The sequence below is a fragment of the Myxine glutinosa genome, chromosome 5 (assembly GCF_964187855.1).
Source record: "Myxine glutinosa chromosome 5, kmMyxGlut1.1, whole genome shotgun sequence".
Taxonomy (NCBI): domain Eukaryota; kingdom Metazoa; phylum Chordata; class Myxini; order Myxiniformes; family Myxinidae; genus Myxine; species Myxine glutinosa.
In genome coordinates this window covers 69,949,973-70,094,151 of record NC_136265.1, presented here as the reverse complement: position 1 = coordinate 70,094,151, position 144,179 = coordinate 69,949,973, and the positions used below count along the sequence as shown (strand labels likewise).

At 46.2% G+C, this 144,179-nt stretch overlaps 3 protein-coding genes across 3 annotated transcripts; all 3 read right to left on the bottom strand.

Annotated features, from left to right (window-relative positions):
- Positions 1-1,789: 1,789 nt before the first annotated feature.
- LOC137428541 (uncharacterized) lies at positions 1,790-18,250 on the bottom strand. Its single transcript, XM_068118451.2, has 5 exons — positions 18,120-18,250; positions 12,508-12,639; positions 9,608-9,670; positions 9,385-9,522; positions 1,790-3,927 (listed from the first exon to the last, which is right to left on the bottom strand). Exons 1-5 carry the CDS (start codon positions 18,241-18,243, stop codon positions 2,945-2,947), a joined length of 1,440 nt encoding a protein of 479 aa, XP_067974552.2. The 5' UTR covers positions 18,244-18,250; the 3' UTR covers positions 1,790-2,944.
- A 6,040-nt stretch (positions 18,251-24,290) lies between these two features.
- On the bottom strand, positions 24,291-46,835 carry LOC144892121 (uncharacterized). Its single transcript, XM_078777337.1, has 7 exons — positions 46,685-46,835; positions 43,671-43,811; positions 40,123-40,254; positions 37,220-37,282; positions 36,997-37,134; positions 31,464-31,872; positions 24,291-24,465 (listed from the first exon to the last, which is right to left on the bottom strand). The coding sequence occupies exons 1-7, from the start codon at positions 46,833-46,835 to the stop codon at positions 24,291-24,293; spliced, it is 1,209 nt and encodes a 402-aa protein (XP_078633463.1).
- Positions 46,836-55,662: 8,827 nt separating this feature from the next.
- LOC137427463 (uncharacterized) lies at positions 55,663-142,668 on the bottom strand. Its single transcript, XM_068116987.2, has 11 exons — positions 142,518-142,668; positions 130,356-130,418; positions 130,133-130,270; positions 122,811-123,953; positions 97,367-97,429; positions 97,144-97,281; positions 90,370-90,966; positions 79,368-79,622; positions 64,980-65,042; positions 64,757-64,894; positions 55,663-57,799 (listed from the first exon to the last, which is right to left on the bottom strand). The coding sequence occupies exons 1-11, from the start codon at positions 142,666-142,668 to the stop codon at positions 56,817-56,819; spliced, it is 3,732 nt and encodes a 1,243-aa protein (XP_067973088.2). The 3' UTR covers positions 55,663-56,816.
- Positions 142,669-144,179: the final 1,511 nt, after the last annotated feature.

Below are 144,179 nucleotides of genomic sequence, written 5' to 3'. Positions count from 1 at the left end.
TTTTCTCCCGCCTCTGGAACAAACTCCCACACTCACTTCAATCACACTCCTCCCTCCAGGTCTTTAAAACAGCTGTTCACCACCATCTCTTGTCTTCCCCCATCCAAAACCTTGATCTTTTCTACCCCCACTAATTCACCACAGATCCACCTTGTTTGAAATTCCAACTTCTTTCCTGGAAGTCCTGGCAGTGTCCATATGTTTTATACCTCTCCCACCCCCCCCCCCCTTCCCATGCCTCACCCCCAAAGCCCTCTCCCTCCCACAGTTCTCTTGATGTCTCCATGTCTCTCGGTCCCTGCTCTCAAATGTTGTGTTTGTGTCCTTCCCCCTCTCTCTAACGCTCCCGATGTTATTTGTTTTATGTGTCTGTTTGTCTTTCTGTGTGATTAATGTTCGCTCTTTCACGAGCCTCGATCTTGTATACAAACTGGACAGTTTATGTTTTGTATCCCATTGATGGGTCGGATCTGGAATCCGGGACCTTAACCAAAATCAAATCGGCATGTTCTTGTCACTTACCCAACTCCTCCAAAACTTTTTGAGATATCGTGCTATATATCGCTTTTGGAAAGAAGTGTGCATGTGCATGGAAGAAGTTTCGGGAACTGAGTGGCGTGCTGATGAGGAGGGGAGTGTCGTTGAAGCTGAAGGGAAAGGTGTATGCTGCATGTGTGAGAAGTGTTATGATTTATGGGAGCGAGACATGGGTGTTGAACGTAGAGCAGCAACGAAGGCTGGAAAGGGTGGAAATGCGAATGGTTCGGTGGATGTGCGGAGTATCGTTGATAGAGAGGAAGACAAATTATGAAATGTGAAAGATGATGGGAATAGAGCCTGTGATTGATGCTGTGAAGAGGAACAGGTTGAGATGGTTTGGTCATGTGTTGAGGAAGGATGAAAGTGACTGGTTGAGAAGAGTGATGGAAATGAATGTAGAAGGAAGTAGAGGATGGGGAAGACCGAGAAAGACTTGGCTAAAGATGGTGGAAGAAGAAATGCGGGCAAGGGGGTTAACAAGGAGAGATGCAGAAAATAGGGCAAAATGGAGAAGATTGTCATGGGGACCGCAAGGCTAACCCCCGCTCTAGCAGGGAAAATGGCCTTAAAATGCATGTTGTTGTTGTTGTTGTGCTATATATCGCTTTTGGTCCCAATCTCTCATTGGTGAAGAATCACGAATAATTTCTCTGATCCAAATCTTCTCCCAAATCTCATCATTTCATCATCGTCACAGACACCACCTCGCCACCAAATTTCGGCCGAATCCGTCCACAACTTTTTGAGATATCCTGTTCACAAACAGACAGACAGGGGTGAAAACATAACCTCCAGCCACCTTTGGTGGTGTGGGTAAAAACGACCAAGAACTGAAAATCCATTCCACCAGCTTCAAACGTGCATAACCACAGCAAGAATTGTAATACATGTCCACTACTGATGTGATATTTTCCAAAGAGGGCATAACTTGATGAAAAAAAAGGACGAAACGCCTTGAAACTCGAACTTATTCTGTAACTTATCCGCTATAAATGTATGAGGTGTGTGTGTGTGTGTGTGTGTGAGGCATATTTTTGTGGAGTTATACTGGAGCTTTCTGATGTGGAATGTGATGCACCAAAATGCTCCTTATGGTCTCCTGAGTTGATTAAGCGAATCAACTCCAAATAATTCGGTACGATTCCCATGTTTCTAAATGCGTGCCATGTTAAGGTGTATAGAGCAGCTTAATATGTCCTTCCATGGCATGGCATTCCAGTTACAAAATAAATAACAAAAACAATGATAATATTGTAGGAAAGCATTTATTAACAAGAAGAAAAAGACATAAAATTTCATAGCCCCCATGGTTTTAGTAAGTTTGCTGTATGGAGTTAAAGGCCATCAGTCGGCCATCTTTGGTCGGATTCCAAAACAAAATCTGCATATGCATGCTCTCATGTATTGTCTCTTTGCCAAGTTTGAACAAAATGTGTCCATGCCTGTCCGAGAAATGGTTGGGAACACGTTTAAGTAACAAAATGGCTGCCAGTCTGCCATCTTGGATCTGCTCTCGGAAAAATAAAATGATGTGCATATGCAACACATCATTCATTTTCTGTGTGCCAAGTTTGAACAAGATCGGTATCCAATCTGCTTCCTTGTTGTGTTCTCTTTCATCTTCATGTATCCCTTTCCAGAATTTTTCAAGATGCTCTTTTCTCAGGGGAGTTGCTACATTTTGTTTCTGTTTCCCTAGTTCCCTGTATAAGTTTTTCAGGTTGTTTTCAAACTGTTGATTTTGCTTTCTTCTGTTGTTGGCCTCATCATAGTTTCTATTTTCCCTGCTATCTGGTGTATGTGGAGCTTATTATGGGCAGCTAATGGTTCCAGCCCATTGTTTTCAATGTTGTATTTCCTTTTTATTTGTCCGATTCTTTTCTTGAGCTTTGGACTTCTGTTTCCCTTATTGAATTGTTCCATTTGTCCAGTTTCCTTCTCAGTTGGTGTCTCTGCTTCTCCACTCTCTGTTTCCAAGGTGGTGTTTTGTTTCTGGTCAGATTGTCATTTTTGTGTTGTTTGCGTGTTATTTTCTTTTTGTCATTCAGTGCTGCTGCAAAACTCACATTGTTAATTTCTCTCAAATTAGGTGATTTGGGGAGAATTTTAGTAACCGTTGTTTATTCTCCTTACTTGTATCTCCAGTTTGTTGTTTTTTATTCGGTGGAGTTGTGGTCTTTGCCTTGGTGAAATTACTTTGATTTCCTCTTTTATTAGCCAACTCTTCTTCAAGTCTTTGCTGTTCGTTGTCAACCTCTTCTTCCTCCTGTTGTCCGTTATTCTCTTCCTCATTGTGATCTATCTTTGTTAGTCTTATTTGTTTTGTTTGCAAAGATGCTATTTGAGCTGAGTTAGTAACTTCGAGTTGTTCTTCCTCTGGAGGTGTTGTTTTTTCCATTGCTTCTCACCTGTGTATTCTTTGATGTACTTTTAAAAATGATAATGCAGTAAATGATTTACTGCAAACAGAACACCTGTACGGCTTTTCTCCACTGTGCATTTTTTGATGTCGTTTTAAAGATGGTAACGCAGTAAATGAATTGTTGCACACAGAACACCGGTAGGGCTTCTCTTCTGTTTCTGAATTGTTCTCTTCCGTGTGTATTCTCTGATGCTCTCTTAATATTTTCCAGCAGGTAAATGATTTCTGACACACAGAACACTTGACGGTCTTCTCTTCCGTGTGCATTCTTTCATGATCGTGTAAATCTATCAATTGACCAAAGGCCTCATGACACACGGAGCACTTGTGGGGCTTCTCTACTGTGTGCATTGTTTGATGAAAGTGCAAATGTGATGATTCACTAAAGGCCTTATGACATACAGAGCATTTGTATGGCATCTCTCTTGTGTGTGTACTTTGATGACAGTATAATTGCGCTGATTGAATAAATGCCTTATGACAAACAGAACATTTATAGGGCTTCTCTCCTGTGTGTGTTCTTTGATGATTGTACAACGTTGATAAGTGAGCAAACGCTTTATCACACACAGAACACTTGTATGGTCTCTCTCCTGTGTGTGTTCTTTTATGGACATATAAAACTGATGAATGAGCAAACGCTTTGTTGCAGAGAGAACACTTGAAAGGCTTCTCACCCGAATGGATTCTTCCATGGATTTGCAACGCTGAGATAACAGGGAAGGTCTTGTTGCACACGGAGCACTTGTGTAGTCTCTCATGGAAATTATCAATGTTAATAGATGAGGAGAGACGTCCTTGGAAATTATTAAGGGGCTCTGTACAATGTTTACAAGTGCAGTTGTTTGACACATGGCTGAATTTGTCAGTTTCTTCAGAAATGGTCTGAGTGATGTGTGGATTAATATCTTCCTGGTCAAACATCTGGGAACAGTTGGACCAGGAAACCAGTTTCATTTGTTTTTCTGTAAAGACAAGTCACCAAAGTCATCTTTTAAAAATATATATCAAAAGTTAAACCATATTTGAAAAATATATTATAACGAGTAAAAGTATCCATCCCCAGTGACAGGAAAAGCAAGCCAAAGCATCCATCCCCATGTTGGGAAATGTTTAAGTTAATCTATCAATTTAAATAATTGAATGGACTTTAAAAAGGTTAAGTGCGATGCATTCTTTCTTAGGTTCACTCAGATTCAAATCTCTGAGCTACTTATACCACCCATCACAAAATGGTGGTTCAACACTGGGCGGTAGAGGTTAGATTTGTCTAAGAAGAGGGCAAAATATCCTGCTTGCTAAATTAAATTTCGTATCAGCATTATTCATGCCTTCTCCAGTCATTTCAAAAGTGAATGATGAGCTTTTTAAAACGCAGCAAGGGACACGCCCGCCATGAACGGGAGACAGAAGAAAGTATGGGCAGACTCCACGGTTCACAATATATAATAAACGACTTCCCTTACAAGGAACTTCAACACAAAAAGAGACCACACAGCCCATCAAGCCTGCACGATGGTTGCCAACCCGTGACGTCAAGTTTTTTTGTATACGGAGTCGGCGCATCGAAGACTGAGGACATAGAAGAGATGAGGATGCAACAGAACAAAAGGAACAGCAGAAAGCTGTAAATTTGAGGCTGGCGGGAGAAGGGCACAGGGTTAGAAAGAAAATGGGGCTTTGGGGGAAGGGGGCTAACAGGGTTAGAAAATATCATGGTCTTGGGGGGGCTGTGATCTGAGATGGTGATGAACAGCTGTGTTGAATAACTGGAGGGAAGAATGAGATTGAAGACGGTGGAAGTTGTTGTTGTTGTTGTTGTTGTTGTTGTATAGCACCGGACAGTTCTCTCCAACAAGTCTGCGGCACAGAGACAGTCGATCGATCTCCCAGGAGTGAACCAGAGATCCCCCACCTTCACAAAGTGAGGGCCACGGCAGAGCTAGAGAGAAAGAGAAAGAAAGAGAGAGGAGACAAGAGGGAAAGGGCCGGTCCACGGGGACCGAACGGCACTCTGACCGTGACTGCGCTTCCCTGACAAATCTGGACAGCAGGGAAGAATAGGGAAGATTTGGCCCCTGACTTGCATTCAATGGTGCAATCACTGCGAAGAGGCATCCCCGATAGTTGTACAATGTGAAAGTTGGTTCCATAGGTGGGGAAAATGAGGAACAAATAAGTGTAGGTGAGCAGTGATCATGGATTTTGAGACTTTCAGTGAGGAGGGGGTTGCTGGTGGACCACGTGCATTTTCAGAATCCTGGGAAGGGAGGGGGTGGGGGGGAGGAGGAGGAGGAGGAGGAGGAGGAGGAGGTTGATGGTAGCAAGGCACAGAGAGGGCAGGAGGTGCAATACCAGAATGGGGGTGAAACAAGGCAGAGGGACGTGTAAGGCAGGGTTCACCAGCCTCGATGGGAGAGCAGTACTCCATCAAGCTGCAGACGAAGGCCTTATGGGAGAACAAGAGTTCAGGTGTGCCAAGGAAAGACATTGCACCACAGAGGATGCCCAATCGGTGACTGGCTTTGGAGGTGAACTTTGAAATGTGGTTTGCCCAAGAAATTTCATGCTTCACAGCAAGATCCAAGAGTGTGAGCGACTGAAGTTCTTTGAGAGAGGTGTGAATAAAGCATATAGGCGGGTTTGCCAGATGAGAGATAATGTGTGTGAGATTTCTCATGATTGAAAGACATATTCCAAGTGTTTGACCAGCACATGATCTTGTCAAGGTATGAAGAGAGGGAAGAAGCTGCTGCCTGTTTATCTGAACGATGAGATGTCACGGAAAAGGGTGGAGTCGTCAGCAAGGAGATAAACAGGATTTTACAAAGAGTCAAAGAGACCATTGATGAAGATTAGGGTTCGGATGGGGCCCAAGACTATTGCCTTGGGTCAAACCAGCCTTGACAGGGAGAGGAGATGAAAGGGTTCCGTCGAGAGACACACGTTTGCTTTGAGAGGTGAGGAACTCAGTGACCCAAGAATGGAGTGGGTCTTGGATGCCATTGGCAGAGAATTTGGAGAGCTCGACGGGATGACAGACCGTATAGAAAGCTTGAGCTTTGTCTAGAGAGATGCCCGGGATGTCATGTCTGAAATTGAAGGCCCCCATCCGTTGTTGGGAGAGTAGAGTCAACATGTACATTGTACAAAGTGGAGTGACCCAGGTCTGAATCCGAATTGATCGTTGGAGAAGAGAAATGATTTTATGTGAACTGCAGTGATGGATTCAATGACGTTGCTGATGATTGGAAGGAATACAATAGGTCTGTAGTTAAGGGTGTTGCTATTTGCACCTTTCATGTAATGCAGTGATATTGGCAGACTTCCAAGCATATGGAATATGACTTTGGGGAAATGATGGAGTGAAAAGAGCAGAGAGGAAGAGCAGGAGCAGGTTTTTCAGATACATGAGCTTTGCCATCCAATCCATTTGCCGAATCAGACCTCAAGGTTGCCAGAAGCAAACAAACACTGAATTTGGAAGCAAACACTGAATTGAGGCACTCGGTCTTCTCACGAGCGGAGCCTGAGTGAATTGCCAGACTCGCCAGCACCGAGGCTGCTCTCTGAGAATGGCTGGAGAGATGTTGACCTTCACAAGCACACAATTCGATAAACCAATTGGAGCAGAGGAAGAGCACAAGACATTGGTGGGGAAGTTGGTCATAACCAAATCCGCAATGAAGGATTTGGCATTGACAGGTATCCAGGTGGGAAGGTATCAGTCTCATGGAGTTATAGAAGTCCTTTGCTGAGGTGGCATGGCTGGTGAGAGAGGTACCGACACCCAACCAATTGGCGTGGTGACATTTGAAATCACCACATGCGAGGACGAGTGAGCTGGGATGAGTGGTTAAAAGTTGGTGCATATCATCTGAGAGAGATGTGGATGGAGCCATCACTGTTTTGAAGGACAGCATAACACACAGACAAATATGAGGTGGCAGCGGAAGGGAAGTTGCAGCCAGAGGTAGTCCTGGGGTTTGGGAGGTGCAAGTACAGTACACGGATAATGAGAAATGGAGTTCTTGATATACAGCGCGTCTACACCACCAGGACAGGGTTCAGGTCGATCAAGCCGGAAAAGACAATAGCCAGAGAGACACTGAGTAGTCACGGGCGACCTGTGGGAGGAAGGCTTCCTGGCTGTCATCAGCGGCTGTCCGGATTGTGTGGGATTTTCACTTCCCACACAACAAAACCTGATCTCAGATGATGAAGGAAGTGTTCCAAGTTCAACACAAATGATGGTAAAGGAAACATCAGAGAGTAGATGTTTTCTTTGCAGCCGAACACTGCGCCCCAGCCTGGAGCAGAAGCCCACACGTGAGAAAGGTTGATGTTGCCATTAACAACGCCCTCCGCATTGTAGCTGGTTGCTTGAAGCCCACCCCGGCATTCCACCTGCCAGTCCTAGCGGGAATCGCCCCGGCCGGCCTCCGATGGGAGGCTGCTACCCTCGCCCTGGCAAGGAATGCCCAGAAACACAACTGGCACATCCTGCACAACACCACAACGATAGTGGCGCCTCCAAGCAGACTCAAGTCCCGCCATCCCTACAACAAGGCGGCACAAGAGATGCTCAGTTCTATCCCTGAGGACCTGTCTAGAAGCGCATGGCTGGCGGCATCTTGGAAGCAGGTGTGGGAAACGGCCGGGCCCACCCGCATCCACCGCTACATCTGGGACCCAGGAGGTGGCATCGTAGGAGAAGACCTACCACGCCTGCAATGGACCTTGCTGAACCATCTACATACGTGGGTCGGCCACTTCAAATCATCGCTGAAGATGTGGGGCCTGGCAGATAGCGCCGTGTGCGAGTGCGGCGAGCCTGAGCAGACTGCCGAACACATAATTACCACCTGCCCCCGATACAGACCACCTTCAGAAGCCGGCCTCTTCGACGTAGAACCAGAGACGAGGTCATGGCTGCACGACACTGAGCTGGCCATCTGATGATACACGAAAGAAGAAGAAGAAAACCTGATCTCAGATGATGAAGGAAGTGTTCCAAGTTCAACACAAATGATGGTAAAAGAAACATCAGAGAGTAGATGTTTTGAGAATGATACGAAACTGAGTTGCAGAACGTAATTCCACAGTAAGTCATCCAGAAATGGTGCAGGTGAGGGAAAAATTGCGGAACTCAATGACGAGATTCTTTAATGGCTTTTGAGCGATTTGTATGGTGCGATTTAACAATCTTGAATACACTTTTCACTTCACACGTTTAGATCGTCATAAATTTGTCTTTGAAACCTGTCAAGTCCCAATATTCCGAGTTGATTTGTTGTTTCCAATGCTATTTCCAGACTCTATTAATGAAACAGACTTTACAAATGGTGGCTTTATGGGTCAGATTATCAACAACAACAACAACATGCATTTTCAGGCCATTTTCCCTGCTAGAGCGGGGTTAGCCTTGCAGTCCCCATGACAATCTTCTCCATTTTGCCCTATTTTCTGCATCTCTCCTTGTTAACCCCCTTGCACGCATTTCTTCTTCCACCATCTTTAGCCAAGTCTTTCTTGGTCTTCCCCATCCTCTACTTCCTTCTACATTCATTTCCATCACTCTTCTCAACCAGTCACTTTCATCCTTCCTCAACACATGACCAAACCATCTCAACCTGTTTCTCTTCACAGCATCCATCACAGGCTCTATTCCCATCATCTTTCGTAATTCATCATTTGTCTTCCTCTCTCTCAACGATACTCCACACATCCACCGAACCATTCGCATTTCCACCCTTTCCAGCCTTCGTTGCTGCTCCACGTTCATTACCCATGTCTCGCTCCCATAAATCATAACACTTCTCACACATGCAGCATACACCTTTCCCTTCAGCTTCAATTAATCTCCCCTCCTCATCAGCATGCCACTCAGTTCCCAAAAGATCAATCCTGAATAAAGGCCAGAAATACAAAGTACAGAAATATTTCTGGTTATTTTAGAAGCAAATAATATCCCTGCCCAGTATAGACAAACAAGCCCTCTTGGAACCACCTTTGGAGGCCATTTTTCCCGGAAAGCAGGGGTTGGCCTTTTTTGGGAACCATGGTCCCCTTTTTGAAGCAATGTTTTATGGCCGGATGCCCTTCCTGCCGCCAACCCTGTTAGTCGCCTCTTGCGAAACACAGGGAATTACCAGTGACCTAGTACTCAATTTGCCGACCTAGGAAGGATGACAGGCTGAGTCAACCCCCCTGGCGTTAATTCAGTAATCAATCGGGATTCAAACCCAGGATCCTCGGATCCCAAGCCGGCACCCTAACTGCTAAGCCAACACCAGGCTAAGCAAGCCCTTTTTGTTGACCGATATTTAATTGATCTTTTGTTCTGCAGAGTTCGATCAAAATCATTTCATCAGTAAAAAGAACAAAAACAAAACAAAACAGGTGAAGCATGTGTCGCTTACCTTCAAGCGGCTGAGCAGCTTTGTCGGACTCCCCGGGGAAAGAACCAAGTGGTTCCTGCTTCACACGCACATTGCTCAAAGCATCATGGGAGGTCTGAAAATAACTTTGCAAAGTGTCCATCGTCCCCAGATCTTCACCTGTAAACCATATGACAATTTGTTTCTTACTGAGGAAAACAGTCTGGAATATTTTTATTTTTATTATCATTATTGTTATTCAGACCTTTGACAAGCGAGGAGGAATCATCAATGAACTCGGACTCCACCTTCACTTCCACAATAAAATCTGAAAATAAAAACATCCCATTCAAACTCAACATGAAATAACCTTTTTCATTTTTTTGGAATACATACTCAACGCCCGTGGAAGAGCTCTTATTAGTACACTGAACGGATCAGGACGCTTCAGGACAAAAGGAACAGCAGAGAGAGGGGGAAACACCAACAGCAGTGCCGATGGCCAAGACAGAGAGGGGTGGACAAACAGAGGGTATATGGAGGAAAAGGGGGGAGGGGGTGGTAGGAGAGGATGCAGGAGGTGGACAAGTAGGATACAGAAGGCAACTCTCAGGAGGGAAAATTGGAGTTGGGAAGGAGTAGGGATTGGGATTGTGTGGATGGGGGGTAACGAGGGAAGAAAAGATAATGTTTTTGGATTGGAGATGAGATGGTGTTGAACAGCGGTCTTGAAGACGTGGAGATAAGAATGAGATTGAAGAGGATGTGGATGTTGGTTCCACAGGTGTAGAAAAGGAGGAACAAATGAGTGGAGGTGAGCAGTGATCCTGGATTTAGGTGGTTTCACCAGAAGGGGTTGATAGTGGACCATGTGTGCCCTGCAAAAATATTGGGGAGACAAAGCATAAAAAGAGTAGAGGGTACAAAACGAGACAGGACGTGGTAGAAGGCAAAGAGACCACCGACCTGTCTGCGATGGCGAAGTGACAGGACGTAGACTCTTCATCGCGGGAGATTCTAACAATATTAAAGGCCTTGTTTTCCGCGGCGTCAAGCTGAGAAAGATGTGAGGCAGGGGAGCCAGCCCAGAGGGGAGAGCAGTGCTCCATCAAGTTGCAGATGGAAGCCTCGTCAGTGGATAGGAGTACAGGTGTGCCAAGGAAGGACTCTGTACAACGAAGGATGCGCAGTTGGCTGCTATCTTTGGAGGCCTACTTTGAAATGCAGTTTGCCCAAGAAAGATTGTCTAACGAAACTTAAAAAAAAAATAGACGATGAGAAATTGAAGTAGCATATTATACAGGAAATAAAAGGCATTTCTGAGTACCAGATGTCAACAAACCTTTCTAGGGTGAATTAGGTATGCTGAATTTGAATCTGCTTGTTGCCAAGCTCGGCTTTGCTTCGTAAGCGCGCAAAATGGCAAATCCAATATGGCTGCCGAAGACCTTTTTTATGGACAAATTTGATATTTTCATGATTATGATGAAATTAATACAACTTTTGGAAGTTGTGCTGGTCATTCTTATAAGCCTAACCTACATAACCAACATTGTGCTCAGGTGTATCTATTGGTAGCAGGTGGCTCTGTTCATGTGGTCATGAATGTGGCATTGAAAGTCAGGTAAGAAAATCATTGATTGAAGCTACGTTTCCCTCTGAAAATGTTTGTGTCAAGCCCAATAGTATAAATTGTTGCTGAAAGCAAATAGAAAGATTTTAAATAAATTAATCTTGTTTTATTTGTTTTCAAAATCGCTGATGATGGAGCCCCTGTTGATGTTGAAAAGGCCCCGTAAGGTGGATTTAGACGTATGTATTTTCTGTCAGGAGGGCAACAAACTGAAAGACGGCCTTCGAGATGCTTTTATTTCTTGGTATTTCTATGCATGTATGTTTTACCATTGCAGAACAACAGCACTTTTTACGTTTAGTCCACCCATTTATGTATGTACAAGTATTGGACCGATATATCGGCTTTGAAGTCGGGAGGGGATTTATACCTGAGAGTTGAGAGGGGGATGGGGAGGGAGAGCAAAGGTGGGGTGGAGTTGGGAGCGGGAAGTTAATGCTTTTGGGGTGGAGTGTGGTTGAGGAGTTTTGGTGGGGGGAAGAGGGGTTAGAGTTGTGGCGGGGGGGGGGGGGTTGAGGAGTTGGGAAGTGCGTTGGGGATAATAAGGGAACCAATTCAATGAGATCCGATTTTCAGACTCTATTCAAATTTCAAGTCAACCAGATGGAAACTGATGATTGTATTGTATGTGATATTGTCCTTTGACCTTCTGCCCTTTTTTTCAATTTATTTTTTGTATACAAAGTCGAGGCTTGTGTAGGGGCTAGCACATAAAAAACAAAAGCACAAACATAAACACACATGAAACATCATAAAGGGAGGGGGAAACAAGAGGGCGAGAGAGAGGGAAGCATAACAAGAGTGGAGAACAGGGACATTGGGAGATCTGTGGAAGAGAGAGGGATGGGGCGGGGTACATGGGATAAACAAATGGACACCAATGGGAGCTTCAGGAAAGAAAACGGAATTTGAAAAAAAACCTCTGGAACAAACTCCCTCACTATCTATAATCCCACTCCTCCCTCCAGGTCTTTAAAACAGCTGTTCACCACCATCTCTTATCTTCCCCCATACAAAACCTTGATCTTTTCTACCCCTATTAATACACCCCAAACCCACCTTTTTCAAATTTAGTTTCCTTTCCTGAAGGTCCCATTAGTGTCCATCTAGTTTATCCCGTGGACCACATCCTCCCCCAGCCCACTCCCTTCCACAGATCTCCCGATGTCGCTGTTCTCTAATGTTGTTGTGCTTCCCTGTCTCTCCCCCTCTTGTCTCCCGCTCCCTTTATTGTATGTTCTGTGCGTTAGCTCCAACACGAGCCTCGACTTAGTATACAAAATAAATAAACAAACAAACAATCAAATAAATAAATAAATAAAACTTGTCCATTAACGAATCTGCTATCAGGAATCAAAATGTCTGTTCGATCTCCGATTGCGAATGGGATCGGGTCACCGGGTCAGGACATCGACACGATCTTGTTCGAGGGAACCCGATTAGGACGTAGACACGATCTTGTAAGAGTGAACCCGACCCGTACATGGTGTAATTCCCCGTGTAAATGTATTTAAACAGTAAACATCACGTACCGTGTCCGGACTTGTTCTCCTCAGGTCGAGCGATCCTGAACCTGCAGTCCGAGTGAGAATCTTCAGGACCGACCAAGTTCCTTCCATCGGAGAAACTCGAGGATCCCGGAGGGTTCAACCTGTTATCCTCACCTGAGACATCTCCATTCATGGCGAACAGTACAGTGAAGAGTGAAGTACAGTGAAGAGTGAAGTACAGTGAAGAGTGAAGTACAGTGTGGTACAGTCCCACACAGTACAAACAACAATGTCAATGTGCGAGTGAAGACAGAGTTCACTCAAGCGTCCTTCAAAAAATAATTAATCAATTCCAATCCGCAGATTCGCCACAGATCGATGATTTCGTTGCAAACATTCGGGTTTTGTTTCGAAACTAAAAACGAACAATTATTCCAGATCAAACTGTAAAGTTGTAATGATGATGATGAGGTAATGTTGGATCAGTTTTATGAAAATGTCAGAATGGTCGCCCGCGGAACTACTTAACTTCCGGTTAGTGCACCCTTCGCGACAAGTCACGTGATTGGATACGTTGAAAACAAACCACAAAAGGGCACGTGTTACAGCTTACTTCCGGTAGTCTCGCCCTCATCTATCCTCATCCTCATTCACTGAGTGAAATGAAGCCCCAGAATGCCCTGCGACCCGGAACGACTCCTGTTGACAAATCCACACAACGGCGCTTCCGGTCCAGCGAACTTAAATTAACAACGTCAGCGACCCGGAACTACTCCTGTTGACAAATCCACTCAACGGCGCTTCCGGTCCAGCAAACTTAAATTAAAAACGTCAAACTCATGAAACCAGAGAGCAAACTGAGCGGATAACATCAGACAAATAAAATGGTTACCGAATACCGATCACGACGACATGGCGTCTCCACATGGGGGCGAGACCTAGTATGGACCGTTATTACCGTCGAAGCTCGCGAAGCGAAGATGAAGTTAAGCAATCGGGTGCGTACACGTGCCATATGTGTGCCGTACGTGTGCCGTGTCTGCATTTTAAAAATTCATTTTCTCGGCAACCGTTGATCCGATTGACATGAAATTTTTACTACAGGAGCGCCTCTGCCTGTAGATTTTTTGCTGATAAGTATGACGTCATAGGTCACGTGGTACGGACGCCATCTTGGAAAAACGTCACAACCTCTATCTCCCAAACCACTTAATGGAAAAAATTGAAACATGGCTCATTGTCAAGTACACCCCATGGGGAATAAGATATATATGTTAATGATGATGTCATAGGTGTCTGCATTATGACGTCATAATTCGACAAGTAAAAAGCTTGATCTGTCTGATAGGTATGAAAAAAGAAAATCCTCTGCAACTGTTGGTCCGATAAACACGAAATTTTCAGAATATAAGCGGCTCCTCCTGTAGAATTGTTCTAATGATAATTACGGTCATTGGTCACGTGGTACAGGCGCCATCTTGGAAAAGTCGAAAAAATTTGCACCTCTATATCTTGGAAACCACTCCATGGAAAAAAAATTGAAATATGGCTCGATGTCAAGCACTCCCCTTGGAGAATAAGATATGTTTATGATGATGTCATCAGTACTGTAATAATGACGTCATAACTCGGCAAGTACAATGCTTGATTCAATTAGTATGAATTTTTTTCTCTGCAATTCTTGTGACCGATTGACACAAAATTTTCACCTTCGGAGCACCTCCTCCTGAAGAATATTTTAATGATAATTATGACGTCATAGTTCAGCGGTAAAGGCGCCATCTTGCAAAAACCGAAAATCTTTGCCCCTCTATATCTCCGACCCCACTCCATGGTAAAAATGAAACATGGCTCATTGTCAAGTACTCCCCATGGGGAATAGGATATGTTAATGATGACGTCATTGGTGCCTTAATTATGACGTCATAATTCGGCAACGCTTAGTCTGATCATTTTGAAATTTATTGAGCATGATCTATGCAACAATTATATTCGAGAATATAAATTTATGTCACGTGGTCTGGCAGCCATATACGATCAAAGAAAAAAAAACACTTCAAAAACAAAAGAGTTCACTTGCACCAAGTTGACTGCGCAGGGTAAGTTTTCTATCAATACCATCTAGTTAATATTAGGATCTGTGAAGGAGGAAACACGTGACTAAAACTGGCAGATTGCTGGAAGATTGACAAACTATGTCTGCACCAACAGTGTGAATGACGTCACAGTCGTGGTTCACAGGTTCAACACCGCACCCTGCACATGGTCCGCCATATCTCGTTGTTCGCTCAAAGATTGATGGGACACCGCAACACACGCTGGAGATTTATGAGACACCGCAACACACACTGGAAATTGATAGGACACCGCATCACACGGTGAAGATTGATGGAACACCGCAACACACGCTGGAGATTTATGGGACACCGCAACACACACTGGAAATTGATGGGACACCGCAACACACGCTGAAGATTGATGGGACACCGCAACACACGCTGGAGATTTATGGGACACCGCAACACACACTGGAAATTGATGGGACACCGCAACACACACTGGAAATTGATGGGACACCGCAACACATGCTGGAAATTGATGGGACACCACAACACAAGCTGGAGATTTATGGGACACCGCAACACACACTAGACATTGATGGGACCGCAACACACGCTGGAAATTGATGGGCCACCACAACACACACTATACTTTCATGGGACCGCAACACACGCTGGACATTGGTGGGACACCGCAACACACGCTGGACATTGATGGGACCGCAACACACGCTGGACATTGATGGGACCGCAATACACGCTGGACATTGATGGTGCAGCGCAACAGACGCTGGAATTCACACATCACATTCACATGGGAACACTGGACAGACATGGCTCTATCTAATCTTATTCATTCACACGGGACAGACATGGCCATATCTAATCTTATTCATTCACACGGGAACACGGGACAGACACGGTCTATCTAATCTTATTCATGCACACGGGACAGACATGGCTCTCCCTTATCTTATTCATTCATGATGTCCTTTACATTGTTGTAAACCAGTGGTTGGTTACTGCTTACTGAACATTGCAGCGTTACAACATGGACATTCTTGCAAATGATGGAAGACAAGAACTGCAGGACCATGGACATCCACAACAAAAAAGCGTGTGCTTATCCACGGTGATCCATTGTTGCCATCGGCAACGTCCATAGTAATTTGAGGCTGGGGGGAGAAGGGCACAGGGTTCGAAAGAAAATGGGGCTTTGGGGGAAGGGGGCTAACAGGGTTAGAAAATATCATGGTCTTGAGGGGGCTGTGATCTGAGATGGTGGTGAACAGCTGTGTTGAATAACAAGAGGGAAGAATGAGATTGAAGAACATGTGGAAGTTGTTCGGGTTAGGGTTCGATGATGTGGGTTCATCAAAACAATTGATATGGGTTCCGTTGTGTGCATTTAGCACTCCCCATGCTGTCTGAAGGTAGTCAGTGAAACTGTGCAAGGTTCATCGTGAGGGAAATCCGACATTTCCAGAACCATGCGTCGAAATTATGAATGGGTGGTGTTTCCTTGGGCAACTAACTGTGTCCGCCTTAAGCTGAAAACAAGGCGAAAAAGACATAAAATGTCAGAGCCCACGTGGTTTTAGTAATTTTGCTGTAAAGAGTTAAAGACCGCCTCATGCTGCATATGTTATACTCTCATGTATTGTCTTTGTGCCAAGTTTGAACAAAATCGGACCATGCATATTCAAGGAATGGTTGCGGATGGACGCACGGATAAGACCCAATCCATAAGCCCCTGTTTCGGACTAAGTCCAGAGGGGGCGAATAATGAACACCTGGTCTGTCGTGTAGCTTGAGATGAAGGGAAATGTTAGCTTTGTTACATTGACTAATAGTATTAATCGAGCCAAAAACCAATGAATCAAATTGTGACGCGCCATCATCAAGATCGTTGTTGTTTGGAAGCCTGTGTTGCTTTTTCGTGATACGAGTGTTGTACATTGCTTCATGTTGTTCAGTGGCATGGAGAACACCATTAGTATCAGGGGACCACGAATATCTTATGTAGGGGTGTTGTCCCGTATCTTGTTGTGTATTGTGAGGGGCAACACGAGTATATGATGTCTGAGGGGTCCAGCAAGCATTCCCTATTTGACGACAGCTGTTGGGAGCAGAATTTCTAGGGGCTTGGTAGCTGCAGGCATTTGATGGGAGGTTGGGTCGTAGTTGTGGAAACTTGGAAGTAAGACAGAACTTGGCCCAATGGCCGAGTTTGCCACACAATCTGCATGCGTCGTTGTGAGCAGGACATCTGCCTTACATCTTGCTCAGCTCAGCGCTGTGGAAACGATGGCCTTCAGATTATTGGAATCTCCTGCATTGAAGCCGAGTCTATGGGCCTATCACTTCACAGACAGGTTGATGGTCTCCGTGTTCTACCACTTCCTTTGTGGTCTTGCACCCTCAGCGCTTTCTATTCTTTATCCCCTCACCCCTCCCCCAATACGTGCAAGGCTTACACAATCCACCATCAACCCCTTTCTGGTGAAACAGCCTAAATCCAGGATCACTACTCACCTTCACTCAATTGTTCCTCTTTTTCCCCACCTGTGGAACCAACTTCCACATCCTATTAAATCTCATTCTTCCCTCCAGCTTTTCAGACAGTTGTTCACCACCATCTCAGATCGTCCCAAACCCAAAACCATGATATTTTCTACTTTCGTTAACCCTCCTCCCCCTCCCCACCCCAATCCCTCCTCTTTCCAGTTTTCCCTTGTGAGACTTCCCTTCTGTATCCATCTTGTCCACCACATGCATCCTCTCCTGATGCCCCCCCCCCCAATTCCTCCCCACACCCATTGTTTATCCACCTCCCTCTGTCTTGGCCTTCATGTCTGCTGTTGATGTTCCCCCCTCTCTGCTGTTCCTTTTGTCCTTTTGCATCGTAATCCTTTCAGTGTACTAGTACTAGCTTTTAAATGAGCCTTGACTATACATACAAAAAAAAATTGTGGGTTTTCTGATGGAGGAGGAGGAGGCATTAAAAAAACAATTTTGAAGGTTTTTTTTTTAATATTGGGAAGAGCTTTTGAAGGGAGAAATATTTTATTCAGTGAAGATTCCAAAAAGGGATATGGTAGCTTTCAGTTGTTTTGGAGTGAAGAAGACTTTTGTTGTTTGTATTTTTTTGGGAACAATGGTGGGAAAAAGATTAAGCTGAGGGATCAGAAGTAGCAATACCTGGAAGAAAACATGCTAAAAAGAAGCAGGTGCGGTCAAAAACAGAGGCAGTAGCAACAACTCGAAGAGCCCAGTGCTACACGAGTCGGACAGACTTTACCCGGGACACATAATTCGACAATGCAACACATGATGAGGTTAAGCACAGAAAATTGGACAAAAACACAACCAGCAACACAGGAATGAAAATAAAAACATTAAAATACAACTTATCTGGTCTGGGAATCTTAGCTTTGTTAAACTGGAAGGATGAACTCACGAACCAGCAACGCACGTGGAGCAACCCGGAACCGGAAATAAAATTGCAATAGAGTTTGGTACGAAATCACTTCCTCATTAAAATAATAAACATGTCAAAACAGTGTCATGTGTTCTCTATGAATCTCAGCTTACCTTTGAGCAGCCGAGCAGCTTTGCTGGTGTCCTCGGGAGGAGAGTCACACGGTTCCTGCTTTACGTGCTCATTGCTCAAAGTATCTTGGGGAGTTTGAAAATAACTTTGGAAAGTTTCCATCATCCCCAGATGAGCTTCACCTGCAAATCATTTGACAATTAGTTTCTTAATCAGGAAGGCATTTGTGTTATAAGAACGATCATTGGAAGATTATTACCTCTGCCGCCGAAGGTGGACGAACGGAGGATACATTTTGACACGTCTGTGTTTGTTACCTGCGCAAATCGAAGATTTTTCATACATATTGGTTAGTCGCATGCGTTATTTTGTCTGACTGTTAGTATATGTGTTAATCGTGTACGGGTCATAATCTTAAACCGATCTTCACGAATCTTCACCAAATGGTCGAGTTTGTCATGAGCAAGAAGCCTATTGATTTCGAGGTCAAAGGCTCAAAAGGTAAACATCGGATAAAGGTCAACAACTTCGGTCAAATCCTCAATTTTGATCCGATGGACTTGATGTTTGAAAACGATTTGCATATCCGGTCACTGGATTGAACCACCAATTATTTTTCAGGTCAAATTTGTCTTCAGGATTTTGCAAGTATCGTGTTCTGCTCGACGTCCTTCTTGTTTCTTTGTTTGTGACCAGGATATCTGAAAACTTTCTGGACAGATTCTGACGAAATCCGGTGGACATGGTGGGCGTATGACAAAGAAGAATTGATTCGATTTTTTTGGAAAGATGTATGAATTTTTAAAATCCGGATACGAGAATTTTTTCATTTCTTAAGATTGTACGTGATTTCACCATTGGAATGATGATGACCACTCCTTTTTGCATCATGATGGCGCATAGGGCTGCCGAAGCAGTTTCTAGGGAATTGGGCACAATCCTGGACGGGTCACCACTCTGATGAAGGACACACGAATGGCTCATTCATCCAATTAAGCCGGTACTCATTCTGCCAAGTGCCGACCTCGGAAGGATGACAGGCTGAGTCAGCCCACGTGGTGTTAACTTAATGGCATGACAGGGCCTTGAACTTAGGACCCTGAGACCTCAGGCCAGCCACCTTAACTATTACGCCAACACCAGGCTCACCATATAATTATAATTCCCCATTTATTAATTTCTCTCTTTCGCTTCCTTATACAATCGATTCGTTTGTGAGTTGTTGTCACAATGTGATGGAATAAAACTGAAAATTATGGCCCGGACATCATTTATTCGAGTACCATGACAGGTATGTTGTTTACATGGAGACCACCATGTTGTTAAGCTGTGTCGAGCGCTCCGTTCCGTTGGAGTGTTCGCTTGAGAACTTTGAATCAGGTGAGTCGCTTGGCAAGCGGTAAGTAATCTCCATGGTAACGGAACACATCATAGCTTAGGAAATATAAATGGTCTTGTAGGAGCGAAACCGATCAGGACATCGATACAATCTTGTATGAGAGAACCCGATCCGTACATCGACACGATTTTGTATGCCACTTCCTGGCAGTGGTTCCATGCGGATTTCGGTCTGTTGAGAGAAAATGGGTTCCTGTTGAGATCGTACAAAAACACAAGTTGAGAGGTCATACATGCTCCGAGCAGGCACCAGTTTGTTCCGCAGGAATCGCCAACATCTCCGATCTTCAAGAATGCTGGCCAATCACACTGGCTGTGCGTGCGAACCAGATATTGGAATGGAAGATCAGACGATGATGAGCACAATGATGCTTCCATGATCACCATAATGTTTCTCCATTGACCCCCCCGCAACCCCCCACTGTTGCGTTTGATGAACAGTTCCGTGTGAGCCTGTTGCCTCCACCAGTCGCTCAGGCCTTGTCGTGAAACGTCCGAGCAAACTCAATCTTTTATTTGATTTTCATTCTGAAAGAGAGAAGATATAAAGTAATTCTGCTCCTGCTCCATGTGTGTGTTTGGTTCAGTGTTTTGTGAAATACCATATATGCCGTTGCGACTGGAACGAGATCGTGTGACATCTCACGAGAGCACGCCACACAGCTACCGTCTGACGAATAAAACAGTTATCTTTCAGGTTCTTTAACTTTATCAAACTTTCCCTGAATCCAAGATTTCGATTCAATTGTTTATTTTAGTTCATTATTCTGTTAATGTAACATAATCCATGTCCACAAAATCAATTTAAGGCTTAGGAGGAAAAAGGAAAAGAAGATGGGCAGAGAAATGCAACAAGTAGACAAGAAGGTGAAGAGATGAAAGTCAAAAATGATAGAAATACAGATCGAGAAAGATAGACAGTGAACATGAGGAACGAGTGAAGATTAAATAAATAATTATAAGGAGAAAAATAATTACAATTAAATCGAGCAACTACATTTAAATTTAATTTGGTGATCGAGAAAAAGGTCTTTCTCCCATGGTGATGTTTTTATTATATTTTCTCAGCAACACATCATGTGATGCATATTATTTCCTCACAGAATGGAACCGAACGATTCATGAAAAATGGAAACAAAATGGCGTACACGGCCCACGTGACCAAACCAATTTCAGGGCACGCCATGTCGGGAACGATTCACGATAAATGGAAACAAAATGGCGTACACGGCCCACGTGACCAAACCAATTTTCAGGGCACGCCATGTCGGGAACGATTCCAGAAAAATGGAAACAAAATGGCGTACACGGCCCACGTGACCAGACCAATTTTCAGGGCACGCCATGTCAGGGCTCTTACCCCCCTCGGCCTCGTCAAAAAGGTGGTTACCCACATCAACACGATCTTGTACAAAGTAACCCGACCCGTACACGGTGTGATTCCCCGTGTAAATGTATTTAAACAGCAAACATCACGTACCGTGTCCGGACTCGTTCTCCTCAGGTCGAGCGATCCTGAACCTGCAGTCCGAGTGAGAATCTTCAGGACCGACTAAGTTCCTTCCATCGGAGAAACTCGAGGATCTCGGAGGGTTCAACCTGTTATACTCACCTGAGCCATCTCCATTCATGGCGAACAGTACGGTACAGTGTAGTGTAGCCCCGTACCGTACAGTACACACGTCACGGGTGAGTGAAGACTGGACTGACTGGTCACTCAAACAACCCAAGAAAATAATTAATCAATTCCAATCCGCAGATTCGCCACAGATGGATTATTTCGTTGCAAACATTCGGGTTTTGTTTAAAAACTAAAAACGAACAATGATTCCTGATCGAACTGTAAAGTTGTAATGTTAATGATGATGAGGTAATGTTCGATCAGTTTTACTAAAATGTCAGAACCCTCTTCCTCATTCAACGAGCGAAACAAAGCCCCACAATGCACCGCGCACCGGAACTCCTCCTGTTTGCAAATCCACACATCGGCACTTCCGATCCAGTGAACGCAAATTAAAAACATCAAACTCATGCAAACAGAGAGCAAACTGAGCCGATACCATCAGGCAAATAAAATGTTTCCAGATTACGACGACATAGCGTCTCCACATATCGACCAGACCTGGCATGGACCGTTGTTAGGGTCTACGAAAGAGACAACACGTGACTAAAACCGACATGGCGGGAAGATTGACAAATTATGTCTGCACAGGCAGTGAGTGACGTCACACTCGTTGTTCATAAGTTCAACGTCGCATCCTGCAGATGGTCCGCCAATTTTGCTCATGGTGGGTTCAGAATGGCTCAAGGATTGATGGGACACCACAACAGACGCTGCAGATTGATGGGACACCACAACAGACGCTGGGCAATGTTGGGACACTGCAACACATGCTGGAAATTGATGGGACACCGCAACACACGTTGGAAATTGATGGGACACTGCAACACACGCTGGAAATTGATGGGACACCACAACACACGCTGGAAATTGATGGGACACCACAACACACGTTGGAAATTGATGGGACACCGCAATACATGTTGGAAATTGATGGGACACCGCAACACACACTGGACATTGATGGGACACCGCAACAGATGCTACAAATTGATGCCACACCGCAACAGACGCTGCAAATTGATGCCACACCGCAACAGATGCTAGACATCGATGGGACACCGCAACAGACGCTAGACATTGATGGGATACCACAACAGTCGTTGCAGATTGATGTGACACTGCAACACACGCTGCAGTATGATGGAACACCGCAACACACATTGGAGATTGATGGGACCACAATATATGCTGGAAATTGATGGGACATCGCAACACACGCTGGAAATTGAAGTGACACCGCAACACACATTGGAGATTGATGGGATCACAATACACGCTGGAAATTGATGAGACACCGCAACACACACTGACGATTGATTGGACACCGCAACACACGCTGAAGATTGACGAGACACTGCAACACACACTGACGATTGATGGGACACCGCAACACAGGATGGAGATTGATGGGACACCACAACACACGCTGCAGATTGATGGGACACCGCAACACGCGCTGCAGATTGATGGGAGACCGCAACACACGCTGCAGATTGATGGGACACGGCAACACACGCTGCAGATTGATGGGACACGGCAACACACGCTGCAGATTGATGGGACACGGCAACACACGCTAGAAATTGATGGGACACGGCAACACATGCTGCAGATTGATGGGACACCGCAACACATGCTGAAGATTGATGAGACACCGCAACACACACTGACGATTCACGGGACACCGCAACACAGGATGGAGATTGATGGGACACCGCAACACACGCTGAAGATTGATGAGACACTGCAACACCCACTGAAGATTGATGGGACACCGCAACACACGCTGAAGATTGATGAGACATTGCAACACATACTGAAGATTGATGAGACACCACACGCAACAAACGCTGGAGATTGATGGGACACCGCAATACACACTGGAAATTGATGGGACACGGCAACACATGCTGCAGATTGATGGGACACCGCAACACATGCTGAAGATTGATGAGACACCGCAACACACACTGACGATTCACGGGACACCGCAACACAGGATGGAGGTTGATGGGACACCGCAACACACGCTGAAGATTGATGAGACACTGCAACACCCACTGAAGATTGATGGGACACCGCAACACACGCTGAAGATTGATGAGACATTGCAACACATACTGAAGATTGATCAGACACCACACGCAACAAACGCTGGAGATTGATGGGACACCGCAATACACACTGGAAATTGATGGGACACCGCAACACACGTTGGAAATTGATGACACTGCCACACATGCTGGCGATTGATGGGACACCGCACCACACGATGGAGATTGAAGGGACACACCACAAAACACACTGGAAATTGATGGGACACTGCAACACATGTTGGAAATTGATGCGACACCACAACACACGCTGAAAATTGATGACACTGAAACACATGTTGGAAATTGAAGGGACAACCCGACACGCTGGAAATTGATGTGACAACCCGACACGCTGGCAATTAATGTGACAACCCGACACACGCTGGAGATTGATGGGACACCACGACACACACTGGAAATTGATGTGACAACCCAACACACGCTGGAGATTGATGGGATACCACGACACACGCTGGAGATTGATGGGATACCACGACACACGCTGGAGATTGATGGGACACCGCAACACACGCTGGAGATTGATAGGACACCACGACACGCTGGAGATTGATGGGATACCACGACACATGCTGGAGATTGATGGGACACTGCATCACATGCTGGAGATTGATGGGATACCACGACACATGCTGGAGATTGATGGGACACCGCAACACACGCTGGAAATTGATGGGACACCACGACACACGCTGAAACTTCTCAATGTCAATTCGGTAATGTCGGAGTGTTTGACCATTTGGTGAGGCAGCAAAATATGAGTGTGGCTCTTCACATGTGGAGAGGACCATGGCTGGACCATGTCCCTACAATGGTTGTAGTTTTCAATGCAAACCCGTTGTCCTAGGGTAGAGGAACGACATTTAATGTGTTTGAGTATGGGGTTCGTGGTGGGATTTTTGAGAGTGGTGATGTTTACTGGGGTATGAGGCCACCAGGTGAGGAAAATGACTCCACTGCACCCTCTATATCCATCTCTGCTGGAGCCACAGTGGAATTTGTCCAGAATGCTCCCCCCCTGGTTTGAGCTGTCCCGGTCACTCATTACAATTCACAATTGGCGCAGAATCGCGTGCTCAATGCAATTTTCTTTTGACGAGGGGTTTCCCACTCCTCAGGTCCAAATCACACTCAACACACCAAATGTTACAGCCATCAGGTTGGCAAGTTGCCCAAGCAAAATGACGATAAACCTCGTCAAAGCGGTCACGACGGCCACCTGATTTTATCGTTCCCAGTCGGATCATAGGCCTATTTGCCATGATACCATATTATAATGGAACTAGAGAGTTAGGAGATGCATCACGCCGATTGGTGCCATGGGTCCATTAGACTAATGGTGACCGAGCAAATCACCAGACATGGTCTCATCCTGGGTACTAATCAGCCAAACTCAATCAGCCCTTTAAATAAAGCCTGCAATAGGTTTGAGACATGAGTTCAGGGAGCAAAGCCACCATCACTGAGTGACATGTCAGGGTGGGGGGGGGGGGGGGGTAGACGGGGGGAGTCTGTGCGAGTGCATTTTCAGGTGCCTTCGCTTTGCCTGCATCTTCGATGCATCGTTTGGGTTCCCACAGAATGGATTTTGCAACATTGCCAGCAGTCATGCCCCCACGCAAGAAGCCATGCCCACTCTTCCTACTCGCGCCAGCTCCGGAAATGGCTCCCTGACAAGTTGTGTAGCCGCTTGGAACTCACCGATTCATGATGGGTGCAGATGGTGGTATTTCCTACCTTGAGCCATCTATCTCACGTCTATATCCTGAGGAATGCATGAGGCCTTATGGTTATATCTCGCTCGTTGAGTTGAGGGTGCATATAGGTTTGGGTTATGAATTAATTGTTACACTGTATTGTTTCCTTCTGAATCCTCGCACCTTGTGTGGCACTGCGCTTTTTAAATCACTTGGTATCTAGGTGATTTTTTAGTGTCGCTGATTGCCCGTAGTTGTGCACGTCCGTTAAACGAACATTTAAGACAGATTACACAGGTAAGAAGTACTAAGGCCATTAAAAAGGGTTTGAAGGGAAAGTAGTTTGAGACAAAGACATGGGGAAGTTTGACAACAGCTTTCGACAAATAAAATGACGCATTTTCTATATCAGAATTAAAGTACCTCACACTTACACCAAAACATGTAATATGGGAGGTAACTTGCGCTATACTGTGCAACTCAAAGATGGCATTCCACAACAGTATAAAGATGTGTCACTTTCAGCCACTCCGCATAGCTTAGTCTACCGAGGCCTGCAATCAGTCGAGTAGCCCGAAGCTGTACTCTCTCTATGGGAGACGGGTCCTGCCTTAGATGTTATGACGAAAACGGCACTCAAGATTCGAGATGAGGCCTCTCTAAATTCCTGCAGTGTTAAAAATACCTCCTTTGTTTTGTATTTTATCCTCCCACAAATACAACCTAAACCCTGTTTGCTTTAGCTGTAGCTGCCTGGCACTACTCTGTCTACTTAACCCTCATATCAATGATTTGTCAGAGGCACCACTACTGGAAGCAGAGACACTAACCCTTTGTCTACGCAAAAACAAACAGTCTGTAAACTAGAACGTCACTCGGTAGAGGGCATACCTTCGCCAAGACTTGGTTATGACAAACTTCCCTGCTAATGTCTGCTGCTCTTCTTCTGCTCCAATCGGTTCTTCTGATCATGTGCTTGTCAAAGTGGACATCTCTCTGGCCATTCTCAGAGAGCCTCCTCAGCATCGACGAGTCTGGCATTTCACTCAGGCCGACTGGGACGGTTTTCAAGCAGCCATCAATCGTCTGGATTGGTCTCCCATCTCCACTGCCTCTGACATCAATTCTTCCTGGGAATTCTTCCAAAGCAAACTGATCTCTCTCATGCACAGATTTATCCCATCTCGCCTTTAGTTGTCTTACCCTTCCTCCCATCCATGGTACACTGAATCTTGTGGTGAGGCAGTTGCCCTGAAACAACTTGCCTTTGCCTCTTGGAAGGCTAATCCAACTGAAGGCAATCTCAGTTCCTTCCACCAAGCTCGGAACAAGTGTGTGTCTACCCTCAGGAGTGCCAGGAAGCACTATCTCTCCTCACTCAAGCATGAACTCTCAAACCTGTCTCCTTCCTCCAAATCCTGGTGGCGTCTGGTCAAATCCGTTTCTGGTGTTTGTTCCCCCTCCATCCCCTCCCTTACCTCAAATGGCCACACAGTTGACATCGCACGTGACAAAGCCGAATGCCTCAACTCTGTGTTTGCCTCAAAATCCTTAGTCCCAAACCCATCTCTCTCTGTCCCCACCTTTCCCAGTCGAACCCAACTGCTCCTGGACTCTGTGTCCTTCTCTTCTGACAAGGTGGAGGAGTTTTTGTCAAACCTCGACTCTGATTCTGCAACTGGACCAGACGGCATCAGCCCACGGGTCCTAAAATCCTGCTCTGCCGCTCTATCTCACCCTCTCTCTGTTCTTTTCACCCTATCTTTTGCTCAAGGTCATCTGCCAGCATCCTGGAAATCAGCAAACATTACCGCTTTACACAAAAAAGGTGCAAAAACAGATCCTTGCAACTACAGACCAATCAGCCTGCTCCCAATTATCAGCAAAGTCATGGAATCCATCATTGCTTCGGATATGAAATCTTTCCTCTTCTCCAATGGCTTGATCTCTGATCATCAATTTCGTTTCAGACCAGGTCACTCTACTCTGGACATGCTGCTTCTGCTGTCTCAACAATGGATGGAGGTCCTCAATGCCAAACAGGAAATCAGAGCTGTCTCCCTTGACATATCACGTGCCTTCGATACGGTCTGGCACCCAGCTCTGCTCACCAAACTCTCCTCCTATGGTATCCATGGAAATCTCCTTGCATGACTTGCGGACTTCCTCTCTGGTCGTCGTCAACGTGTGGCCCTGAATGGATTTCTCTCATCTCCCCTTCCTGTTCAGGCTGGACTTCCCCAAGGCAGTGTGCTGGGCCCTGTGCTTTTTCTGGTCTTTATCAATGATCTCTCCGACTCTCTGGAAAATCCTCTCTATCTCTTTGCTGATGACTCCACTCTCTGCCGCTCCATTCCTCTTCCCGCAGATCGGCAGTCTGCAGCCTCCTCACTCTCTAAAGACCTGGACAAAATCACAGACTGGTCAAACAAGTGGAACATGTCTTTCAATCCTGACAAATCTCACACTCTTACTATGTCTCTCTGAAAAGATCGACTGGACAACCCTCCCATCTACTTTCTCAACAATCCTCTCCAAGAAGTTCTGTCGCTCAAGCTTTTGGGTCTCACTATCTGCCATGATCTTTCTTGGGAAAACCACATTTCCAAGCTGGCCTCCAAAGCCAGTCGCCGACTGGGCATCCTCCGTCGTGCGAAGTCCTTCCTAGGCACACCTGAGCTCCTCACCACATACAAGGCTTTCATCCGCAGCTCAATGGAATACTGTTCTCCCCTATGGGCTGGTGCTCCTGCCTCACACCTGGCTCGGCTTCACGCTGTTGAATCCAAAGCTTTCAGAATCATTGGAATCTCCCGCGATGAAGCTATCTCTGAGGGCCTTTCACTCACTCACCGCAGGCAGGTCGGTGGTCTTTCTGTCTTCTACCGACTCCTCTCCGGCCTTGCTCCCCCACCTCTCTCTGTGCTCTGTCCCCCAAATATTCCTACAGGTCGCACAAGATCTGCCAGCCACCCTCTGATGGTTAAACTGCCGAAATCTCGGCTCTCTGCTCACCTTCACCCTTTCATTCCTCTTTTCTCCCGCCTCTGGAACAAACTCCCACACTCACTTCAATCACACTCCTCCCTCCAGGTCTTTAAAACAGCTGTTCACCACCATCTCTCGTCTTCCCCCATCCAAAACCTTGATCTTTTCTACCCCCACTAATTCACCACAGATCCACCTTGTTTGAAATTCCAACTTCTTTCCTGGAAGTCCTGGCAGTGTCCATATGTTTTATACCTCTCCCACCCCCCCCCCTTCCCATGCCTCACCCCCAAAGCCCTCTCCCTCCCACAGTTCTCTTGATGTCTCCATGTCTCTCGGTCCCTGCTCTCAAATGTTGTGTTTGTGTCCTTCCCCCTCTCTCTAACGCTCCCGATGTTATTTGTTTTATGTGTCCGTTTGTCTTTCTGTGTGATTAATGTTCGCTCTTTCACGAGCCTCGATCTTGTATACAAACTGGACAGTTTATGTTTTGTATCCCATTGATGGGTCGGATCTGGAATCCGGGACCTTAACCAAAATCAAATCGGCATGTTCTTGTCACTTACCCAACTCCTCCAAAACTTTTTGAGATATCGTGCTATATATCGCTTTTGGAAAGAAGTGTGCATGTGCATGGAAGAAGTTTCGGGAACTGAGTGGCGTGCTGATGAGGAGGGGAGTGTCGTTGAAGCTGAAGGGAAAGGTGTATGCTGCATGTGTGAGAAGTGTTATGATTTATGGGAGCGAGACATGGGTGTTGAACGTAGAGCAGCAACGAAGGCTGGAAAGGGTGGAAATGCGAATGGTTCGGTGGATGTGCGGAGTATCGTTGATAGAGAGGAAGACAAATTATGAAATGTGAAAGATGATGGGAATAGAGCCTGTGATTGATGCTGTGAAGAGGAACAGGTTGAGATGGTTTGGTCATGTGTTGAGGAAGGATGAAAGTGACTGGTTGAGAAGAGTGATGGAAATGAATGTAGAAGGAAGTAGAGGATGGGGAAGACCGAGAAAGACTTGGCTAAAGATGGTGGAAGAAGAAATGCGGGCAAGGGGGTTAACAAGGAGAGATGCAGAAAATAGGGCAAAATGGAGAAGATTGTCATGGGGACCGCAAGGCTAACCCCCGCTCTAGCAGGGAAAATGGCCTTAAAATGCATGTTGTTGTTGTTGTTGTGCTATATATCGCTTTTGGTCCCAATCTCTCATTGGTGAAGAATCACGAATAATTTCTCTGATCCAAATCTTCTCCCAAATCTCATCATTTCATCATCGTCACAGACACCACCTCGCCACCAAATTTCGGCCGAATCCGTCCACAACTTTTTGAGATATCCTGTTCACAAACAGACAGACAGGGGTGAAAACATAACCTCCAGCCACCTTTGGTGGTGTGGGTAAAAACGACCAAGAACTGAAAATCCATTCCACCAGCTTCAAACGTGCATAACCACAGCAAGAATTGTAATACATGTCCACTACTGATGTGATATTTTCCAAAGAGGGCATAACTTGATGAAAAAAAAGGACGAAACGCCTTGAAACTCGAACTTATTCTGTAACTTATCCGCTATAAATGTATGAGGTGTGTGTGTGTGTGTGTGTGTGTGAGGCATATTTTTGTGGAGTTATACTGGAGCTTTCTGATGTGGAATGTGATGCACCAAAATGCTCCTTATGGTCTCCTGAGTTGATTAAGCGAATCAACTCCAAATAATTCGGTATGATTCCCATGTTTCTAAATGCGTGCCATGTTAAGGTGTATAGAGCAGCTTAATATGTCCTTCCATGGCATGGCATTCCAGTTACAAAATAAATAACAAAAACAATGATAATATTGTAGGAAAGCATTTATTAACAAGAAGAAAAAGACATAAAATTTCATAGCCCCCATGGTTTTAGTAAGTTTGCTGTATGGAGTTAAAGGCCATCAGTCGGCCATCTTTGGTCGGATTCCAAAACAAAATCTGCATATGCATGCTCTCATGTATTGTCTCTTTGCCAAGTTTGAACAAAATGTGTCCATGCCTGTCCGAGAAATGGTTGGGAACACGTTTAAGTAACAAAATGGCTGCCAGTCTGCCATCTTGGATCTGCTCTCGGAAAAATAAAATGATGTGCATATGCAACACATCATTCATTTTCTGTGTGCCAAGTTTGAACAAGATCGGTATCCAATCTGCTTCCTTGTTGTGTTCTCTTTCATCTTCATGTATCCCTTTCCAGAATTTTTCAAGATGCTCTTTTCTCAGGGGAGTTGCTACATTTTGTTTCTGTTTCCCTAGTTCCCTGTATAAGTTTTTCAGGTTGTTTTCAAACTGTTGATTTTGCTTTCTTCTGTTGTTGGCCTCATCATAGTTTCTATTTTCCCTGCTATCTGGTGTATGTGGAGCTTATTATGGGCAGCTAATGGTTCCAGCCCATTGTTTTCAATGTTGTATTTCCTTTTTATTTATCCGATTCTTTTCTTGAGCTTTGGACTTCTGTTTCCCTTATTGAATTGTTCCATTTGTCCAGTTTCCTTCTCAGTTGGTGTCTCTGCTTCTCCACTCTCTGTTTCCAAGGTGGTGTTTTGTTTCTGGTCAGATTGTCATTTTTGTGTTGTTTGCGTGTTATTTTCTTTTTGTCATTCAGTGCTGCTGCAAAACTCACATTGTTAATTTCTCTCAAATTAGGTGATTTGGGGAGAATTTTAGTAACCGTTGTTTATTCTCCTTACTTGTATCTCCAGTTTGTTGTTTTTTATTCGGTGGAGTTGTGGTCTTTGCCTTGGTGAAATTACTTTGATTTCCTCTTTTATTAGCCAACTCTTCTTCAAGTCTTTGCTGTTCGTTGTCAACCTCTTCTTCCTCCTGTTGTCCGTTATTCTCTTCCTCATTGTGATCTATCTTTGTTAGTCTTATTTGTTTTGTTTGCAAAGATGCTATTTGAGCTGAGTTAGTAACTTCGAGTTGTTCTTCCTCTGGAGGTGTTGTTTTTTCCATTGCTTCTCACCTGTGTATTCTTTGATGTACTTTTAAAAATGATAATGCAGTAAATGATTTACTGCAAACAGAACACCTGTACGGCTTTTCTCCACTGTGCATTTTTTGATGTCGTTTTAAAGATGGTAACGCAGTAAATGAATTGTTGCACACAGAACACCGGTAGGGCTTCTCTTCTGTTTCTGAATTATTCTCTTCCGTGTGTATTCTCTGATGCTCTCTTAATATTTTCCAGCAGGTAAATGATTTCTGACACACAGAACACTTGACGGTCTTCTCTTCCGTGTGCATTCTTTCATGATCGTGTAAATCTATCAATTGACCAAAGGCCTCATGACACACGGAGCACTTGTGGGGCTTCTCTACTGTGTGCATTGTTTGATGAAAGTGTAAATGTGATGATTCACTAAAGGCCTTATGACATACAGAGCATTTGTATGGCATCTCTCTTGTGTGTGTACTTCGATGACAGTATAATTGCGCTGATTGAATAAATGCCTTATGACAAACAGAACATTTATAGGGCTTCTCTCCTGTGTGTGTTCTTTGATGATTGTGCAACGTTGATAAGTGAGCAAACGCTTTATCACACACAGAACACTTGTATGGTCTCTCTCCTGTGTGTGTTCTTTTATGGACATATAAAACTGATGAATGAGCAAACGCTTTGTTGCAGAGAGAACACTTGAAAGGCTTCTCACCCGAATGGATTCTTCCATGGGTTTGCAACGCTGAGATAACAGGGAAGGTCTTGTTGCACACGGAGCACTTGTGTAGTCTCTCATGGAAATTATCAATGTTAATAGATGAGGAGAGACGTCCTTGGAAATTATTAAGGGGCTCTGTACAATGTTTACAAGTGCAGTTGTTTGACACATGGCTGAATTTGTCAGTTTCTTCAGAAATGGTCTGAGTGATGTGTGGATTAATATCTTCCTGGTCAAACATCTGGGAACAGTTGGACCAGGAAACCAGTTTCATTTGTTTTTCTGTAAAGACAAGTCACCAAAGTCATCTTTTAAAAATATATATCAAAAGTTAAACCATATTTGAAAAATATATACACAAAGAATTAAGTTAAGCACCCCTACACAACGAATTAAGGTAAGCACCCCCTAATATATATTCTTTGTGTACATGTATACATTGGCATATATTCTAAGGTATGTGAGATCAAATAATGATTGGTATGACATTAGCAATTATCCATTGATGAAATTGAGTGATCAAAGTGAAAAAAAGTGATTGGTTGAGTCAGTGATCCGATCACGTGGGTCCTACACACGTTATTGACGCAAAGATCGCTAGAGGTCTTCTCAGAACAATGACTGTACGTTAGAAAACATAAACGTCATCCACACTGTCCGTGATGGACCTATAGCTCCATACTTAAATTGAGGTGAAAATATGCCTAAAATTCCCAAAAAATTTCACCTTAAATTATTCAGAATAAAATATTGAAAACGGCATGATTGTTATGTTTTTATGTGACCATAATATCACTTCTCCAGAAAATATAGCAATATCATGGGTATATTACACTGTTTTGACGACAACAAACTTGTAATGTGCGAGGTTGTAAAAAAACGGGGGGGGGTGCTTAACTTAATTCTTTGTGTATATTATAACGAGTAAAAGTATCCATCCCCAGTGACAGGAAAAGCAAGCCAAAGCATCCATCCCCATGTTGGGAAATGTTTAAGTTAATCTATCAATTTAAATAATTGAATGGACTTTAAAAAGGTTAAGTGCGATGCATTCTTTCTTAGGTTCACTCAGATTCAAATCTCTGAGCTACTTATACCACCCATCACAAAATGGTGGTTCAACACTGGGCGGTAGAGGTTAGATTTGTCTAAGAAGAGGGCAAAATATCCTGCTTGCTAAATTAAATTTCGTATCAGCATTATTCATGCCTTCTCCAGTCATTTCAAAAGTGAATGATGAGCTTTTTAAAACGCAGCAAGGGACATGCCCGCCATGAACGGGAGACAGAAGAAAGTATGGGCAGACTCCACGGTTCACAATATATAATAAACGACTTCCCTTACAAGGAACTTCAACACAAAAAGAGACCACACAGCCCATCAAGCCTGCACGATGGTTGCCAACCCGTGACGTCAAGTTTTTTTGTATACGGAGTCGGCGCATCGAAGACTGAGGACATAGAAGAGATGAGGATGCAACAGAACAAAAGGAACAGCAGAAAGCTGTAAATTTGAGGCTGGCGGGAGAAGGGCACAGGGTTAGAAAGAAAATGGGGCTTTGGGGGAAGGGGGCTAACAGGGTTAGAAAATATCATGGTCTTGGGGGGGCTGTGATCTGAGATGGTGATGAACAGCTGTGTTGAATAACTGGAGGGAAGAATGAGATTGAAGACGGTGGAAGTTGTTGTTGTTGTTGTTGTTGTTGTATAGCACCGGACAGTTCTCTCCAACAAGTCTGCGGCACAGAGACAGTCGATCGATCTCCCAGGAGTGAACCAGAGATCCCCCACCTTCACAAAGTGAGGGCCACGGCAGAGCTAGAGAGAAAGAGAAAGAAAGAGAGAGGAGACAAGAGGGAAAGGGCCGGTCCACGGGGTCAAACCAGCCTTGACAGGGAGAGGAGATGAAAGGGTTCCGTCGAGAGCCACACGTTTGCTTTGAGAGGTGAGGAACTCAGTGACCCAAGAATGGAGTGGGTCTTGGATGCCATTGGCAGAGAATTTGGAGAGCTCGACGGGATGACAGACCGTATAGAAAGCTTGAGCTTTGTCTAGAGAGATGCCCGGGATGTCATGTCTGAAATTGAAGGCCCCCATCCGTTGTTGGGAGAGTAGAGTCAACATGTACATTGTACAAAGTGGAGTGACCCAGGTCTGAATCCGAATTGATCGTTGGAGAAGAGAAATGCTTTTATGTGAACTGCAGTGATGGATTCAATGACGTTGCTGATGATTGGAAGGAATACAATAGGTCTGTAGTTAAGGGTGTTGCTATTTGCACCTTTCATGTAATGCAGTGATATTGGCAGACTTCCAAGCATATGGAATATGACTTTGGGGAAATGATGGAGTGAAAAGAGCAGAGAGGAAGAGCAGGAGCAGGTTTTTCAGATACGTGAGCTTTGCCATCCAATCCATTTGCCGAATCAGACCTCAAGGTTGCCAGAAGCAAACAAACACTGAATTTGGAAGCAAACACTGAATTGAGGCACTCGGTCTTCTCACGAGCGGAGCCTGAGTGAATTGCCAGACTCGCCAGCACTGAGGCTGCTCTCTGAGAATGGCTGGAGAGATGTTGACCTTCACAAGCACACAATTCGATAAACCAATTGGAGCAGAGGAAGAGCACAAGACATTGGTGGGGAAGTTGGTCATAACCAAATCCGCAATGAAGGATTTGGCATTGACAGGTATCCAGGTGGGAAGGTATCAGTCTCATGGAGTTATAGAAGTCCTTTGCTGAGGTGGCATGGCTGGTGAGAGAGGTACCGACACCCAACCAATTGGCGTGGTGACATTTGAAATCACCACATGCGAGGACGAGTGAGCTGGGATGAGTGGTTAAAAGTTGGTGCATATCATCTGAGAGAGATGTGGATGGAGCCATCACTGTTTTGAAGGACAGCATAACACACAGACAAATATGAGGTGGCAGCGGAAGGGAAGTTGCAGCCAGAGGTAGTCCTGGGGTTTGGGAGGTGCAAGTACAGTACACGGATAATGAGAAATGGAGTTCTTGATATACAGCGCGTCTACACCACCAGGACAGGGTTCAGGTCGATCAAGCCGGAAAAGACAATAGCCAGAGAGACACTGAGTAGTCACGGGCGACCTGTGGGAGGAAGGCTTCCTGGCTGTCATCAGCGGCTGTCCGGATTGTGTGGGATTTTCACTTCCCACACAACAAAACCTGATCTCAGATGATGAAGGAAGTGTTCCAAGTTCAACACAAATGATGGTAAAGGAAACATCAGAGAGTAGATGTTTTCTTTGCAGCCGAACACTGCGCCCCAGCCTGGAGCAGAAGCCCACACGTGAGAAAGGTTGATGTTGCCATTAACAATGCCCTCCGCATTGTAGCTGGTTGCTTGAAGCCCACCCCGGCATTCCACCTGCCAGTCCTAGCGGGAATCGCCCCGGCCAGCCTCCGATGGGAGGCTGCTACCCTCGCCCTGGCAAGGAATGCCCAGAAACACAACTGGCACATCCTGCACAACACCACAACGATAGTGGCGCCTCCAAGCAGACTCAAGTCCCGCCATCCCTACAACAAGGCGGCACAAGAGATGCTCAGTTCTATCCCTGAGGACCTGTCTAGAAGCGCATGGCTGGCGGCATCTTGGAAGCAGGTGTGGGAAACGGCCGGGCCCACCCGCATCCACCGCTACATCTGGGACCCAGGAGGTGGCATCGTAGGAGAAGACCTACCACGCCTGCAATGGACCTTGCTGAACCATCTACGTACGGGGGTCGGCCACTTCAAATCATCGCTGAAGATGTGGGGCCTGGCAGATAGCGCCGTGTGCGAGTGCGGCGAGCCTGAGCAGACTGCCGAACACATAATTACCACCTGCCCCCGATACAGACCACCTTCAGAAGCCGGCCTCTTCGACGTAGGACCAGAGACGAGGTCATGGCTGCACGACACTGAGCTGGCCATCTGATGATACACGAAAGAAGAAGAAGAAAACCTGATCTCAGATGATGAAGGAAGTGTTCCAAGTTCAACACAAATGATGGTAAAAGAAACATCAGAGAGTAGATGTTTTGAGAATGATACGAAACTGAGTTGCAGAACGTAATTCCACAGTAAGTCATCCAGAAATGGTGCAGGTGAGGGAAAAATTGCGGAACTCAATGACGAGATTCTTTAATGGCTTTTGAGCGATTTGTATGGTGCGATTTAACAATCTTGAATACACTTTTCACTTCACACGTTTAGATCGTCATAAATTTGTCTTTGAAACCTGTCAAGTCCCAATATTCCGAGTTGATTTGTTGTTTCCAATGCTATTTCCAGACTCTATTAATGAAACAGACTTTACAAATGGTGGCTTTATGGGTCAGATTATCAACAACAACAACAACATGCATTTTCAGGCCATTTTCCCTGCTAGAGCGGGGTTAGCCTTGCAGTCCCCATGACAATCTTCTCCATTTTGCCCTATTTTCTGCATCTCTCCTTGTTAACCCCCTTGCACGCATTTCTTCTTCCACCATCTTTAGCCAAGTCTTTCTTGGTCTTCCCCATCCTCTACTTCCTTCTACATTCATTTCCATCACTCTTCTCAACCAGTCACTTTCATCCTTCCTCAACACATGACCAAACCATCTCAACCTGTTTCTCTTCACAGCATCCATCACAGGCTCTATTCCCATCATCTTTCGTAATTCATCATTTGTCTTCCTCTCTCTCAACGATACTCCACACATCCACCGAACCATTCGCATTTCCACCCTTTCCAGCCTTCGTTGCTGCTCCACGTTCATTACCCATGTCTCGCTCCCATAAATCATAACACTTCTCACACATGCAGCATACACCTTTCCCTTCAGCTTCAATTAATCTCCCCTCCTCATCAGCATGCCACTCAGTTCCCAAAAGATCAATCCTGAATAAAGGCCAGAAATACAAAGTACAGAAATATTTCTGGTTATTTTAGAAGCAAATAATATCCCTGCCCAGTATAGACAAACAAGCCCTCTTGGAACCACCTTTGGAGGCCATTTTTCCCGGAAAGCAGGGGTTGGCCTTTTTTGGGAACCATGGTCCCCTTTTTGAAGCAATGTTTTATGGCCGGATGCCCTTCCTGCCGCCAACCCTGTTAGTCGCCTCTTGCGAAACACAGGGAATTACCAGTGACCTAGTACTCAATTTGCCGACCTAGGAAGGATGACAGGCTGAGTCAACCCCCCTGGCGTTAATTCAGCAATCAATCGGGATTCAAACCCAGGATCCTCGGATCCCAAGCCGGCACCCTAACTGCTAAGCCAACACCAGGCTAAGCAAGCCCTTTTTGTTGACCGATATTTAATTGATCTTTTGTTCTGCAGAGTTCGATCAAAATCATTTCATCAGTAAAAAGAACAAAAACAAAACAAAACAGGTGAAGCATGTGTCGCTTACCTTCAAGCGGCTGAGCAGCTTTGTCGGACTCCCCGGGGAAAGAACCAAGTGGTTCCTGCTTCACACGCACATTGCTCAAAGCATCATGGGAGGTCTGAAAATAACTTTGCAAAGTGTCCATCGTCCCCAGATCTTCACCTGTAAACCATATGACAATTTGTTTCTTACTGAGGAAAACAGTCTGGAATATTTTTATTTTTATTATCATTATTGTTATTCAGACCTTTGACAAGCGAGGAGGAATCATCAATGAACTCGGACTCCACCTTCACTTCCACAATAAAATCTGAAAATAAAAACATCCCATTCAAACTCAACATGAAATAACCTTTTTCATTTTTTTGGAATACATACTCAACGCCCGTGGAAGAGCTCTTATTAGTACACTGAACGGATCAGGACGCTTCAGGACAAAAGGAACAGCAGAGAGAGGGGGAAACACCAACAGCAGTGCCGATGGCCAAGACAGAGAGGGGTGGACAAACAGAGGGTATATGGAGGAAAAGGGGGGAGGGGGTGGTAGGAGAGGATGCAGGAGGTGGACAAGTAGGATACAGAAGGCAACTCTCAGGAGGGAAAATTGGAGTTGGGAAGGAGTAGGGATTGGGATTGTGTGGATGGGGGGTAACGAGGGAAGAAAAGATAATGTTTTTGGATTGGAGATGAGATGGTGTTGAACAGCGGTCTTGAAGACGTGGAGATAAGAATGAGATTGAAGAGGATGTGGATGTTGGTTCCACAGGTGTAGAAAAGGAGGAACAAATGAGTGGAGGTGAGCAGTGATCCTGGATTTAGGTGGTTTCACCAGAAGGGGTTGATAGTGGACCATGTGTGCCCCGCAAAAATATTGGGGAGACAAAGCATAAAAAGAGTAGAGGGTACAAAACGAGACAGGACGTGGTAGAAGGCAAAGAGACCACCGACCTGTCTGCGATGGCGAAGTGACAGGACGTAGACTCTTCATCGCGGGAGATTCTAACAATATTAAAGGCCTTGTTTTCCGCGGCGTCAAGCTGAGAAAGATGTGAAGCAGGGGAGCCAGCCCAGAGGGGAGAGCAGTGCTCCATCAAGTTGCAGATGGAAGCCTCGTCAGTGGATAGGAGTACAGGTGTGCCAAGGAAGGACTCTGTACAACGAAGGATGCGCAGTTGGCTGCTATCTTTGGAGGCCTACTTTGAAATGCAGTTTGCCCAAGAAAGATTGTCTAACGAAACTTTAAAAAAAAATAGACGATGAGAAATTGAAGTAGCATATTATACAGGAAATAAAAGGCATTTCTGAGTACCAGATGTCAACAAACCTTTCTAGGGTGAATTAGGTATGCTGAATTTGAATCTGCTTGTTGCCAAGCTCGGCTTTGCTTCGTAAGCGCGCAAAATGGCAAATCCAATATGGCTGCCGAAGACCTTTTTTATGGACAAATTTGATATTTTCATGATTATGATGAAATTAATACAACTTTTGGAAGTTGTGCTGGTCATTCTTATAAGCCTAACCTACATAACCAACATTGTGCTCAGGTGTATCTATTGGTAGCAGGTGGCTCTGTTCATGTGGTCATGAATGTGGCATTGAAAGTCAGGGAAGAAAATCATTGATTGAAGCTACGTTTCCCTCTGAAAATGTTTGTGTCAAGCCCAATAGTATAAATTGTTGCTGAAAGCAAATAGAAAGATTTTAAATAAATTAATCTTGTTTTATTTGTTTTCAAAATCGCTGATGATGGAGCCTCTGTTGATGTTGAAAAGGCCCCGTAAGGTGGATTTAGACGTATGTATTTTCTGTCAGGAGGGCAACAAACTGAAAGACGGCCTTCGAGATGCTTTTATTTCTTGGTATTTCTATGCATGTATGTTTTACCATTGCAGAACAACAGCACTTTTTACGTTTAGTCCACCCATTTATGTATGTACAAGTATTGGACCGATATATCGGCTTTGAAGTCGGGAGGGGATTTATACCTGAGAGTTGAGAGGGGGATGGGGAGGGAGAGCAAAGGTGGGGTGGAGTTGGGAGCGGGAAGTTAATGCTTTTGGGGTGGAGTGTGGTTGAGGAGTTTTGGTGGGGGGAAGAGGGGTTAGAGTTGTGGCGGGGGGGGGGGGGGGGGGGTTGAGGAGTTGGGAAGTGCGTTGGGGATAATAAGGGAACCAATTCAATGAGATCCGATTTTCAGACTCTATTCAAATTTCAAGTCAACCAGATGGAAACTGATGATTGTATTGTATGTGATATTGTCCTTTGACCTTCTGCCCTTTTTTTCAATTTATTTTTTGTATACAAAGTCGAGGCTTGTGTAGGGGCTAGCACATAAAAAACAAAAGCACAAACATAAACACACATGAAACATCATAAAGGGAGGGGGAAACAAGAGGGCGAGAGAGAGGGAAGCATAACAAGAGTGGAGAACAGGGACATTGGGAGATCTGTGGAAGAGAGAGGGATGGGGCGGGGTACATGGGATAAACAAATGGACACCAATGGGAGCTTCAGGAAAGAAAACGGAATTTGAAAAAAAACCTCTGGAACAAACTCCCTCACTATCTATAATCCCACTCCTCCCTCCAGGTCTTTAAAACAGCTGTTCACCACCATCTCTTATCTTCCCCCATACAAAACCTTGATCTTTTCTACCCCTATTAATACACCCCAAACCCACCTTTTTCAAATTTAGTTTCCTTTCCTGAAGGTCCCATTAGTGTCCATCTAGTTTATCCCGTGGACCACATCCTCCCCCAGCCCACTCCCTTCCACAGATCTCCCGATGTCGCTGTTCTCTAATGTTGTTGTGCTTCCCTGTCTCTCCCCCTCTTGTCTCCCGCTCCCTTTATTGTATGTTCTGTGCGTTAGCTCCAACACGAGCCTAGACTTCGTATACAAAATAAATAAACAAACAAACAATCAAATAAATAAATAAATAAAACTTGTCCATTAACGAATCTATCAGGAATCAAAATGTCTGTTCGATCTCCGATTGCGAATGGGATCGGGTCACCGGGTCAGGACATCGACACGATCTTGTTCGAGGGAACCCGATTAGGACGTAGACACGATCTTGTAAGAGTGAACCCGACCCGTACATGGTGTAATTCCCCATGTAAATGTATTTAAACAGTAAACATCACGTACCGTGTCCGGACTTGTTCTCCTCAGGTCGAGCGATCCTGAACCTGCAGTCCGAGTGAGAATCTTCAGGACCGACCAAGTTCCTTCCATCGGAGAAACTCGAGGATCCCGGAGGGTTCAACCTGTTATCCTCACCTGAGACATCTCCATTCATGGCGAACAGTACAGTGAAGAGTGAAGTACAGTGAAGAGTGAAGTACAGTGAAGAGTGAAGTACAGTGTGGTACAGTCCCACACAGTACAAACAACAATGTGCGAGTGAAGACAGAGTTCACTCAAGCGTCCTTCAAAAAATAATTAATCAATTCCAATCCGCAGATTCGCCACAGATCGATGATTTCGTTGCAAACATTCGGGTTTTGTTTCGAAACTAAAAACGAACAATTATTCCAGATCAAACTGTAAAGTTGTAATGATGATGATGAGGTAATGTTGGATCAGTTTTATGAAAATGTCAGAATGGTCGCCCGCGGAACTACGTAACTTCCGGTTACTACGTAACCGCAACACACGCTGGAGATTTGTGGGACACCGCAACACACACTGGAAATTGATGGGACACCGCAACACACGCTGAAGATTGATGGGACACCGCAACACACACTATACTTTCATGGGACCGCAACACACGCTGGACATTGGTGGGACACCGCAACACACGCTGGACATTGATGGGACCGCAACACACGCTGGACATTGATGGGACCGCAATACACGCTGGACATTGATGGTGCAGCGCAACAGACGCTGGAATTCACACATCACATTCACATGGGAACACTGGACAGACATGGCTCTATCTAATCTTATTCATTCACACGGGACAGACATGGCCATATCTAATCTTATTCATTCACACGGGAACACGGGACAGACACGGTCTATCTAATCTTATTCATGCACACGGGACAGACATGGCTCTCCCTTATCTTATTCATTCATGATGTCCTTTACATTGTTGTAAACCAGTGGTTGGTTACTGCTTACTGAACATTGCAGCGTTACAACATGGACATTCTTGCAAATGATGGAAGACAAGAACTGCAGGACCATGGACATCCACAACAAAAAAGCGTGTGCTTATCCACGGTGATCCATTGTTGCCATCGGCAACGTCCATAGTAATTTGAGGCTGGGGGGAGAAGGGCACAGGGTTCGAAAGAAAATGGGGCTTTGGGGGAAGGGGGCTAACAGGGTTAGAAAATATCATGGTCTTGAGGGGGCTGTGATCTGAGATGGTGGTGAACAGCTGTGTTGAATAACAAGAGGGAAGAATGAGATTGAAGAACATGTAGAAGTTGTTCGGGTTAGGGTTCGATGATGTGGGTTCATCAAAACAATTGATATGGGTTCCGTTGTGTGCATTTAGCACTCCCCATGCTGTCTGAAGGTAGTCAGTGAAACTGTGCAAGGTTCATCGTGAGGGAAATCCGACATTTCCAGAACCATGCGTCGAAATTATGAATGGGTGGTGTTTCCTTGGGCAACTAACTGTGTCCGCCTTAAGCTGAAAACAAGGCGAAAAAGACATAAAATGTCAGAGCCCACGTGGTTTTAGTAATTTTGCTGTAAAGAGTTAAAGACCGCCTCATGCTGCATATGTTATACTCTCATGTATTGTCTTTGTGCCAAGTTTGAACAAAATCGGACCATGCATATTCAAGGAATGGTTGCGGATGGACGCACGGATAAGACCCAATCCATAAGCCCCTGTTTCGGACTAAGTCCAGAGGGGGCGAATAATGAACACCTGGTCTGTCGTGTAGCTTGAGATGAAGGGAAATGTTAGCTTTGTTACATTGACTAATAGTATTAATCGAGCCAAAAACCAATGAATCAAATTGTGACGCGCCATCATCAAGATCGTTGTTGTTTGGAAGCCTGTGTTGCTTTTTCGTGATACGAGTGTTGTACATTGCTTCATGTTGTTCAGTGGCATGGAGAACACCATTAGTATCAGGGGACCACGAATATCTTATGTAGGGGTGTTGTCCCGTATCTTGTTGTGTATTGTGAGGGGCAACACGAGTATATGATGTCTGAGGGGTCCAGCAAGCATTCCCTATTTGACGACAGCTGTTGGGAGCAGAATTTCTAGGGGCTTGGTAGCTGCAGGCATTTGATGGGAGGTTGGGTCGTAGTTGTGGAAACTTGGAAGTAAGACAGAACTTGGCCCAATGGCCGAGTTTGCCACACAATCTGCATGCGTCGTTGTGAGCAGGACATCTGCCTTACATCTTGCTCAGCTCAGCGCTGTGGAAACGATGGCCTTCAGATTATTGGAATCTCCTGCATTGAAGCCGAGTCTATGGGCCTATCACTTCACAGACAGGTTGATGGTCTCCGTGTTCTACCACTTCCTTTGTGGTCTTGCACCCTCAGCGCTTTCTATTCTTTATCCCCTCACCCCTCCCCCAATACGTGCAAGGCTTACACAATCCACCATCAACCCCTTTCTGGTGAAACAGCCTAAATCCAGGATCACTACTCACCTTCACTCAATTGTTCCTCTTTTTCCCCACCTGTGGAACCAACTTCCACATCCTATTCAATCTCATTCTTCCCTCCAGCTTTTCAGACAGTTGTTCACCACCATCTCAGATCGTCCCAAACCCAAAACCATGATATTTTCTACTTTCGTTAACCCTCCTCCCCCTCCCCACCCCAATCCCTCCTCTTTCCAGTTTTCCCTTGTGAGACTTCCCTTCTGTATCCATCTTGTCCACCACATGCATCCTCTCCTGATGCCCCCCCCCCCAATTCCTCCCCACACCCATTGTTTATCCACCTCCCTCTGTCTTGGCCTTCATGTCTGCTGTTGATGTTCCCCCCTCTCTGCTGTTCCTTTTGTCCTTTTGCATCGTAATCCTTTCAGAGTACTAGTACTAGCTTTTAAATGAGCCTTGACTATACATACAAAAAAAAATTGTGGGTTTTCTGATGGAGGAGGAGGAGGCATTAAAAAAACAATTTTGAAGGTTTTTTTTTTAATATTGGGAAGAGCTTTTGAAGGGAGAAATATTTTATTCAGTGAAGATTCCAAAAAGGGATATGGTAGCTTTCAGTTGTTTTGGAGTGAAGAAGACTTTTGTTGTTTGTATTTTTTTGGGAACAATGGTGGGAAAAAGATTAAGCTGAGGGATCAGAAGTAGCAATACCTGGAAGAAAACATGCTAAAAAGAAGCAGGTGCGGTCAAAAACAGAGGCAGTAGCAACAACTCGAAGAGCCCAGTGCTACACGAGTCGGACAGACTTTACCCGGGACACATAATTCGACAATGCAACACATGATGAGGTTAAGCACAGAAAATTGGACAAAAACACAACCAGCAACACAGGAATGAAAATAAAAACATTAAAATACAACTTATCTGGTCTGGGAATCTTAGCTTTGTTAAACTGGAAGGATGAACTCACGAACCAGCAACGCACGTGGAGCAACCCGGAACCGGAAATAAAATTGCAATAGAGTTTGGTACGAAATCACTTCCTCATTAAAATAATAAACATGTCAAAACAGTGTCATGTGTTCTCTATGAATCTCAGCTTACCTTTGAGCAGCCGAGCAGCTTTGCTGGTGTCCTCGGGAGGAGAGTCACACGGTTCCTGCTTTACGTGCTCATTGCTCAAAGTATCTTGGGGAGTTTGAAAATAACTTTGGAAAGTTTCCATCATCCCCAGATGAGCTTCACCTGCAAATCATTTGACAATTAGTTTCTTAATCAGGAAGGCATTTGTGTTATAAGAACGATCATTGGAAGATTATTACCTCTGCCGCCGAAGGTGGACGAACGGAGGATACATTTTGACACGTCTGTGTTTGTTACCTGCGCAAATCGAAGATTTTTCATACATATTGGTTAGTCGCATGCGTTATTTTGTCTGACTGTTAGTATATGTGTTAATCGTGTACGGGTCATAATCTTAAACCGATCTTCACGAATCTTCACCAAATGGTCGAGTTTGTCATGAGCAAGAAGCCTATTGATTTCGAGGTCAAAGGCTCAAAAGGTAAACATCGGATAAAGGTCAACAACTTCGGTCAAATCCTCAATTTTGATCCGATGGACTTGATGTTTGAAAACGATTTGCATATCCGGTCACTGGATTGAACCACCAATTATTTTTCAGGTCAAATTTGTCTTCAGGATTTTGCAAGTATCGTGTTCTGCTCGACGTCCTTCTTGTTTCTTTGTTTGTGACCAGGATATCTGAAAACTTTCTGGACAGATTCTGACGAAATCCGGTGGACATGGTGGGCGTATGACAAAGAAGAATTGATTCGATTTTTTTGGAAAGATGTATGAATTTTTAAAATCCGGATACGAGAATTTTTTCATTTCTTAAGATTGAACGTGATTTCACCATTGGAATGATGATGACCACTCCTTTTTGCATCATGATGGCGCATAGGGCTGCCGAAGCAGTTTCTAGGGAATTGGGCACAATCCTGGACGGGTCACCACTCTGATGAAGGACACACGAATGGCTCATTCATCCAAGTAAGCCGGTACTCATTCTGCCAAGTGCCGACCTCGGAAGGATGACAGGCTGAGTCAGCCCACGTGGTGTTAACTTAATGGCATGACAGGGCCTTGAACTTAGGACCCTGAGACCTCAGGCCAGCCACCTTAACTATTACGCCAACACCAGGCTCACCATATAATTATAATTCCCCATTTATTAATTTCTCCCTTTCGCTTCCTTATACAATCGATTTGTTTGTGAGTTGTTGTCACAATGTGATGGAATAAAACTGAAAATTATGGCCCGGACATCATTTATTCGAGTACCATGACAGGTATGTTGTTTCCATGGAGACCACCATGTTGTTAAGCTGTGTCGAGCGCTCCGTTCCGTTGGAGTGTTCGCTTGAGAACTTTGAATCAGGTGAGTCGCTTGGCAAGCGGTAAGTAATCTCCATGGTAACGGAACACATCATAGCTTAGGAAATATAAATGGTCTTGTAGGAGCGAAACCGATCAGGACATCGATACAATCTTGTATGAGAGAACCCGATCCGTACATCGACACGATTTTGTATGCCACTTCCTGGCAGTGGTTCCATGCAGATTTCGGTCTGTTGAGAGAAAATGGGTTCCTGTTGAGATCGTACAAAAACACAAGTTGAGAGGTCATACATGCTCCGAGCAGGCACCAGTTTGTTCCGCAGGAATCGCCAACATCTCCGATCTTCAAGAATGCTGGCCAATCACACTGGCTGTGCGTGCGAACCAGATATTGGAATGGAAGATCAGACGATGATGAGCACAATGATGCTTCCATGATCACCATAATGTTTCTCCATTGACCCCCCCGCAACCCCCCACTGTTGCGTTTGATGAACAGTTCCGTGTGAGCCTGTTGCCTCCACCAGTCGCTCAGGCCTTGTCGTGAAACGTCCGAGCAAACTCAATCTTTTATTTGATTTTCATTCTGAAAGAGAGAAGATATAAAGTAATTCTGCTCCTGCTCCATGTGTGTGTTTGGTTCAGTGTTTTGTGAAATACCATATATACCGTTGCGACTGGAACGAGATCGTGTGACATCTCACGAGAGCACGCCACACAGCTACCGTCTGACGAATAAAACAGTTATCTTTCAGGTTCTTTAACTTTATCAAACTTTCCCTGAATCCAAGATTTCGATTCAATTGTTTATTTTAGTTCATTATTCTGTTAATGTAACATAATCCATGTCCACAAAATCAATTTAAGGCTTAGGAGAAAAAAGGAAAAGAAGATGGGCAGAGAAATGCAACAAGTAGACAAGAAGGTGAAGAGATGAAAGTCAAAAATGATAGAAATACAGATCGAGAAAGATAGACAGTGAACATGAGGAACGAGTGAAGATTAAATAAATAATTATAAGGAGAAAAATAATTACAATTAAATCGAGCAACTACATTTAAATTTAATTTGGTGATCGAGAAAAAGGTCTTTCTCCCATGGTGATGTTTTTATTATATTTTCTCAGCAACACATCATGTGATGCATATTATTTCCTCACAGAATGGAACCGAACGATTCATGAAAAATGGAAACAAAATGGCGTACACGGCCCACGTGACCAAACCAATTTCAGGGCACGCCATGTCGGGAACGATTCACGATGAATGGAAACAAAATGGCGTACACGGCCCACGTGACCAAACCAATTTTCAGGGCACGCCATGTCGGGAACGATTCCAGAAATATGGAAACAAAATGGCGTACATGGCCCACGTGACCAGACCAATTTTCAGGGCACGCCATGTCGGGAACGATTCACGATAAATGGAAACAAAATGGCGTACACGGCCCACGTGACCAAACCAATTTTCAGGGCACGCCATGTCGGGAACGATTCCAGAAAAATGGAAACAAAATGGCGTACACGGCCCACGTGACCAGACCAATTTTCAGGGCACGCCATGTCAGGGCTCTTACCCCCCCCCCCCCCCCCCCCCCCTCGGCCTCGTCAAAAAGGTGGTTACCCACATCAACCCGATCTTGTACAAAGTAACCCTCCCCGTACACGGTGTGATTCCCCGTGTAAATGTATTTAAACAGCAAACATCACGTACCATGTCCGGACTCGTTCTCCTCAGGTCGAGCGATCCTGAACCTGCAGTCCGAGTGAGAATCTTCAGGACCGACCAAGTTCCTTCCATCGGAGAAACTCGAGGATCTCGGAGGGTTCAACCTGTTATACTCACCTGAGCCATCTCCATTCATGGCGAACAGTACGGTACAGTGTAGTGTAGCCCCGTACCGTACAGTACACACGTCACGGGTGAGTGAAGACTGAAGTCACTCAAACAACCCAAGAAAATAATTAATCAATTCCAATCCGCAGATTCGCCACAGATGGATTATTTCGTTGCAAACATTCGGGTTTTGTTTAAAAACTAAAAACGAACAATGATTCCTGATCGAACTGTAAAGTTGTAATGTTAATGATGATGAGGTAATGTTCGATCAGTTTTACTAAAATGTCAGAATCCTCTTCCTCATACAACGAGCGAAACAAAGCCCCACAATGCACCGCGCACCGGAACTCCTCCTGTTTGCAAATCCACACATCGGCACTTCCGATCCAGTGAACGCAAATTAAAAACATCAAACTCATGCAAACAGAGAGCAAACTGAGCCGATACCATCAGGCAAATAAAATGTTTCCAGATTACGACGACATAGCGTCTCCACATATCGACCAGACCTGGCATGGACCGTTGTTAGGGTCTACGAAAGAGACAACACGTGACTAAAACCGACATGGCGGGAAGATTGACAAATTATGTCTGCACAGGCAGTGAGTGACGTCACACTCGTTGTTCATAAGTTCAACGTCGCATCCTGCAGATGGTCCGCCAATTTTGCTCATGGTGGGTTCAGAATGGCTCAAGGATTGATGGGACACCACAACAGACGCTGCAGATTGATGGGACACCACAACAGACGCTGGGCAATGTTGGGACACTGCAACACATGCTGGAAATTGATGGGACACCGCAACACACGTTGGAAATTGATGGGACACTGCAACACACGCTGGAAATTGATGCGACACCGCAGCACACGTTGGAAATTGATGGGACACCACAACACACGCTGGAAATTGATGGGACACCACAACACACGTTGGAAATTGATGGGACACCGCAATACATGTTGGAAATTGATGGGACACCGCAATACATGTTGGAAATTGATGGGACACCACAACACACGTTGGAAATTGATGGGACACCACAACACACGTTGGAAATTGATGGGACACCGCAATACATGTTGGAAATTGATGGGACACCGCAACACACACTGGACATTGATGGGACACCGCAACAGATGCTACAAATTGATGCCACACCGCAACAGACGCTGCAAATTGATGCCACACCGCAACAGATGCTAGACATCGATGGGACACCACAACAGACGCTACACATTGATGGGACACCGCAACAGACGCTAGACATTGATGGGACACCACAACAGTCGTTGCAGATGGATGTGACACTGCAACACACGCTGCAGTATGATGGAACACCGCAACACACATTGGAGATTGATGGGACCACAATATATGCTGGAAATTGATGGGACATCGCAACACACGCTGGAAATTGAAGTGACACCGCAACACACATTGGAGATTGATGGGATCACAATACACGCTGGAAATTGATGAGACACCGCAACACACACTGACGATTGATTGGACACCGCAACACACGCTGCAGATTGACGAGACACTGCAACACACACTGACGATTGATGGGACACCGCAACACAGGATGGAGATTGATGGGACACCACAACACACGCTGCAGATTGATGGGACACCGCAACACGCGCTGCAGATTGATGGGAGACCGCAACACACACTGACGATTGATGGGACACGGCAACACACGCTGCAGATTGATGGGACACGGCAACACACGCTGCAGATTGATGGGACACGGCAACACACGCTGCAGATTGATGGGACACGGCAACACACGCTAGAAATTGATGGGACACGGCAACACATGCTGCAGATTGATGGGACACCGCAACACATGCTGAAGATTGATGAGACACCGCAACACACACTGACGATTCACGGGACACCGCAACACAGGATGGAGATTGATGGGACACCGCAACACACGCTGAAGATTGATGAGACACTGCAACACCCACTGAAGATTGATGGGACACCGCAACACACGCTGAAGATTGATGAGACATTGCAACACATACTGAAGATTGATGAGACACCACACGCAACAAACGCTGGAGATTGATGGGACACCGCAATACACACTGGAAATTGATGGGACACGGCAACACATGCTGCAGATTGATGGGACACCGCAACACATGCTGAAGATTGATGAGACACCGCAACACACACTGACGATTCACGGGACACCGCAACACAGGATGGAGATTGATGGGACACCGCAACACACGCTGAAGATTGATGAGACACTGCAACACCCACTGAAGATTGATGGGACACCGCAACACACGCTGAAGATTGATGAGACATTGCAACACATACTGAAGATTGATGAGACACCACACGCAACAAACGCTGGAGATTGATGGGACACCGCAATACACACTGGAAATTGATGGGACACCGCAACACACGTTGGAAATTGATGACACTGCCACACATGCTGGCGATTGATGGGACACCGCACCACACGATGGAGATTGAAGGGACACACCACAAAACACACTGGAAATTGATGGGACACTGCAACACATGTTGGAAATTGATGCGACACCACAACACACGCTGAAAATTGATGACACTGAAACACATGTTGGAAATTGAAGGGACAACCCGACACGCTGGAAATTGATGTGACAACCCGACACGCTGGCAATTAATGTGACAACCCGACACACGCTGGAGATTGATGGGACACCACGACACACACTGGAAATTGATGTGACAACCCAACACACGCTGGAGATTGATGGGATACCACGACACACGCTGGAGATTGATGGGATACCACGACACACGCTGGAGATTGATGGGACACCGCAACACACGCTGGAGATTGATAGGACACCACGACACGCTGGAGATTGATGGGACACCACGACACATGCTGGAGATTGATGGGACACTGCATCACATGCTGGAGATTGATGGGATACCACGACACATGCTGGAGATTGATGGGACACCGCAACACACGCTGGAAATTGATGGGACACCACGACACACGCTGAAACTTCTCAATGTCAATTCGGTAATGTCGGAGTGTTTGACCATTTGGTGAGGCAACAAAATATGAGTGTGGCTCTTCACATGTGGAGAGGACCATGGCTGGACCATGTCCCTACAATGGTTGTAGTTTTCAATGCAAACCCGTTGTCCTAGGGTAGAGGAACGACATTTAATGTGTTTGAGTATGGGGTTTGTGGTGGGATTTTTGAGAGTGGTGATGTTTACTGGGGTATGAGGCCACCAGGTGAGGAAAATGACTCCACTGCACCCTCTATATCCATCTCTGCTGGAGCCACAGTGGAATTTGTCCAGAATGCTCCCCCCCCTGGTTTGAGCTGTCCCGGTCACTCATTACAATTCACAATTGGCGCAGAATCGCGTGCTCAATGCAATTTTCTTTTGACGAGGGGTTTCCCACTCCTCAGGTCCAAATCACACTCAACACACCAAATGTTACAGCCATCAGGTTGGCAAGTTGCCCAAGCAAAATGACGATAAACCTCGTCAAAGCGGTCACGACGGCCACCTGATTTTATCGTTCCCAGTCGGATCATAGGCCTATTTGCCATGATACCATATTATAATGGAACTAGAGAGTTAGGAGATGCATCACGCCGATTGGTGCCATGGGTCCATTAGACTAATGGTGACCGAGCAAATCACCAGACATGGTCTCATCCTGGGTACTAATCAGCCAAACTCAATCAGCCCTTTAAATAAAGCCTGCAATAGGTTTGAGACATGAGTTCAGGGAGGAAAGCCACCATCACTGAGTGACATGTCAGGGTGGGGGGGGGGGTAGACGGGGGGAGTCTGTGCGAGTGCATTTTCAGGTGCCTTCGCTTTGCCTGCATCTTCGATGCATCGTTTGGGTTCCCACAGAATGGATTTTGCAACATTGCCAGCAGTCATGCCCCCACGCAAGAAGCCATGCCCACTCTTCCTACTCACGCCAGCTCCGGACATGGCTCCCTGACAAGTTGTGTAGCCGCTTGGAACTCACCGATTCATGATGGGTGCAGATGGTGGTATTTCCTACCTTGAGCCATCTATCTCACGTCTATATCCTGAGGAATGCATGAGGCCTTATGGTTATATCTCGCTCGTTGAGTTGAGGGTGCATATAGGTTTGGGTTATGAATTAATTGTTACACTGTATTGTTTCCTTCTGAATCCTCGCACCTTGTGTGGCACTGCGCTTTTTAAATCACTTGGTATCTAGGTGATTTTTTAGTGTCGCTGATTGCCCGTAGTTGTGCACGTCCGTTAAACGAACATTTAAGACAGATTACACAGGTAAGAAGTACTAAGGCCATTAAAAAGGGTTTGAAGGGAAAGTAGTTTGAGACAAAGACATGGGGAAGTTTGACAACAGCTTTCGACAAATAAAATGACGCATTTTCTATATCAGAATTAAAGTACCTCACACTTACACCAAAACATGTAATATGGGAGGTAACTTGTGCTATACTGTGCAACTCAAAGATGGCATTCCACAACAGTATAAAGATGTGTCACTTTCAGCCACTCCGCATAGCTTAGTCTACCGAGGCCTGCAATCAGTCGAGTAGCCCGAAGCTGTACTCTCTCTATGGGAGACGGGTCCTGCCTTAGATGTTATGACGAAAACGGCACTCAAGATTCGAGATGAGGCCTCTCTAAATTCCTGCAGTGTTAAAAATACCTCCTTTGTTTTGTATTTTATCCTCCCACAAATACAACCTAAACCCTGTTTGCTTTAGCTGGAGCTGCCTGGCACTACTCTGTCTACTTAACCCTCATATCAATGATTTGTCAGAGGCACCACTACTGGAAGCAGAGACACTAACCCTTTGTCTACGCAAAAACAAACAGTCTGTAAACTAGAACGTCACTCGGTAGAGGGCATACCTTCGCCAAGACTTGGTTATGACAAACTTCCCTGCTAATGTCTGCTGCTCTTCTTCTGCTCCAATCGGTTCTTCTGATCATGTGCTTGTCAAAGTGGACATCTCTCTGGCCATTCTCAGAGAGCCTCCTCAGCATCGACGAGTCTGGCATTTCACTCAGGCCGACTGGGACGGTTTTCAAGCAGCCATCAATCGTCTGGATTGGTCTCCCATCTCCACTGCCTCTGACATCAATTCTTCCTGGGAATTCTTCCAAAGCAAACTGATCTCTCTCATGCACAGATTTATCCCATCTCGCCTTCAGTTGTCTTACCCTTCCTCCCATCCATGGTACACTGAATCTTGTGGTGAGGCAGTTGCCCTGAAACAACTTGCCTTTGCCTCTTGGAAGGCTAATCCAACTGAAGGCAATCTCAGTTCCTTCCACCAAGCTCGGAACAAGTGTGTGTCTACCCTCAGGAGTGCCAGGAAGCACTATCTCTCCTCACTCAAGAATGAACTCTCAAACCTGTCTCCTTCCTCCAAATCCTGGTGGCGTCTGGTCAAATCCGTTTCTGGTGTTTGTTCCCCCTCCATCCCCTCCCTTACCTCAAATGGCCACACAGTTGACATCGCACGTGACAAAGCCGAATGCCTCAACTCTGTGTTTGCCTCAAAATCCTTAGTCCCAAACCCATCTCTCTCTGTTCCCACCTTTCCCAGTCGAACCCAACTGCTCCTGGACTCTGTGTCCTTCTCTCCTGACAAGGTGGAGGAGTTTTTGTCAAACCTCGACTCTGATTCTGCAACTGGACCAGACGGCATCAGCCCACGGGTCCTAAAATCCTGCTCTGCCGCTCTATCTCACCCTCTCTCTGTTCTTTTCACCCTATCTTTTGCTCAAGGTCATCTGCCAGCATCCTGGAAATCAGCAAACATTACCGCTTTACACAAAAAAGGTGCAAAAACAGATCCTTGCAACTACAGACCAATCAGCCTGCTCCCAATTATCAGCAAAGTCATGGAATCCATCATTGCTTCGGATATGAAATCTTTCCTCTTCTCCAATGGCTTGATCTCTGATCATCAATTTCGTTTCAGACCAGGTCACTCTACTCTGGACATGCTGCTTCTGCTGTCTCAATAATGGATGGAGGTCCTCAATGCCAAACAGGAAATCAGAGCTGTCTCCCTTGACATATCACATGCCTTCGATACGGTCTGGCACCCAGCTCTGCTCACCAAACTCTCCTCCTATGGTATCCATGGAAATCTCCATGCATGGCTTGCGGACTTCCTCTCTGGTCGTCGTCAACGTGTGGCCCTGAATGGATTTCTCTCATCTCCCCTTCCTGTTCAGGCTGGAGTTCCCCAAGGCAGTGTGCTGGGCCCTGTGCTTTTTCTGGTCTTTATCAATGATCTCTCCGACTCTCTGGAAAATCCTCTCTATCTCTTTGCTGATGACTCCACTCTCTGCCGCTCCATTCCTCTTCCCGCAGATCGGCAGTCTGCAGCCTCCTCACTCTCTAAAGACCTGGACAAAATCACAGACTGGTCAAACAAGTGGAACATGTCTATCAATCCTGACAAATCTCACACTCTTACTATGTCTCTCTGAAAAGATCGACTGGACAACCCTCCCATCTACTTTCTCAACAATCCTCTCCAAGAAGTTCTGTCGCTCAAGCTTTTGGGTCTCACTATCTGCCATGATCTTTCTTGGGAAAACCACATTTCCAAGCTGGCCTCCAAAGCCAGTCGCCGACTGGGCATCCTCCGTCGTGCGAAGTCCTTCCTAGGCACACCTGAGCTCCTCACCACATACAAGGCTTTCATCCGCAGCTCAATGGAATACTGTTCTCCCCTATGGGCTGGTGCTCCTGCCTCACACCTGGCTCGGCTTCACGCTGTTGAATCCAAAGCTTTCAGAATCATTGGAATCTCCCGCGATGAAGCTATCTCTGAGGGCCTTTCACTCACTCACCGCAGGCAGGTCGGTGGTCTTTCTGTCTTCTACCGACTCCTCTCCGGCCTTGCTCCCCCACCTCTCTCTGTGCTCTGTCCCCCAAATATTCCTACAGGTCGCACAAGATCTGCCAGCCACCCTCTGATGGTTAAACTGCCGAAATCTCGGCTCTCTGCTCACCTTCACCCTTTCATTCCTCTTTTCTCCCGCCTCTGGAACAAACTCCCACACTCACTTCAATCACACTCCTCCCTCCAGGTCTTTAAAACAGCTGTTCACCACCATCTCTCGTCTTCCCCCATCCAAAACCTTGATCTTTTCTACCCCCACTAATTCACCACAGATCCACCTTGTTTGAAATTCCAACTTCTTTCCTGGAAGCCCTGGCAGTGTCCATATGTTTTATACTTCTCCCACCCCCCCCCCCCCTTCCCATGCCTCACCCCCAAAGCCCTCTCCCTCCCACAGTTCTCTTGATGTCTCCATGTCTCTCGGTCCCTGCTCTCAAATGTTGTGTTTGTGTCCTTCCCCCTCTCTCTAACGCTCCCGATGTTATTTGTTTTATGTGTCTGTTTGTCTTTCTGTGTGATTAATGTTCGCTCTTTCACGAGCCTCGATCTTGTATACAAACTGGACAGTTTATGTTTTGTATCCCATTGATGGGTCGGATCTGGAATCCGGGACCTTAACCAAAATCAAATCGGCATGTTCTTGTCACTTACCCAACTCCTCCAAAACTTTTTGAGATATCGTGCTATATATCGCTTTTGGAAAGAAGTGTGCATGTGCATGGAAGAAGTTTCGGGAACTGAGTGGCGTGCTGATGAGGAGGGGAGTGTCGTTGAAGCTGAAGGGAAAGGTGTATGCTGCATGTGTGAGAAGTGTTATGATTTATGGGAGCGAGACATGGGTGTTGAACGTAGAGCAGCAACGAAGGCTGGAAAGGGTGGAAATGCGAATGGTTCGGTGGATGTGCGGAGTATCGTTGATAGAGAGGAAGACAAATTATGAAATGTGAAAGATGATGGGAATAGAGCCTGTGATTGATGCTGTGAAGAGGAACAGGTTGAGATGGTTTGGTCATGTGTTGAGGAAGGATGAAAGTGACTGGTTGAGAAGAGTGATGGAAATGAATGTAGAAGGAAGTAGAGGATGGGGAAGACCGAGAAAGACTTGGCTAAAGATGGTGGAAGAAGAAATGCGGGCAAGGGGGTTAACAAGGAGAGATGCAGAAAATAGGGCAAAATGGAGAAGATTGTCATGGGGACCGCAAGGCTAACCCCCGCTCTAGCAGGGAAAATGGCCTTAAAATGCATGTTGTTGTTGTTGTTGTGCTATATATCGCTTTTGGTCCCAATCTCTCATTGGTGAAGAATCACGAATAATTTCTCTGATCCAAATCTTCTCCCAAATCTCATCATTTCATCATCGTCACAGACACCACCTCGCCACCAAATTTCGGCCGAATCCGTCCACAACTTTTTGAGATATCCTGTTCACAAACAGACAGACAGGGGTGAAAACATAACCTCCAGCCACCTTTGGTGGTGTGGGTAAAAACGACCAAGAACTGAAAATCCATTCCACCAGCTTCAAACGTGCATAACCACAGCAAGAATTGTAATACATGTCCACTACTGATGTGATATTTTCCAAAGAGGGCATAACTTGATGAAAAAAAAGGACGAAACGCCTTGAAACTCGAACTTATTCTGTAACTTATCCGCTATAAATGTATGAGGTGTGTGTGTGTGTGTGTGTGTGAGGCATATTTTTGTGGAGTTATACTGGAGCTTTCTGATGTGGAATGTGATGCACCAAAATGCTCCTTATGGTCTCCTGAGTTGATTAAGCGAATCAACTCCAAATAATTCGGTACGATTCCCATGTTTCTAAATGCGTGCCATGTTAAGGTGTATAGAGCAGCTTAATATGTCCTTCCATGGCATGGCATTCCAGTTACAAAATAAATAACAAAAACAATGATAATATTGTAGGAAAGCATTTATTAACAAGAAGAAAAAGACATAAAATTTCATAGCCCCCATGGTTTTAGTAAGTTTGCTGTATGGAGTTAAAGGCCATCAGTCGGCCATCTTTGGTCGGATTCCAAAACAAAATCTGCATATGCATGCTCTCATGTATTGTCTCTTTGCCAAGTTTGAACAAAATGTGTCCATGCCTGTCCGAGAAATGGTTGGGAACACGTTTAAGTAACAAAATGGCTGCCAGTCTGCCATCTTGGATCTGCTCTCGGAAAAATAAAATGATGTGCATATGCAACACATCATTCATTTTCTGTGTGCCAAGTTTGAACAAGATCGGTATCCAATCTGCTTCCTTGTTGTGTTCTCTTTCATCTTCATGTATCCCTTTCCAGAATTTTTCAAGATGCTCTTTTCTCAGGGGAGTTGCTACATTTTGTTTCTGTTTCCCTAGTTCCCTGTATAAGTTTTTCAGGTTGTTTTCAAACTGTTGATTTTGCTTTCTTCTGTTGTTGGCCTCATCATAGTTTCTATTTTCCCTGCTATCTGGTGTATGTGGAGCTTATTATGGGCAGCTAATGGTTCCAGCCCATTGTTTTCAATGTTGTATTTCCTTTTTTTTGTCCGATTCTTTTCTTGAGCTTTGGACTTCTGTTTCCCTTATTGAATTGTTCCATTTGTCCAGTTTCCTTCTCAGTTGGTGTCTCTGCTTCTCCACTCTCTGTTTCCAAGGTGGTGTTTTGTTTCTGGTCAGATTGTCATTTTTGTGTTGTTTGCGTGTTATTTTCTTTTTGTCATTCAGTGCTGCTGCAAAACTCACATTGTTAATTTCTCTCAAATTAGGTGATTTGGGGAGAATTTTAGTAACCGTTGTTTATTCTCCTTACTTGTATCTCCAGTTTGTTGTTTTTTATTCGGTGGAGTTGTGGTCTTTGCCTTGGTGAAATTACTTTGATTTCCTCTTTTATTAGCCAACTCTTCTTCAAGTCTTTGCTGTTCGTTGTCAACCTCTTCTTCCTCCTGTTGTCCGTTATTCTCTTCCTCATTGTGATCTATCTTTGTTAGTCTTATTTGTTTTGTTTGCAAAGATGCTATTTGAGCTGAGTTAGTAACTTCGAGTTGTTCTTCCTCTGGAGGTGTTGTTTTTTCCATTGCTTCTCACCTGTGTATTCTTTGATGTACTTTTAAAAATGATAATGCAGTAAATGATTTACTGCAAACAGAACACCTGTACGGCTTTTCTCCACTGTGCATTTTTTGATGTCGTTTTAAAGATGGTAACGCAGTAAATGAATTGTTGCACACAGAACACCGGTAGGGCTTCTCTTCTGTTTCTGAATTGTTCTCTTCCGTGTGTATTCTCTGATGCTCTCTTAATATTTTCCAGCAGGTAAATGATTTCTGACACACAGAACACTTGACGGTCTTCTCTTCCGTGTGCATTCTTTCATGATCGTGTAAATCTATCAATTGACCAAAGGCCTCATGACACACGGAGCACTTGTGGGGCTTCTCTACTGTATGCATTGTTTGATGAAAGTGCAAATGTGATGATTCACTAAAGGCCTTATGACATACAGAGCATTTGTATGGCATCTCTCTTGTGTGTGTACTTTGATGACAGTATAATTGCGCTGATTGAATAAATGCCTTATGACAAACAGAACATTTATAGGGCTTCTCTCCTGTGTGTGTTCTTTGATGATTGTACAACGTTGATAAGTGAGCAAACGCTTTATCACACACAGAACACTTGTATGGTCTCTCTCCTGTGTGTGTTCTTTTATGGACATATAAAGCTGATGAATGAGCAAACGCTTTGTTGCAGAGAGAACACTTGAAAGGCTTCTCACCCGAATGGATTCTTCCATGGGTTTGCAACGCTGAGATAACAGGGAAGGTCTTGTTGCACACGGAGCACTTGTGTAGTCTCTCATGGAAATTATCAATGTTAATAGATGAGGAGAGACGTCCTTGGAAATTCTTAAGGGGCTCTGTACAACGTTTACAAGTGCAGTTGTTTGACACATGGCTGAATTTGTCAGTTTCTTCAGAAATGGTCTGAGTGATGTGTGGATTAATATCTTCCTGGTCAAACATCTGGGAACAGTTGGACCAGGAAACCAGTTTCATTTGTTTTTCTGTAAAGACAAGTCACCAAAGTCATCTTTTAAAAATATATATCAAAAGTTAAACCATATTTGAAAAATATATTATAACGAGTAAAAGTATCCATCCCCAGTGACAGGAAAAGCAAGCCAAAGCATCCATCCCCATGTTGGGAAATGTTTAAGTTAATCTATCAATTTAAATAATTGAATGGACTTTAAAAAGGTTAAGTGCGATGCATTCTTTCTTAGGTTCACTCAGATTCAAATCTCTGAGCTACTTATACCACCCATCACAAAATGGTGGTTCAACACTGGGCGGTAGAGGTTAGATTTGTCTAAGAAGAGGGCAAAATATCCTGCTTGCTAAATTAAAATTCGTATCAGCATTATTCATGCCTTCTCCAGTCATTTCAAAAGTGAATGATGAGCTTTTTAAAACGCAGCAAGGGACACGCCCGCCATGAACGGGAGACAGAAGAAAGTATGGGCAGACTCCACGGTTCACAATATATAATAAACGACTTCCCTTACAAGGAACTTCAACACAAAAAGAGACCACACAGACCATGAAGCCTGCACGATGGTTGCCAACCCGTGACGTCAAGTTTTTTTTGTATACGGAGTCGGCGCATCGAAGACTGAGGACATAGAAGAGATGAGGATGCAACAGAACAAAAGGAACAGCAGAAAGCTGTAAATTTGAGGCTGGCGGGAGAAGGGCACAGGGTTAGAAAGAAAATGGGGCTTTGGGGGAAGGGGGCTAACAGGGTTAGAAAATATCATGGTCTTGGGGGGGCTGTGATCTGAGATGGTGATGAACAGCTGTGTTGAATAACTGGAGGGAAGAATGTGATTGAAGACGGTGGAAGTTGTTGTTGTTGTATAGCACCGGACAGTTCTCTCCAACAAGTCTGCGGCACAGAGACAGTCGATTGATCTACCAGGAGTGAACCAGAGATCCCCCACCTTCACAAAGTGAGGGCCACGACAGAGCTAGAGAGAAAGAGAAAGAGAGAGAGAGAGAGAGAGAGGAGACAAGAGGGAAAGGGCCAGTCCACGGGGACCGAACGGCACTCTGACCGTGACTGCGCTTCCCTGACAAATCTGGACAGCAGGGAAGAATAGGGAAGATTTGGCCCCTGACTTGCATTCAATGGTGCAATCACTGCGAAGAGGCATCCCCGATAGTTGTACAATGTGAAAGTTGGTTCCATAGGTGGGGAAAATGAGGAACAAATAAGTGTAGGTGAGCAGTGATCATGGATTTTGAGACTTTCAGTGAGGAGGGGGTTGCTGGTGGACCACGTGCATTTTCAGAATCCTGGGAAGGGAGGGGGGGGGGGAGGAGGAGGAGAAGGAGGTTGATGGTAGCAAGGCACAGAGAGGGCAGGAGGTGCAATACCAGAATGGGGGTGAAACAAGGCAGAGGGACGTGTAAGGCAGGGTTCACCAGCCTAGATGGGCGAGCACTACTCCATCAAGCTGCAGACGAAGGCCTTATGGGAGAACAAGAGTTCAGGTGTGCCAAGGAAAAAGATTGCACGACAGAGGATGCCCAATCGGTGACTGGCTTTGGAGGTGAACTTTGAAATGTGGTTTGCCAAAGAAATTTCATGCTTCACAGCAAGATCCAAGAGTGTGAGCGACTGAAGTTCTTTGAGAGAGGTGTGAATAAAGCATATAGGCGGGTTTGCCAGATGAGAGATAATGTGTGTGAGATTTCTCATGATTGAAAGACATATTCCAAGTGTTTGACCAGCACATGATCTTGTCAAGGTATGAAGAGAGGGAAGAAGCTGCTGCCTGTTTATCTGAACGATGAGATGTCACGGAAAAGGGTGGAGTCGTCAGCAAGGAGATAAACAGGATTTTACAAAGAGTCAAAGAGACCAATGATGAAGATTAGGGTTCGGATGGGGCCCAAGACTACTGCCTTGGGTCAAACCAGCCTTGACAGGGAGAGGAGATGAAAGGGTTCCGTCGAGAGCCACACGTTTGCTTTGAGAGGTGAGGAACTCAGTGACCCAAGAATGGAGTGGGTCTTGGATGCCGTTGGCAGAGAGTTTGGAGAGCTCGACGGGATGACAGACCGTATAGAAAGCTTGAGCTTTGTCTAGAGAGATGCCCAGGATGTCATGTCTGAAATTGAAGGCCCCCATCCATTGTTGGGAGAGTAGAGTCAGCATGTACATTGTACAAAGTGGAGTGACCCAGATCTGAATCCGAATTGATCGTTGGAGAAGAGAAATGATTTTATGTGAACTGCAGTGATGGATTCAATGACGTTGCTGATGATTGGAAGGAATACAATAGGTCTCTAGTTAAGGGTGTTGCTATTTGCACCTTTCATGGAATGCAGTGATATTGGCAGACTTCCAAGCATATGGAATATGACTTTGGGGAAATGATGGAGTGAAAAGAGCAGAGGAAGAGCAGGAGCAGGTTTTTCAGATACGTGAGCTTTGCCATCCAATCCATTTGCCGAATCAGACCTCAAGGTTGCCAGAAGCAAACAAACACTGAATTTGGAAGCAAACACTGAATTGAGGCACTCGGTCTTCTCACGAGCGGAGCCTGAGTGAATTGTCAGACTCGCCAGCACTGAGGCTGCTCTCTTAAGAATGGCTAGAGAGATGTTGACCTTCACAAGCACACAATTCGATAAACCAATTGGAGCAGAGGAAGAGCACAAGACATTGGTGGGGAAGTTGGTCATAACCAAATCCGCAATGAAGGATTTGGCATTGACAGGTATCCAGGTGGGAAGGTATCAGTCTCATGGAGTTATAGAAGTCCTTTGCTGAGGTGGCATGGCTGGTGAGAGAGGTACCGACACCCAACCAATTGGCGTGGTGACATTTGAAATCACCACATGCGAGGCCGAGTGAGCTGGGATGAGTGGTTAAAAGTTGGTGCATATCATCTTTTTTTTTTCTTTTTTTTTTTTGTTGTATACAAGATCGAGGCTCGTGAAAGAGCGAACATTAATCACACAGAAAGACAAACCGACAAATAAAACATATAACATCGGGAGCGGTAGACAAGATGGGGAGAGAGGAGGAAGGACACAAACACAACATTTGAGAGCAGGGACCGAGAGACATGGAGACATCGAGAGATCTGTGAGAGGGAGAGGGCATTGGGGGAGGGCATGGGAAGGGGGGGGGGGGTGGGAGAGGTACAAAACATATGGACACTGCCAGGACTTCCAAGAAAGCAGTTGGAATTTCAAACAAGGTGGATCTGGGGTGAATTAGCGGGGGTAGAAAAGATCAAGGTTTTGGATGGGGGAAGATAAGAGATGTTGGTGAACAGCTGTTTTAAAGACCTGGAGGGACGAGTGGGATTGAAGGGAGTGAGGGAGTTTGTTCCAGAGGCGGGAGAAAAGAGGAATGAAAGAGTGAAGGTGAGCAGAGAGCCGAGATTTCGGCAGTTTAACCATCAGAGGGTTGCTGGCAGATCTTGTGCGACCTGTAGGAATATTTGGGGGACAGAGCACAGAGAGAGCTGGGGGTGCAAGGCCGGAGAGGAGTCGGTAGAAGACAGAAAGACCACCTACCTGCCTGCGGTGAGTGAGTGAAAGGCCCTCAGAGATAGCTTCATCGCGGGAGATTCCAATAATTCTGAAAGCTTTGGTTTCGACAGCGTGAAGCCGAGCTAGGTGTGAGGCAGGAGCACCGGCCCATAGGGGAGAACAGTATTCCATTGAGCTGCAGATGAAAGCCTTGTATGTGGTGAGGAGCTCAGGTGTGCCTAGGAAGGACTTCGCACGACGGAGGATGCCCAGTCGGCGACTGGCTTTGGAGGCCAGCTTGGAAATGTGGTTTTCCCAAGAAAGATCATGGCAGATAGTGAGACCCAAAAGCTTGAGCGACAGAACTTCTTGGAGAGGATTGTTGAGAAAGTAGATGGGAGGGTTGTCCAGTCGATCTTTTCGGAGAGACATAGTAAGAGTGTGAGATTTGTCAGGATTGAAAGACATGTTCCACTTGTTTGACCAGTCTGTGATTTTGTCCAAGTCTTCAGAGAGTGAGGAGGCTGCAGACTGCCGATCTGAGGGAAGAGGAATGGAGCGGCAGAGAGTGGAGTCATCAGCAAAGAGATAGAGAGGATTTTCCAGAGAGTCGGAGAGATCATTGATAAAGACCAGAAAAAGCACAGGGCCCAGAACACTGCCTTGGGGAACTCCAGCCTGACAGGAAGGGGAGTTGAGAGAAATCCATTCAGGGCCACACGTTGACTACGACCAGAGAGGAAGTCCGTAAGCCATGCATGGAGATTTCCATGGACACCATAGGAGGAGAGTTTGGTGAGCAGAGCTGGGTGCCAGACCGTATCGAAGGCACGTGATATGTCGAGGGAGACAGCTCTGATTTCCTGTTTGGCATTGAGGACCTCCATCCATTGTTGAGACAGCAGAAGCAGCATGTCCAGATCTGAGAGAGATGTGGATGGAGCCATCACTGTTTTGAAGGACAGCATAACACACAGCCAAATATGAGGTGGCAGCGGAAGGGAAGTTGCAGCCAGAGGTAGTCCTGCGGTTTGGGAGGTGCAAGTATAGTACACAGATAATGAGAAATGGAGTTCTTGATATACAGCGCGTCTACACCACCAGGACAGGGTTCAGGTCGATCAAGCCAGAAAAGACAATAGCCAGAGAGACACTGAGTAGTCACGGGCGTCCTGTGGGAGGAAGGTTTCCTGGCTGTCATCAGCGGCTGTCCGGATTGTGTGGGATTTTCACTTCCCACATAACAAAACCTGATCTCAGATGATGAAGGAAGTGTTCCAAGTTCAACACAAATGATGGTAAAGGAAACATCAGAGAGTAGATGTTTTCTTTGCAGCCGAATACTGCGCCCCAGCCTGGAGCAGAAGCCCACACGTGAGAAAGGTTGATGTTGCCATTAACAACGCCCTCCGCATTGTAGCTGGTTGCTTGAAGCCCACCCCGGCATTCCACCTGCCAGTCCTAGCGGGAATCGCCCCGGCCGGCCTCCGATGGGAGGCTGCTACCCTCGCCCTGGCAAGGAATGCCCAGAAACACGACTGGCACATCCTGCAAAACACCACAACGATAGTGGCGCCTCCAAGCAGACTCAAGTCCCGCCATCCCTACAACAAGGTGGCACAAGAGATGCTCAGTTCTATCCCTGAGGACCTGTCTAGAAGCACATGGCTGGCGGCATCTTGGAAGCAGGTGTGGGAAACGGCCGGGCCCACCCGCATCCACCGCTACATCTGGGACCCAGGAGGTGGCGTCGTAGGAGAAGACCTACCACGCCTGCAATGGACCTTGCTGAACCGTCTACGTACGGGGGTCGGCCGCTTCAAATCATCGCTGAAGATGTGGGGCCTGGCAGATAGCGCCGTGTGCGAGTGCGGCGAGCCTGAGCAGACTGCCGAACACATAATTACCACCTGCCCCCGATACAGACCACCTTCAGAAGCCGGCCTCTTCGACGTAGGACCAGAGACGAGGTCATGGCTGCACGACACTGAGCTGGCCATCTGATGATACATGAAAGAAGAAGAAGAAAACCTGATCTCAGATGATGAAGGAAGTGTTCCAAGTTCAACACAAATGATGGTAAAGGAAACATCAGAGAGTAGATGTTTTGAGAATGATACGAAACTGAGTTGCAGAACGTAATTCCACAGTAAGTCATCCAGAAATGGTGCAGGTGAGGGAAAAATTGCGGAACTCAATGACGAGATTCTTTAATGGCTTTTGAGCGATTTGTACGGTGCGATTTAACAATCTTGAATACACTTTTCACTTCACACGTTTAGATCGTCATAAATTTGTCTTTGAAACCTGTCAAGTCCCAATATTCCGAGTTGATTTGTTGTTTCCAATGCTATTTCCAGACTCTATTAATGAAACAGACTTTACAAATGTTGGCTTTATGGGTCAGATCATCAACAACAGCAACAACAACAACAACAACAACAACAACATGCATTTTCAGGCCATTTTCCCTGCGAGAGCGGGGGTTAGCCTTGCGGTCCCCATGACAATCTTCTCCATTTTGCCCTATTTTCTGCATCTCTCCTTGTTAACCCCCTTGCACGCATTTCTTCTTCCACCATCTTTAGCCAAGTCTTTCTCGGTCTTCCCCATCCTCTACTTCCTTCTACATTCATTTCCATCACTCTTCTCAACCAGTCACTTTCATCCTTCCTCAACACATGACCAAACCATCTCAACCTGTTTCTCTTCACAGCATCCATCACAGGCTCTATTCCCATCATCTTTCGCAATTCATCATTTGTCTTCCTCTCTCTCAACGATACTCCACACATCCACCGAACCATTCGCATTTCCACCCTTTCCAGCCTTCGTTGCTGCTCCACGTTCATTACCCATGTCTCGCTCCCATAAATCATAACACTTCTCACACATGCAGCATACACCTTTCCCTTCAGCTTCTCATCAGCATGCCACTCAGTTCCCAAAAGATCAATCCTGAATAAAGGCCAGAAATACAAAGTACAGAAATATTTCTGGTTATTTTAGAAGCAAATAATATCCCTGCCCAATATAGATAAACAAGCCCTCTTGGAACCACCTTTGGAGGCCATTTTTCCCGGAAAGCAGGGGTTGGCCTTTTTTGGGAACCATGGTCCCCTTTTTGAAGCAATGTTTTATGGCCGGATGCCCTTCCTGCCGCCAACCCTGTTAGTCGCCTCTTGCGAAACACAGGGAATTACCAGTGACCTTGTACTCAATTTGCCGACCTCGGAAGGATGACAGGCTGAGTCAACCCCCCTGGCGTTAATTCAGCAATCAATCGGGATTCAAACCCAGGATCCTCGGATCCCAAGCCGGCACCCTAACTGCTAAGCCAACACCAGGCTAAGCAAGCCCTTTTTGTTGACCGATATTTAATTGATCTTTTGTTCTGCAGAGTTCGATCAAAATCATTTCATCAGTAAAAAGAACAAAACAAAAAAAAAACAGGTAAAGCATGTGTCGCTTACCTTCAAGCGGCTGAGCAGCTTTGTCGGACTCCCCGGGGAAAGAACCAAGTGGTTCCTGCTTCACATGCACATTGCTCAAAGCATCATGGGAGGTCTGAAAATAACTTTGCAAAGTGTCCATCGTCCCCAGATCTTCACCTGTAAACCATATGACAATTTGTTTCTTACTGAGGAAAACAGTCTGGAATATTTTTATTTTTATTATCATTATTGTTATTCAGACCTTTGACAAGCGAGGAGGAATCATCAATGAACTCGGACTCCACCTTCACTTCCACAATAAAATCTGAAAATAAAAACATCCCATTCAAACTCAACATGAAATAACCTTTTTCATTTTTTTGGAATACATACTCAAGGCCCGTGGAAGAGCTCTTATTAGTACACTGAACGGATCAGGACGCTTCAGGACAAAAGGAACAGCAGAGAGAGGGGGAAACACCAACAGCAGTGCCGATGGCCAAGACAGAGAGGGGTGGACAAACAGAGGGTATATGGAGGAAAAGGGGGGAGGGGGTGGTAGGAGAGGATGCAGGAGGTGGACAAGTAGGATACAGAAGGCAACTCTCAGGAGGGAAAATTGGAGTTGGGAAGGAGTAGGGATTGGGATTGTGTGGATGGGGGGTAACGAGGGAAGAAAGGATAATGTTTTTGGATTGGAGATGAGATGGTGTTGAACAGCGGTCTTGAAGACGTGGAGATAAGAATGAGATTGAAGAGGATGTGGATTTTGGTTCCACAGGTGTAGAAAAGGAGGAACAAATGAGTGGAGGTGAGCAGTGATCCTGGATTTAGGTAGTTTCACCAGAAGGGGTTGATGGTGGACCGTGTGTGCCCTGCAAAAATATTGGGGAGACAAAGCATAAAAAGAGTAGAGGGTACAAAACCAGACAGGATGTGGTAGAAGGCAAAGAGACCACCGACCTGTCTGCGATGGCGAAGTGACAGGACGTAGACTCTTCATCGCGGGAGATTCTAATAATATTGTTACAGATCGCGGTTTAGATGTTATGATGACCGAGCGGTGGTGTATGACCGCGACCTAACAGGATCCCTGACTCACCCGATTCACCCAGGACTTTGGCCGGATCGCACCACAGCTAGTCAATAGGGAAAAGACAAAGGCGACACGGATGTGAAGAAGAAAAAGAAGACAAAAAGGTTGGAAATGCTACTGAATTTATTTATTATTTACACACATAAGCAAAAAGGAGCAATCAAGTTTATTTACAACACATAAGACGCAGGTGACACAGTGCAAATTTTAGCTTACCTACAGACTTAATTAAATACCCAGGGACAGAACAAACAAAACAAACTCACGTATACAACAAGGGTGGAAAGGCAGGAGGTGGATGGATGGAGGGAGAGGAAAGGTCCAAGGGGGTCCTGCAGCTCAACCGGCGCGTTTAGCAGCCGCCGTTCCTTTACGGTCCTGCTCCAAACCGCCGTTCAGGCCCCCTTTGGCTGTTCTTGCTGCGGCGGCCTCCGCTGCGTTCCCAGGACTTGTCTGACTCGTTGGTCCACACCCTCAACTCTTTCTTGGTCCCTCACTCTTTACCACCGACTCCTCACCGCAACCAACGCAACCACTTGACCACCACCTCTACTGACTGACTCTTCACCACTCTTCACTTGACGACCGACTCCCTCTGGCAACCGACTCAGACCAACTCACACTCACTTCCGTTTGCGCCTTTTATAGCGCCTCCAGCGATTACGCCGCCGGCGTTTTGGACACGCCCATCGGGGTGCTCACCTCGGCCCTGGTTGGTCGCGCGACCCTCGGGCTCCGCCCTGGATGACGACGGGCGGGCACGCCCCTCTTCCCCTCTATGATGAGGTGGAGACACGCCTTTCTTCCCCGACTCGAGCCTCGTGGTCAATGGCGGTTATTGGAGGGGAGGTGATTGGGAATCGAGGGCTCAGCAGTGACGAGAGGGGATGTAATATGGAAATGGAGGTTTTGGGGATGGGAAGGAAAGGGAGATTTTGGGGATGGGAAGGAAAGGGGATCTATTTCTTTCACTGGTGCAATGGAGTATTTCAATTAATGGAAGACACAGCCTTACACTAATACACATAATAAGGATATAACTGTCAAAAAAAAGATATATCGTGTCCTGCATGTATGTTTTATGGACTAACTACGGGAACGCCCTTTGACCTTTATACAACCACAAACGGAGGGAGGAGGGGTGATATTTTACAACAACCTTTTACAACAACATTTTACCACAACAATAAATAAAAAAAACATTCTCATATCCACAACACTGCACCCTCCTCCCCTTAGGCACGTCCCGGGCCTATAACTTTTACCTTCGTGTGGCACGTAGGTGTAGTTCCCTCTACTTTTAACCTGACCCTGAGTGCGACAGTTTTAAAACATAAATAAATGTGTCCCGCTGCTCCATTGCACCCTGCCTAACAGACTTACGCCCACAGTTAACCGAATTGCGGAATGGTCTTCAAACTATACACTGACGGTGGGAAGCATTATTTACAATGACGCTATTTTTATTTACAAAACTAACCCAGGACCTGTGATTGTTCTTTCTGGGGGGGAGACAGTCTGCTCTGCATCGACGCACCATGAACGCACCCAAAAAAGCACCAATACAAGCACCCAAGCACCAATCGGTGCAGTCACCATAGTTCCTCAGTGTTCCATAAAAATAAAATCAACAACCCCTAACCCTGCAGGTGATCTCTTGCTCTTCGGCTCCCTCTGCTGGTTATTATTATTTGTTCTTCCAGATGTTGTCATTCTTTTGCTTTGCTTACTGGCGGCCTATTTGTATTAAAACTTGCACCCAATGTGTCCTTTTTATTTATTTTATTTATGGCCCACAGGGCCGACTAGTGTGGTTCACCTGTGGGGCATCGGTGCCCTGTGGCCAAGGTCTGCCAGCAAGATTTCAGGCCCTCATGGCCGGTTCCAGCAGAGGGGCCATGCCCCAACCCATGGGGTCCATAAGTGGTGCTCGGCCACAGGCATGTGGTCCATAATGTGGTGCATCGATGCAGACAGCTGGTTCTGGGAATTTCGGGCGCACAATGGCCGACCCACGCACGCTCCCCTCGGCACCCAATGGCGCACAGGTCATGTGGGAGACAAAAGGGGAAAGACAATTGAGCGAGGGGTAAGGTCACAAGGGTACACATCAATAAGGCAATGCAAGGCGAAATGCGTACGGAGGGCGAAGTGAGAAAGCTCGTCCCTACCGTACATCACCCCCCTGTCACCTACCCTACCCTTGCCCTTACCCCATATGTACAAAAATCTACACATTTACAAATTCGTCACTACTGTCACGTCTTCCCCATATTTCCCCTATACCAAATTCGTCTCCACAATCCCTCTACTTCAAAATTTGCCATCACTAAATTCATCATCAATCCTCATAAGGAGGCAGAGATGGAATTACGCACAATGTCACACCCACGTCATGATGCGTCTCACAATCCAAACATTTGCACAGTAAAAAATAAGTAAACATGGCATGGTGCGGAGTACCTGTCACCTCAGGTGAGTGGATGCAGATGGTGCGAGGAGATCCTTCATCCTAACTATCCTCTAAATGATTTTAACACACTTTACACTACCCGGGGTCTCTCCCTGCCAATCCATTGGCCAACTTACACTATGGGTTCTAAAAACCAATTCCCATTGACCAAACTGTGGTGCTTCTCAATTTGGGGTCTCACTCCCCCGATTCATCTCCCGGTGCCCTCGCACAATTTCTGGGCCGCGACGTGTAGCTCTCCCAGCAGGTCTACCCACCTGCACACCTCCACCACTGTAGTTGCCACCCGAGCTTACCTGCTCCTCACCCTAACCTATCTAACTGGGGCAGGCCCTCTCCTGGCTCTGTCACCCCCTGGTGCCCTCTGGCACTGGGCTACCCGGGTCCGTCCTCCGGATCCTCGGGCCCCATCCACAACTACCGGCTCCCAGAGCCCACCTGCGGCCTCACCTGGCCGACATCCTCACAGTGGTGGAGTGCCCAACCAACTACACACACTAACAGGCTACACGCCCAGCCATTTCCACAACACTAATGCACCCATCCAAAGACCATTCTTTCACCCGCACCACAGATGCCAATATCCAACCACAATTTACCTATACCCTCTACCTAACACTTACACTACCCGCCCCGGGTATCCGTGATGGGGGTCCACTCTTCCCCCATTCACACCTTCGCACCATCCACTCCACTCCACAATTTCCACCACACTCACTCCACGACCATCCATTCCTATACTCCATACCATTTATTCCATACACCTGTCCTTCATTCACCTGTCGTTGCACACCTGTGCAATCCTACCTGGTGCCACCTGCACCCTCCTCCTCTTCCTGGACCATTTGGTCAACACAACACGCAATCACCACTACTCCCTCATACACTGCTCCACACACCTGTTCAGTTGCACACCTGTGCAATCACACCTGTTCAATTCTCAAACACACGGCATCATCTCAGTTAACAACTCCCCTCTGAAACTTGCGCTTCCCAGTCGTCCCTTTAAACTATTGCGCTCCCACGTCATTATAATCCACACTAATCTACCTGCGTCCCCACTACAGGTATCAGTCACTAACTAACCTTAACGTTACCTAATGTCATCTTCGCTAGATCCCTACCAATATCCTAACCCACCCGGGCTAGTTTTCACTGCCATAGACCCCATAATCTATAGCTCCTTTGCCCCACTCGTGAGGGATGACAGAGTTGCCATCCCACCACATCGGGGCATCTCTCACTACCATCCCCCCAGTCCTCTGACGCTACGAGCCCCCGTCGCAAGAGGTACTGGGTCCTGCCTCGGCATCTAGAGCCGAGGCGATCCATGAGGGCGCCTGCTCGCCGGCATAAGGTCTTATCCGGTCGGCATGGACGATCCGAGGGGGGGTCCGTGGCCCCATTTTGATCTTAATGACCACGTCACAGATTTGCGACAGGACAACTCCTGGGCCTTGCCAGGGGGAGGTGAGTTTTGGGCACCTTCCCTTCCGCCTCCGGGGATTAAAGAACCAAATCTTCATCCCCGGAGCGTATTGACTCCCCTGGCTCCGGTCGTCGTACCTGCGCTTCATCTTGGCCCCCGCCAGATGGAGCTGGCGGCGGGCGAAGGCATGGACCCGCTCCATGCCTTCCTCCAGGTGACGTGCGTAACCCTCCCTCGGCGGTGTGTCCGTGGTGTCTGGCACGGGACCGCATAGCAAGTCGGCGGGAGCCCGTAACTCCCGCCCATACATAAGCAACGCTGGACTGCATGCGGTGGCCCCGTGCTGGCTAGTTCGGTAGGCCATCAACAGGTACGGGAGATGTTCGTCCCAGTCATCCTGACGGGTGGTGGTGAACAATGCCAGTTGTTGCATCAATGTTCGATTGAACCTTTCCACCATCCCGTCAGATTGTGGCCGCAAGGGCGTGGTCCTGGTTTTTCGAATTGACAGGAGTCTGTACACATCTTTTAGTAATTGACTTTCAAAATTTCGACCCTGATCGGTGTGCAGCTCCTGTGGAATCCCGTGCCGACATACAAATCCTTCTACGAAGGCCTGTGCTACCACCCCTGCTTCTTGGTTGGGGAGGGCATAGGCCTCCGGCCACTTGGTGAAATAGTCCATTACAACGAGGATATACTTATTACCTTGGCGGGTGCGAGGCAGCGGTCCTAGAATATCCATAGCCACCCGCTCAAGGGGGGCCCCCACCTGATGTAATTGAAGGGGGGCCCTCATCCTCCGTGCTGGTCCCTTTTTGGCAGAACAGGCGTCGCATCTCCGACACCAGTCCTGTATGTCGCGCCCCATATTCACCCAATAGAACCTCCGGCGGACCCGAGATATTGTCTTTGTCCTGCCCAAATGGCCGCCGGAGCGGGTACCATGCACCTGTTGCAATATGACGTTCTTGAATTTGTCAGGGACTATCACCAGCCAGGAAGTTCTATCAGAGGGAACCTCCACCCACTTGCGATACAAGATGTTGCCTTTCAATTCCAGGGTCTGCCACTGAGCCCAATACGCCTTTGTTTGCGCCCCGAGGGGGGTGACCTCTTCCCCCTTTGGTCTTTGCCCCAATTTGACCCAATTGAACACTGGCCCCAGGACAGGATCCTCCTGCTGGGCCGTGCTCCATGCCAAATCTCCAAATTCCTCGTCCGCGGTTAGTGGCAAAATTGGCCCTCTCACCCGGGTTGCCCGGACGACGAGAATCGGGGCAGAATCGCCCAATTGCTCCCTCTCCTCGTGTCTCGCACAAAATTTACAGTTTTCCCCCAGACAAGGACGCCGAGAGAGTGCGTCCGCATTACCATGGGCCTTCCCGGCCCTATGGGCCACATCAAAATCGTACTGCTGCAACTTTTCCAACCACCTTGCAATTTGGCCCTCCGGTTCCTTGAACCGAAGGAGCCATTGCAAGGAGGAATGGTCAGTTCTAACCAAAAATTTCCGCCCGTACAGGTACGGGTGGAAATGGTTCATGGCAGCCAGCATGGCCAATAACTCTTTGCGAGTGACGCAATAATTTCGCTCGGGCCTACTTAAGGCCCGACTATAGTAACCAATCACTCTCTCCACGCCCTCCTGTGTCTGAGACAAAACTGCGCCCAATCCTTCCTGGCTCGCATCCGTGTCCAGGGTAAATGCCCCGTCACTAGTGGGGTAAGCTAGAAGGGGTGCGGATGTTAGACACCCCTTCAATTTTTGGAAGGCCTCGTGGCACTCCCGTGTCCAATTAAATCGCGTCCCCTTCTCCGTAAGCCAGTGGAGGGGACGGGCCAACTCCGCAAATTTCGCCACAAAGCGCCGGTAGTAGGAGCAGAGTCCCAAAAATCCCCGCACCTCCTTGATGGTACGTGGTGCGGGCCACTCCTCTACCGCTTTAATTTTGTCTGGGTCCGTTTTTACCCCCTCGCGGCCGATCACGTGACCTAGATAGGCCACCTCTCTTGCAAACAAAGTGCACTTACTCGGGTTCAGCTTCAACCCTGCCTGTCTGAGGCACCCGAACACCTGGTCCAAATTAGCTACTGCCTGGGGGAACGTTTTGGCATGTACTAGGACGTCATCCAGGTACACCAGGCATGATTGCCATGGCATGCCGCCTAGTACATGCTCCATCAATCTTTCAAAGGTGGCGGGGGCGTTACACAAACCAAACGGCATCACAGTAAACTGATACAGTCCCTTACCTGTGGAAAATGCCGTTTTCTCCTTCCCTGCCCTATCCATTTCCACCTGCCAATACCCACTCTTGAGGTCCAAAGTCGAGAACCAATTTGAGCCCGCAACGGCATCGAGGGTGTCATCAATTCTTGGCAGGGGATATGAGTCCTTGAGTGTCACGTTGTTTAGCTGGCGATAGTCCACACAGAACCGCGTGGTCCCATCCTTCTTTTTGACCAGCACAACAGGTGACATCCAAGGCCTTCCCGGGGGCTCGATCACACCTGCGTCGAGCATTTTTTCAACCTGCTCGTCAGCTTCCGCCCTCTTGCTCCAAGGGAGCCGTCGGGCGGCCTGACGAATAGGCCGGGCCTCACCGGTGTGGATCTGATGTTTCACCAGGCCCGTACGTCCAATATCCTCGGTGGACAAGGAGAAGAGGTCCAAATGGGACCCAACCAGTTTGTGTAAGGCCTCCCTCTGGGTACCTCCCAACTCTACACTACTACGATTTACCATCTCGCAAATGGGATCGGGCCAATTCCTAGAACTTATTGAAGGCTCCCCCTGGGGCCGGCTCGGCTGGACGTTCTCGCCCCTCACTGACGCGACTTCTCTAACTGGGGTGCAGCCAGCTACCTTCGTGCCCCTCACTATAGTGCGTGGTTCTGTGCTAATATTAATTACTCGGACGGCCACCACCGGCCCGTCCGTTTTTACAAGGGTACGGCCCACGATTAAACCAGGTATAGATAGCGCTGCCACCGGTTCGACCAGGCCGCAGGATTCCTGCCATGTCGGGCGAGCTGACCATCGGGCCGGCACGATGGCCTCGGCCCCTGGAGGGATGGTCACGGCCTCAGGAGCCTCCAGCTCCACCCTCTCGGCCGTGCTCACCCCCTCCAATGGTAGCTCCTCCACTCCCCATCGCAGGACCCCCGACTCAAGTCGATTTTACAACCGCTGGCAGTCAACCAATCCAACCCTATTAAGCATGGGTCGCACACCTCCGCCACCCAAACCTCTATCTCTTGCTTTACCGATCCCAACTTGAGGGTCACAAAACCACGCCCTATGATCGGAGCCGTTGCCCCGGTAGCCAACTGCAAACTATGATTTTCCAGACGCTGGATTTTACCCCAGCCGTCTGCACTCGAATTAAGGACCACGGGGCTGATGATTGTGGCGCTGGCTCCCGTGTCCACCACGGCGTCTACCCCCACGCCGGCAATTTTGCACCGAATTGTCAAACTACCCGTCCCAATTCGGCCACAATGAATGACCTGTCGCGTCAACGAGGGCTTCTCCCCATCCCCTACTGCCGAACACCGCCCTGCATGCCCGGCACGTTCTAGTTTCCCGGGCCCTGGCGGGGGGGTGTCTGAGGTCGGCTAGGCCGATCTATACGGGGCGGAGTTGAGGGCATCGGTTGGCGGGAAACGTCCCGGCGCGGAGCTCGACACTCCCATGCACGGTGACCCATCCGAGCACAATTATAGCACCTCACCTGGTAAGGTGCTTGCCTCCGGTATTCCAAATTCCCCCCCCTGTATGTCCGAATTGGGGTACTCTGTCGTGGACTACCGGGTGCCACCGCTGGGGCCGCCTGCCATGGTCCAGGTCCCGCCAGGCGCCGATCCACTAACCTCCGGACCATGCTCTCCAGGTCAGGGCCCCCGTCGGGGGCGGGCCCCCTTGGGGGGCCGCCCCCCATCACGGGCCCCATCTGACGCACCGCCACTGCGTGGCGCTCGCCTCCCCGGGCCAGGGGCCTCGCTGCTTCCCAACGGGCTGCAGCGTCGGCCGCCTGACTCATGGTTTGCGGGCGCCACATGGCGAGCTGTTGCCGGAGCTCCAGATCCGGAAGGGCCTGAATAAAGTGATCCAGCGCCAGGCTTTCCTGGGAACTCGCTGCCATGTCCGCGTGTGCAATCCCGACCGCGCGGCGAATATCGTGAGCAAGTTCCCCGATGGTCTCCTGGGGCTTGCGTTTTCGCTGCGCAAGTTGGGCTTTAACAAGCTCGCTTTGCTGTTCAATGCCGAACCGATTAATTAATGCCGCACGGAGAGCTGGCAGGGTGAGAGCACCCGGTGGTAAAGCCGTCAGCACCTCCGCCGCCGCACCGCGCAGTGCCCCCACCAGGTGTACTCCACCTTCGTCCGGATTCCAACCGTTGCCTTTACACACGTACTCAAACTGCGCCAGGTACGCCCTCAAATCACTCTTGCCGTCATACGGCGCGAGTGGGACCTTGTGGGCGCCCGAAGGTCGGACCCCGCGCGTCACTCCTTGCGGGATCAACGCGGGACCAACCCGTTCGGGCTCCCACAGTACGTTATTCCCGGGGGGCTCCCGCGCGTCCCCCGTCCCTCCAAACACTACCCCTCCTGGTGTCGATGCCTGGGTCGCCCCTCCGCAACCCGCTACCCACGCCATACCCCCACATCCTTGCTCACCAGCACCCCCCTCACTCCCCATAGCCAAACCTCCTTGCACACCTCCCCTGTCCATCCACTCCGGACCAGTCATACATCTTACCATTGGTCCCTCACGAACACCCGGGTCTACACCACCCCCCAAGCCGACTGAATCTCCCCTCACATCATATACATTGCCACTCACCTCCGTACTTCGTCGTCGCACCTCCTCTGCCACCTGCAAACTTTTTATTTGGTTAGTGAGCACCTCATCATGATTTGAACACAGACCTTGTACATATTCCATGACTTCCTCCTTTATCTCCCTCTTAGTTTCCCTCCGTCTCTTCTTAATTTCACTCACCCCCTCTTCCACCTCCTCTAATTTTTCCTTTACCTCCTTCATCTCCCTGTGCGCCCCCTCTATCTCTTCCTCTAACGCCACTTTAACCGTTTCTATGTGCGTCCTCACCTCTCGGTCCTTCGTCTCTATTACTTCTGTCACCTCTTCCAACTTCTTCGTCAACCCCTCATGTACCATCTGACATTCCTTCTGTGTCGCTATTAATTCATTTTTTATGTCCTTTTGTGTCGCTTTTAACCCCCCGATTATTGCAGTGTTCTTTTCCACTTGGTCCGCTAGTTCCCTTTGTCCGACTGTCAGCTGTTCTACTCCCTTCGTCAGATCCTCTATGCCCCCCTGTAACCTAGCCGTATTATTCCTCACTTCTTTCTCCATACGCTTCTCACCTCGCTTTACCTCCTCGCGTAGCCCCGAAACCTCCTCACCCACACCTCGTCGTATCTCCTCCTTCATCTCCCCCATCTCTTTTGTAGATGCCACCCTCATCTGTCCCAATTCATCCCTCTGAGCATCCAGTTTACTTTCTAACCCGATTTGCACCTCCTCTATCTGGTTTCCCATTCGTTTGATTTCCCTGGCAGATTGTTCCCCTATTTCCCGCAATTTGTCTTCCATCCTATTTTCTAACCCCATTAACCCATTTTTCACCCCCTCTAACTGATTCTCCTGGGCAGCCATTCTATTTTCCACCCCCGTTAACCCATGTTTTAATCCCTCACCGGTACCCCTCACTTCGTCCCTCATTACCCCCATTTGGCCCTCCAATCGCTCACCCAATCGCTCAATTTGGCTCCCCATACTCATCTGTACAGCTGCCTGTAGCTGCGCAATGAGGGCCTGCATGTCAATCGGCTGCATGTTAAAGCCCGTTGATACAGCGGGCTCGGCTACCGCGCGCTCGTGCGAGGCGCCTTTTTGCGTGCCTGAAACCTCGTACGCGAGAGCGCCATTTTGTGCGTCTGATACCCCCTCAACCGCCTCCTCATTGCTCCCCTCCATTTGATCCTGGGTTACTCCTAACCCCTCCTCTAGCTCACCCACCGGCATTCGATCGCCTTGACCAGCCATGGCGCGATTTCAAAATTCAGGTTTTTCTTTAAAAAAAACAAATTTCGGCAGCTCGTAATTTTGACCAAATTTTTTTTTTTTTTCCTCTATTCGTTTAAAAAAAAAATTTGGTTCGGGCCTCGATTCCCACTCCCAGACACCAATTGTTACAGATCGCGGTTTAGATGTTATGATGACCGAGCGGTGGTGTATGACCGCGACCTAACAGGATCCCTGACTCACCCGATTCACCCAGGACTTTGGCCGGATCGCACCACAGCTAGTCAATAGGGAAAAGACAAAGGCGACACGGATGTGAAGAAGAAAAAGAAGACAAAAAGGTTGGAAATGCTACTGAATTTATTTACTATTTACACACATAAGCAAAAAGGAGCAATCAAGTTTATTTACAACACATAAGACGCAGGTGACACAGTGCAAATTTTAGCTTACCTACAGACTTAATTAAATACCCAGGGACAGAACAAACAAAACAAACTCACGTATACAACAAGGGTGGAAAGGCAGGAGGTGGATGGATGGAGGGAGAGGAAAGGTCCAAGGGGGTCCTGCAGCTCAACCGGCGTGTTTAGCAGCCGCCGTTCCTTTACGGTCCTGCTCCAAACCGCCGTTCAGGCCCCCTTTGGCTGTTCTTGCTGCGGCGGCCTCCGCTGCGTTCCCAGGACTTGTCTGACTCGTTGGTCCACACCCTCAACTCTTTCTTGGTCCCTCACTCTTTACCACCGACTCCTCACCGCAACCAACGCAACCACTTGACCACCACCTCTACTGACTGACTCTTCACCACTCTTCACTTGACGACCGACTCCCTCTGGCAACCGACTCAGACCAACTCACACTCACTTCCGTTTGCGCCTTTTATAGCGCCTCCAGCGATTACGCCGCCGGCGTTTTGGACACGCCCATCGGGGTGCTCACCTCGGCCCTGGTTGGTCGCGCGACCCTCGGGCTCCGCCCTGGATGACGACGGGCGGGCACGCCCCTCTTCCCCTCTATGATGAGGTGGAGACACGCCTTTCTTCCCCGACTCGAGCCTCGTGGTCAATGGCGGTTATTGGAGGGGAGGTGATTGGGAATCGAGGGCTCAGCAGTGACGAGAGGGGATGTAATATGGAAATGGAGGTTTTGGGGATGGGAAGGAAAGGGAGATTTTGGGGATGGGAAGGAAAGGGGATCTATTTCTTTCACTGGTGCAATGGAGTATTTCAATTAATGGAAGACACAGCCTTACACTAATACACATAATAAGGATATAACTGTCAAAAAAAAGATATATCGTGTCCTGCATGTGTGTTTTATGGACTAACTACGGGAACGCCCTTTGACCTTTATACAACCACAAACGGAGGGAGGAGGGGTGATATTTTACAACAACCTTTTACAACAACATTTTACCACAACAATAAAATAAAAAAACATTCTCATATCCACAACAATATTAAAGGCCTTGTTTTCCGCGGCGTCAAGCTCAGAAAGATGTGAGGCAGGGGAGCCAGCCCAGAGGGGAGAGCAGTGCTCCATCAAGTTGCAGATGGAAGCCTCGTCAGTGGATAGGAGTACAGGTGTGCCAAGGAAGGACTTTGTACAACGAAGGATGCGCAGTCGGCTGCTATCTTTGGAGGCCTATTTTGAAATGCAGTTTGCCCAAGAAAGATAGTCTAACGAAACTTGGAAAAAATAGACGATGAGAAATTGTAGTAGCATATTATCCAGGAAGTAAAAGGCATTTCTGAGTACCAGATGTCAACAAACCTTTCTAGGGTGAATTAGGTATGCTGAATTTGAATCTGCTTGTTGCCAAGCTCGACTTTGCTTCATAAGCGCGCAAAATGGCAAATCCAATATGGCTGCCAAAGACCTTTTTTATGGACAAATTTGATATTTTCATGATTACGATGAGATGGACACAACTTTTGGATGTTGCGCTGGTCATTCTTAAAAGCATAACCTACATAACAAATATTGTGCTCAGGTGTATCTATTGGTAGCAGGTGGCTCTGTTCATGTGGTCATGAATGTGGCATTGAAAGTCAGGTAAGAAAATCATTGATTGAAGCTACGTTTCCCTCTGAAAATGTTTGTGTCAAGCCCAATAGTATAAATTGTTGCTGAAAGCAAATAGAAAGATTTTAAATAAATTAATCTTGTTTTATTTGTTTTCAAAATCGCTGATGATGGAGCCCCTGTTGATGTTGAAAAGGCCCCGTAAGGTGGATTTAGACGTATGTATTTTCTGTCAGGAGGGCAACAAACTGAAAGACGGCCTTCGAGATGCTTTTATTTCTTGGTATTTATATGCATGGATGTTTTACCATTGTAGAACAACAGCACTTTTTACGTTTAGTCCCCCCATTTATGTATGTACAAGTATTGGACCGATATATCGGCTTTGAAGTCGGGAGGGGATTTATACCTGAGAGTTGAGAGGGGGATGGGGAGGGAGAGCAAAGGTGGGGTGGAGTTGGGAGCGGGAAGTTAATGCTTTTGGGGTGGAGTGTGGTTGAGGAGTTTTGGTGGGGGGAAAAGGGGTTAGAGTTGTGGCGGGGGGGGGGGTTGAGGAGTTGGGAAGTGCGTTGGGGATAATAAGGGAACCAATTCAATGATCCGATTTTCAGACTCTATTCAAATTTCAAGTCAACCAGCTGGAAACTGATGATTGTATTGTATGTGATATTGTCCTTTGACCTTCTGCCCTTTTTTTCAATTTATTTTTTGTATACAAAGTCGAGGCTTGTGTAGGGGCTAGCACATAAAAAACAAAAGCACAAACATAAACACACATGAAACATCATAAAGGGAGGGGGAAACAAGAGGGCGAGAGAGAGGGAAGCATAACAAGAGTGGAGAACAGGGACATTGGGAGATCTGTGGAAGAGAGAGGGATGGGGCGGGGTACATGGGATAAACAAATGGACACCAATGGGAGCTACAGGAAAGAAAACGGAATTTGAAAAAAAAACCTCTGGAACAAACTCCCTCACTATCTATAATCCCACTCCTCCCTCCAGGTCTTTAAAACAGCTGTTCACCACCATCTCTTATCTTCCCCCATACAAAACCTTGATCTTTTCTACCCCTATTAATACACCCCAAACCCACCTTTTTCAAATTTAGTTTCCTTTCCTGAAGGTCCCATTAATGTCCATCTAGTTTATCCCGTGGACCACATCCTCCCCCAGCCCACTCCCTTCCACAGATCTCCCGATGTCGCTGTTCTCTAATGTTGTTGTGCTTCCCTGTCTCTCCCCCTCTCGTCTCCCGCTCCCTATATTGTACGTTCTGTACGTTAGCTCCAGCACGAGCCTCGACTTAGTATACAAAATAAATAAACAAACAAACAATCAAATAAATAAATAAATAAAACTTGTCCATTAACGAATCTGCTATCAGGAATCAAAATGTCTGTTCGATCTCCGATTGCGAATGGGATCGAGTCACCGGGTCAGGACATCGACACGATCTTGTTCGAGGGAACCCGATTAGGACGTAGACACGATCTTGTAAGAGTGAACCCGACCCGTACATGGTGTGATTCCCCGTGTAAATGTATTTAAACAGTAAACATCACGTACCGTGTCCGGACTTGTTCTCCTCAGGTCGAGCGATCCTGAACCTGCAGTCCGAGTGAGAATCTTCAGGACCGACCAAGTTCCTTCCATCGGAGAAACTCGAGGATCCCGGAGGGTTCAACCTGTTATCCTCACCTGAGACATCTCCATTCATGGCGAACAGTACAGTGAAGTACAGTGAAGTACAGTACAGTGTGGTACAGTCCCACACAGTACAAACAACAATGTGCGAGTGAAGACAGAGTTCACTCAAGCGTCCTTCAAAAAATAATTAATCCATTCCAATCCGCAGATTCGCCACAGATCGATGATTTCGTTGCAAACATTCGGGTTTTGTTTCGAAACTAAAAACGAACAATTATTCCAGATCAAACTGTAAAGTTGTAATGATGATGATGAGGTAATGTTGGATCAGTTTTATGAAAATGTCAGAATGGTCGTCCGCGGAACTACGTAACTTCCGGTTAGTGCACCCTTCGCGACAAGTCACGTGATTGGATACGTTGAAAACAAACCACAAAAGGGCACGTGTTACAGCTTACTTCCGGTAGTCTCGCCCTCATCTATCCTCATCCTCATTCACTGAGTGAAATGAAGCCCCAGAATGCCCTGCGACCCGGAACGACTCCTGTTGACAAATCCACACAACGGCGCTTCCGGTCCAGCGAACTTAAATTAAAAACGTCAAACTCATGAAACCAGAGAGCAAACTGAGCGGATAACATCAGACAAATAAAATGGTTACCGAATACCGATCACGACGACATGGCGTCTCCACATGGGGGCGAGACCTAGTATGGACCGTTATTACCGTCGAAGCTCGCGAAGCGAAGATGAAGTTAAGCAATCGGGTGCGTACACGTGCCATATGTGTGCCGTACGTGTGCCGTGTCTGCATTTTAAAAATTCATTTTCTCGGCAACCGTTGATCCGATTGACATGAAATTTTTACTACAGGAGCGCCTCTGCCTGTAGATTTTTTGCTGATAAGTATGACGTCATAGGTCACGTTGTACGGACGCCAATTTGGAAAAACTTTACACCTCGATATCTCCCAAACCACTTAATGGAAAAAATTGAAACATTGCTCATTGTCAAGTACACCCCATGGGGAATAATATATGTTAATGATGATGTCATAGGTGTCTCCATTATGACGTCATAATTCGACAAGTAAAAAGCTTGATCTGATAGGTATGAAAAAAGAAAATCCTCTGCAACTGTTGGTCCGATAAACACGGAATTTTCAGGATATGAGTGGCTCCTCCTGTAGAATTGTTTTAATGATAATTACGGCCATAGGTCACGTGGTACGGACGCCATCTTGGAAAAACGTTACACCTCGATATCTCCCAAACCACTTAATGGAAAAAATTGAAACATGGCTCATTGCCAAGTACACCCCATGGGTAATAAGATATATATGTTAATTATGATGTCATAGGTGTCTCCAGTATGACGTCATAATTCGACAAGTAAAAAGCTTGATCTGATCGGTATGAAAAAAGAAAATCCTCTGCAACTGTTGGTCCGATAAACACGGAATTTTCAGAATATGAGTGGCTCCTCCTGTAGAATTGTTCTAATGATAATTACGGTCATAGGTCACGTGGTACGGACGCGATCTTGGAAAAACGTTACACCTCGATTTCTCCCAAACCACTTAATGGAAAAAATTGAAACATGGCTCATTGCCAAGTACACCCCATGGGGAATAAGATACATATGTTAATGATGACGTCATAATTCGACAAGTAAAAAGCTTGATCTGATCGGTGTGAAAAAAGAAAATCCTCTGCAACTGTTGGTCCGATAAACACGAAATTTTCAGAATATAAGCGGCTCCTCCTGTAGAATTGTTCTAATGATAATTACGGTCATTGGTCACGTGGTACAGGCGCCATCTTGGAAAAGTCGAAAAAATTTGCACCTCTATATCTTGGAAACCACTCCATGGAAAAAAAATTGAAATATGGCTTGATGTCAAGCACTCCCCTTGGAGAATAAGATATGTTCATGATGATGTCATCAGTACTGTAATAATGACGTCATAACTCGGCAAGTTCAATGCTTGATTCAATTAGTATGAATTTTTTTCTCTGCAATTCTTGTGACCGATTGACACAAAATTTTCACCTTCGGAGCACCTCCTCCTGAAGAATATTTTAATGATAATTATGACGTTGTGGCGGTTACCTTATGTGCAGGTAACCGCATGTGGCGGTTACCTTATTTGGGCATAATACACGTGCACGGGCCTGTTGGACTTGTGGTTGGGCGGACGTGACGCACGCGCGGTTGCCGGAGCCACGCCCTCCGAAGAGGGCTTTTGGCTTTATATAAGCATGCTGACTTCCGTTCGAGTTTAGTGTGCTGGATCTTGCTGTTACAATAAACCATCTTCGAACCCTACGAATGGCCTCGTTCTCTCGCCTTCCGCGACTCCTAAACTGGTGACCTCCGACTGCCCCCGAACGGATTCGGGGGCTGCGAACGAACACGGCAAGCACGCCCTAGCCAGGGAAGCCACCTAAGCTGGTGACGCCGGCTTCTCCCGCACGGCTTCGGGCGCAGTTTCGAACGCCGTTTCGAAATGCCGGAGTTTCGGTAACGACGACGGCCATGACTATGAGGTTCGTGCACCGCGCTCGGCTCCTCTACGACCAGAGGGGCGAGCCTGCTCCAAGACCCTCCGAAGGCACGGCTGCTTCGTCACCTTCGCGCGCACTGACGTTGGCGGAACGGCTGTTTCGCCACCTTCGCGCGCGCTGACGTTAGCGGCACGGCCGCTTCGTCACCCTCGCGCAACTACAACTACAACTACAACCGCAACTACAACTACAACCGCAACTACTTCTCCGACCCTGCATCCTCGGGAGGCCTGCGAGGAACATCGGCAGCCTCCCCCGAGGCCTTGACCAGCTCCTCGGTTGGCTCACCCGCTTTTCGCGTGCACCGCTCGAGCCTTCTCGGCACTGCACCCGCGACCTGCATCCTCGGGAGGCCCGCGAGGAACCTCGGCAGCCTCCCCCGAGGACTTGCCCAGCCCCTCGGTCGCCTCGGCCTACGCATAGGCCCGTGGAGTGCATTCTGGGGGGACGTATGTGGCGGTTACCTTATGTGCAGGTAACCGCATGTGGCGGTTACCTTATTTGGGCATAATACACGTGCACGGGCCTGTTGGACTTGTGGTTGGGCGGACGTGACGCACGCGCGGTTGCCGGAGCCACGCCCTCCGAAGAGGGCTTTTGGCTTTATATAAGCATGCTGACTTCCGTTCGAGTTTAGTGTGCTGGATCTTGCTGTTACAATAAACCATCTTCGAACCCTACGAATGGCCTCGTTCTCTCGCCTTCCGCGACTCCTAAACTGGTGACCTCCGACTGCCCCCGAACGGATTCGGGGGCTGCGAACGAACACGGCAAGCACGCCCTAGCCAGGGAAGCCACCTAAGCTGGTGACGCCGGCTTCTCCCGCACGGCTTCGGGCGCAGTTTCGAACGCTGTTTCGAAATGCCGGAGTTTCGGTAACGACGACGGCCATGACTATGAGGTTCGTGCACCGCGCTCGGCTCCTCTACGACCAGAGGGGCGAGCCTGCTCCAAGACCCTCCGAAGGCACGGCTGCTTCGTCACCTCCGCGCGCACTGACGTTGGCGGAACGGCTGTTTCGCCACCTTCGCGCGCGCTGACGTTAGCGGCACGGCCGCTTCGTCACCCTCGCGCAACTACAACTACAACTACAACCGCAACTACAACTACAACCGCAACTACTTCTCCGACCCTGCATCCTCGGGAGGCCTGCGAGGAACATCGGCAGCCTCCCCCGAGGCCTTGACCAGCTCCTCGGTTGGCTCACCCGCTTTTCGCGTGCACCGCTCGAGCCTTCTCGGCACTGCACCCGTGACCTGCATCCTCGGGAGGCCCGCGAGGAACCTCGGCAGCCTCCCCCGAGGACTTGCCCAGCCCCTCGGTCGCCTCGGCCTACGCATAGGCCCGTGGAGTGCATTCTGGGGGGACGTATGTGGCGGTTACCTTATGTGCAGGTAACCGCATGTGGCGGTTACCTTATTTGGGCATAATACACGTGCACGGGCCTGTTGGACTTGTGGTTGGGCGGACGTGACGCACGCGCGGTTGCCGGAGCCACGCCCTCCGAAGAGGGCTTTTGGCTTTATATAAGCATGCTGACTTCCGTTCGAGTTTAGTGTGCTGGATCTTGCTGTTACAAAAAACCATCTTCGAACCCTACGAATGGCCTCGTTCTCTCGCCTTCCGCGACTCCTAAAACGTCATAGTTCAGCGGTAAAGGCGCCATCTTGCAAAAACCGAAAATCTTTGCCCCTCTATATCTCCGACCCCACTCCATGGTAAAAATGAAACATGGCTCATTGTCAAGTACTCCCCATGGGGAATAGGATATGTTAATGATGACGTCATTGGTGCCTTAATTATGACGTCATAATTCGGCAACGCTTAGTCTGATCATTTTGAAATTTATTGAGCATGATGTATGCAACAATTATATTAGAGAATTTAAATTTATGTCACGTGGTCTGGCAGCCATATACGATCAAAGAAAAAAAAAACACTTCAAAAACAAAAGAGTTCACTTGCACCAAGTTGACTGCGCAGGGTAAGTTTTCTATCAATACCATCTACTTAATATTAGGATCTGTGAAGGAGGAAACACGTGACTAAAACTGGCAGATTGCTGGAAGATTGACAAACTATGTCTGCACCAACAGTGTGAATGACGTCACAGTCGTGGTTCACAGGTTCAACACCGCACCCTGCACATGGTCCGCCATATCTCGTTGTTCGCTCAAAGATTGATGGGACACCGCAACACACGCTGGAGATTTATTAGACACCGCAACACACACTGGAAATTGATAGGACACCGCAACACACGCTGAAGATTGATGGAACACCGCAACACACGCTGGATATTTATGGGACACCGCAACACACACTGGAAATTGATGGGACACCGCAACACACGCTGAAGATTGATGGGACACCGCAACACACGCTGGAGATTTATGGGACACCGCAACACACACTGGAAATTGATGGGACACCGCAACACACACTGGAAATTGATGGGACACCGCAACACATGCTGGAAATTGATGGGACACCGCAACACAAGCTGGAGATTTATGGGACACCACAACACACACTAGACATTGATGGGACCGCAACACACGCTGGAAATTGATGGGCCACCACAACACACACTATACTTTCATGGGACCGCAACACACGCTGGACATTGGTGGGACACCGCAACACACGCTGGACATTGATGGGACCGCAACACACGCTGGACATTGATGGGACCGCAACACACGCTGGACATTGATGGTGCAGCGCAACAGACGCTGGAATTCACACATCACATTCACATGGGAACACTGGACAGACATGGCTCTATCTAATCTTATTCATTCACACGGGACAGACATGGCCATATCTAATCTTATTCATTCACACGGGAACACGGGACAGACACGGTCTATCTAATCTTATTCATGCACACGGGACAGACATGGCTCTCCCTTATCTTATTCATTCATGATGTTCTTTACATTGTTGTAAACCAGTGGTTGGTTACTGCTTACTGAACATTGCAGCGTTACAACATGGACATTCTTGCAAATGATGGAAGACAAGAACTGCAGGACCATGGACATCCACAACAAAAAAACGTGTGCTTTAATCCACGGTGATCCATTGTTGCCATCGGCAACGTCCATAGTAATTTGAGGCTGGGGGGAGAAGGGCACAGGGTTCGAAAGAAAATGGGGCTTTGGGGGAAGGGGGCTAACAGGGTTAGAAAATATCATGGTCTTGAGGGGGCTGTGATCTGAGATGGTGGTGAACAGCTGTGTTGAATAACAAGAGGGAAGAATGAGATTGAAGAACATGTGGAAGTTGTTCGGGTTAGGGTTCGATGATGTGGGTTCATCAAAACAATTGATATGGGTTCCGTTGTGTGCATTTAGCACTCCCCATGCTGTCTGAAGGTAGTCAGTGAAACTGTGCAAGGTTCATCGTGAGGGAAATCCGACATTTCCAGAACCATGCGTCGAAATTATGAATGGGTGGTGTTTCCTTGGGCAACTAACTGTGTCCGCCTTAAGCTGAAAACAAGGCGAAAAAGACATAAAATGTCAGAGCCCACGTGGTTTTAGTAATTTTGCTGTAAAGAGTTAAAGACCGCCTCATGCTGCATATGTTATACTCTCATGTATTGTCTTTGTGCCAAGTTTGAACAAAATCGGACCATGCATATTCAAGGAATGGTTGCGGATGGACGCACGGATAAGACCCAATCCATAAGCCCCTGTTTCGGACTAAGTCCAGAGGGGGCGAATAATGAACACCTGGTCTGTCGTGTAGCTTGAGATGAAGGGAAATGTTAGCTTTGTTACATTGACTAATAGTATTAATCGAGCCAAAAACCAATGAATCAAATTGTGACGCGCCATCATCAAGATCGTTGTTGTTTGGAAGCCTGTGTTGCTTTTTCGTGATACGAGTGTTGTACATTGCTTCATGTTGTTCAGTGGCATGGAGAACACCATTAGTATCAGGGGACCACGAATATCTTATGTAGGGGTGTTGTCCCGTATCTTGTTGTGTATTGTGAGGGGCAACACGAGTATATGATGTCTGAGGGGTCCAGCAAGCATTCCCTATTTGACGACAGCTGTTGGGAGCAGAATTTCTAGGGGCTTGGTAGCTGCAGGCATTTGATGGGAGGTTGGGTCGTAGTTGTGGAAACTTGGAAGTAAGACAGAACTTGGCCCAATGGCCGAGTTTGCCACACAATCTGCATGCATCGTTGTGAGCAGGACATCGATTGCATGGTGGAGGGTGGGTGTGAGGTCCCCTTTATTATAATAATTCTTTATTTCAGACACAGTCCATACATGTACAGGATTAACATCACACAAAAGGAGCTTTATTCCACCGCAACACAAATGATGGGACACAGAGTCCAACAACAATGAAATATTTCATGAGCACGTTATCGATGAGAATGACACGGTTTCCAAAGCTACACACTGACCTCCTGAGGAATTCTTGAAAAGGCACCACCCTGTAAGATACCACATCGTATCTTTACCCCTGGGATATCAATTTTTCCTTCCAAGTGAGAGAGTATCAGCGTTGTATTCCAGAGCGTGAATGCTTTCTGCTCTACCAGTGTGACTATTTGGGGGTTAACTTTGTATACTTGCATGCATTTTATAATCCATGAATGTGGGACACTATCAAAGGCCTTTTTGTAATCTATCCAGACTGTGGATAAATTGGTTTGTCGAAGCTTGGAGTTTTCGAGTATGGTCTTGTTTAATAACAAATGGTCTATCATTCTCCAGATAGCACCCCCCTTACATACTTTCTGTTCTGCCTCTAAAGCTCCTTGTTGAGTGAGGTGTTAATAAATTTCATTGGTGATTAATCCTGTTAAAAATTTGTTGTTGGTCGGCATATTATTGGTCTATACTTGTAGGGTAGATAAGTTTCATTCGATTTATGGATGAGAAGAATGTTGCCTTCTATGAACCATTGATCCATTGGCTGTTCCCCTTTGACGATTTTGTTGAGTGCTTGAGCGTAGTGAGGGTGGAGAGCAAACAGTTGCTTTAGCCAGAAGTTTGGAAACCTAACCAGGCCTGGCCATTTGAAATTCAACCTTTTTGCGAGATGTTTTCTGATTTTCTCTTCGTCTATTAACATTGGGTGCATTTCCTGTAGATGTTGCTTTTTCTTTTCCAAATGTCATATCCAATCTCCTTCCTTGTTTTCTATTTCATCTTCATGTATCCCTTTCCAGAATTTTTCAAGATGCTCTTTTCTCAGGGGAGTTGCTACATTTTGTTTCTGTTTCCCTAGTTCCCTGTATAAGTTGTTCAGGTTGTTTTCAAACTGTTGATTTTGCTTTCTTCTGTTGTTGGCCTCATCATAGTTTCTATTTTCCCTGCTATCTGGTGTATGTGGAGCTTATTATGGGCAGCTAATGGTTCCAGCCCATTGTTTTCAATGTTGTATTGCCTTTTTATAAATTGTCTGATTCTTTTCTTGAGCTTTGGACTTCTGTTCCCCTTCTTGAATAGTTCCATTTGTCCAGTTTCCTTCCTCAGTCAGTCTCTCTGCTCCTCCAGTTCCTGTTTCCATGATTTCCTATATTTTATAAACGAACTCCTCTTCAAGCCTTTGCTGTTTGGTGTCAACCTCCTCTTTTTTTTTTTTTGTGTTTGTATACAAGATCGAGGCTCGTGAAAGACCTCACATTAATCACACAAAAGGTCAAACCGACACATAAGACACAAAAAAAATAAGGGGAGCGGTGGACAAGATGGGGAGAGAGGAGGAAGGACACAAACACAACATTTGAAAGCAGGGACATCGAGAGAACTGTGGGAGGGAGAGGGCTTGGGGGGGAGGTGGGAGGTATAAAACACATGAACATTGCAAGGACTTCCAGGAAAGAAGGGGGTAGAAAAGATCAAGGTTTTGGAGGATGGGGATTGGGGGAAGATAAGAGATGGTGGTGAACAGCTGTTTTAAAGACCTGGAGGGAGGAGTGGGATTGAAGGGAGTGGGGGAGTTTGTTCCAGAGGCGGGAGAAAAGGGGAATGAAAGAGTGAAGGTGAGCAGAGAGTCTTGATTTTGGCAGTTTCACCATAAGAGGGTTGCTGGCAGATCTTGTGCAACCTGAAGGAATATTGGGGGGACAGAGCACAGAGAGAGCTGGGGGAGCAAGGCCGGAGAGGAGGGGGTAGAACACAGAAAGACCACCAACCTGCCTGCGGTGAGAGAGTGAAAGGCCCTCGGAGTTAGCTGCATCGCGGGAGATTCCAGATTCCTCATCCTCTTCTGTGCCTCTTCCTCTTCTTCATTCTGTTGTCCGTTATTCTCTTCCTCATTGTGATCTACCTTTGTTGGTCTTATTCGTTTTGTTTGCAAAGGTGCTATTTGAGCCGAGTTAGTAACCTTGAGTTGTTCTTCCTCTGGAGGTGATGCTGCAGCATTTGCTATCGTCGATCTTTGATCCCGTTGTGGAGTTTCCAATTGTATTTCCCGATCCAATTCCCCAATCTCGAGCTCTGTTATTATAATTAAACTTGAAATCCTATCTGCTTCTGCTCTCCTCTCTTCCTGTTCTATTTCCTGCGCAACACCAGTAAGTTGTCAGTTGCTCATTTTCTTTGGGAGTTTGTACTCTGGGAATCTCATCCCAAACGAATGTCCTGTCATTCTGTGACTTTTGTGGTAGTTCGCCATCTCTAGGTGACCAGTTATTTTTTATTGCCTCGACAGTTTGTTCATCTCTTAATATTTGACCACTGTGAAAATTTTCAGTTGGAGATAATTGTTTTTCCTTGAGTTTAGTGTTGCCCGATTAAAATTAAATTCCCTTCTTTGTCCAATAATGTCCATTTTTTCTTCTTCGTCATGTTTTTATGCCTGCGCTGATGGTCACCGAAGGCATTATGTTTTCAGGTCGTTACAGGGATAACTTGAGAACGGCTGAAGGGATCTAAATCAAACTTGCTGCAGGTATGTATATTGAGGTAAAGATGAACCGATTAGATCTCAAAACACAAGGTCACAAGGTCAAAGGTCAGAGGTCATGTCAGGTAAAAATCCTGTTTCCGCAATAACTTGTGAATCACCGATGTGATTTTGACCAAAGGTGGTACAAGTATGTTTTATGATGCATATATCAACTGATTTGATTTTGGGATCAAAAGATCAAAGGCCAGAGTCTGTAATAGGTTTATAACTTGAGAATGGCTGAAGGGATCCAAGTTAAAATTGGTACAGGTATGTATTATGATTTAAAGATGAACTGATTAGATTTTGGAGTCAAGACGTGAAAGGTCAAATGTCAAACGTCAGAGGTCATGATAAGTTACAATTATTTTGTTACCATGATAGCTTAAGAACGGCTGAAGGGATTCAAATCAAACTTGGTACAGGTATTATCATGATGTAAAGATGAACTGATTAGAATTGTGGTCAGGTCATAGGTCAGAGGTCACTTACTGTGAAAAATGTGATAACTTGAGAACAGCTGAAGGGATTTTAATCAAACTTACTGCAGAACAGCTGAAGGGATTTAAATTAAACTTACTGCAAGTATGTATCATGATGTAAACATAAACTGAGATTTTAGGGTCAAAAGGTCAAAGGTCAGAGGTAATGTTAAGTCACAAAAATTTCATTACTGTGATAACTTAAGAACGGCTGAAGGGATCAAAGTCAAACTTGGTGCAAAGATGTATAATGATGTAATAATGTGGGTGGAGGCATATCGGTTGATGTCACGACATCGAAGAGTATCGTTCTTGTTCTTATTTATCTTGATTCTCTCTCTTTGGCTCATCCGATATATGTCTTCAAAATCATGTTTTTTTATCCGATTTATGTCTTCTTACCTGTGTGTCTTATTTTATGAGCTTTGAAGGATGACAAGGCGGTATACACCTTGCTGCAAACGGAACACTTATACGGCTTTTCTCCACTGTGTATTTTTTGATGTTTTTTTAAAGATTGTAACAAAGTAAATGATTTGTTGCAAACAGAACACTTGTAGGGCTTCTCTCCTGAATGTATTCTTTGATGCCTTCTTAATGTTTTCCTGCAAGTGAATGACTTTTGACAAACAGAACACTTGTAGGGCTTCTCTCCCGTGTGTGTTCTTTGATGCTCCATTAATGTGTTCCTGCAAGCAAATGATTTGATGCACACAGAGCACTTGTAGGGCTTCTCTCCCGTATGTATTCTTTCATGCTCTTTTAATGTTTTCTTCCAAGCAAATGACTTATGACAAAAAGAACAATTATAGGGCTTCTCTCCCGTGTGTGTTATTTCATGACTGTGTAAATGTGTCAATTGACCAAAGGCCTTATGACACACGGAACACTTGTATTGCTTTTCCCCTGTGTGTATTATTTGATGAATGTGTAAATGTGATGACTGACTAAATGCTTTATGACATACAGAACACTTATATGGTTTCTCTCCTGTATGTGTTCTTTGATGAATGTGTAAATTTGAGGAAGTAGCAAAAGTTTTGCAGCAAAGAGAACACTTGAAAGGCTTCTCATCTGAATGGATTATTTCATGTACTTGCAACGCTGAGATAACAGGGAACGCCTTGTTGCACACGGAGCACTTGTAAGGCTTCTCACCTGAATGCATTCTTTGATGTTCATTAAAATTTTTCCATTGAGCAAAGGCTTTAGGACACAAGGAACACTTGTGGGGCTTCTCACGTTGGTTGTTATCTCCATTTGCGGGTTTGAGGATGTGGGACTTTTCCCCGATATGTATTTTCTTATGAAGATTTAAAGATGATAATACGGGAAACGATTTGTCACACATAGAACACATGTGTGGTCTCTCACTTCCTTGGATATTCTTGAGGGTCTCTGTACAACTTTTACAACTGCGGTTGTAAGACACGATGCTAATGTTGTCAGTTTCTTCACAAATGGTTCGAGTCGTGTGTGAATTGAAAACCTCCAGGTCGAACAACTGGGAACAGTTGGAACATGCAACCGGTTGCATTTGTTTCTCTGTAAAGACAAGTCACAAAAATCTTAAACAATTCAAACTATCATTGAAAAATAGGGGCAATACCTGGTAGAATAAAGCAGTATGCTCCACTGATTTGAAATATATCATATAATTTACAAATATTTCACAGAAATTAGATTTGAGCAAACATAAAACACATTCTTGAGGAAAATGCCAGGGGCATTAAAAAAGCCCCTTTATATAAGGTTATGTTCCATGTGGCAAACTCTAGAAAAGAAGGGACATTCCATAGCTTGTAGAAAATGCCAAACTATAGAAAATAAGGGATATTCAAAAAATATTGTGTGCATGCTGGTCTACCCTTGTGTTCTTCGGAGGAACCAAGTAACACGCTCCAGAAAAGTTCATATAAAGGGGCGCCAATTTGATTCATACAGCTGCAGGAAGAAGTAAATGTATTTTATCTGCTAGATGTAGGGTGCCCTAGTGGCAACGTATGAGCTGCATTCTATCAAGGATGAAGGCCTTGTCGGTGGATAAAAGTTCAGATGTGCCTGGGAAGGATTTTGCACGATGTTGAATGGCCAGTTGGCGACTGGCTATGGAGATTAACTTCAAAATGTAATTTGCCCAATAAGCATCATGGTTGAGAGTGAGACACAAGAGTTTGTGTGACTGAAGTTCTTCGAGAATGCTGTTAGCAATATTGGTTCTTGTCCGTCCGTCCCTGTCAGTTTATGATTGAGGAACAGCTTACTGATCGAAGAACAGCTGTCCCGATCACACATGCACAGAGAGGAGTGAGATAATATTTTTACTCCATTTGTCTGCCTGTCAAACAAAATTGAAAATAATTCCAAACAGGAAAAAAAACTTGAACAAACATTGGTACATCATGGGTGATGAAGGTTGTGGTCAAGTTACATCAAAATTGTGTGTAGTTTAAGAGAGAGCAAATACATATTTGGGGGGGGGGGGGGGGGGTCAAATCTGGATGCACGTTGACTCTCCCCCTCCCCCCCCCCCCCATATACATACAAATTCAGACCTCGATTATCTTAATGCCATGAACAAACTTTAGTACATCATGGGTAATGACGGTTGTGGTCAAGTAACATCAAAATAGTGTGTGTAGCTTCAAAGGAAAAAGCAAATTCCTATTTTGGGGGCAACTTCCCCCACCCCACCCCCTTAGACCGATATTTTTTAAAATTCCGTGAACAAGCGTTGGTAAATCATGGGTGATGAAGGTTGTCGTCAAGTTTCATCGGCATTGCGTGTGTAGTTTCTGAGAGAGCAAATATGTATTTTGAGGGGCAGCCCCCAGAAGACCCTGATTTTTTTAGGGCCTGATTTTTTTTTCATGCCGTGAACAAACTTTAGTCAGAACATAACAAATATAATTTGTGCCAAGTTTGGTCACAATCCCATCAGAGGTTTCAGAGAAGAAGTTGCAAGTGTTTACAAACTGAACAAACGATGCGCCATCGCATGAGCTCCCCGGAACAATGTTCCAGGTGAGCTAAAAACTTTTACAATTGGCTTTTACAATCTTTATTTTATTTAAATTGAATTCTCCGCCTGAAGACTGCAGTACATAAAGCATCAGTCAAAATACATCTAAAAACCTCCAGTTTTGCTGTTCTTCAATTAAAAGAAAGGTTCAGTTTAGGATTGCTTCTGCACGACTTCAATGGCACGAAATGTTCAGATTTTAAAACGATTGTTAAGATCATTATTTTATTAAAATTGAGGTAAAACTGCACCTAAAAACTGCACTTACAAATGCACGGGGTATCGTGTTCTGTGAACTTTCTAGGTGAGTAAGCAATTTTCCAGATGGTCCTTTTGGATACAGAGAATGTGTGTGTGGGATTTCTCAGGATTGAATGACACATTCCAAGTGTGGGGCCAGCTTATGATATTGTCAAGGTCTGAAGAGAGGGAAGAGTCTGCGGACTTTCTTTCTGAACGATGAGGGATGTCAGGGCAGAGGGTGGAGTCATCAGCAAATAGATGAGGAGGATTTTCGTGAGAGTCGGAGAGACTTCATAAAGATTAGGACAAAGAAAGGGGCCGAAAACACTGCCTTGGGAGCTCCCTGACAGAGAGAGAGGATAAGAACAGATTAAATCAATAACCCAAGAGTGGAGTTGGTTTTGGATGCTGTTGGCAGAGGGTTTAGAGAGCAAAGTAGGGTTCCAGACTGTATCAACGGTTCGAGATATGTCTAGCGAGACAACCCTGATCTCATGAATGACATTGACGATCTCCATCCATTGTTGTGAGAGCAGAAGCAGCATGTCCAAGATAGAATGACTTTGCCTGAATCCCAATTGATGATTTGAGATGAGGTAGTCGGATAATTTTTTTTTTTATGTCAACTACGATGATTCCATGAACGTGCTGATTAATGGAATTCGGCCAATCTGTCGTTAAGGATGTTGGTCTTTTTCACCTTTTTACCTCCACCACCAAAATGTGGATGGAGGTTATGTTTTCACCGCTGTTTCACCTCTGATGGAGGTTATGTCTGTCTGTTTGTTTGTTTGTTTGTTTGTGAACAAAATATCTCAAAAAGTTGTGGACGGATTCGGACGGAATTTGGCAGAGAGGTTGGGTACGTGACAAGGACAAAATCATTAGATTTTGCTGAAGATCCGGATTCCGATCTGGTTGAGGACAGATTTGTGGACGGATTTGAAGACGGATTTGGACGAAACTTGATGGACCGGTTGGGTGTCTGACAAGGACAATTCTATTTTGGTGAAGATCTGAATATGGATTCGGATATGATAATTATTTAATTTTAAAAGTGATTCTTCATCATTGGGGGATGGGGCCAAAAACGATACATAGCAGGATATCTCAAAAAGTTGTGGACTGATTTGGACGAAACTTGATGGACCAGTTGGGTGTCTGACAAGGACGATTCGATTAGATTTTGGTGTAGATCTGAATATGGATTCGGATATGAGAATTTTTTTTTTTTTAAGTGATTCTTCACCATTGGGAGATATGGCCAAAAACGATACATACCAGGATATCTCAAAGTTATGGATGGATTTGGACGAAACTTGTTGGACAGGTTGTGTGTGTGACGAGGAAGAATCGCTTCAATTTTGGTGAAGGTCTGGATCCAGCTTGTAGAAGTTTTAAAATGATTCTTCACCATTGAGTGATATGGCCAACCAGGTGGAGGTATGCTCTCTACTGAGTGCCATTCGAGTTAATGTAATGCAGTGATGTTGGCTGCCATCCAAGAAGATGGAATATGACCATGAGGTAGCTATAGGATTCTCGTCCTGCAGTGCATACTCAGCACAGAGTATGCACGTACAAATTCCGAATAATCACGGGCAATCTGGGGAACATGTCAAGGTACATGTTGGCTGACCATTATATTTCTGGGTACATGCCACACCTTTTATTCTCCAGTATTTTCTGAACTACCAAGACTTTAAAATATGCCGGAATACATCCCTAAAGTACCATATCGGGAAATCACTAAATCACCAAATGATACTTCTTCATCGTCTTTCCCTCTAAAAACAATGTTAAACTGTTGCCCAAACCAACACTATAACGGCTGAAGCGATTAACGTGGTTCAAACATGGAGGTTTTTCTTTTGTTTAAAAAAAAATCAAACCAAAAGAACAAAACATATAAAACATGAAGCATTGTTTTCTGAAAATATAGACTTGGCATTTAATATGGAATTTTTTTTTGTGGGGGTGAACTTACTTTTCAAGATGTCTTAGAACCAAAAGTTCATTGGAATTATGTTGAAATCATTCTAGATTTTGTTAATGTGACCTTTAAAAGAAACAAAAACCACATTTGACATTTCGAAACAAATAAATTGATCCTTGAAAGTGATGTAAACTGATATCGAACTCAATTCATGGACAGTACTGTGTTAAACTTCTGTACGTTTTCCAGAAGTATCTCTTTATTTTGCACATGAGCCAATTTTTTTTTAACAAAAACAAAAGTTAAATTACGACTGGGATTACGGACAGTAAAATTCCAGTTCAATACTTCGTGTAACCCCCACGAGCATTCAGGAGAGCACGTACACATTGAGGCATGCTGTTCACGAGATTTCCCAAGGTTTGGACAGGAATCGATTGCCATGCAGTGACAATAGCCTGCTGCAATTCACGCACAGAGGTCGGCTGCTGGTCCAAGTGGTCGATTTGACGCGTTAATTCTGCCCACAAGTCCTCGATGGGATTCATATCCGGGGACATGGCAGGCCACTCCATCTGCTCTACACCACGGTCAGCAAGAAAGTGTTGGATCATGCAAGCACGATGAGGCCGTGCATTGTCATCTTGGAAGACAAAGTTTCCTCAAAAGGCTGCACGAGCAAATGGAAGCAATGTTTCTTCCAGAATGCCCCTGTACTTGAACTGGTTCAGGTTTCCATTCAGAACAACAAGGTCAGTTTTTCCCCCTGCATGAAGAGCAGCCCAAACAGTCACCCCACCACCTCCAGCTTGGACTCTTGGCACTATAAATCTTTGTTGTAGGCTTCATGCACTTGTCTTTGCACTCGGACACGGCCATCTTGACGATAGACCAGAAATCTAGACTCGTCACTGAAGACCACGTGATTCCAGTGTCCTGGCTGCCATTGACGGTGCTCTCTGGCCCACTGCAATCGGCGCTGGCGGTGCTGTCTGGTCAGGCATGGCTTTCTCAGGGGACGCCTGGCACGATTGCCTGCTTGAACCAGTCGTTGCTTGACTAGCCTTCTGGATACAGGCACATTTGTCAGTTGCTGCCACTCATCCCTAAGCCGATTAGCTGACTTGGTCCGGCCATTGCGGACTAACCGGTGCAGCTGGCGATCATCCCTCCTTGTGGTTCTGCGGGGACGTCCTGGCCTCGGTATTGGAGTAGGGACACCCCTCTGAGCATTTCGTTTCAGGATCTTTGACACCTGACCTTGAGTGATGCCATACTGCCGAGCAATAGCACGCTGTTTCATGCCGTAATTTCGTAAAGCCACCACTCCATGACAAACAGCATTGTCGAGTTGACGGACCATCTCCAGAGGAAGCGGCAGTAACTTTTGGAGACATGCAGCAGTTGTTTTCCACTAATACAGAACGCAACAACCGTTGTATACCCGACTGTGAAGCCAATCATCAAATGCACCTGTCTGTACATTTTGCCACGCCACCTGTGATATAATCCTGTTGTTGACTTCTTGCTGCGACAGACATTCAGTGACATGGTTCTTTCAACAAATAAATCACCAAAGTGTAAAAGAAACTCACCAGATTGATATACTGAGTTAAGAAAGTAAGCCCAAGTCAAGAAAAAAAAAATATTCCATATTAAATGCCAAGTCTGTAAATGAAACGTAAATGTGGACTCAAGCAAAACAGGCCAGGATTGTGGGAGAGTGGGAAAAATGGACAGAATCATTCCAAAAGTGACATTGTACATATGGAGTCCCTGGATAAGAGAGTTGCGACATGACGTGTCCGGAAAATTCTGGTCGCACAATTCGTCATTTGATGGTTAAGATCCGGATCCGGATACAACAATTACATTATTTTAAAGTAATTATTCACCACTGAAAGATGGCTCCAAAAACTATACAGAGGAATCACCTTTCAAGGCCATTTTTAGGTCTGTAGTTCAGGCGATATATAGCATGACGTTTCAAAAACTTGAGGACAGACTGAAATAACTTGGTGGATCAGTTGGGTAGGTGACAAGAACAAGCCGATTCGATTTTGGCTTAGGTTCGGATGCAGACTCGGCTTATCAGTAGAAGACAAAACGTAAACTGCTCAGCCTCGCGGAGATATACGCTCTACCGAGTGCCATTCTAGTTTCACATGTTTACATTGTCATAAACTTGTCTTTCAAACCTGTCATGTCCCAGTAATCTCACTTGATTTATTATTTCCAATTCCAATGCTATTTGCAAAATGTGTATTTGTGAAACAGACTTTTCAAACATTAGATTGATGTGTTCAATCAATCCTGAGTAAAGTCCAGAAATACAAAGTACAGAAATATTTCTGCATATAACAACTGTCCCTGTCCAGTGAAGATAAACAAGCCCACTTGGCTGACCACAATTTAATAGATCTGTTATTCCACAGAAGTTGGAACGAAATAATTTCCTCATTAAAAACAACAAAAACCCAGTAAAAACAGTGTGATGTGTTCTGTATGAAGCTCGGCTTACCGTCGACCAGCTGAGCACCTTTGTCGGACTCCTCGGAGAAAGAACCAAGTGGTTCCTGCTTCACACACACATTGCTCAAAGCATCATGGGAGGTCTGAAAATAACTTTGCAAAGTGTCCATCGTCCCCAGATCTTCACCTGTAAACCATATGACAATTTGTTTCTTACTGAGGAAAACAGTCTGGAATATTTTTATTTTTATTATCATTATTGTTATTCAGACCTTTGACAAGCGAGGAGGCATCATCAATGAACTCGGACTCCACCTTCACTTCCACAATAAAATCTGAAAATAAAAACATCCCATTCAAACTCAACATGAAATAACCTTTTTCATTTTTTTGGAATACATAGTCAAGGCCAGTGGAAGAGCTCTTATTAGTACATTGAACGGATCAGGACGCTTCAGGACAAAGAACAGCAGAGAGAGGGGGAAACACCAACAGCAGTGCCGATGGCCAAGACAGAGAGGGTGGACAAACAGAGGGTATATGGAGGAAAAGGGGGAGGGGGTGGTAGGAGAGGATGCAGGAGGTGGACAAGTAGGATACAGAAGGCAACTCTCAGGAGGGAAAATTGGAGTTGGGAAGGAGTAGGGATTGGGATTGTGTGGATGGGGGGTAACGAGGGAAGAAAGGATAATGTTTTTGGATTGGAGATGAGATGGTGTTGAACAGCGGTCTTGAAGACGTGGAGGTAAGAATGAGATTGAAGAGGATGTGGATGTTGGTTCCACAGGTGTAGAAAAGGAGGAACAAATGAGTGGAGGTGAGCAGTGATCCTGGATTTAGGTGGTTTCACCAGAAGGGGTTGATGGTGGACCATGTGTGCCCTGCAAAAATATTGGGGCGACAAAGCATAAAAAGAGTAGAGGGTACAAAACCAGACAGGACGTGGTAGAAGGCAAAGAGACCACCGACCTGTCTGCGATGGCGAAGTGACAGGCCGTAGACTCTTCATCGCGGGAGATTTTAATAATATTGTTACAGATCGCGGTTTAGATGTTATGATGACCGAGCGGTGGTGTATGACCGCGACCTAACAGGATCCCTGGCTCACCCGATTCACCCAGGACTTTGGCCGTATCGCACCACAGCTGCTCAATGAGGGAAAAGACAAAAACGACGCAATGTAAAGAGGAAAACGAAGGCCAAGAAAGGTTTGGAAATACGACTGAATTTATTGACTATTTACACAAGCAAAAAGGAACAATCAAGTTTATTTACAACACATAAGACGCAGGTGACACAGTGCAAATTTTAGCTTACCTACAGACTTAATTAAATACCCAGGGACAGAACAAACAAAACAAACTCACGTATACAAGAAGGGTGGAAAGGCAGGAGGTGGATGGTTGGAGGGAGAGGGAGGTCCAAGGGGGTCCCGCAGCACCACCGGCGCGTTTAGTAGCCGCCGTTCCTCTTCGGCCCTGCTCCAAACCGCCGTTCAGGCCCCCTTTGGCTGTTGGGTGCTCCTGCTGCTGCGGCCTCCGTCCGCTGCGTTCCCAGGACTTGTCTGGTCCAAACCCTCAACTCTTTCTTGTTTCTCTCACTCCTCACCACCGACTCCGCACCGCAACCAACTGACCACCGACTCCTTACCAACGCAACCGACTCAGACCAACTCAGACCAACTCCTTGCGACCAACTCCTTGTGCATCCCTGACCAACTCCAAGTGCATCTCCGACCAACTCCTTGTGCATCCCTGACCAACTCAAAGTGCATCTCCGACCAACTCCTTGCAACCAACTCCTTGTGCATCCCTGACCAACTCCAAGTGCATCTCCGACCAACTCCTTGCGACCACTTCCGTTTTGCGCCTTTTATAGCGCCTCCAGCGATTACGCCCCCGGCATTTTGGACACGCCCATCGGGGTGCTCACCTCGGCCCTGGTTGGTCGCGCGACCCTCGGGCTCCGCCTTGGATGACGACGGGCGGGCACGCCCCTCCTCCCCTCTGACGAGGTGGAGACACGCCTTTCTTCTCCGACTCAAAGCACATGGTCAATGGCGGTTATTGGAGGGGAGGTGATTGGGAATCGAGGGCTCAGCAGTGACGAGAGGGGATGTAATATGGAAATGGAGGTTTTGGGGACGGGAAGGAAAGGGAATCTATTCTCTTTCACTGGTGCAATGGAGTATTTCAATTAATGGAAGACACAGCCTTACACTAATACACATAATAAGGATATAACTGTCAAAAAAGATATATCGTGTCCTGCATGTATGTTTTATGGACTAACTACGGGAACGCCCTTTGACCTTTATACAACCACAAACGGAGGGAGGAGGGGTGATATTTTACAACAACCTTTTACAACAACCTTTTACAACAACCTTTTACAACAACGTTTTACCACAACAATAAAAAAAAAAAAACATTCTCATATCCACAACACTGCACCCTCCTCCCCTTAGGCACGTCCCGGGCCTATAACTTTTACCTTAGTGTGGCACGTAGGTGTAGTTCCCTCTACTTTTAACCTGACCCTGAGTGCGACAGTTTTAAAACATAATAAATGTGTCCCGCTGCTCCATTGCACCCTGCCTAACAGACTTACGCCCACAGTTAACCGAATTGCGGAATGGTCTTCAGACTACACACTGACGGTGGGAAGCATTATTTACAATTGACGCTATTTTTATTTACAAAACTAACCCAGGACCTGTAATTGTTCTTTCTGGGGGGGAGACAGTCTGCTCTGCATCGACGCACCATGAACGCACCCAAAAACGCACCAAAGCACCCTCAAGCACCAATCGGTGCAGTCACCATTGTTCAATGAATAAAAATAAATTCAACAACCCCTAACCCTGCAGGTGATCTCTTGCTCTTCGGCTCCCTCTGCTGGTTATTATTATCTCTTCCAGTTGTTGTCATTTTCTTTGCTTTTCTTACTGGCGGCCTATTTGCAATAAAGTGTGCCCCATGTGTCCCTTTTTTATTTGATTTTATTTATGGCCCCAGGGCCGACTAGTGTGGTTCACCTGTGGGGCATCGGTGCCCTGTGGCCAAGGTCCGCCAGCAAGATTTCGGGCCCTCATGGCCGGTTCCAGCAGAGGGGCCATGCCCCAACCCATGGGGTCCATAAGTGGTGCTCGGCCACAGACATGTGGTCCATAATGTGGTGCATCGATGCAGACAGCTGGTTCTGGGAATTTCGGGCGCACAATGGCCGACCCACGCACGCTCCCCTCGGCGCCCAACGGCGCACAGGTCATGTGGGAGACAAAAGAAAGACAATTGAGCGAGGGGTAAGGTCACAAGGGTACACGTCAATAAGGCAATGCAAGGCGAAATGCGTACGGAGGGCGAAGTGAGAAAGCTCGTCCCTACCGTACGTCACCCCCCTGTCACCTACCCTACCCTTGCCCTTACCCCATATGTACAAAAATCTACCCATTTACAAATTCGTCACTACTGTCACGTCTTCCCCATATTTCCCCTATACCAAATTCGTCTCCACAATCCCTCTACTTCAAAATTTGCCATCACCAATTCATCATCAATCCTCATAAGGAGGGAGAGATGGAATTACGCACAATGTCACACCCACGTCATGATGTGTCTCACAATCCAAACATTTGCATCATAAAAAATAATCAAAACATGGCATGGTGTGGAGTACCTGTCACCTCAGGTGAGTGGATGCAGATGGTGCGAGGAGATCCTTCATCCTAACTATTTTCTAAATGACTTTAACACACTTTACACTACCCAGGGTCTTTCCCTGCCAATCCATTGGCCAACTTACACTATGGGTTCTAATAACCAATTCCCATTGCCCAAACTGTGGTACTTCTCAATTTGGGGTCTCACTCCCCCGATTCATCTCCCGGTGCCCTCGCACAATTTCTGGGCTGCGACGTGTAACTCTCCCAGCAGGTCTACCCACCTGCACACCTCCACCACTGTAGTTGCCACCCGAGCTTACCTAGCTCCTCACCCTAACCTATCTAACTGGGGCAGGCCCCTCCTGGCTCTGTCACCCCACTCGGTGCCCTCTGGCACTGGGCTACCCGGGTCCGTCCTCCGGATCCTCGGGCCCCATCCACAACAACTACTACCGGCTCCCAGAGCCCACCTGCGGCCTCACCTGGCCGACATCCTCACAGTGGTGGAGCGCCCAACCAACTACACACACTAACAGGCTACACGCCCAGCCATTTCCACGACACTAATGCACCCATCCAAATACCATTCTTTCACCTCGCACCACAGATGCCAATATCCAACCACAATTTACCTATACCCTCTACCTAACACTTGCACTACCCGCCCCGGGTATCCGTGATGGGGGTCCACTCTTCCCCCATTCACACCTTCGCACCATCCACTCCACTCCACAATTTCCACCATACTCACTCCACGACCATCCATTCCAATACTCCATACCATTTATTCCATACACCTGTCTTTCATTCACCTGTCGTTGCACACCTGTGCAATCCTACCTGGTGCCACCTGCACCCTCCTCCTCTTCCTGGACCAGTTGGTCAACACAACACACAATCACCACTACTCCCTCATACACTGCTCCACACACCTGTTCAGTTGCACACCTGTGCAATCACACCTGTTCAATTACACCTGTTCAATCCTCACACACACGGCATCATCTCAGCTAACTACTCCCCTCTGAAACTTGCGCTTCCCAGTCGTCCCTTTAAACTATTGCGCTCCCACGTCATTATCATCCACACTAATCTACCTGCGTCCCCACTACAGGTATCAGTCACTAACTAATTTTAACGTTACCTAATGTCATCTTTGCTAGATCCCTACAATTATCCAAGCCCTCCCTGGCTCGGTTGTCATAGCCACCCCATAAACTATTGCTCCTTTGCCCCACTGTGAGGGATGGTGGATTTGCCATCCCACCACATCGGGGGTCTCTCACTACCAATTTCGCTCGTCCAAATCCAACAATTCAAAAATTTTCCATTTACTGCCAATTCTACCCATACCATCATCAAATTTTGCTTTTTTCTAATTTCGGGGCCAAAACACTATCCTCATCACCCGTCTACTTATTACATCCTCTCGGTGCGCAATTTCCTTCGAAAGCTCGGCTTCGTACAGCCGAGCCATGAACGCGGGTTCTTTTGTGCCAGCGGCTGGATACGTCCCGCATTCGTGGCAGGGATGGGGGCTTACCCGGGCCGTGATCCCACGCACCACCTCGGCGTGGAGCCATCCAATGTCCCGATCTCGACCTGCCGGCACGTCTCAATAGAAAGTGGTCGCCATGACGACCCTTCCTATCGGGCGGCCCGCTCCGTCTAGTGGAGCCCGGACGCGGCCGTTCCACGCGAGGCCCAGCGTGGATCGCGCACAGCGGTCCTTTCGAACCCGCCGTGGCTCGGATCCCCGCTGGTTCTCGCGGCACGCGAAGCTGCCCGACGCGCACCGAGGGCCCGAGTCGGCTATAAGTCGTTCTAACCTCTAACCTGGTTACCGTCGATGCTTCACCTGGATGCTTACACCCCGCAGCCCGTTCCTTGCTCACACATCCAGCCGTCTCCATGCTCCTCGAACCTTTCCTTACACACCTCGGTACACTCATTCCACTCCCAGCCTTGGTCACACACCTGACCACCGAACACTTTGGCACACATTCGTTGGTCGCACACCTCACCAACACACCTCTTCACGCCCCCTCCTCGGTCACTTCCTCTGTGACAATCACAGGTGTGCTCTCATTCGCACACCCAACCATGTGCCTCACGACCAACTCAAATGTGCCTTCCCACACACGCTCTACCATTCCAGGTGTGCATCCTTCCATTCCAGGTGTACATCCTCGCTCACCTGTCATAACCAACTCACGCTCCGTTTCACTCTCACTACTCTCACCTCCATTCTTGACCGCGCACTCACCCTTACTCTCGACAGCACACTCTTTCCTCATGCACCCGTCCGTTACACACCTTTCTCGCGCATCCTCTCGCGCACACTTTTTCGTTACTTCCTCCGTAACACTCACCACACCGCGCTTCCCTGTGCTCCCTCGCACACGCGCTACGACCGACTCACTCCTGACGGCACACTCACTCCTCGGCGTGCACTTTTTCCTCACACACCCCATGGTCGGACTTTCTCGCACACCTCGTTTTTCGCACACCTGACCTGTCACACACTTCACCACCGGCCTTTCACGAACACCCGGATCCAAACCAATCCCCAAGCCGACTGAAGCTTTCCTCACATCATATACATTGCCACTCACCTCCGTACTTCGTCTCCGCACCTCCTTTGCCACCTGCAAACTCTTTATTTGGTTAGTGAGCATCACATCATGATTTGAACACAGACCTTGTACATATTCCATTACCTCCTCCTGGATTTCTCTCTTAGTTTCTGTCCGTCTCTTCTTAATTTCACTCACCTCTTCTTCCACTTCCTCTAGTTTTTGTTTAACCTCTTTTATTTCTCGGTGCGTCCCCTCAAGTTCGTCCTCTAAGGCTACCGTGACCGTCTCTATGTGCATCCTCACCTGCCGGTCCTTTGTCTCCATTATCTCTGTCACCTCGTCCACCCTCATTGTCAGTTCCTCACGTACCATCTGACATTGCCTCTGTGTCGCTATCAAGTCATTTTTAATTTCTTTTTGTGTCACCTTTAACCCTCCGAGTACTGCAGTGTTCCTTTGAACCTGCTCCACTAACTTCGTTTGTCCCTCTGTCAGCTGTTCCACCTCCTCCGTCAGATCTTCTATTCCCCCTTGTAACTTAGCCGTATTATTTCTCACCTCTTTCTCTATACGCTTTTCACCTCGCTTTACCTCCTCGCGTAGCCCCGAAACCTCCTCACCTACACCTCGTCGTATCTCCTCCTTCATCTCCTCCCTCTCTTTTGTAGATGCCACCCTCATCTGTCCCAATTCATCCCTCTGAGCATCCAGTTTGGTTTCTACCCCGATTTTCACCTCCTCTATCTGCTCTCCCATTTGTTTAATTTCTCGGGCGGATTGCTCCCCTATTTCCCGCAATTTGCTTTCCATCCTATTTTCTAACCCCATTAACCCATTTTTCACCTCTTTTATCCCGTTGTCTAACCCCTCAAAATTATTGTCTAACTTCCCAAATTTCTTGTCTAACTCCCCAATTTGGGCATTGGTACCCCTCGCTTCGCCCCTCATTGCCCCCATTTGGCCCCCCATACTATCCATTTTTGCATTCAGTTGGGTCAAGAATAATCTGAGGTCAAACCCGGTTTGCCCAGCGTCCCCAGCCGCCACCGCGGGCTCGCCCTCCGCGGCGCCGCTATTTTGGGACCCTTCAACCACGTGCGCGAGCGCGCCATTTTGTGCGTCTGATACTCCCTCAACCGCCTCCTCATTGCTCCCCTCCATTTGATCCTGGGTTACTCCTAACCCCTCTTCTAGCTCTCCCACCGGCATCCCGTCGCCTTGCCCAGCCATGGCGCGATTTCAAAATTCGGGTTTTGCTTTAAACAAAACAAATTTCGGCAGCTCGTAATTTTGACCAAAATTTTTATTTTTTTCTCTATTCGTTTTAAAAATTTGGTTCGGGCCTCAAATCCCACTCCCAGACACCAATTGTTACAGATCGCGGTTTAGATGTTATGATGACCGAGCGGTGGTGTATGACCGCGACCTAACAGGATCCCTGGCTCACCCGATTCACCCAGGACTTTGGCCGTATCGCACCACAGCTGCTCAATGAGGGAAAAGACAAAAACGACGCAATGTAAAGAGGAAAACGAAGGCCAAGAAAGGTTTGGAAATACGACTGAATTTATTGACTATTTACACAAGCAAAAAGGAACAATCAAGTTTATTTACAACACATAAGACGCAGGTGACACAGTGCAAATTTTAGCTTACCTACAGACTTAATTAAATACCCAGGGACAGAACAAACAAAACAAACTCACGTATACAAGAAGGGTGGAAAGGCAGGAGGTGGATGGTTGGAGGGAGAGGGAGGTCCAAGGGGGTCCCGCAGCACCACCGGCGCGTTTAGTAGCCGCCGTTCCTCTTCGGCCCTGCTCCAAACCGCCGTTCAAGCCCCCTTTGGCTGTTGGGTGCTCCTGCTGCTGCGGCCTCCGTCCGCTGCGTTCCCAGGACTTGTCTGGTCCAAACCCTCAACTCTTTCTTGTTTCTCTCACTCCTCACCACCGACTCCGCACCGCAACCAACTGACCACCGACTCCTTACCAACGCAACCGACTCAGACCAACTCAGACCAACTCCTTGCGACCAACTCCTTGTGCATCCCTGACCAACTCCAAGTGCATCTCCGACCAACTCCTTGTGCATCCCTGACCAACTCAAAGTGCATCTCCGACCAACTCAAAGTGCATCTCCGACCAACTCCTTGCGACCAACTCCTTGTGCATCCCTGACCAACTCCAAGTGCATCTCCGACCAACTCCTTGCGACCACTTCCGTTTTGCGCCTTTTATAGCGCCTCCAGCGATTACGCCCCCGGCGTTTTGGACACGCCCATCGGGGTGCTCACCTCGGCCCTGGTTGGTCGCGCGACCCTCGGGCTCCGCCTTGGATGACGACGGGCGGGCACGCCCCTCCTCCCCTCTGACGAGGTGGAGACACGCCTTTCTTCTCCGACTCAAAGCACATGGTCAATGGCGGTTATTGGAGGGGAGGTGATTGGGAATCGAGGGCTCAGCAGTGACGAGAGGGGATGTAATATGGAAATGGAGGTTTTGGGGACGGGAAGGAAAGGGAATCTATTCTCTTTCACTGGTGCAATGGAGTATTTCAATTAATGGAAGACACAGCCTTACACTAATACACATAATAAGGATATAACTGTCAAAAAAGATATATCGTGTCCTGCATGTATGTTTTATGGACTAACTACGGGAACGCCCTTTGACCTTTATACAACCACAAACGGAGGGAGGAGGGGTGATATTTTACAACAACCTTTTACAACAACCTTTTACCACAACAATAAAATAAAAAAAACATTCTCATATCCACAACAATATTAAAGGCCTTGTTTTCCGAGGCGTCAAGCTGAGAAAGATGTGAGGCAGGGGAGCCAGCCCAGAGGGGAGAGCAGTGCTCCATCAAGTTGCAGATGGAAGCCTCGTCAGTGGATAGGAGTACAGGTGTGCCAAGGAAGGACTTTTGACAACATAGGATGCGCAGTCGGCTGCTATCTTTGGAGGCCTACTTTGAAATGCAGTTTGCCCAAGAAAGATTGTCTAACGAAACTTAAAAAAAAAAATAGACGATGAGAAATTGAAGTAGCATATTATCCAGGAAGTAAAAGGCATTTCTGAGTACCAGATGTCAACAAACCTTTCTAGGGTGAATTAGGTATGCTGAATTTGAATCTGCTTGTTGCCAAGCTCGGCTTTGCATCATAAGAGCGCAAAATGGCAAATCCAATATGGCTGCCGAAGACCTTTTTTATGGACAAATTTGATATTTTCATGATTACGATGAGATGAACACAACTTTTGGAAGTTGTGCTGGTCATTCTTATAAGCCTAACCTACATAACAAACATTGTGCTCAGGTGTATCTATTGGTAGCAGGTGGCTCTGTTCATGTGGTCATGAATGTGGCATTGAAAGTCAGGGAAGAAAATCATTGATTGAAGCTACGTTTCCCTCTGAAAATGTTTGTGTCAAGCCCAATAGTAGAAATTGTTGCTGAAAGCAAATAGACAGATTTTAAATAAATTAATCTTGTTTTATTTGTTTTCAAAATCGCTGATGATGGAGCCCCTGTTGATGTTGAAAAGGCCCCGTAAGGTGGATTTAGACGTATGTATTTTCTGTCAGGAGGGCAACAATATGAAAGACGGCCTTCGAGATGCTTTTATTTCTTGGTATTTCTATGCATGTATGTTTTACCATTGTAGAACAACAGCACTTTTTACGTTTAGTCCCCCCATTTATGTATGTACAAGTATTGGACCGATATCTCGGCTTTGAAGTCGGGAGGGGATTTATACCTGAGAGTTGAGAGGGGGATGGGGAGGGAGAGCAAAGGTGGGGTGGAGTTGGGAGCGGGAGGTTGATGCTTTTGGGGTGCTGTGTGGTTGAGGAGTTTTGGTGGGGGGAAGAGGGGCGAGAGTTGTGGCGGGGGGGAGAGGGTGGAGGGAAGGGGTTGAGTAGTTGTGGTGCGGGACCAATTCAATGAGATCCGATTTTCAGATTCTGTTCAAATTTCAAGTCAACCAGATGGAAACTGATGATTGTATTGTATGTGATATTGTCCTTTGACCTTCTGCCCTTTTTTCAATTTATTTTTTGTATGCAAAGTCGAGGCTCGTGTAGGAGCTAGCACATAAAAAACAAAAGCACAAACATAAACACACATGAAACATAATAAAGGGAGGGGGAAACAAGAGGGGGAGAGAGTGGGAAGCATAACAAGAGTGGAGAACAGGGACATTGGGAGATCTGTGAAAGAGAGAGGGATGGGGCGGGGTACACGGGATAAACAAATGGACACTAACGGGACCTTCAGGAAAGGAAACGGAATTTGAAAAAGGTGAGTTTGGGGTGTATTAATAGGGGTCGAAAAGATCAACGTTATGGATGGGGGAAGATAAGAGATGGTGGTGAACACCTGTTTTAAAGACCTGGAGGGAGGAGAGGCTTTGAAGAGAGTGGGGGAATTTGTTCCAGAGGCGGGAGAAATTGTGAGAGAAGTTCAATCGTTTCCTCATCTTCCCTCGGATTCTCCAAAACTCGTCTGTTATTCTGTATGATTGTCTTTTCTGTATCTCAACCACCAACAGGTCGCAATTCTTCACTGATCTTCACAATACTTGTCATCTGGAAGAAGAGTGAGTCAAAAGGAGCAATACTAAATAGGTCGGGACATGGTACACCACCCGGACATCACCGGAGAGTTGTTTGAGGGTGGAGGGAGGCGTGGAAGGGGGTGGGGGAAGGGCGGGGGGGGGGGTGGGGGTTGTGGTATGAGGAGCTTGTTGGTCCCTGTACATGGAGAGTCCCGACATTGTGTGTCCGTACGGTGTTCGTGCCTTTATTTAATTTCTGCTCAATGTGATACGACTGACAAACTCTTGACCTGAACCGATTTTCAAAATTTAAACAGCGGAATTGAGCTTAACAGAGGTTCCGACTGCTATCGAAGTGTTCATTTGCTAAAAACGTTTCCCCGGGAATCCCAGGACGTCTGCCGGCATCTCCTGGCAGTGTTTAGTATGACCGGTCAAAAGCAAGAAGTCAAGGTCACATGAGATCGTAAGTTTTCATCCGATTGACTCGGAATTTGAGTTTTAATATTGGATCACTGCAGCCTTGTTGCCCATTGTTTTTAAAGGGTATTATTTTTTTCCAAGCTGGCTTCCAAAGCCAGTCACCAACTGGGCATCCTCCGCTGTGCGAACTCCTTCCTTGGCACTACTGAGCTCCTCACAACCTACAAATCTTTCATCCACGGCTCAGTGGAATTCTGCTCTCCCCTCTGGGCTGGTGCACCTGCCTCACACCTAGCTCGGCTTCACGCTGGAGAAACCAAAGCTCTTAGAATCATTGGAATCTCCCGCAATGAAGCCGATTCTGAGGGCCTTCCGCTCTCCTACCGCAGGCAGGCAGGTAGGTGGTCTTTCTGTCTTCTAACGACTCCTCTCCGGCCTTGCTCCCCAGCTCTGTCTGGGCTCTGTCCCCCAAATATTCCGACAGGTCGCACAAGATCTGCATGCAACCCTCTTATGGTTAAACTGCCAAAATCAAGACTCTCTGCTCACCTTCACTCTTTCATTCCTCTTTTCTCCGACCTCTGGAACAAACTCCCTCACCCACTTCAATCCCACTCCTCCCTCCAGGTCTTTAAAACGGCTGTTCACCACCATCTCTTATCTTCCCCCATCCAAAACCTTGATATTTTCTACCCCCGTTAAAACACTCCAAATCCACCCCCTTCAAATTCCGTTTTCTTTCCTGAAATCCCCTGTGGTGTCCATCTAGTTTATCCCGTGGACCACATCCTCCCCCAGCCCACTCTCTTCCACAGATCTCCCGATGTCCCTGTTCTCCAATGTTGTTGTGCTTCCCTGTCTCTCCCCCTCTTGTCTCCCGCTCCCTTTATTGTATGTTCTGTGCGTTAGCTCCAACACGAGCCTCGACTTAGTATACAAAATAAATAAACAAACAATCAATCAAATAAATAAATAAAACTTGTCCATTAACGAATCTATCAGGAATCAAAATGTCTGTTCGATCTCCGATTGCGAATGGGATCGGGTCACCGGGTCAGGACATCGACACGATCTTGTTCGAGGGAACCCGATTAGGACGTAGACACGATCTTGTAAGAGTGAACCCTCCCCGTACATGGTGTAATTCCCCATGTAAATGTATTTAAACAGTAAACATCACGTACCGTGTCCGGACTCGTTCTCCTCAGGTCGAGCGATCCTGAACCTGCAGTCCGAGTGAGAATCTTCAGGACCGACCAAGTTCCTTCCATCGGAGAAACTCGAGGATCCCGGAGGGTTCAACTTGTTGTCCTCACTGGAGACATCTCCATTCATGGCGAACAGTACAGTGAAGAGTGAAGTACAGTGAAGAGTGAAGTACAGTGTGGTACAGTCCCACACAGTACAAACAACAATGTCAATGTGCGAGTGAAGACAGAGTTCACTCAAGCGTCCTTCAAAAAATAATTAATCAATTCCAATCCGCAGATTCGCCACAGATCGATGATTTCGTTGCAAACATTCGGGTTTTGTTTCGAAACTAAAAACGAACAATTATTCCAGATCAAACTGTAAAGTTGTAATGATGATGATGAGGTAATGTTGGATCAGTTTTATGAAAATGTGAGAATCGGCGCCCGCGAACTACGTAACTTCCGGTTAGTGCACCCTTCGCGACAACAGTCACGTGATTGGATACGTTGAAAACAAACCACAAAAGGGCACGTGTCACAGCTTACTTCCGGTAGGCTCGCCCTCATCTATCCTAATCCTCAATCCTCATTCACTGAGTGAAACAAAGCCCCAGAATGCCCTGTGACCCGGAACTCCTCTTGTTGACAAATCCACACAATGGCGCTTCCGGTCCAGCGAACTTAAATTAAAAACGTCAAACTCATGAAACCAGAGAGCAAACTGAGCGGATAACATGACAAATAAAATGGTTACCGAATACCGATCACGACGACATGACGTCTCCACATGGGGGCGAGACCTAGTATGGTCTATGGACCGTTATTACCGTCGAATCTCGCGAAGCGAAAATGAGGTTAAGCAATCGGGTGCGTACACGTGCCATATGTTATGTGTGTGTGCCGTCCGTGTGCCGTGTCTGCATTTTAAAAATCCATTTTCTCGGCAACCGTTGATCCGATTGACCTGAAATTTCACATTAGGAGCGCCTCCTGCTGTATAATATTTTAATGATAATTATGACGTCATAGTTCAGCGGCAAAGGCGCCATCTTGCAAAAAAACAGCGTGTGTTTGAAGCTGGATATTGATGGGACACCGCAACAGACGCTGCAGATTGATGGGACACCGCAACACACGCTGGAGATTTATGGGACACCGCAACATGCTGGACATTGATGGGACACCGCAACACACGCTGGAGATTTATGGGACACCGCAACACACACTGGACATTGATGTGACACCACAACACACGCTGGAGATTGATGGAACACCGCAACACACGCTGGAGATTGATGGAATACCGCAACACACGCTGGAGATTTATGGGACACCGCAACACACACTGGACATTGATGGGACACCGCAACACACACTAGACATTGATGGGACACCGCAACACACACTCGACATTGATGGGACACCGCAACACACGCTGGAGATTTATGGGACACCGCAACACACATGGGACATTGATGGGACACCGCAACACACACTAGACATTGATGGAACACCGCAACACACGCTGGACATTTATGGGACACCGCAACACACACTGGACATTGATGGGACACCGCAACACACGCTGGACATTGATGGGACACCGCAACACACACTGGACATTGATGGGACACCGCAACACACACTAGACATTGATGGGACACGGCAACACACGCTGAAGATTGATGGGACACCGCAACACACGCTGGAGATTTATGGGACACCGCAACACACGCTGGAGATTTATGGGACACCGCAACACACGCTGGAGATGTATGGGACACCGCCACACACACTGGACATTGATGGGACACCGCAACACACGCTGAAGATTGATGGGACACCGCAACACACGCTGGAGATTTATGGGACACCGCAACACACACTCGACATTGATGGGACACCGCAACACACGCTGGAGATTTATGGGGCACCGCAACACACACTAGACAATGATGGGACACCGCAACACACGCTGGAGATTTATGGGACACCGTAACACACACGAGACATTGATGGGACACTGCAACACACGCTGAAGATTGATGGGACACGGCAACACACGCCGAAGATTGATGGGACACCGTAACACACGCCGAAGATTTATGAGACACCGCAACAAACACTGGAAGTTGATGGAACACCGCAACACACGCTGGAGATTTATGCGACACAGCAACACACACTGGAAATTGATGGGACACCGCAACAAACACTGGAAATTGATGGAACACCGCAACACACGCTGGAGATTTATGCGACACAGCAACACATACTGGAAATTGATGGGACACCACAACACACACTCGACATTGATGGGACCGCAACACACGCTGGAAATTGATGATCCAGCGCAACACACGCTGGAATTCACACATGACATGGGAACACTGGACAGACATGGCCACAGGGGAAGGCAGGGCAAGTTGAGCATAGGGGTAAGTTGAGCCACCACCTCCCAGCCAGTTATGAATGAGTCAGACTTTGTGGTGGCGCCATCTATAGATGCCCCATTGCATAACTCCAAATTCTGCCATATTGTTTTCTAAATTGAAACAGAAACCAGTGTTGTTGCAGAGGGAAAAATCCAATTTTCAGCCATAAAAGTAAAAAGGTGTAAAACAGGTAAGTTCACGTTTCTTCCATATGCAGCATAGATATAATATGGATATCAGATGACAATTGTTAGTCCAGGTATGTGTCTCCATTCTTGTCATAGACTTTAATACGATGGATGCATAGAATATGTGTGTATGTGGAGACATCTCAGAAAGTTCAGACTGGGGTAAGTTGAAGCAGACCCTACGGGGCAAATCGAGCCATGGCTCAACTTGCCCCGTAGGGTCTGGCTCAACTTGCCAACTCATGTTGGTGGAGATAATAATAATACGTATCACCATCTGATGTTCACCCATTTCCGAAAGCAACAGCAAGAAAGAAAACGAAAGCTGGTCGCAAAAAAGGCAGCACAAAGATTCTGACTGACACCCCAGTACGCCAGGGGCTTGCAGCCCTATCTGAAAATCGCAAACGGAAGCCATCAGCCAAGAAATCAAAGAGATGCTTGTTCAGAGCTAATGGGAAAAAGACATGTCCCCCAAGATCAAAAACCCCTAGTTCCAGTGAGACAGATGGTGATTCAGAAGTTGAGTATGATGACGAATCAGATGTGGACAGTGATATGGATATCATTGAAGGTGACTTTGTAGTTGTCAAATGTGCTGGCAAATCAAGATTTGTGCATTACATTGCTCGGGTTGATGTACTGAATGGAGAGGAATTTCAGTTTGAAGGTGCCTTCCTGCAGAAGGTTGCTGGAAAAGTTGGATCTGACAACCCAGTGTTTGTTCCAAACCCAAAGGATGAAGCAGGATTTGAACTGGAAGACATCGTACGTAAGCTGCCACAGCCTAAGTGCGTTGGCAGTTCTGCCCGTTGTTCTGGACAGCTTGTGTTCAATTGTGACTTGTCAGTTTGGCAGCTTAATTGACTTGATTTCTGACATGTTTTAGTTTTAGTTCCAGATCCAAATGATGAAGCTGGCATTGATGAGCAAGATATTGTGCCTTAATTGCCACAGTCTGACTGTTGGCCTTTCTGGGTGTATTTGGGACACTTTTGTTTTATTGTGACTTAAAACGGTGGCAGCTGTTTTCAACTCAATCCAGCTGCCACATTGAATTATAACCATGAACACAAGGTACATGTAAATATTTCGTTCAGTGTTGTAACAAGTACATTAAATATTTTTCAGGCAGACCAATTTTTGTACTTCAGTTATCTTTATTTGGGGCAATGATCAACTATTTGGGATACTTTTTGTTTAATTGTGACTTGAAACTGTGACAGGTGGATTGAGTTGACTTTTCTTACCACAGTTGACAATCTTGTTTTTCTATGAGAGTGACTCAATTTGTTCGTAACTGATTACTATAACCATGAACACAAGGTAATCATTTCGTTCAGTGTTGTAGAACTTTACAACATTAAATATTTTTCTGGCAAAACAATGGTTTTCTACTTTAGTTATCTTTATTTGGGGCAATGATCAACTTACCCCTATGTGGTACAACTTACCCCAGAGGTTGGATCAACTTACCCCTCAGGCAGGCAAGTTGAGCCATTTGGCCTCCGTTTTTTCAAAGGTCACAGTGACTTTCAGTGTGGGGATAGAAAGTAAGAACTAGCTACAAAATGTTTCCCAAGGATTAAATTAGAAGGCAAGATACTCATTTGTGCAAGATCATCAGTAACTCCTCAGTCACATTTGCTCTACGGCTAGGATACGGCGGCCGTACCCCCCCTAAATTGACAGAAACGTGCAGCGGCCGCAGAGTTTCTGAGGTGGCCTCAGGGTGGCCCTAGGGCGTATGGCTATCTTTTACAGGCCGTAGGGGTCGCCGTGGAATTATAGCGCGGAGTTATAACTTTTTTCATTTCTAGGGTGGCCGTAGCAATTCGACAAGCCATAGCCATGACAACTGTAAGTGCTGTTATACATATGAAAAAGAACTGGTATATATACCCACTCGTTACCATCCGTCTGGCTGCACGTTCGCCTTAGGGCCCCCCTGCGGTCGCCTTGCGGGCACCTTGAGGCTACCTTGCGTCTGCCTTGAAAATTCTATGGCCGCCGCAGGGACGCCCTAAGGTCACCGTGCGACATCAAATCAAAGACCGTACGGCACCCCCACGTTTTCGGTCTCCACAATTTCTAAATACCCCGTGCGGCTACCCGAAAAATAAAAACATATGTGACTGCTACATTATGTGACCGTGGAAATACTGCGGCCGCCCTATAATTGCTAGTGGCCGTAGATTTTTTAGACCCCACGGTCGCCGAGCCAAATGTGACTGAAGCATAAGTTCAGTCCTAACATTCCAAGAACAAAAACTGGCTCAACTTGCCCCGCCTTCCCCTATCTATTCTTATTCATTCACACGAGAACACAGGACAGACACGGTCTATCTAATCTTATTCATGCACACGGGACAGACATGGCTCTCCCTTATCTTATTCATTCATGATGTCCTTTACATTGTTGTAAACCAGTGGTTGGTTACTGCTTACTGAACATTGCAGCGTCACAACATGGACATTCTTGCAAATGATGGAAGACAAGAACTGCAGGACCATGGACATCCACAACAAAAAAGCGTGTGCTTATCTACGGTGATCCATTGTTGCCATCGGCAACGTCCATAGTAATTTGAGGCTGGGGGGGGGGGGGGGGGGGTGAAGGGCACAGGGTTCGAAAGAAAATGGGGCTTTGGGGAAGGGGGCTAACAGGGTTAGAAAATATCATGGTCTTGAGGGGGCTGTGATCTGAGATGGTGGTGAACAGCTGTGTTGAATAACTGGAGGGAAGAATGAGATTGAAGAACATGTGGAAGTTGTTCGGGTTAGGGTTAGATGATGTGGGTTCCAATTGATGTGGGTTCATCAAAACAATTGTTCTGGGTTCCCTTGTGTGCATTAAGCACTCCCCATGCTGTCTGAAGGTAGTCAGTGAAACTGTGCAAGGTTCATCGTGAGAGAAATCCGACATTTCCAGAACCATGCGTCGAAATTATGAATGGGTGGTGTTTCCTTGGGCAACTAACTGTGTCCGCCTTAAGCTGAAAACAAGGCGAAAAAGACATAAAATGTCATAGCCCGCGTGGTTTTAGTAATTTTGCTGTAAAGAGTTAAAGACCGCCTCATGCTGCATATGTTATACTCTCATGCATTGTCTTTGTGCCAAGTTTGAACAAAATCGGACCATGCATATTCAAGAAATGGTTTGGGACATGTTTAAGTAACAAAATGGCCGCCAGTCGGCCATCTTTTATCTGATTCCTTATCCAAAAAATCTGAAATTGCATGCACATAATCTATGACCCATTTGTATTGAAATATTAAATTCATGACATCATAGGTCACATGGTTTGGCAGCCATATTGGATTGAAGGAAAATATTAAATAATTATATCTTTGGAACAGGTCACCCTATCGATGCGAAATTTTACAAGTCTCATCTAACAGCACTGTTGCATATAGTTTGAAAATGATGACGTCACGTGGTCTAACAGCCATCTTGGATAGAAAAACGAACCTTATCCAATCAACACGAAACTTCACAAACGTGATCCACTACCCATACATATGCAGAGTGATGGCATCTACCCATTGTGGGACTATGCAGAGGCATATTGGCGACACAGTCGCATTGTTCTCGTTTACAACTAAAATGGCTGCCAGTTGGCCATCTTTGATCGCATCGCGAAACAAAATGATGCACCTATTTTACTGTCATGTATTGTCTTTGCGCCAAGTATGAACAAAATCTGTCCAGACATGTCCGAGATATGTTTGCGGATGGAAGCACGGATAAGCCACAATCTATAAGCCCCTGTTTCGGACTAAGTCCAAAGGGGGCGAAAAATGAACACCCGGTCTGTCGTGTAGCTTGAGATGAAAGGGAAATGTTAGCTTTGTTACATTGACTACTTGTATTAATCGAGCCAAAAACCAATGAATCAAATTGTGACGTACCATCATCAAGATCGTTGTTGTTTGGAAGCCTGTCTTGCTTTTTCGTGATACGAGTGTTGTACATTGCTTCATGTTGTTCGGTGGCATGGAGAACACCATTAGTATCAGGGGACCACGTATATCTTATGTAGAGGTGTTGTCCCGTATCTTGTTGTGTATTGTGAGGGGCAACACGAGTATATGATGTCCGGGGGGTCCAGCAAGCATTCCCTGTTTGACGACAGCTGTTGGGAGCAGAATTTCTAGGGGCTTGGTAGCTGCAGGCATTTGATGGGAGGTTGGGTCGTAGTTGTGGAAACTTGGAAGTAAGACAGAACTTGGCCCAATGGCCGAGTTTACCACACAATCTGCATGCATCGTTGTGAGCAGGACATCGATTGCATGGTGGAGGGTGGGTGTGAGGTCCCCTTTATTATAATAATTCTTTATTTCAGACACAGTCCATACATGTACAGGATTAACATCACACAAAAGGAGCTTTATTCCACCGCAACACAAATGATGGGACACAGAGTCCAACAACAATGAAATATTTCATGAGCACGTTATCGATGAGAATGACACGGTTTCCAAAGCTACACACTGACTTCCTGAGGGATTCTTGAAAAGGCACCACCTTGTAATTTACAAAAGTTTAGGAAGTGCTATTCCGGTGAGTAAAGCACAACAACCATTGAAGGGCATTTTAATAGCAGACAGTGATTTTAGGTATGGATGACTGAACAAAAATGCTCCACAAAGTTTAACAATACAGGTTGCGACTGCAGGATTTAAACAAACGACACTTGAAGTGCTCCGTAAGGGTTTTCTTGGTCCTCCCTGTTGCTCTGACTATCACTGGTACAATTTCAGCTTTCTTCAATTTCTAAGTCCTCTTGACCTAATTTTTCAGATCCTGGTATTTGAGCATTTTCTTGGTTTCTGAAGCATTTAGTCCAAAGTCATTGGGAACTGAAACCTCAATCAACAATGCCATCTTTTCCTTTTTGTGTTTGAGCACTATGTCCGGAATAAATGCTCCACCTGCAATGTCCACACTAAATTGGATCATCTTATCATGTGTGTGCACTATATGTTCATCTTCAGGATCAGATTTGGTTTGTGTTTCCATGATTGTTCTTGGACCGGAATGTTGAAATGTTTACAGATGTGCCAGAGGATTACTCTGCAGAGGCTGTCATGTCTTTCTGTGTACAACTGTTCTGACATGAGTTTTTTGCATCCTGAAAGGAGATGACTGGTACTTTCTGTTTCTATCCCACAGAACCTGCAGTTGTCGGATTAGCTCAATCCCGCCATTTTCTTTTTCTTTCATGATTGTGGTTTCCCTGGTCTTGGGCATTTATGATGACTTATTTGCCATCCCAATTCATCTGACCTCTTCTTAGCCATTCCAATGAACCTTCCTTGTTGATCCATGGTTTGTCAAGCTCTTTTTTTTAATCTTCCTGCTCTTTTGTCTTTCTCCCATTTGTCAGAGTATATCTGCTGATATTTCTTTTTGTAGTTTTCACTTTTCTTCTTTGCAATCATTGGGGCTGTATTTGTTTCTCTTTCCTTTTCCTATGTAGTATCCTGCAGTTGCACCTGTTTTTGGAAGTTTGTTGCTAAATGGATTAAGGATACATTTTCTGATTTGTTGTTTTCTTGCTCGCTCGTGTACAAATCTCATTTGATAGTCTGTTGAGCTTTTCACATACTCCGCTAGCCCTACTACCCAAGTTGTTCTGTGCACGTGGATCAGCTCCATCAGACTGCCTCCTCGTTATCATTTCGGCAAGTGAAAACCTCGGAATGCATTGATTGTTGTCGAATGGTTTATGAATAGTTAGAAGTTTCCTTGTTTTGATGTCTATGTTGTTGATCTCCAATTGTGGACAGTTTATAATTGCACAGCTATACTGGAATACCGGTACTGGAAGTTGGTTTATAGCTTTCATTTTATTAATTGGAGATTGGGATACCTGCAGAATTAGTCTTATGGAACTACCTCAACTTTTCCTCGGGCTGGCCTTTCAAACAAACTGAGTAACGGGGCAAGAAGGACCTCGGTCAAGGAGTTGACGGAGAATCCAATGACCACAATGACACAACTACAGAGTTCCTTGGCTAAATGGGAGAACCTGCCAGAAGGAAAACAGTCTCTGCAGCACTTCACAAATCTCGGCTTTTTAGAAGAGTGGCCAGACGGAAGCCACTCCTGAGAAAAAGGCACATCACAGCATGCCAGGAGTTTGCAAAAAGGCACGTGAAAGACTCGGAGCATTAGGCAAAATATTCTGTGGTCTGATGACACAAATTTTTTTTTACTCTTTGGCCTGAATGTAAGGTGCTGCATCTGGCGAAACTGAGCATAGCTCATCAGTCATCACCCATCTCACACCATCCCTACCGTGAATCATTGTGGTGGCAGCATCATGCTATGGGGATGGTTTTCAGTGGCAGCGACTGGGAGACTTGCAAGGGAAGAGAGAACAATTAATGAAGGCAAATACAGGTAAATCCATGAGGAGCACCTGCTGTAGAGTGCAAAAGACCTTAGACTACCTGTGAAGACTTACATTCCAACAGGACAATGACCCCAAGCACACAGCCAAAGTAACACTGGAATGGCTTCAGAACAAGAAGGTGAAAGTCCTTGAGTGGCCCAGCTAAAGCCCAGACTTAAATCCCATTGAAAATCTGTGGAAAGTCTTGAAGATTGCTGTTCAACTTGACAGAGGTTGAGCAAATCTTCACAGAAGAAACTCCCTAAACCCAGATGTGCAAAGCTGATATAGACATACCCAAGAAGACTCAAAGATGTTATTGGTGCCAATGGTGCTTCTATGAAATATTGACTCAGGAGGTTGAATACTTATATAAATTATATATTTCTGTATTTCATTTTTAATATTTGTTAAAATTAAGAAAAATATCCACTTTGACATCATGTGAAGATCTGGAGTATTATGTGAAGAACAGTGACTAAAAAATCTAAATTTAATTAGTTTTTAAATTCAGGCTGTAACCCAACAAATGTGAAAGAGTCAAGGGGTGTGAATACTTTGTGAAGGCTCTGTATTTGTAGGATGCTTCATTTTCTAGTTCCTGTATTGTTGTACTTTCACCGATTGAGATATTGTGTGCTCTTTTTGTTTTACCAGATAGAAATGTGCATTTGGCGCATTTGTCAAGACCAAATTCCATTTGAATGTCCTCCGAGTAGCGCTTCACTAGTATCAGTTGATTTGACAATTTGTCATCATTCGGTGCGGAGTTTTAGATCATCCATGTGCAGTAGATGTGTCACCTTTCTCGGTTCTTTTGTCATTTATTGTTGCACGTTAGAGTATATCTGTGTCCTTGTTCATTGATGAGGTTACTCAGTGGGTCTCGAGCCAGACAAAACAGGCGGGAAAGGCTGTCACCTTGTAAGATACCACATCGTATCTTTACCCCTGGGATATCAATTTTTCCTTCCAAGTGAGAGAGTATCAGCGTTGTATTCCAGAGCGTGAATGCTTTCTGCTCTACCAGTGTGACTATTTGGGGGTTAACTTTGTATACTTGCATGCATTTTATAATCCATGAATGTGGGACACTATCAAAGGCCTTTTTGTAATCTATCCAGACTGTGGATAAATTGGTTTGTCGAAGCTTGGAGTTTTCGAGTATGGTCTTGTTTAATAACAAATGGTCTATCATTCTCCAGATAGCACCCCCTCTTACATACTTTCTGTTCTGCCTCTAAAGCTCCTTGTTGAGTGAGGTGTTAATAAATTTCATTGGTGATTAATCCTGTTAAAAGTTTGTTGTTGGTCGGCATATTATTGGTCTATACTTGTAGGGTAGATAAGTTTCATTCGATTTATGGATGAGAAGAATGTTGCCTTCTATGAACCATTGATCCATTGGCTGTTCCCCTTTGACGATTTTGTTGAGTGCTTGAGCGTAGTGAGGGTGGAGAGCAAACAGTTGCTTTAGCCAGAGGTTTGGAAACCTAACCAGGCCTGGCCATTTGAAATTCAACCTTTTTGCGAGATGTTTTCTGATTTTCTCTTCGTCTATTAACATTGGGTGCATTTCCTGTAGATGTTGCTTTTTCTTTTCCAAATGTCATATCCAATCTCCTTCCATGTTTTCTATTTCATCTTCATGTATCCCTTTCCAGAATTTTTCAAAATCCGCTTTTCTCGGGGGAGTTGCTACATTTTGTTTCTGTTTCCCTAGTTCCCTGTATAAGTTGTTCAGGTTGTTTTCAAACTGTTGATTTTGCTTTCTTCTGTTGTTGGCCTCATCATAGTTTCTATTTTCCCTGCTATCTGGTGTATGTGGAGCTTATTATGGGCAGCTAATGGTTCCAGCCCATTGTTTTCAATGTTGTATTGCCTTTTTATAAATTGTCTGATTCTTTTCTTGAGCTTTGGACTTCTGTTCCCCTTCTTGAATAGTTCCATTTGTCCAGTTTCCTTCCTCAGTCAGTCTCTCTGCTCCTCCAGTTCCTGTTTCCATGATTTCCTATATTTTATAAACGAACTCCTCTTCAAGCCTTTGCTGTTTGGTGTCAACCTCCTCTTTTTTTTTTTTTGTGTTTGTATACAAGATCGAGGCTCGTGAAAGACCTCACATTAATCACACAAAAGGTCAAACCGACACATAAGACACAAAAAAAATAAGGGGAGCGGTGGACAAGATGGGGAGAGAGGAGGAAGGACACAAACACAACATTTGAAAGCAGGGACATCGAGAGAACTGTGGGAGGGAGAGGGCTTGGGGGGGAGGTGGGAGGTATAAAACACATGAACATTGCAAGGACTTCCAGGAAAGAAGGCGGTAGAAAAGATCAAGGTTTTGGAGGATGGGGGATGGGGGAAGATAAGAGATGGTGGTGAACAGCTGTTTTAAAGACCTGGAGGGAGGAGTGGAATTGAAGGGAGTGGGGGAGTTTGTTCCAGAGGCGGGAGAAAAGGGGAATGAAAGAGTGAAGGTGAGCAGAGAGTCTTGATTTTGGCAGTTTCACCATAAGAGGGTTGCTGGCAGATCTTGTGCAACCTGAAGGAATATTGGGGGGACAGAGCACAGAGAGAGCTGGGGGAGCAAGGCCGGAGAGGAGGGGGTAGAACACAGAAAGACCACCAACCTGCCTGCGGTGAGAGAGTGAAAGGCCCTCGGAGTTAGCTGCATCGCGGGAGATTCCAGATTCCTCATCCTCTTCTGTGCCTCTTCCTCTTCTTCATTCTGTTGTCCGTTATTCTCTTCCTCATTGTGATCTACCTTTGTTGGTCTTATTAGTTTTGTTTGCAAAGGTGCTATTTGAGCCGAGTTAGTAACCTTGAGTTGTTCTTCCTCTGGAGGTGATGCTGCAGCATTTGCTATCGTCGATCTTTGATCCCGTTGTGGAGTTTCCAATTGTATTTCCCGATCCAATTCCCCAATCTCGAGCTCTGTTATTATAATTAAACTTGAAATCCTATCTGCTTCTGCTCTCCTCTCTTCCTGTTCTATTTCCTGCGCAACACCAGTAAGTTGTCAGTTGCTCATTTTCTTTGGGAGTTTGTACTCTGGGAATCTCATCCCAAACGAATGTCCTGTCATTCTGTGACTTTTGTGGTAGTTCGCCATCTCTAGGTGACCAGTTATTTTTTATTGCCTCGACAGTTTGTTCATCTCTTAATATTTGACCTCTGTGAAAATTTTCAGTTGGAGATAATTGTTTTTCCTTGAGTTTAGTGTTGCCCGATTAAAATTAAATTCCCTTCTTTGTCCAATAATGTCCATTTTTTCTTCTTCGTCATGTTTTTATGCCTGCGCTGATGGTCACCGAAGGCATTATGTTTTCAGGTCGTTACAGGGATAACTTGAGAACGGCTGAAGGGATCTAAATCAAACTTGCTGCAGGTATGTATATTGAGGTAAAGATGAACCGATTAGATCTCAAAACACAAGGTCACAAGGTCAAAGGTCAGAGGTCATGTCAGGTAAAAATCCTGTTTCCGCAATAACTTGTGAATCACCGATGTGATTTTGACCAAAGGTGGTACAAGTATGTTTTATGATGCATATATCAACTGATTTGATTTTGGGATCAAAAGATCAAAGGCCAGAGTCTGTAATAGGTTTATAACTTGAGATCGGCTGAAGGGATCCAAGTTAAAATTGGTACAGGTATGTATTATGATTTAAAGATGAACTGATTAGATTTTGGAGTCAAGACGTGAAAGGTCAAATGTCAAACGTCAGAGGTCATGATAAGTTACAATTATTTTGTTACCATGATAGCTTAAGAACGGCTGAAGGGATTCAAATCAAACTTGGTACAGGTATTATCATGATGTAAAGATGAACTGATTAGAATTGTGGTCAGGTCATAGGTCAGAGGTCACTTACTGTGAAAAATGTGATAACTTGAGAACAGCTGAAGGGATTTTAATCAAACTTACTGCAGAACAGCTGAAGGGATTTAAATTAAACTTACTGCAAGTATGTATCATGATGTAAACATAAACTGAGATTTTAGGGTCAAAAGGTCAAAGGTCAGAGGTAATGTTAAGTCACAAAAATTTCATTACTGTGATAACTTAAGAACGGCTGAAGGGATCAAAGTCAAACTTGGTGCAAAGATGTATAATGATGTAATAATGTGGGTGGAGGCATATCGGTTGATGTCACGACATCGAAGAGTATCGTTCTTGTTCTTATTTATCTTGATTCTCTCTCTTTGGCTCATCCGATATATGTCTTCAAAATCATGTTTTTTTATCCGATTTATGTCTTCTTACCTGTGTGTCTTATTTTATGAGCTTTGAAGGATGACAAGGCGGTATACACCTTGCTGCAAACGGAACACTTATACGGCTTTTCTCCACTGTGTATTTTTTGATGTTTTTTTAAAGATTGTAACAAAGTAAATGATTTGTTGCAAACAGAACACTTGTAGGGCTTCTCTCCTGAATGTATTCTTTGATGCCTTCTTAATGTTTTCCTGCAAGTGAATGACTTTTGACAAACAGAACACTTGTAGGGCTTCTCTCCCGTGTGTGTTCTTTGATGCTCCATTAATGTGTTCCTGCAAGCAAATGATTTGATGCAAACAGAACACTTGTAGGGCTTCTCTCCCGTATGTATTCTTTCATGCTCTTTTAATGTTTTCTTCCAAGCAAATGACTTATGACAAAAAGAACAATTATAGGGCTTCTCTCCCGTGTGTGTTATTTCATGACTGTGTAAATGTGTCAATTGACCAAAGGCCTTATGACACACGGAACACTTGTATTGCTTTTCCCCTGTGTGTATTATTTGATGAATGTGTAAATGTGATGACTGACTAAATGCTTTAGGACATACAGAACACTTATATGGTTTCTCTCCTGTATGTGTTCTTTGATGAATGTGTAAATTTGAGGAAGTAGCAAAAGTTTTGCAGCAAAGAGAACACTTGAAAGGCTTCTCATCTGAATGGATTATTTCATGTACTTGCAACGCTGAGATAACAGGGAACGCCTTGTTGCACACGGAGCACTTGTAAGGCTTCTCACCTGAATGCATTCTTTGATGTTCATTAAAAATTTTCCATTGAGCAAAGGCTTTAGGACACAAGGAACACTTGTGGGGCTTCTCACGTTGGTTGTTATCTCCATTTGCGGGTTTGAGGATGTGGGACTTTTCCCCGATATGTATTTTCTTATGAAGATTTAAAGATGATAATACGGTAAACGATTTGTCACACATAGAACACATGTGTGGTCTCTCACTTCCTTGGATATTCTTGAGGGTCTCTGTACAACTTTTACAACTGCGGTTGTAAGACACGATGCTAATGTTGTCAGTTTCTTCACAAATGGTTCGAGTCGTGTGTGAATTGAAAACCTCCAGGTCGAACAACTGGGAACAGTTGGAACATGCAACCGGTTGCATTTGTTTCTCTGTAAAGACAAGTCACAAAAATCTTAAACAATTCAAACTATCATTGAAAAATAGGGGCAATACCTGGTAGAATAAAGCAGTATGCTCCACTGATTTGAAATATATCATATAATTTACAAATATTTCACAGAAATTAGATTTGAGCAAACATAAAACACATTCTTGAGGAAAATGCCAGGGGCATTAAAAAAGCCCCTTTATATAAGGTTATGTTCCATGTGGCAAACTCTAGAAAAGAAGGGACATTCCATAGCTTGTAGAAAATGCCAAACTATAGAAAATAAGGGATATTCAAAAAATATTGTGTGCATGCTGGTCTACCCTTGTGTTCTTCGGAGGAACCAAGTAACACGCTCCAGAAAAGTTCATATAAAGGGGCGCCAATTTGATTCATACAGCTGCAGGAAGAAGTAAATGTATTTTATCTGCTAGATGTAGGGTGCCCTAGTGGCAACGTATGAGCTGCATTCTATCAAGGATGAAGGCCTTGTCGGTGGATAAAAGTTCAGATGTGCCTGGGAAGGATTTTGCACGATGTTGAATGGCCAGTTGGCGACTGGCTATGGAGATTAACTTCAAAATGTAATTTGCCCAATAAGCATCATGGTTGAGAGTGAGACACAAGAGTTTGTGTGACTGAAGTTCTTCGAGAATGCTGTTAGCAATATTGGTTCTTGTCCGTCCGTCCCTGTCAGTTTATGATTGAGGAACAGCTTACTGATCGAAGAACAGCTGTCCCGATCACACATGCACAGAGAGGAGTGAGATAATATTTTTACTCCATTTGTCTGCCTGTCAAACAAAATTGAAAATAATTCCAAACAGGAAAAAAAACTTGAACAAACATTGGTACATCATGGGTGATGAAGGTTGTGGTCAAGTTACATCAAAATTGTGTGTAGTTTAAGAGAGAGCAAATACATATTTGGGGGGGGGGGGGGGGGGGTCAAATCTGGATGCACGTTGACTCTCCCCCTCCCCCCCCCCCCCCATATACATACAAATTCAGACCTCGATTATCTTAATGCCATGAACAAACTTTAGTACATCATGGGTAATGACGGTTGTGGTCAAGTAACATCAAAATAGTGTGTGTAGCTTCAAAGGAAAAAGCAAATTCCTATTTTGGGGGCAACTTCCCCCACCCCACCCCCTTAGACCGATATTTTTTAAAATTCCGTGAACAAGCGTTGGTAAATCATGGGTGATGAAGGTTGTCGTCAAGTTTCATCGGCATTGCGTGTGTAGTTTCTGAGAGAGCAAATATGTATTTTGAGGGGCAGCCCCCAGAAGACCCTGATTTTTTTAGGGCCTGATTTTTTTTTCATGCCGTGAACAAACTTTAGTCAGAACATAACAAATATAATTTGTGCCAAGTTTGGTCACAATCCCATCAGAGGTTTCAGAGAAGAAGTTGCAAGTGTTTACAAACTGAACAAACGATGCGCCATCGCATGAGCTCCCCGGAACAATGTTCCAGGTGAGCTAAAAACTTTTACAATTGGCTTTTACAATCTTTATTTTATTTAAATTGAATTCTCCGCCTGAAGACTGCAGTACATAAAGCATCAGTCAAAATACATCTAAAAACCTCCAGTTTTGCTGTTCTTCAATTAAAAGAAAGGTTCAGTTTAGGATTGCTTCTGCACGACTTCAATGGCACGAAATGTTCAGATTTTAAAACGATTGTTAAGATCATTATTTTATTAAAATTGAGGTAAAACTGCACCTAAAAACTGCACTTACAAATGCACGGGGTATCGTGTTCTGTGAACTTTCTAGGTGAGTAAGCAATTTTCCAGATGGTCCTTTTGGATACAGAGAATGTGTGTGTGGGATTTCTCAGGATTGAATGACACATTCCAAGTGTGGGGCCAGCTTATGATATTGTCAAGGTCTGAAGAGAGGGAAGAGTCTGCGGACTTTCTTTCTGAACGATGAGGGATGTCAGGGCAGAGGGTGGAGTCATCAGCAAATAGATGAGGAGGATTTTCGTGAGAGTCGGAGAGACTTCATAAAGATTAGGACAAAGAAAGGGGCCGAAAACACTGCCTTGGGAGCTCCCTGACAGAGAGAGAGGATAAGAACAGATTAAATCAATAACCCAAGAGTGGAGTTGGTTTTGGATGCTGTTGGCAGAGGGTTTAGAGAGCAAAGTAGGGTTCCAGACTGTATCAACGGTTCGAGATATGTCTAGCGAGACAACCCTGATCTCATGAATGACATTGACGATCTCCATCCATTGTTGTGAGAGCAGAAGCAGCATGTCCAAGATAGAATGACTTTGCCTGAATCCCAATTGATGATTTGAGATGAGGTAGTCGGATAATTTTTTTTTTTATGTCAACTACGATGATTCCATGAACGTGCTGATTAATGGAATTCGGCCAATCTGTCGTTAAGGATGTTGGTCTTTTTCACCTTTTTACCTCCACCACCAAAATGTGGATGGAGGTTATGTTTTCACCGCTGTTTCACCTCTGATGGAGGTTATGTCTGTCTGTTTGTTTGTTTGTTTGTTTGTGAACAAAATATCTCAAAAAGTTGTGGACGGATTCGGACGGAATTTGGCAGAGAGGTTGGGTACGTGACAAGGACAAAATCATTAGATTTTGCTGAAGATCCGGATTCCGATCTGGTTGAGGACAGATTTGTGGACGGATTTGAAGACGGATTTGGACGAAACTTGATGGACCGGTTGGGTGTCTGACAAGGACAATTCTATTTTGGTGAAGATCTGAATATGGATTCGGATATGATAATTATTTAATTTTAAAAGTGATTCTTCATCATTGGGGGATGGGGCCAAAAACGATACATAGCAGGATATCTCAAAAAGTTGTGGACTGATTTGGACGAAACTTGATGGACCAGTTGGGTGTCTGACAAGGACGATTCGATTAGATTTTGGTGTAGATCTGAATATGGATTCGGATATGAGAATTTTTTTTTTTTTAAGTGATTCTTCACCATTGGGAGATATGGCCAAAAACGATACATACCAGGATATCTCAAAGTTATGGATGGATTTGGACGAAACTTGTTGGACAGGTTGTGTGTGTGACGAGGAAGAATCGCTTCAATTTTGGTGAAGGTCTGGATCCAGCTTGTAGAAGTTTTAAAATGATTCTTCACCATTGAGTGATATGGCCAACCAGGTGGAGGTATGCTCTCTACTGAGTGCCATTCGAGTTAATGTAATGCAGTGATGTTGGCTGCCATCCAAGAAGATGGAATATGACCATGAGGTAGCTATAGGATTCTCGTCCTGCAGTGCATACTCAGCACAGAGTATGCACGTACAAATTCCGAATAATCACGGGCAATCTGGGGAACATGTCAAGGTACATGTTGGCTGACCATTATATTTCTGGGTACATGCCACACCTTTTATTCTCCAGTATTTTCTGAACTACCAAGACTTTAAAATATGCCGGAATACATCCCTAAAGTACCATATCGGGAAATCACTAAATCACCAAATGATACTTCTTCATCGTCTTTCCCTCTAAAAACAATGTTAAACTGTTGCCCAAACCAACACTATAACGGCTGAAGCGATTAACGTGGTTCAAACATGGAGGTTTTTCTTTTGTTTAAAAAAAAATCAAACCAAAAGAACAAAACATATAAAACATGAAGCATTGTTTTCTGAAAATATAGACTTGGCATTTAATATGGAATTTTTTTTTGTGGGGGTGAACTTACTTTTCAAGATGTCTTAGAACCAAAAGTTCATTGGAATTATGTTGAAATCATTCTAGATTTTGTTAATGTGACCTTTAAAAGAAACAAAAACCACATTTGACATTTCGAAACAAATAAATTGATCCTTGAAAGTGATGTAAACTGATATCGAACTCAATTCATGGACAGTACTGTGTTAAACTTCTGTACGTTTTCCAGAAGTATCTCTTTATTTTGCACATGAGCCAATTTTTTTTTAACAAAAACAAAAGTTAAATTACGACTGGGATTACGGACAGTAAAATTCCAGTTCAATACTTCGTGTAACCCCCACGAGCATTCAGGAGAGCACGTACACATTGAGGCATGCTGTTCACGAGATTTCCCAAGGTTTGGACAGGAATCGATTGCCATGCAGTGACAATAGCCTGCTGCAATTCACGCACAGAGGTCGGCTGCTGGTCCAAGTGGTCGATTTGACGCGTTAATTCTGCCCACAAGTCCTCGATGGGATTCATATCCGGGGACATGGCAGGCCACTCCATCTGCTCTACACCACGGTCAGCAAGAAAGTGTTGGATCATGCAAGCACGATGAGGCCGTGCATTGTCATCTTGGAAGACAAAGTTTCCTCAAAAGGCTGCACGAGCAAATGGAAGCAATGTTTCTTCCAGAATGCCCCTGTACTTGAACTGGTTCAGGTTTCCATTCAGAACAACAAGGTCAGTTTTTCCCCCTGCATGAAGAGCAGCCCAAACAGTCACCCCACCACCTCCAGCTTGGACTCTTGGCACTATAAATCTTTGTTGTAGGCTTCATGCACTTGTCTTTGCACTCGGACACGGCCATCTTGACGATAGACCAGAAATCTAGACTCGTCACTGAAGACCACGTGATTCCAGTGTCCTGGCTGCCATTGACGGTGCTCTCTGGCCCACTGCAATCGGCGCTGGCGGTGCTGTCTGGTCAGGCATGGCTTTCTCAGGGGACGCCTGGCACGATTGCCTGCTTGAACCAGTCGTTGCTTGACTAGCCTTCTGGATACAGGCACATTTGTCAGTTGCTGCCACTCATCCCTAAGCCGATTAGCTGACTTGGTCCGGCCATTGCGGACTAACCGGTGCAGCTGGCGATCATCCCTCCTTGTGGTTCTGCGGGGACGTCCTGGCCTCGGTATTGGAGTAGGGACACCCCTCTGAGCATTTCGTTTCAGGATCTTTGACACCTGACCTTGAGTGATGCCATACTGCCGAGCAATAGCACGCTGTTTCATGCCGTAATTTCGTAAAGCCACCACTCCATGACAAACAGCATTGTCGAGTTGACGGACCATCTCCAGAGGAAGCGGCAGTAACTTTTGGAGACATGCAGCAGTTGTTTTCCACTAATACAGAACGCAACAACCGTTGTATACCCGACTGTGAAGCCAATCATCAAATGCACCTGTCTGTACATTTTGCCACGCCACCTGTGATATAATCCTGTTGTTGACTTCTTGCTGCGACAGACATTCAGTGACATGGTTCTTTCAACAAATAAATCACCAAAGTGTAAAAGAAACTCACCAGATTGATATACTGAGTTAAGAAAGTAAGCCCAAGTCAAGAAAAAAAAAATATTCCATATTAAATGCCAAGTCTGTAAATGAAACGTAAATGTGGACTCAAGCAAAACAGGCCAGGATTGTGGGAGAGTGGGAAAAATGGACAGAATCATTCCAAAAGTGACATTGTACATATGGAGTCCCTGGATAAGAGAGTTGCGACATGACGTGTCCGGAAAATTCTGGTCGCACAATTCGTCATTTGATGGTTAAGATCCGGATCCGGATACAACAATTACATTATTTTAAAGTAATTATTCACCACTGAAAGATGGCTCCAAAAACTATACAGAGGAATCACCTTTCAAGGCCATTTTTAGGTCTGTAGTTCAGGCGATATATAGCATGACGTTTCAAAAACTTGAGGACAGACTGAAATAACTTGGTGGATCAGTTGGGTAGGTGACAAGAACAAGCCGATTCGATTTTGGCTTAGGTTCGGATGCAGACTCGGCTTATCAGTAGAAGACAAAACGTAAACTGCTCAGCCTCGCGGAGATATACGCTCTACCGAGTGCCATTCTAGTTTCACATGTTTACATTGTCATAAACTTGTCTTTCAAACCTGTCATGTCCCAGTAATCTCACTTGATTTATTATTTCCAATTCCAATGCTATTTGCAAAATGTGTATTTGTGAAACAGACTTTTCAAACATTAGATTGATGTGTTCAATCAATCCTGAGTAAAGTCCAGAAATACAAAGTACAGAAATATTTCTGCATATAACAACTGTCCCTGTCCAGTGAAGATAAACAAGCCCACTTGGCTGACCACAATTTAATAGATCTGTTATTCCACAGAAGTTGGAACGAAATAATTTCCTCATTAAAAACAACAAAAACCCAGTAAAAACAGTGTGATGTGTTCTGTATGAAGCTCGGCTTACCGTCGACCAGCTGAGCACCTTTGTCGGACTCCTCGGAGAAAGAACCAAGTGGTTCCTGCTTCACACACACATTGCTCAAAGCATCATGGGAGGTCTGAAAATAACTTTGCAAAGTGTCCATCGTCCCCAGATCTTCACCTGTAAACCATATGACAATTTGTTTCTTACTGAGGAAAACAGTCTGGAATATTTTTATTTTTATTATCATTATTGTTATTCAGACCTTTGACAAGCGAGGAGGCATCATCAATGAACTCGGACTCCACCTTCACTTCCACAATAAAATCTGAAAATAAAAACATCCCATTCAAACTCAACATGAAATAACCTTTTTCATTTTTTTGGAATACATAGTCAAGGCCAGTGGAAGAGCTCTTATTAGTACATTGAACGGATCAGGACGCTTCAGGACAAAGAACAGCAGAGAGAGGGGGAAACACCAACAGCAGTGCCGATGGCCAAGACAGAGAGGGTGGACAAACAGAGGGTATATGGAGGAAAAGGGGGAGGGGGTGGTAGGAGAGGATGCAGGAGGTGGACAAGTAGGATACAGAAGGCAACTCTCAGGAGGGAAAATTGGAGTTGGGAAGGAGTAGGGATTGGGATTGTGTGGATGGGGGGTAACGAGGGAAGAAAGGATAATGTTTTTGGATTGGAGATGAGATGGTGTTGAACAGCGGTCTTGAAGACGTGGAGGTAAGAATGAGATTGAAGAGGATGTGGATGTTGGTTCCACAGGTGTAGAAAAGGAGGAACAAATGAGTGGAGGTGAGCAGTGATCCTGGATTTAGGTGGTTTCACCAGAAGGGGTTGATGGTGGACCATGTGTGCCCTGCAAAAATATTGGGGCGACAAAGCATAAAAAGAGTAGAGGGTACAAAACCAGACAGGACGTGGTAGAAGGCAAAGAGACCACCGACCTGTCTGCGATGGCGAAGTGACAGGCCGTAGACTCTTCATCGCGGGAGATTTTAATAATATTGTTACAGATCGCGGTTTAGATGTTATGATGACCGAGCGGTGGTGTATGACCGCGACCTAACAGGATCCCTGGCTCACCCGATTCACCCAGGACTTTGGCCGTATCGCACCACAGCTGCTCAATGAGGGAAAAGACAAAAACGACGCAATGTAAAGAGGAAAACGAAGGCCAAGAAAGGTTTGGAAATACGACTGAATTTATTGACTATTTACACAAGCAAAAAGGAACAATCAAGTTTATTTACAACACATAAGACGCAGGTGACACAGTGCAAATTTTATCTTACCTACAGACTTAATTAAATACCCAGGGACAGAACAAACAAAACAAACTCACGTATACAAGAAGGGTGGAAAGGCAGGAGGTGGATGGTTGGAGGGAGAGGGAGGTCCAAGGGGGTCCCGCAGCACCACCGGCGCGTTTAGTAGCCGCCGTTCCTCTTCGGCCCTGCTCCAAACCGCCGTTCAGGCCCCCTTTGGCTGTTGGGTGCTCCTGCTGCTGCGGCCTCCGTCCGCTGCGTTCCCAGGACTTGTCTGGTCCAAACCCTCAACTCTTTCTTGTTTCTCTCACTCCTCACCACCGACTCCGCACCGCAACCAACTGACCACCGACTCCTTACCAACGCAACCGACTCAGACCAACTCAGACCAACTCCTTGCGACCAACTCCTTGTGCATCCCTGACCAACTCCAAGTGCATCTCCGACCAACTCCTTGTGCATCCCTGACCAACTCAAAGTGCATCTCCGACCAACTCAAAGTGCATCTCCGACCAACTCCTTGCAACCAACTCCTTGTGCATCCCTGACCAACTCCAAGTGCATCTCCGACCAACTCCTTGCGACCACTTCCGTTTTGCGCCTTTTATAGCGCCTCCAGCGATTACGCCCCCGGCATTTTGGACACGCCCATCGGGGTGCTCACCTCGGCCCTGGTTGGTCGCGCGACCCTCGGGCTCCGCCTTGGATGACGACGGGCGGGCACGCCCCTCCTCCCCTCTGACGAGGTGGAGACACGCCTTTCTTCTCCGACTCAAAGCACATGGTCAATGGCGGTTATTGGAGGGGAGGTGATTGGGAATCGAGGGCTCAGCAGTGACGAGAGGGGATGTAATATGGAAATGGAGGTTTTGGGGACGGGAAGGAAAGGGAATCTATTCTCTTTCACTGGTGCAATGGAGTATTTCAATTAATGGAAGACACAGCCTTACACTAATACACATAATAAGGATATAACTGTCAAAAAAGATATATCGTGTCCTGCATGTATGTTTTATGGACTAACTACGGGAACGCCCTTTGACCTTTATACAACCACAAACGGAGGGAGGAGGGGTGATATTTTACAACAACCTTTTACAACAACCTTTTACAACAACCTTTTACAACAACGTTTTACCACAACAATAAAAAAAAAAAAACATTCTCATATCCACAACACTGCACCCTCCTCCCCTTAGGCACGTCCCGGGCCTATAACTTTTACCTTAGTGTGGCACGTAGGTGTAGTTCCCTCTACTTTTAACCTGACCCTGAGTGCGACAGTTTTAAAACATAATAAATGTGTCCCGCTGCTCCATTGCACCCTGCCTAACAGACTTACGCCCACAGTTAACCGAATTGCGGAATGGTCTTCAGACTACACACTGACGGTGGGAAGCATTATTTACAATTGACGCTATTTTTATTTACAAAACTAACCCAGGACCTGTAATTGTTCTTTCTGGGGGGGAGACAGTCTGCTCTGCATCGACGCACCATGAACGCACCCAAAAACGCACCAAAGCACCCTCAAGCACCAATCGGTGCAGTCACCATTGTTCAATGAATAAAAATAAATTCAACAACCCCTAACCCTGCAGGTGATCTCTTGCTCTTCGGCTCCCTCTGCTGGTTATTATTATCTCTTCCAGTTGTTGTCATTTTCTTTGCTTTTCTTACTGGCGGCCTATTTGCAATAAAGTGTGCCCCATGTGTCCCTTTTTTATTTGATTTTATTTATGGCCCCAGGGCCGACTAGTGTGGTTCACCTGTGGGGCATCGGTGCCCTGTGGCCAAGGTCCGCCAGCAAGATTTCGGGCCCTCATGGCCGGTTCCAGCAGAGGGGCCATGCCCCAACCCATGGGGTCCATAAGTGGTGCTCGGCCACAGACATGTGGTCCATAATGTGGTGCATCGATGCAGACAGCTGGTTCTGGGAATTTCGGGCGCACAATGGCCGACCCACGCACGCTCCCCTCGGCGCCCAACGGCGCACAGGTCATGTGGGAGACAAAAGAAAGACAATTGAGCGAGGGGTAAGGTCACAAGGGTACACGTCAATAAGGCAATGCAAGGCGAAATGCGTACGGAGGGCGAAGTGAGAAAGCTCGTCCCTACCGTACGTCACCCCCCTGTCACCTACCCTACCCTTGCCCTTACCCCATATGTACAAAAATCTACCCATTTACAAATTCGTCACTACTGTCACGTCTTCCCCATATTTCCCCTATACCAAATTCGTCTCCACAATCCCTCTACTTCAAAATTTGCCATCACCAATTCATCATCAATCCTCATAAGGAGGGAGAGATGGAATTACGCACAATGTCACACCCACGTCATGATGTGTCTCACAATCCAAACATTTGCATCATAAAAAATAATCAAAACATGGCATGGTGTGGAGTACCTGTCACCTCAGGTGAGTGGATGCAGATGGTGCGAGGAGATCCTTCATCCTAACTATTTTCTAAATGACTTTAACACACTTTACACTACCCAGGGTCTTTCCCTGCCAATCCATTGGCCAACTTACACTATGGGTTCTAATAACCAATTCCCATTGCCCAAACTGTGGTACTTCTCAATTTGGGGTCTCACTCCCCCGATTCATCTCCCGGTGCCCTCGCACAATTTCTGGGCTGCGACGTGTAACTCTCCCAGCAGGTCTACCCACCTGCACACCTCCACCACTGTAGTTGCCACCCGAGCTTACCTAGCTCCTCACCCTAACCTATCTAACTGGGGCAGGCCCCTCCTGGCTCTGTCACCCCACTCGGTGCCCTCTGGCACTGGGCTACCCGGGTCCGTCCTCCGGATCCTCGGGCCCCATCCACAACAACTACTACCGGCTCCCAGAGCCCACCTGCGGCCTCACCTGGCCGACATCCTCACAGTGGTGGAGCGCCCAACCAACTACACACACTAACAGGCTACACGCCCAGCCATTTCCACGACACTAATGCACCCATCCAAATACCATTCTTTCACCTCGCACCACAGATGCCAATATCCAACCACAATTTACCTATACCCTCTACCTAACACTTGCACTACCCGCCCCGGGTATCCGTGATGGGGGTCCACTCTTCCCCCATTCACACCTTCGCACCATCCACTCCACTCCACAATTTCCACCATACTCACTCCACGACCATCCATTCCAATACTCCATACCATTTATTCCATACACCTGTCTTTCATTCACCTGTCGTTGCACACCTGTGCAATCCTACCTGGTGCCACCTGCACCCTCCTCCTCTTCCTGGACCAGTTGGTCAACACAACACACAATCACCACTACTCCCTCATACACTGCTCCACACACCTGTTCAGTTGCACACCTGTGCAATCACACCTGTTCAATTACACCTGTTCAATCCTCACACACACGGCATCATCTCAGCTAACTACTCCCCTCTGAAACTTGCGCTTCCCAGTCGTCCCTTTAAACTATTGCGCTCCCACGTCATTATCATCCACACTAATCTACCTGCGTCCCCACTACAGGTATCAGTCACTAACTAATTTTAACGTTACCTAATGTCATCTTTGCTAGATCCCTACAATTATCCAAGCCCTCCCTGGCTCGGTTGTCATAGCCACCCCATAAACTATTGCTCCTTTGCCCCACTGTGAGGGATGGTGGATTTGCCATCCCACCACATCGGGGGTCTCTCACTACCAATTTCGCTCGTCCAAATCCAACAATTCAAAAATTTTCCATTTACTGCCAATTCTACCCATACCATCATCAAATTTTGCTTTTTTCTAATTTCGGGGCCAAAACACTATCCTCATCACCCGTCTACTTATTACATCCTCTCGGTGCGCAATTTCCTTCGAAAGCTCGGCTTCGTACAGCCGAGCCATGAACGCGGGTTCTTTTGTGCCAGCGGCTGGATACGTCCCGCATTCGTGGCAGGGATGGGGGCTTACCCGGGCCGTGATCCCACGCACCACCTCGGCGTGGAGCCATCCAATGTCCCGATCTCGACCTGCCGGCACGTCTCAATAGAAAGTGGTCGCCATGACGACCCTTCCTATCGGGCGGCCCGCTCCGTCTAGTGGAGCCCGGACGCGGCCGTTCCACGCGAGGCCCAGCGTGGATCGCGCACAGCGGTCCTTTCGAACCCGCCGTGGCTCGGATCCCCGCTGGTTCTCGCGGCACGCGAAGCTGCCCGACGCGCACCGAGGGCCCGAGTCGGCTATAAGTCGTTCTAACCTCTAACCTGGTTACCGTCGATGCTTCACCTGGATGCTTACACCCCGCAGCCCGTTCCTTGCTCACACATCCAGCCGTCTCCATGCTCCTCGAACCTTTCCTTACACACCTCGGTACACTCATTCCACTCCCAGCCTTGGTCACACACCTGACCACCGAACACTTTGGCACACATTCGTTGGTCGCACACCTCACCAACACACCTCTTCACGCCCCCTCCTCGGTCACTTCCTCTGTGACAATCACAGGTGTGCTCTCATTCGCACACCCAACCATGTGCCTCACGACCAACTCAAATGTGCCTTCCCACACACGCTCTACCATTCCAGGTGTGCATCCTTCCATTCCAGGTGTACATCCTCGCTCACCTGTCATAACCAACTCACGCTCCGTTTCACTCTCACTACTCTCACCTCCATTCTTGACCGCGCACTCACCCTTACTCTCGACAGCACACTCTTTCCTCATGCACCCGTCCGTTACACACCTTTCTCGCGCATCCTCTCGCGCACACTTTTTCGTTACTTCCTCCGTAACACTCACCACACCGCGCTTCCCTGTGCTCCCTCGCACACGCGCTACGACCGACTCACTCCTGACGGCACACTCACTCCTCGGCGTGCACTTTTTCCTCACACACCCCATGGTCGGACTTTCTCGCACACCTCGTTTTTCGCACACCTGACCTGTCACACACTTCACCACCGGCCTTTCACGAACACCCGGATCCAAACCAATCCCCAAGCCGACTGAAGCTTTCCTCACATCATATACATTGCCACTCACCTCCGTACTTCGTCTCCGCACCTCCTTTGCCACCTGCAAACTCTTTATTTGGTTAGTGAGCATCACATCATGATTTGAACACAGACCTTGTACATATTCCATTACCTCCTCCTGGATTTCTCTCTTAGTTTCTGTCCGTCTCTTCTTAATTTCACTCACCTCTTCTTCCACTTCCTCTAGTTTTTGTTTAACCTCTTTTATTTCTCGGTGCGTCCCCTCAAGTTCGTCCTCTAAGGCTACCGTGACCGTCTCTATGTGCATCCTCACCTGCCGGTCCTTTGTCTCCATTATCTCTGTCACCTCGTCCACCCTCATTGTCAGTTCCTCACGTACCATCTGACATTGCCTCTGTGTCGCTATCAAGTCATTTTTAATTTCTTTTTGTGTCACCTTTAACCCTCCGAGTACTGCAGTGTTCCTTTGAACCTGCTCCACTAACTTCGTTTGTCCCTCTGTCAGCTGTTCCACCTCCTCCGTCAGATCTTCTATTCCCCCTTGTAACTTAGCCGTATTATTTCTCACCTCTTTCTCTATACGCTTTTCACCTCGCTTTACCTCCTCGCGTAGCCCCGAAACCTCCTCACCTACACCTCGTCGTATCTCCTCCTTCATCTCCTCCCTCTCTTTTGTAGATGCCACCCTCATCTGTCCCAATTCATCCCTCTGAGCATCCAGTTTGGTTTCTACCCCGATTTTCACCTCCTCTATCTGCTCTCCCATTTGTTTAATTTCTCGGGCGGATTGCTCCCCTATTTCCCGCAATTTGCTTTCCATCCTATTTTCTAACCCCATTAACCCATTTTTCACCTCTTTTATCCCGTTGTCTAACCCCTCAAAATTATTGTCTAACTTCCCAAATTTCTTGTCTAACTCCCCAATTTGGGCATTGGTACCCCTCGCTTCGCCCCTCATTGCCCCCATTTGGCCCCCCATACTATCCATTTTTGCATTCAGTTGGGTCAAGAATAATCTGAGGTCAAACCCGGTTTGCCCAGCGTCCCCAGCCGCCACCGCGGGCTCGCCCTCCGCGGCGCCGCTATTTTGGGACCCTTCAACCACGTGCGCGAGCGCGCCATTTTGTGCGTCTGATACTCCCTCAACCGCCTCCTCATTGCTCCCCTCCATTTGATCCTGGGTTACTCCTAACCCCTCTTCTAGCTCTCCCACCGGCATCCCGTCGCCTTGCCCAGCCATGGCGCGATTTCAAAATTCGGGTTTTGCTTTAAACAAAACAAATTTCGGCAGCTCGTAATTTTGACCAAAATTTTTATTTTTTTCTCTATTCGTTTTAAAAATTTGGTTCGGGCCTCAAATCCCACTCCCAGACACCAATTGTTACAGATCGCGGTTTAGATGTTATGATGACCGAGCGGTGGTGTATGACCGCGACCTAACAGGATCCCTGGCTCACCCGATTCACCCAGGACTTTGGCCGTATCGCACCACAGCTGCTCAATGAGGGAAAAGACAAAAACGACGCAATGTAAAGAGGAAAACGAAGGCCAAGAAAGGTTTGGAAATACGACTGAATTTATTGACTATTTACACAAGCAAAAAGGAACAATCAAGTTTATTTACAACACATAAGACGCAGGTGACACAGTGCAAATTTTAGCTTACCTACAGACTTAATTAAATACCCAGGGACAGAACAAACAAAACAAACTCACGTATACAAGAAGGGTGGAAAGGCAGGAGGTGGATGGTTGGAGGGAGAGGGAGGTCCAAGGGGGTCCCGCAGCACCACCGGCGCGTTTAGTAGCCGCCGTTCCTCTTCGGCCCTGCTCCAAACCGCCGTTCAAGCCCCCTTTGGCTGTTGGGTGCTCCTGCTGCTGCGGCCTCCGTCCGCTGCGTTCCCAGGACTTGTCTGGTCCAAACCCTCAACTCTTTCTTGTTTCTCTCACTCCTCACCACCGACTCCGCACCGCAACCAACTGACCACCGACTCCTTACCAACGCAACCGACTCAGACCAACTCAGACCAACTCCTTGCGACCAACTCCTTGTGCATCCCTGACCAACTCCAAGTGCATCTCCGACCAACTCCTTGTGCATCCCTGACCAACTCAAAGTGCATCTCCGACCAACTCAAAGTGCATCTCCGACCAACTCCTTGCGACCAACTCCTTGTGCATCCCTGACCAACTCCAAGTGCATCTCCGACCAACTCCTTGCGACCACTTCCGTTTTGCGCCTTTTATAGCGCCTCCAGCGATTACGCCCCCGGCGTTTTGGACACGCCCATCGGGGTGCTCACCTCGGCCCTGGTTGGTCGCGCGACCCTCGGGCTCCGCCTTGGATGACGACGGGCGGGCACGCCCCTCCTCCCCTCTGACGAGGTGGAGACACGCCTTTCTTCTCCGACTCAAAGCACATGGTCAATGGCGGTTATTGGAGGGGAGGTGATTGGGAATCGAGGGCTCAGCAGTGACGAGAGGGGATGTAATATGGAAATGGAGGTTTTGGGGACGGGAAGGAAAGGGAATCTATTCTCTTTCACTGGTGCAATGGAGTATTTCAATTAATGGAAGACACAGCCTTACACTAATACACATAATAAGGATATAACTGTCAAAAAAGATATATCGTGTCCTGCATGTATGTTTTATGGACTAACTACGGGAACGCCCTTTGACCTTTATACAACCACAAACGGAGGGAGGAGGGGTGATATTTTACAACAACCTTTTACAACAACCTTTTACCACAACAATAAAATAAAAAAAACATTCTCATATCCACAACAATATTAAAGGCCTTGTTTTCCGAGGCGTCAAGCTGAGAAAGATGTGAGGCAGGGGAGCCAGCCCAGAGGGGAGAGCAGTGCTCCATCAAGTTGCAGATGGAAGCCTCGTCAGTGGATAGGAGTACAGGTGTGCCAAGGAAGGACTTTTGACAACATAGGATGCGCAGTCGGCTGCTATCTTTGGAGGCCTACTTTGAAATGCAGTTTGCCCAAGAAAGATTGTCTAACGAAACTTAAAAAAAAAAATAGACGATGAGAAATTGAAGTAGCATATTATCCAGGAAGTAAAAGGCATTTCTGAGTACCAGATGTCAACAAACCTTTCTAGGGTGAATTAGGTATGCTGAATTTGAATCTGCTTGTTGCCAAGCTCGGCTTTGCATCATAAGAGCGCAAAATGGCAAATCCAATATGGCTGCCGAAGACCTTTTTTATGGACAAATTTGATATTTTCATGATTACGATGAGATGAACACAACTTTTGGAAGTTGTGCTGGTCATTCTTATAAGCCTAACCTACATAACAAACATTGTGCTCAGGTGTATCTATTGGTAGCAGGTGGCTCTGTTCATGTGGTCATGAATGTGGCATTGAAAGTCAGGGAAGAAAATCATTGATTGAAGCTACGTTTCCCTCTGAAAATGTTTGTGTCAAGCCCAATAGTAGAAATTGTTGCTGAAAGCAAATAGACAGATTTTAAATAAATTAATCTTGTTTTATTTGTTTTCAAAATCGCTGATGATGGAGCCCCTGTTGATGTTGAAAAGGCCCCGTAAGGTGGATTTAGACGTATGTATTTTCTGTCAGGAGGGCAACAATATGAAAGACGGCCTTCGAGATGCTTTTATTTCTTGGTATTTCTATGCATGTATGTTTTACCATTGTAGAACAACAGCACTTTTTACGTTTAGTCCCCCCATTTATGTATGTACAAGTATTGGACCGATATCTCGGCTTTGAAGTCGGGAGGGGATTTATACCTGAGAGTTGAGAGGGGGATGGGGAGGGAGAGCAAAGGTGGGGTGGAGTTGGGAGCGGGAGGTTGATGCTTTTGGGGTGCTGTGTGGTTGAGGAGTTTTGGTGGGGGGAAGAGGGGCGAGAGTTGTGGCGGGGGGGAGAGGGTGGAGGGAAGGGGTTGAGTAGTTGTGGTGCGGGACCAATTCAATGAGATCCGATTTTCAGATTCTGTTCAAATTTCAAGTCAACCAGATGGAAACTGATGATTGTATTGTATGTGATATTGTCCTTTGACCTTCTGCCCTTTTTTCAATTTATTTTTTGTATGCAAAGTCGAGGCTCGTGTAGGAGCTAGCACATAAAAAACAAAAGCACAAACATAAACACACATGAAACATAATAAAGGGAGGGGGAAACAAGAGGGGGAGAGAGTGGGAAGCATAACAAGAGTGGAGAACAGGGACATTGGGAGATCTGTGAAAGAGAGAGGGATGGGGCGGGGTACACGGGATAAACAAATGGACACTAACGGGACCTTCAGGAAAGGAAACGGAATTTGAAAAAGGTGAGTTTGGGGTGTATTAATAGGGGTCGAAAAGATCAACGTTATGGATGGGGGAAGATAAGAGATGGTGGTGAACACCTGTTTTAAAGACCTGGAGGGAGGAGAGGCTTTGAAGAGAGTGGGGGAATTTGTTCCAGAGGCGGGAGAAATTGTGAGAGAAGTTCAATCGTTTCCTCATCTTCCCTCGGATTCTCCAAAACTCGTCTGTTATTCTGTATGATTGTCTTTTCTGTATCTCAACCACCAACAGGTCGCAATTCTTCACTGATCTTCACAATACTTGTCATCTGGAAGAAGAGTGAGTCAAAAGGAGCAATACTAAATAGGTCGGGACATGGTACACCACCCGGACATCACCGGAGAGTTGTTTGAGGGTGGAGGGAGGCGTGGAAGGGGGTGGGGGAAGGGCGGGGGGGGGGGGTGGGGGTTGTGGTATGAGGAGCTTGTTGGTCCCTGTACATGGAGAGTCCCGACATTGTGTGTCCGTACGGTGTTCGTGCCTTTATTTAATTTCTGCTCAATGTGATACGACTGACAAACTCTTGACCTGAACCGATTTTCAAAATTTAAACAGCGGAATTGAGCTTAACAGAGGTTCCGACTGCTATCGAAGTGTTCATTTGCTAAAAACGTTTCCCCGGGAATCCCAGGACGTCTGCCGGCATCTCCTGGCAGTGTTTAGTATGACCGGTCAAAAGCAAGAAGTCAAGGTCACATGAGATCGTAAGTTTTCATCCGATTGACTCGGAATTTGAGTTTTAATATTGGATCACTGCAGCCTTGTTGCCCATTGTTTTTAAAGGGTATTATTTTTTTCCAAGCTGGCTTCCAAAGCCAGTCACCAACTGGGCATCCTCCGCTGTGCGAACTCCTTCCTTGGCACTACTGAGCTCCTCACAACCTACAAATCTTTCATCCACGGCTCAGTGGAATTCTGCTCTCCCCTCTGGGCTGGTGCACCTGCCTCACACCTAGCTCGGCTTCACGCTGGAGAAACCAAAGCTCTTAGAATCATTGGAATCTCCCGCAATGAAGCCGATTCTGAGGGCCTTCCGCTCTCCTACCGCAGGCAGGCAGGTAGGTGGTCTTTCTGTCTTCTAACGACTCCTCTCCGGCCTTGCTCCCCAGCTCTGTCTGGGCTCTGTCCCCCAAATATTCCGACAGGTCGCACAAGATCTGCATGCAACCCTCTTATGGTTAAACTGCCAAAATCAAGACTCTCTGCTCACCTTCACTCTTTCATTCCTCTTTTCTCCGACCTCTGGAACAAACTCCCTCACCCTCTTCAATCCCACTCCTCCCTCCAGGTCTTTAAAACGGCTGTTCACCACCATCTCTTATCTTCCCCCATCCAAAACCTTGATATTTTCTACCCCCGTTAAAACACTCCAAATCCACCCCCTTCAAATTCCGTTTTCTTTCCTGAAATCCCCTGTGGTGTCCATCTAGTTTATCCCGTGGACCACATCCTCCCCCAGCCCACTCTCTTCCACAGATCTCCCGATGTCCCTGTTCTCCAATGTTGTTGTGCTTCCCTGTCTCTCCCCCTCTTGTCTCCCGCTCCCTTTATTGTATGTTCTGTGCGTTAGCTCCAACACGAGCCTCGACTTAGTATACAAAATAAATAAACAAACAATCAATCAAATAAATAAATAAAACTTGTCCATTAACGAATCTATCAGGAATCAAAATGTCTGTTCGATCTCCGATTGCGAATGGGATCGGGTCACCGGGTCAGGACATCGACACGATCTTGTTCGAGGGAACCCGATTAGGACGTAGACACGATCTTGTAAGAGTGAACCCTCCCCGTACATGGTGTAATTCCCCATGTAAATGTATTTAAACAGTAAACATCACGTACCGTGTCCGGACTCGTTCTCCTCAGGTCGAGCGATCCTGAACCTGCAGTCCGAGTGAGAATCTTCAGGACCGACCAAGTTCCTTCCATCGGAGAAACTCGAGGATCCCGGAGGGTTCAACTTGTTGTCCTCACTGGAGACATCTCCATTCATGGCGAACAGTACAGTGAAGAGTGAAGTACAGTGAAGAGTGAAGTACAGTGTGGTACAGTCCCACACAGTACAAACAACAATGTCAATGTGCGAGTGAAGACAGAGTTCACTCAAGCGTCCTTCAAAAAATAATTAATCAATTCCAATCCGCAGATTCGCCACAGATCGATGATTTCGTTGCAAACATTCGGGTTTTGTTTCGAAACTAAAAACGAACAATTATTCCAGATCAAACTGTAAAGTTGTAATGATGATGATGAGGTAATGTTGGATCAGTTTTATGAAAATGTGAGAATCGGCGCCCGCGAACTACGTAACTTCCGGTTAGTGCACCCTTCGCGACAACAGTCACGTGATTGGATACGTTGAAAACAAACCACAAAAGGGCACGTGTCACAGCTTACTTCCGGTAGGCTCGCCCTCATCTATCCTAATCCTCAATCCTCATTCACTGAGTGAAACAAAGCCCCAGAATGCCCTGTGACCCGGAACTCCTCTTGTTGACAAATCCACACAATGGCGCTTCCGGTCCAGCGAACTTAAATTAAAAACGTCAAACTCATGAAACCAGAGAGCAAACTGAGCGGATAACATGACAAATAAAATGGTTACCGAATACCGATCACGACGACATGACGTCTCCACATGGGGGCGAGACCTAGTATGGTCTATGGACCGTTATTACCGTCGAATCTCGCGAAGCGAAAATGAGGTTAAGCAATCGGGTGCGTACACGTGCCATATGTTATGTGTGTGTGCCGTCCGTGTGCCGTGTCTGCATTTTAAAAATCCATTTTCTCGGCAACCGTTGATCCGATTGACCTGAAATTTCACATTAGGAGCGCCTCCTGCTGTATAATATTTTAATGATAATTATGACGTCATAGTTCAGCGGCAAAGGCGCCATCTTGCAAAAAAACAGCGTGTGTTTGAAGCTGGATATTGATGGGACACCGCAACAGACGCTGCAGATTGATGGGACACCGCAACACACGCTGGAGATTTATGGGACACCGCAACATGCTGGACATTGATGGGACACCGCAACACACGCTGGAGATTTATGGGACACCGCAACACACACTGGACATTGATGTGACACCACAACACACGCTGGAGATTGATGGAACACCGCAACACACGCTGGAGATTGATGGAATACCGCAACACACGCTGGAGATTTATGGGACACCGCAACACACACTGGACATTGATGGGACACCGCAACACACACTAGACATTGATGGGACACCGCAACACACACTCGACATTGATGGGACACCGCAACACACGCTGGAGATTTATGGGACACCGCAACACACATGGGACATTGATGGGACACCGCAACACACACTAGACATTGATGGAACACCGCAACACACGCTGGACATTTATGGGACACCGCAACACACACTGGACATTGATGGGACACCGCAACACACGCTGGACATTGATGGGACACCGCAACACACACTGGACATTGATGGGACACCGCAACACACACTAGACAT

Excerpts from the sequence above, each read along its gene's own strand:
- LOC137428541 (XM_068118451.2), bottom strand. The coding sequence starts at position 18,243 with ATGATGGAAACTTTCCAAAGTTATTTTCAAACTCCCCAAGATACTTTG. Across the intron at positions 9,671-12,507 it reads GGAGAACAAGTCCGGACACG|ATTTTATTGTGGAAGTGAAG; the intron begins GTACGTGATGTT and ends TTTTATTTTCAG. Across the intron at positions 3,928-9,384 it reads AGCTGCTCAGCCGCTTGAAG|AAAAACAAATGAAACTGGTT; the intron begins GTAAGCGACACA and ends TTGTCTTTACAG.
- LOC144892121 (XM_078777337.1), bottom strand. The coding sequence starts at position 46,835 with ATGAATGGAGATGGCTCAGGTGAGTATAACAGGTTGAACCCTCCGAGA. Across the intron at positions 37,283-40,122 it reads GGAGAACAAGTCCGGACACG|ATTTTATTGTGGAAGTGAAG; the intron begins GTACGTGATGTT and ends TTTTATTTTCAG. Across the intron at positions 31,873-36,996 it reads AGCTGCTCAGCCGCTTGAAG|AAAAACAAATGAAACTGGTT; the intron begins GTAAGCGACACA and ends TTGTCTTTACAG.
- LOC137427463 (XM_068116987.2), bottom strand. The coding sequence starts at position 142,668 with ATGAATGGAGATGTCTCCAGTGAGGACAACAAGTTGAACCCTCCGGGA. Across the intron at positions 130,419-142,517 it reads GGAGAACGAGTCCGGACACG|ATTTTATTGTGGAAGTGAAG; the intron begins GTACGTGATGTT and ends TTTTATTTTCAG. Across the intron at positions 57,800-64,756 it reads AGCTGCTCAGCCGCTTGAAG|AAAAACAAATGAAACTGGTT; the intron begins GTAAGCGACACA and ends TTGTCTTTACAG.